This window comes from Martes martes (assembly GCF_963455335.1).
Source record: "Martes martes genome assembly, chromosome: 5".
NCBI lineage: Eukaryota > Metazoa > Chordata > Mammalia > Carnivora > Mustelidae > Martes > Martes martes.
Genome location: NC_137892.1, coordinates 161,784,424 through 161,928,214, shown reverse-complemented (window position 1 = coordinate 161,928,214; position 143,791 = coordinate 161,784,424). Strand labels below are relative to the sequence as shown.

The window sequence follows — 143,791 nt, the reverse complement described above, 5'->3', positions numbered from 1 at the left end:
CCAGCCATGACTGCGGGTGACCTCAGATGCACAGAGAGTCCTGTCACGGACCAGCCCCTTTCCCTCTCTATTACTTAATTCCCAACTCCCTTCTGGCATGCCGTTTACATTCTTCTGGTTTGGACCCAATCTACGGGTCCTGTTTCACCCATCAAATTCCGAATTAGGTGTGCCTGGGGCCATTACAAGGAGTGGCCAGCGTGAGACCAGCATGCCAGGCCTCTTCCACACTGAAACACCAGCCACTGCTCTTATCATCTCAAGAAGAGCCCACCCCATGTCCTCAGACCACACAATCACCAGCCACGGTGGTCCTAACAGCAGCCGCTCCACCAGCAACTGAGAGGATCTCCCTGCATCCAGAGCTCCCACCCGGGTCACAGAAACTGCAGGAAGATATTTGGAAGTGGAGCTGGGCTACAGGGCTAGGTGACTTGTGTTTTGACTTTATTATGAATGTGTCATGTTTCCAGAAGTACGAGCATCCTGAGACTAAACTACAGGCTCCACCATGAGAGATGGGATCAGCGGTTCCGGGGCCCTGCCAGAAACACAGCTGTATAGACAAGCCACAGTGACCTAATCTCCCAAACTATGAGCTGGTCCCGTCCAGCTGTCATGGGGAGTGTGAGAGGGATCGGGAGCAGCATGGAAAGGTATGCAAGTGTGTTTGTGAATGTGGGATGGGAGGGAAATGGCTGTGTCAGGCAGAAGCGGAGAGAAGTATACTTTATGATTCCAGGGATGGGTGCTGTGAGCAGACACTGAACATCCCTGTGCCCGGGGAGAAGAGAAAAACAGTAGAGACGGGGATGGACTGCTTGTGTCTAAAGGAAGTGAGTTGTATTTCATTTCCAGAAAAGTGGCTAATAAAAAGAAATCCCTGGTAAAATGAGTAAGTTTTTAAAATCTTTGGTTGTTGGGGCACCTGGCTGGCTCAGTCGGAAGGGGATGCGACTCTTAATCTCAGACTCGTGCGTTCGAGCCCCAAATTGGAGGTAGAGATGACTTCAATTAAAAAGTATATGTTATGGGGCACCTGGGTGGCTCAGTGTGTCAAGCCTCTGCCTTCGGCTCAGGTCATGATCTCAGGGTCCTGGGATAGAGTCCCGCATCGGGCTCTCTGCTCAGCGGGGAGCCTGCTTCCCCCTCTCTCTCTGCCTGCCTCTCTGCCTACTTGTGATCTCTGTCTGTCAAGTAAATAAAGAAAATATTTTTTAAAAAGTATATGTTAAAAATAAAATACCGGGTTATTTTTATGAAGAGGTTGCTGAGACGTTGAGTCCTCATTTTGACAAGGTTTTCCTTTCCTGGGACAGGGGTGGATAAACTCACATCTCTTCCCCGCCCCTTGAGACTTAATGAGAGGCGGTCTTGTGGGTTTCTTCCACTCACTCAGTCGACGTCTGCTAAGCACCTGCTAGAGGCTTAACTCTGGTGAATGCAGGGGATGCTACATGGAGAAGGCATTGAAACTCAGTGTGGAAGAAGAGAGACATGACCAGATGACAGGCTGGCAGGGTTCACACTGCCAATGGCATGTGGTGAGAGTGGATGTGCTGGTGGGCGATGGAGAGACCAAGGAGAGGGGCAGCCACATCTTCTGGGAGATCAGGGAGTGTGCAGAATGATGCTGGCCCACAGCATCCCTGCAGCCAGCTCACAGGGCGGTGGCTCAGGGGTTTGAGGACATGGCCAGACCCCAGTGATTTCCTAGATGGAGGGTTATAGACTTGGGTCCAAGGTAAAGTAGATCCAAACACAAATGTTGTCTCCTGGCCTGGGATGCTCATCTCAATCCCCTTCCCCTGTTGATTCTTCTCCTCCCTCTGCCATCAGCCCCCTCCTACCCACTCAGAGAAGAGAGACCCGCCCTGCACAAGCCCAAGCCCCTGCAAGCCCAGTCCCGGGACCCAAAGCCCTTCTCAGTTATTCCAGTGGTCGTTCGGTCTGTCGTTGTGGATCTGTTGGTGGTCTCGTGTTCCCTCCTCCCTGCCCTTCCTCAGTCCCTCCTGACAGCCCTCTCTCCCCAGACGCATTCCCAGAACCAACAGCCCCTGAAGCCTCAGAAGTCTCATCAACAATTCACCCTATTACTGATCTTTTCCATTTATTGCTGGACAGTCATAAAATCATTAAGGTATTATTGAAAGCATGGTTGGCCAGCCCTTTCGAATCAGGAATTAAGAAAAATGTCTCAAGGAAAAGAAACCACCGAAACTTCTAGACAACAAGCTTCCAAGATTCACATTTTCCAAAATATTTCTTGATCTCGAAGCAAAATACTTAAACTAGAAATACAGCACCTGTGACTTCAATAGACTGGCTTGTCAGTCACTCCAACTCTATACATAACTGATTTGATGAAAAGGGGACATTTTGGGAGGAAATGGAGTGAACTATGATAATTCCTGAATGACTCCAATTAATTGGTTTAAAACATTCAAAATTTAGTCCAAATGCTAGAAACAGCCTCCCGTAAAATTGGAATCTTTCGTGCAAATAAATAAGTTCAGTAAATAGCTCGTAGGGTTTCCCTTTTGTCTTTGTGCCAATTCTGCATCGTCAGCAAGGTTGTTGGGGGAGACACCAAAGAGCCCCGGGGACTTTGGCTGGATGTGTGGTCTCACCTCCCCCTACTTCCTTTTGGGATCTTCAGAACAGGCAAGCAGCCCGTCGGGAGGTCGGGGCCTGGCGTAGATTTGACTCAAAAGCAACTTGTTTCGAGAAGAAAGTGCCACACTGAGTTGTTGGGCTTCTGCGGCCTTCAACAGTAAGAGGGTCACTGATCAAACCTGTTAGCAATGAATCGTATTTTCAAAACCAAGGGATTTGGAAATAGTAGCGTGCTAAATGGACAGCGGGTGCAGGTGCCCAAGGCTCTGATCTTCTGAGAGCCCGGGAAGGGGTGGGGAGCGGGAGGTGGGGCTTTGAACCACAGTGTAGCTTCACAATCATCCTGTCCTTAGGCACATCCAGGAGGGCGGCTGCCGTCTGGTGCAGTCTGCCAGCTACCTTGCAGCCAAGTCACAAATACACCCGTGGAGAGGAGTGTGATGGACCTGGAGGGGGCATGAGGAAATTGCTCAGAAAACAGGAAGTGCTTCCGTCTTCATGAAATGCATTCGAGCACCCGTACATCCTCTCCAGCTAGGTTTTGCCTCCATTGCCGATTTGGTGCTGATGCATCAATCTGCTTCCATGAAGATGTATTGGACCGAGCTTCTGCTCAGCACTTGAATTCCCAGGCAGGAGTGCAGGGCTCGGGGCCATCGGTGATCTTGGCCTTTGGACCAGAGGTCAGGGTTCACTCAACCTCGAAACACGCACTGTCTCCCAGCCTCCTGACTGGGCAACCTTGAAACAAAAGAAAACGCAATCTTCTCACCTGTCAGCTTTCGACTTCTTGGTGAAGGTTGATAAAGGGTTTTCCTGGTTAAATTGGCAGAAACCAGAATAATATGAGGGTTTTTAATGAACTCAAGTGGGGGAAAGCCCAGAGAGCCGGGTGAAAGCTCTATGACATCGGGACAGCTGATCTCGAAGCCACAGATGCAGTGACTTCGGTCACAGCCAGCGTGTTCTCGGAGCAAGCTAGAACAGTCTGGAAAGAGGCTTGCAAGCCTCCCCGTGTTCACCTGGCTGTGTTTGGGCTGCGTCCCCCAGTTGTGCTGCAGGGTGACCTGCCTCCTAGGTCAACACAAAGGCAGACTGCGGGAAAGAAAAAGATAAAACTGCTTGTTCAGAGTGAGATCAAATCTGAAACCGGGTTCCATCCAGCTGGTGTGATTAATTCAAAGAACCCACTGGAATTAGAGACTTAAGTATGTCAGGCTGCTCTATTTCCATTCACTTGTGCCTCCGAACCGCAGTTCGGGGGCTTAAGAGGAGGCCAAATTCAATAGGGACAGACATTAAAGGAAAAAAGCCTCATTTTATTTAAGACTTCATTTTATTAAACTCAAGGAATTTGTCTCTAGGTTTAGAGAGTGGATCCCGTGACTCAAAGGTTTCGTGCTGGCCTCCTCTGAGGGCTTGGGAAAGCCTCGAGTGCCCACAGAGAACGCAGCTGATAAAACAGAGACGAGGCTTAGCTGCACATCCATGGGCACTTCCCGTGGGCTCAGATGGGGTGGAAATGCCCCATTTGCACTGAGCCCTCTGGGTGCGGGAAAACAGAGAAGCATGAGCCTCGCCCCAGGCTAGAAACGGTGTCCTGGTTCTTCATCAGCCACATCTATGACTCTTTCTAAATTGAGAAGCTGATCCAGCTGCCGCATGTGGGCAGATCTGACTTCATCCCCACGTCCCTTCCTTCTATGTCCACTCTGCGGAAGGGCGACACGAACAGATGTCACAGAGGAGCAGAGTCGGCGGCAGCCCAGCGCACCCCACCCCTGAGGCAAAGCTGAGGGCAAAACAGGAGACACCCCTCCCCTGCCGTAGAGCCCACCCAAGCCCCACCGTCTCCCCCAGGACAGCAAGTGTGCGTTTGGTCTGCAGCTGTGTGTTTGCAATCACCAGGAGACACGTGTTCCCCACAGCAAACCCCGAGCCTGGCCCTGTGTGCGCACAACGGCAAAGCACAGATGTTGACTCTTGGAGATGTTTCACAGTGGATCCAATTATCGACATTCTTTGGTCATCCTTAATCACATAAACCAACCTTGACGAGCACATATGTCTTTTTATCAACCCCGAAAGTGCTGAGTGATGCCTGGTTTGGGGGTGGGGGGCAGTGAGACAACACGCCTCGGTCTCATGCAGAGGAGGAAATGGCTTTCTTCCTGAGATGTCTCCCTAGGATGACTGGAGGTCCTCTTCTTAGAAAGTCTAGTGTGAGGACAAACAAATGGGTTTTGCCCGATACACACTCACACGCCTCCTTGCAAATATCTGTGCCTTTAATTGTTATAGTTAATTAGGAGAGGCAATTTAACTCAGAAGAGCTTAGTGGAGACATTTGTTTGTGATGTGCACTTCCCCTCTGAACTAGAAATATCATCGTAAATGTGGTGATTAACATCTCGCTGTCCAGCTCAGAAAGTGTTGACACAGATGTTTGGCTAATCATTCAGAGCAAACAGCTATTCCCATAAAGGCTAAGATTAGTCGGAATTGGCATGCATTTCTTTCTTCTGTGAGCCTCGTTTGATTATAGATGATGTTTTGTTAGAGTGTATCCATGCAACCTCATAAATGATGTAAAACCCAAGAAAAACAGGGACTCTGTGCCAAGACCAAATTAAATACACATCAGAAAAATGCGGGCTTGATCGGGTTCAGGTACCGTGAGCTTGCCTTGGTCTATTGTCGCTAAAGCCTTCAGGAAGACTATAAAAAGCAACCCTGACATTCATGTCCATTTTAAGCTGGTGTGGCTGCCGACATGTATTCAACACCGCGCTCCCCCCATAGAGTGGCAGCCGTCACAGCCTCCGAAAGCTCTGCCGAATGGCCCGTGCAGAGCAGGCAAGGAGAAGCCTATGTATCTGGGTCAGCACACGGCGACGGCCACCATCCTCCCGGCGCGGCACAGACATCCCTTGGAGTCAAACGCAGACCTCGCGCTCTGGGTGAGCGGCCTCAGAGTCCGTGCTGTGTGCCCTCTCCTCCCATCCGCCAACCCCAAGACACATGGTATCCAGCTTGCCGCCCCTTCCCCCCTGGGCTGGCTCGCCTCTCATGGATCCCTGGAGATCCTTGCTGAATTACCACAGGTTCCCTCGGGAGCTTCTCAGGGAATCTCAAGTCCTCAGTCTTACTTCCCTGCTCCCCGCAGTCCTGGTGGATGGGGTTCAGGAAGACCAGAGCAAGGCCAGCCCCCAGCGGAGAGCGGGTACAGAGCCGGGAAGGCTGGCGTCCGCTTACCCTCCGAAAAGGTGTGGGTTCCCACGGCAGATGTTTGCCACCAGGAAGCATCTGGGAAGGAAGGAAGCGCTGGGCAGGCGGGGGTGCAGGGGAGACCAAGGCGGGAGATGGTTGCCTACACTTTGCCGGCACTTGGACAGCACAGAAGCAAAGTCACAGCAGGAAAGCACATGCACAGTTGAAACTCCTGGTTGTTGGGCAAGCTGGTATTCAACTTCCCCGGCAAAAAAAGAACTGTACCGTGTGAGCAGAGAGAAGGTTGAATGAGCTTCCTCCAGGCAGAAGGCTCTGTGAGTGGGGTCCCCCCGTGTGGATGGACCCCGCTCCCCAGCAGCGGTCACTGCTCCCACGAGGTGCTTGGTCTGAGGTCCCGGTGTGGACTCCCATGGCCCTGATGGTCTTACCTCGAGGCGTTTTGTCCGCATGATGTTCCCCACCTCCCGTGATCTCACGCTAGCTCCTCTATCTCATGGACACTAGTTAAGCTCCTTCCACACGGACAAGCATGTCTCAACACCCCCAGCATTGGGGTGGGCTGTGCCTCTCTATATATATTAATCTTGCCAGGGAACACTAGAGACACGCTCTTGTCTTGGAAGCAAGATGTGTAAGGAAGTGGTAGGCTAATGGGTAAGTGGACACATGCTTGAGGTTTTACACCTGGGAACATCTATATTTGTTTTTGGGAGACCTGGTAGGGTCAACCCAAGATGGGTCATACTCTGCTCCACCTGGTGGCTGCTGCTTCTCCTTGAGAACTGGGCTCAGGGTCGGCACCTGCTGGGCCCTCTGCTGTCTTGGTGCTGAGTGGTCGGCACCTGTGTGTTCATCTCCAGGGACCCACCGGATACCATCTCCCCATCTGTCTCCTGCAGCGGACTCTGAGCTCCTTCCAAGAGCATGACGGAGTCCTTCCTACCACGTGGCATGGGCGCCCTGGGCAGGAGGACTTCGACAGAGATGCAGAAGCTCCACATCTGTCCCTGGGAGCGGCACGAACGTGTCTGGGAGCTGGATATCTAATGTCTTAGGTGGCTCAGGCTGTCATGACCAAGCATTGCGGACAAGGTTGCTCAAAAAACAAGCACCGTTCACAGTTCTGGAGGTGGGAGGTCTAAAAAGCAGGTGCCATCCACTTTAGCGTCTGGTGAGAGCCCACCTCCTGTCTGTGCCCACAAGGCACTCCTTATAAGGGTGCTAACCCCATCATGGGAACCCCACCCCCATGACTTTAGGTAACCCTACTCACCTCCCAAAGGCCCTGCCCCCAAGTGCCATCTCCCTGGGGGCTAGGGTCTCGACATGAAATGACAGGACATTTAGTCCACAAGCCACGTGTGGCTTCAGAGCTCTTCAACATGTAGAGTGTGACTGAGGGACTGAATACTTCATGTCGGTTACCCTAAGTCGATGAAATGTGTATTTCCATAGTCACACGCGGCTGACAACTCCCAGACCGGACGGCTCAACTGCGCAGCTGCCACACCGCTTGGAACAGAGTATTTAGTCCTGAACTGAACTCAGCTTAGGAGGAGAAACCATCTTGGCTCTTGCTTGAAAGAGTTAAACCTTCCAAGATATCAGGGAAGTGACACATCCATTTCTTCCTTTTCTAGGTGTTAGTGGGACTGCCCTCCACAAGCCAGGTTCGCTCTTGCCTTGGGCACTCCTGCCCCTCGGGACTCCCATCTGACCGTGGGAAGGCAGGAGCTCTCTGGAGAGGGGACGTCTGAGCAGAGGTCTGGGTGCTCCAGGTAGATGGATGGGACCCAAATGGGCAGAAAGGAGGGCTGCTCTTGGAGGCCGGGGGGAGAAGAGGCGGCACAGAGAAAGCCGGCTGCCAGCACGGTCATATTTGAATTTCATTTTAAACAAGATGGGCAGCTGTTGGAGAGCTTCGAGCAGGCAGGGGTACAAAGCGATGTTATTTGGGTTTGGAACTCATTCCCCTGGCTCGGTGAGGACACGAGGTACTGGGGTGGGATCCCTCCCAGTAGTCTGTGGCCGAGATGTAGCCCGACTGCAGGAGGGAGGCAGAGGGACGCAGGACAGGAGGGTGTCCAGGAGGATATCCCGTCATGGGATCTGAGCCCCGAGAACACAGGAGAAAGCCAGGACCACCTCCCGAGTGAGGTATGAGGGGCGATGGGGCTGCTGATGGGGACGGGGGGTTGGGGCCTGCCGAGGGGGATGCGGGGAGGGGTGATCACCACCCACACCCACGGGGCACCTCTGTGGGCAAGTGGAAGGGAGGAGGTGTCCGGAGTAACTGACCTCACCCAGCCACCGCCCCTGTTCTCAGCCAGGACGGGGCACGGCCTGTGGAGCCGCGAGGTTGTGCTGTGCTCCAGGGAAGGGGGCTCTGCAGGCTCAGAGGGCAGCCAACTCCTCTCGACAGCACGCTCGCTGCAGGCTGAGCACCAAGGAAGGCCCTGAGGTCCGCCCCCCACCCCCGCTCCTGCCCACACGCTGAACTGTTAGATAAAGTTGTTGAGAAATTCTGGAACGCCCCCCAGATTTCCGTACCGTTTTATTTCTCACAGTGGACTATCAGCAGTGAGATAAATTTAGACTCCCTGCTAAGCGTGACACACCATGGTAATTGTACAAGTATGATGTCTTAAATTACACTTTTATTATCTTGCATTTCTCTTCCAGCTTATAATTCTTCTTTCTCATCACTCTCAGCCTGTGCCTGATCTGTGTCCCTTCCTCCTCCTCACAAGACAATCATTAAACTTCTCCAATCACCAGTAAATGGTGGAAAGAATGAAAGAGTTTGGCTTTAAACACTTCTAAGTAGACAGTTGGGAAGTGGTTGCAAATTAAAACCAGGCGGCTTAATGATATTAGCGTTGCCTGCTTGAGAAACCCAGCCCGCCCCACTCCCTGGGTCCGTGGTACCTATGACATCAGAGCTCAGAGGGGACAGAGCAGGGGGACCCTGTGGGGGGGCCTGCGTACTCAGCCCCCAGGGGAGGCTTATTAGTGTTGTGGCAGGAAATCCTCGGTAGCTTCCTCCAGTAGGTGGGAAGTTGGGGGAGGGGGGAAAGCGGATGGTTCAGCAGGGGGACTGTGGCAAGGGAGCAGAGGGGGGCCGTCCCTTCAGCAGTCCCCAGTCCCTCCCACCCCCCCAACACTGGCTGTAGTGGGGAGCTGTGACCAATGGATCGTGGAGTCTGGTTTGGCTAAATGTTTTCACTGCTAATTTTCCCCGAACATGTAGAGTGATGTTTACAAACTTCCGATGAGAAACTCGGAAGTTGAGGGCAGGTGCGCTGAGGAAAGCCGGAAGGGCAAGGATCTGACACTCCTGTTACACAGTCTCAGCGTGGGGGCCTGCAAAGAGCGAGATGATCTCTATTGACTGACGGTCAAGGACAAACAAAACCAGGATGATTTTAACATTCTATAAAGAACAACAGTGCCATTAACTGTGAATGATTTAATTGCTCCCCAAACACTGAGCATTATTTCAGCCACAGACAACAAATGGAGCTTAAAATAGTCTTTTTAAAATATTCATTAAAAAGTGACCAATGAAGCACTGCGCAGATGCTCTCCATTCCTAGGACGGAAGGGGCAGGCGGCACAGAGGGAAGTGGTTTTTCCAGACGTGGAAAGAACGTGGCCTGGTTGTCAGCCTCAGCTTCCTGGGAGCCTCTCTGGACGTCTCACGTGTTCTAACTGAGATCAAATCTCTTCTGGCTCATTTTTTATTTCCCCAAACACACATGGACCATCCTAGCAGCACAGAAACTTTCTAAAGCGGGTGCAGTCCTGGTGCCCCACACTGTAGGAAGGGGAGGCAGCAGGCAGAATTCTCCCAGGCCTCCCCAGACTCCCACCGCTTGCCCCAACCCTGCTGTGTTCACAGATTGCCTACCAGATACGCGATCAATGCTAATCTAGGTACTGCTGGGCCTGGATCTTGTGGATGGGATTAAGATCCAAAACAAACTGATTTCAAGACAGGAGATTCTCCTGGGTGAGCCTGACCTAATCAGGTGAGCCCATAAAAGGGCCGGAGCTCTTCCTGAAGCAGGGGACTCGAGGAAGCGTGGGGGGATCAACAGGAGGGAGATTCCCTGTCGCTGCCTCGGGAGATGAGGGACCCCACGGCCAGGAGAGTGCACGGCCCCTAGGACCTGGTGTCCTCAGTCCTACGACCATGAGGACGTGAATTCTGCCAACAGCCCACATGAGCTGGAAGCTGAATCTTCCCCTGAGTCTCCGGAAAGGAAGGACGTGCGGCCAACCCTGATTTCACCGCGTGAGCCCCTGAGCAGAGGACCCAGCGCGCTGTGCTGGATTTCTGACCCGGAGGACTGTAAGCTAACACGCGGCTATTGGTCTATGCCATTAAGTTCTGTCCCTTTACACTGCAAAGGAAAAGGAACAAAATCGGCCGTGCAATCAACAGACGCAGGTTCTTGCGTGGGCGCCACTGTCCCACGGCCACAGGACATCAGCCTTCTGGGCAAAGAGGGACGATAAGATAAACAGTATCCTGCACGCCTCACTGGGGAGCGGGGAGGGCTGCCAAGAACACGTACAGAACTCACTCGGGAAAACAGAAACCGCCACCAAAGATAGAGTGGATCGTGTTCTTTTGTCCACGATTACCATTAATTATAGCTGTTTCCTTTCACTCTGCTGGCGACATTTTGTCTTTTTCAGCTTTGCTTGAAAAATAATAGTATCTGGGAAATGGTGCACGCCAGGCTGCGGAGTACAGACAGCCTAGCGTTGACTGAGATCTCGGAGAAAGATGCCAAGGTCTAATAACCGTCACAGTCCTGGAGAGTCCCGGGATATGAACAGATTGAAGGTCCTGAGAAGTCCTGCTGCAGAGAACCTTGCTCCACATGGTGTCACAGAGCATTTTCTAACCCTCTTTTTCTGAAAGAACTTTTCTCCAGCCACTCTGAAGAATGTCATGGGCCTGGAGGAGCCCTGTTTGAGAAAACTGCTTCAGAGGTTAATAAAAACAAACAAATAAGCAAATGCATAGAGGGCTGCTGACTCCTCCTTGCAAACCCCCTGATCACACCGTGTCACGAGCACAGGAGCGTCTTCGTGCTCCCATACCCAGATGCCCTCCCTTGGCCGGTTTCTGCACATCCCACTACGATCCTGGGCTGAAACCTTCCCAGACACGCAGGCATGGGAAAAGCATGCCTGGTAAAAACATTAAGACAAATGACACGGCCTTTCACTCCACACAGGGAAATTCCATGCCCTCCAAGGGTTCACAGGGAAGTGAAAATACCTCTTTAATAGGAGAATGGTTGGTTTGATAAGAGAATGAAGACCCACTGTCCATAATAAAAAACAAAAGAACACCTTTTTACGTATCTAAATTCTATACCAAGAGTCACTCTACCATTTGCAAATAAAACTGTGACATTTGGAATGAGACCTGCTCTGACAGATAAAGAAGTGTATGACGTATCAGTCCTGAGTTATATGTTGCGACCTGGGGCCAAGACGGCGGGCGGATCGAGAGAATAGAACAGGCTGTCCAGGAACAGATTCTTCGCACAGGGACTTCGCATCTGAGCAACCCGACTTGAAAACGTGAATAATTCAACAGAGCCAGGAAAACTGGCTAACTCTTCAGGGGGAAACAATTGTCATATCCAACTCTCATCGTTTAGAAAGGGGCTTCGTGTGGAACACAAACTTAAGTATAAAATAACAATTTATAAATATATTAGAGAGAAGTACAGGTGAAGACTTAATTACAGGGCTGAGAAAGGGCTTCTCAACCTTAAATCTCAGATGGGAACCCATGAAAGCAGATAAGGGGGAGCCGCATTCTGTATCAATTTATCTATTTGAGGGAAATTTGGGAAAAAGAGTTCTAATATTTCTAAGAGACAAAGGATCATAGATAATGGGTTGCAAGTGTAGGAGGAAAAGTGGGACTCTCTACGAGGAAAATTGATAAAGGACAGGCAGGCAGAGTGAATCAGATCGGAAATGGCCCATGATGCGTGAGGAATCCTGGAGTTCCCAGCAGTGAGGGAGAGGGAGTGAGGACAGGAGGTACCTGCCCCGTGGTGATGGACGCCAAGGGAAAGGAGTGCCCCTCTCCCCTGCTGGTGGCTGGGACAGGGGAGCCTTGCAATCAGAGGGAGAGGAGCATTTGCAGAATGTCAGGAAGGTGATGGTAAGAGAGAAAAAGATCAAAACGCAGAAACAGGCAAGAGGATGGCTCTGTCTTTGCAAGGACACACGGGGTGTGCGTAAAGCTCCCAGGAGCCACCTGAGTCATCAGGAGTAGCCATGCTTGCTTTGACTTGTCCTTTCCACTGATTAGCATGTTTCAGGCCCTGGGAGAGTCCACGCTGACACAAGGAAGTCTGAGCGCCATGCGGACGACCCGTGTTCCGGACCCTCGCAGAGGACACAGTCCACAGTTAGACCCTCCGTGTGCCTGTGATTGAACCACTCCCTGCAGACTTTTCACCACGCTTTTGGGCGCCTTCTCTGTGCTTCCTCCCAAACCAGCCTCCGCAGTCGCGGGGTGTCTCACTGAACGAGACAAAGAACTCTTTGACATAGGCTCCCTCGATATGGGACCGAGGCTGTGCTTTTAACTTTTGGAAAATGACACTTGGATCAAAATTTGGTAAAAAAAAAAAAAAAAAAAATGGGCCAGAGTTCTCCATGGTCGCTTCTTCTCTGCAGTAGTAATTCAGCCTCGAGGACGGTTCCCTCCAGGTGTGCTCGGATGGAAGCAGAGAGAGGGCTGTGAAGAGATTCGGGCAGCTTTGTGCAAGGATCGTCAAAGCAAAAAACAAAATAAAACAACTTATGCTCTTTCTAAAAAATAAACAATATCTTAAAGAAAAAAAAATTTTAAATGGGGGCTCCTGGGTGGCTCATCAGTGAAGGGTCTGACTCTTGGTTTCAGCTCAGGTCATGGTCCCAGGGTCGTGGAATTGAGCCCCGCATTGGGCTCTACGCTCAGCACTGTCTGCTTCTCCCTCTTTCTCGGCTCCTCCCCCTCCCCTAAAATATAAATAAAGTCTTTATTTTTTAATTTTTTTTATAATTTTCTATTATGTTAGTCACCATATAGTACACCATTAGTTTTTGATGCCATGTTCCATGATTCATTGTTTGTATGTAACACCCAGTGGTCCATGTAATACGTGCCCTCTTTAATACCCACCACTGGGCTCAAAAAAATTAAAACAAGCAAAAAACAACTGACATCTGTGGTTCTCAAACTTGGGTGATTCTGTTCTTGGGGGACATTCAGCCACAGACAGAGACAGCTGTGATGGTCCCACTGGAAAGGGTTGCTCCCAGCGTCCAGGGGACAGAGGTCAAGGATGCTTCCTGATGCTGGGCATAGGACCGCCCACCACACACGGTGATCCAGACGCGACACCCCCAAGTGCACTCTGTCCAAAGTCCTCAGCCATAGAGACGAGGTCGAGTGGATGAAGTGGGATGTTTTGCAACCATCAGGAAAAACGTATTCATGCTGATGTTAGAGCTCTGCATTAAGTGAAAAAATGATTCTAAAATTATATTTGTGACAGTCACATGGCTAAAAAATATAAGCATATTAATAGAATATATGCATATTTATAGAATATTATTTCACATTTTTCATAGAATGTATTTTTATAGACCTCTATAGAAAGTATGAAAGAAAAAAAATATATGTATAATATACACACATATAATAGTATTTATTCTTCTATACCTTTTCCATTTCCTCTCTCTCTCTCTCTCTCTCTCTACTTGAGCTTTCTTCTACGGTGTGATGATGCCTGGGGTCCCGCCATCAAGGGGACTTATCTCTAAGGGAAGACACTGTTAAGTCTGTAATAATGCGTGTGTCCGTGGGAGATGGCCCACTGACTCTCATCAGCTGGGCGCCCTCCCTAGGTAACACCTGATTGGATCAGCTGGCCTGCCCATCACTCAGCACTGCCCTGAGGGGCAGACAGGTGTGTCCGTGAGCTAGGACGGGCCCTCCGCGTGGCTCCCAAAAAGGGTCCAGCTCTGAGCAGCATGGGGAGAGATGAGGCTGTCCTGCCGCCTCCCCCGGAGGCCGGCCCTGTGTGTGCACTCACTGCGCCGGCCCGACGGCAGAAGACATGGGGAGGTGGGAGGCACGGGACGGTCTCTCCCAGATCTGGCCTCCAGCCCTGGCTCTGCCTCTGATCCAGGCTCCTCATTTGCAGAACGAGCGCCTCGACCCGGCTGGCTCCAGGGTGTTCTCGGTGCTCTGATTCTGAGTTCTTCGTCTTGTCTCCGTCCTCTGGTTTCGCAATGAACAAATGGTTTACGTCCTTACTGCTGACCGGCCTGTTGAAATCATCCCCTTGGCTTGACAGCTTTCTCCTGTTACTTTTGAATGATTGCAGACACCAGGGTGGAGAATTGAGGTAAACCTCTGTCCAAGTGCTGGGCCCCAAATGTCCCAAAGAAATGTCTTCCTACAAAGCATTCTTAAGGTCTGGGATGTGAGCGTAGCAATCCAGAGGGCCAGCCAGCCCTCCGGCTCCCTGGGGAAGCAGGCAGTGGAGGAGGCTGGCTCTCTCGTGCATTTTCCAGTTTGGGGTTGGTTCTGATCGATCATTCGGTAACCTAATTTTCCTTTTATTCCTTCAGGCCCAATAAATCTTTTCCCACTCTGCAGCACTTAAAATTTTTGCCTCATCGGCTAGTGAGTGTGAATGTCTACCCCAGATTGCCGTGGGATTTAAAATGTGTGGAGTTCGCTAAGGTGTTTTGCAACCAGCTGCTGGTCACTCTTCATTTCCAACGGGTTGTGCTACAAAGAGTCATGATGGAGAGAGAAAGGACCATCTCTGTCTGTAAACACCCTCCCTGCCCAGGAGCATCGCCTGCTTCACGTTCTCATGGAAGGACTGTGACCAGGCGTTCTTAGCCTGGGCACCACGGATGTGTGAGGTGGGACAATGCTGTGTGTTGTGCATTTTCCTCAGCATCCCCAGGCTCCAAGTCCTCGATGCCAGGAGCCCTCCCTCCACCCGAATAGTGTGATAAACAGAAATTCAAAACTGTCATCGCCTGGGGCTCTACTGACCCAGTTGGCCAAAGGCCTCCACTAGCAGGTGGAGAAGGAGCTCCAGAAGCTTCTCTGCCCAGTGAAGGTGGACGTGTCCTCTCTGTGCCCTGCAGGGGCTGACCCCCGACTGTATTTGTGAAGAGTCCTTAGTCACACTGAGCGGTAAGTCATGACTGAAGGAAGCCATAACACTCAAGTGTCATAAGGGACTATCTCTTCATGGTAGAAATAGTAATAACTAGGAATGATTTTATTTCCTTCTTTGTATTTATTCACGTCATCTACATTTTCTATATTCATTCCTTTTGTCATTTTTCAGTGCTTAAGAAATGGAAAGGTTCACATAGCTATTTAATAGACATCTCAGGTGATGTGGTAGACATACCATGAGGTGACCCTCCCCAGTGACTGATGTCTTGTATAATCCCCACCCCTTGAAAATGAGTGGGGTTTGTGAATTACTTTGGATGATAGAATATGGCAGAGGTGATTGGCGGTCACAGCCATGGTTATAGGTTGTATAAGACTTTGAGGAAGAGAGACCCTCCTTTGCTGCCTTTGAGGAAGTGAGCTGCCACTTTGTGGGGACACCCGCAAGAAGGCCATGTGACTCTCAGGAGCTGAGAGTGGTCTCCAAGTGACAGCCAGCCACAAGATGGGGACTTCTGTCCTGCAAGCCCAGCCAACCACCTGAGACAGCTTGGAAGCTGATCTTTCCCCACTTGGGCCTCTGATGAGACCCTGCCCCTGCCCAAGGCCTGCCTGCAGCCTGAAGAGACCCAAACCAGAGAACCCAGCTGGGCCGTGCCCGGATGTCTGACCAGCACAGAGTAGGAGACGATTAACGTGTGTTGTTTTAAGTCACTAAATCTGTGGCTATTCATTATGCAGCAATAGATTAAAAAAGTGTGGGACGCTTCCTTCTCCTTTGAAAACACATGAGCCAAAAAACACCCTTAAGTATTATAGCTGTCTCTATATAGAGGGAATGGTGAGCCTTTAATTATCCAATTCCGATGGATCAGAACCTACGAATATGTCGGAAGAGAAGAGCAGCCTCCAAGCGCCGGCAGGCTCCTGGCACCCTTGGCCGTGCTCGCGCCCCTGCTGAGGTTAAACAGTGTCTCAGAGCACCAGCATCACAGAAGGCCACTCTATGGGCACGGTTGTGCAGAGCAAAATGAAGACCCCTGTGAAATCAGTCTGGACACAGACAAAGAGCCCTGTCAAACCACACACATGACTAAATGCCCCTCTGCCCTGGCGAATGGGAGTGGCTGCGGCTTTTAAATCAGAGAACATTAGCCTCACTCTGCTCTTCCCACCTTCTAGCGGAGAGTTATTGTGACACGCAGTCCCAGAACCATGTGAGCTGATTCCTCGAAATCCCTCTCTGTCTTGCCCTCCCTCCCAATAGTATGTATGTATGCATGTGTGTATGCACGTGTGTATGCACGTATGTATGTATGTGTGTACACACCCAACCCTCTATCAATCTATCCATCTATCACTCTGTCCATCTATCCATCTGTCCATCATCTCCTCTTGGTTCTGTTTTTCTGGAGGCCCCTGTATTACTCAGACTTTCATGACCACAGGTGGGACCGCTGAATTACTTCTCCATCACCATCAGCTAAGTGTCCACGTCTGGCCCCTTCCCTTGCTCGCTTCTTCGGGACCCTTCCACTCAGTGCCAACCCAGACCATTTCTTCTATCACTGGGTTACACGTCCAGGGAAAATCAGTTGTGGCAGACCAAGACAAACTGAAGGACATCATTCTGTGGCCACTACCACCAGGTAACTAACTCAGAAGCTGAATAAAAACCACCCCAGAGCCTCGTACTGTTTGGAATCGTCTGTGCTGTTGCTTTCTTTCACGAACCGAGCATCTTAAGGGCTGAACATCTGGAACGATAGAGAAAGTAGAACACCATTCAGTGGTCCGACGGTCAGCGAATACTTACAGCGGCTCTGCCGGCCTTTGTGTCCCAGAACTGGAACGCGCAGACGTCTGCCCACAGGCAGCTTTTCAGATGTGACAGGATACGTGGTTTTAGATAGAGATACAATAGATGCGGTATTTACTGTCTGACACGGACCTAGGTCCTTTATAGAACTGACTCCGTGAACCCCGGTGACAGGTTCTAGCTCTAACGCCCTTTAAACGTGAGAAAACTGAATGTGTTCATTCGTTTCCTGCGGCTGCTGTGATGAATAACCACAACTCGGTGGCTCAAAACAGCACAAATTTATCCCCTTACAGCCTGGAGGGCACAAGCCCACAAGCAGGCTAACAGCGAGGGGGCAGCGGGACCGGCTCCTTTGGGAGGTGCCAGAAACTTGCTTTTCCTGCCTGTTTCAGCCTCAGGCCACCTGCACTCCTGGCTCCCGGCCCCTCCCACTGTCTTCACAGCACCTGACTCTGCGCTCGGCCCCTCACAGGGCGGCTCCTCTTTGCCGGGGCGACCCGGTAGTGTTAGATTTATCTGCGAGGGGTTTGGAAAAAATGACACATTTATGAAGTTTCTAATGTTTGGTTCGAGGCCAGTCCTCCAAATGGAAATGGGTTCCGATTACGACTGGTTAAGATCCACAATATAATCTAGTTGGCCCTTGAACAACATGGGTTTGACCCATATAAGTTCACTTATACATGGATTTTTTTTCAATAAATACAATAGGGACGCCTGGGGGGCTCAGTCGGTTAAGCATCTGACTTCAGCTCAGGTCATGATCCCGGGGTCCTGGGCTTGAGCCCGGCGGGAGCCTGCTGCTCCTTCTCCCCTGCCCCTCCTCCTACTTGTGCTCTCTCTCCCAAAAATAAAATCTTTAAAAATAAATAAATACAGTAGAGTGTTTTAAATGTATTTTCTCTTCCTTAACATTTTTTCTCTGGCTGACTTTACTGTAATAACACTGCACATAATACCTGTAACACACAAAATACGCGTCAGTTCACTGTTTATGTTACCGGCAAGGCTTCCGGTCAACAGCGGGCTACGAGTAGCGAGGTTGTGCGGGAGTCTGAGTTATACAGGGGATTTCCGCCTGTGCGGGGCGCTGGCAGCCTGACCGCTGTGTTGTCCAAGTGTCACCTGCAGTTTAGAAGAAACAGACTCAGAGAACCTTGAGAGCATATCGCCATGCACTGTTGTTCATTATAAATTGAGGGGACTGGCACCCATTTAAATTAATATTGGGGAAGTCCCTGAAATTAGCAATAAAGTTATTTGCAAGTTTTATCTTTCTGGGCAAGAGCTATCTGGAGTAGTGTGGTCAGATTGATTAAGACAGTGGGGTAGTTAATAGACGTCAGTGTTGACGGCCAGTGACATGAGTATAGATGCTTTGGTTCTCGATACTCAGCCCACCAAAAATTCCTGAATCAAATTAAGCAGAGCACGCCTCTGGAGGCCCGTACTGCACAGAAAACCCTGAAGTTACCCCTGCACACTAAGGAAGTCCAATGGTGAGGACGGGAAGGGGTCACCCAGGTAGTCACGAGGAAGGCAGCTATCAGAGCAGAACATTTTCTCTGCATGACTTCCAAAACCCACACCCTGAATAACTTCCAAGGGTGAGTTCAAATGACAGAAAGTGTGGAGCTGAGATGGAAGAGGGATGAATTCTGCAAGGGACAAGGGCCTCTGCGGCAGCCCAGCCACAGACCTGTGCCGCCCGCCACCTAACCATGGAGGATGCTTTCTGCACGGGGTGAAGGGGTGCCAGCGGTCAAATGTTGCAGTGAGTTGGAGTGTCGACAAAGTGCGAGCCCTTCTCGTCATGTAGAAGAACACAGGGAGCGCTTCTGCAGGCGTGCAGACCTGTCTGCAGGGAGATGGCAGCCCGGAGCAAAGGGGTGGAGAGAGATTTTACGAGTACCGAACTTACCACGAACACGATGTGTCCTCCCAGCTCAGCATCTGTCACTCCCTAAGTACCTGCTTGCTGACCAGGCACGTTATATATGCAACTGAGTCAGCACAAAGAAGTGTGCTGTCGCCCCATCTTACAGCAGTGCGAAGAAACCCTCCCCAAGGCTGTCTGGCGAGGCCACACAGTGAGCTGAACCTGAAACTCTTAGCTCCTGCACGATGCCGTACTGTCCCCTGGCATTTGCAGAAAGCCACGGTGGCGCTTGCTGCCATACTCTCTGCACCGTAAACATCCATGTTGGCATGAATCACCCTTCATATTCCATGCACGTGTTTATTTCCGTCCTGTAGTAAAGAGGAGTCTCTTCCAAAGACCCTCTCTTCCTTAGAAGTCCAGATCGCCATTCAAAAACCTTCTCCTCCCCTACTCCCCACAGAGTGCAGTGTCTTTGGTGCCAGACTTCTGTTTCTGGGATTCAGGGATTCTGGGATTCCATCTTTGTGGAGCCCGTTGTCTCTGCTGCAGCACAACCTTCTTCCTAGCTTCGTGCTACCATTCAGCGCCCCTCCTGAAGCTAACATCTCTTCCAAAGCCGTCCCTCCGCCAGGAATGCCCTAGACCTTGTGGCTCTGTTCTTGACAAAATCCTTTCTTAGGGTCCACCTCGAAATCCTGGGCTCATCTCCTCCGTGAGGCATTCCTCGATATCCAGGGAGAGTCCTCTCGGACTGTGCAGAACCTCTCCGTTTCTCTAGCGTTATGCTCGGGCTGAGCGTCTCAGCTCAAGAGTGGTTAGCAGGCCAGGACCACAGCGCCAGCACCTCCACAGCCCAGAGCAGTGCCCCACCTGAGCACACGCTCAGTCTGCATGACTCAGGAGCAAACACAGGGCAGACAGAGGTTCTAGCGTGAGCTCCGGGTGGTGGGGGAGCGGTTTACAGGAGGAAAGCATGCATCCTACTCCTATAACATATGGAGGCATCATCAACCCCAGTGCAAAGTAGGAATTCCCCTTCCAAAAGAAGAGGAAAGACTCTCAGATAAGTGAATTAAAAACATAAACTCTGGCAGAAACAAGGATTTTGTGGTCTTCTTTGATAAATTAGTACCACTTGGGTTCAAAGACAATAGATCATGTTTGTCAACTCTAAGATTTATTAAATTCCTTTTGCTTTCCCCAAATTTTAGATCTGTGACTTAAACATACTTCATAAAGCAAATTACACTGTCCTCTCCGTGTGGCTATTTATCAACAGGAAACAAGGTACTTCATAAACAACTCTGTGCTTTACAGGATTCCTGTTAAGTGAGTCAGTATACAGCCCCTGCTTTGGGGGCAGAAAATTTGAAACATGAGCAAAAAAAAAAACAAAAACAAAAAAAAAACAAAACAAAAAAAACCAACCACACACACAAGAAACACACAGCCAAGTTGATGGTAGACACAAGCTATTTACCACCAGCACCTAGATTTGGTCACACGAAATGTACTTGCCGTCTGTCCTCAAGTGCCCATACCCCTTGCATGGTTACAGGTTAAAGTCTGCTTATGAGCTGATCTGCCCTAGGCATTGTGGAGGACAGTGACACTACAGGGTTCCAAGGACCTGTGCCCTCCTCACTGACGCGTTCGGGGCTGCCCAAGAGGAACTCTTGATGCAAGGCAGTGCAGTATTTAGCACAGGGCTCAGACGGCTGGGGTAGAGTGCTGTTCTGGACTAGATGAATTAGGGAGGCAGCCCCCCACCCCCATCCCACGGGACTGGGGCAGGAAGTCAAAGGCAGCAGCACTTGGATGAAGTTATGGGTGGGAGGGAGAGCTTCGGAACGAAAGGTGAGATCATCCAAGGCGGGACTGGGAGTCCAAGGGTTGATTTAATGTTCTAATTGATAGCTAAGCTTCAAAGAACTTCCAGAAGGCCGGGGGAGGGCGAGAAGGGGTGATGTTAACCTCCTTCTATGGCAGCAAGGCGTTCTCTTGTGAGTTACTTTAGTGACAGTTTTTAGGACAGGAGAGTAACTTTCTTTAAAAGAAAGAAAGAAAGAGAAACTCTTTGAGAGGACTAGTATGTAAAGTAGTAAGAGGGGCGTGGAAGGAGTCGAGCGTGGCGCTGAGAGTCAGCAGACACACAGGTGCACACTTGGCTGTGATGAGAGGCAAGGCAGGGAAGCAGACGCGGGAACAAGGGAGCAGATGAGGTACAGGCTGATGGCAAGAAATCATGAAGGTGAGCAGGAAACCGGCTTGGGCATGGGGCTCAAGAGTAGCCTGCGTTCCTGCCTCCAGAGCCCCATCACGTTAACAAGCAAGCAGCAGGAATCCTCAGCTATTTTAAACAGATTTAGTGCAGGAAACTGTGCGCTTCCATTAGGGTCAGAAGGAGGAGTGGTCTATACCCAAGGCCGCAGAGGAAGGCGAGGCAGGGTGAGGCCACCCCCGAAGGCTGCTTCAGGAACATGCAGCCCTAGCTGCACCCAGACACCAGAAAGCTGCCCCGGCGGTGCAGCAGCTGAGGCCCGAGACAGGGGGCTGCAGAAACCCAGCATCTCAGTCCTGCATGTGCCAGCTGTGATGGCCAAGGCGGCCGTGAGCTGGGTGCCCCGTCCCCGGCCTGACAGCATGCCTCTGACGGTGGCTCCTTCTCGAAAGCTAACGCACATGTGGAACACAGCTAGAATGGGAGGATAGAAATGCAGTGTCAACCACGGACCTCCGGGTAGGCACTTTAGAAAGAGTCTTGAATGGACCTTGGCTGCCCGTCTGCCAACCCGCCCTGAATCAGAATCTACACACGCCAACGTTTCCACACCACCCAACGCTCCTGCCCGACGTAACGGATTTGTCCTTCATACAAATGAGAAGTGATTCTGTCTTCTCCGCAGGACGGTAGAAAAAAGCCTGTGCTTAAATATTTGATTTTTTTTTCCCATCATCAACCATAAAATGTCCCACTGGATAGAGAGTCTCTTCTTTAACAGAAATTCCAAATATAACAAGAAATTCAGCAGGATACATCCAAGAGATATTTGGGGGTCATACTTCCCTATCCTTTTTTCAATGAAGAACGTTACGCTAAGCTCTGTTTTTTTTCATTCTAGTGTAAGTTGAATGATGGTCTCCGATTCTTGGAGCACCCGCCACAGATCTGGAATGTACTGTTCAAGCATAACACTGTTTTTCTTTATGGCAGGGTTTGAAGATGAGCCCAAAGGAAAAATTCTGGCCAAAAGATGCTTGGTATCATTTTGTCTAGAAATTCAAACAATTGCTAGACCCTTATTCTAAATGAAAGACAACCCCCCCCCCACCTCTTGGCAATAATTTTCTGCCTGGATAAATTACAGAATGTACTATATTCTCATTATCTTAGAATAAAACCTTTCCAACTCATAATCTGAACCATCAATTTCAGAAATAAGGAAGTTCTGAGAATCATGACTCCTTAAGACCAGTAAGAAACGCAAAACATTGCTTTTCAAAAACTTAGACACTGGGGTCCAGGTGATTTTATTGTGTGCTTTTTCCCAGAAGAAAGGTCAACAGCCTCTTTTAAGTTACATATATGTATAAATGGACACATCCTTGACTTTCCTACCCAGTGCTGATTCTTCCTTCCCTAGTGGGGAGATGACAGCCAGTATCCCACTCTATTTCCATATGACAGCCAAAACAAAAGGTTTTAAAGTAAATCAGATAATTCCTTTCCATTTCTTAGAACTCCTTAATGGCTGCTTTGTGCACTTAAAATCTAAAACATTTCTACTCTGGCTTAGGAGACCCTGTGCTATGGGTCTGTGCCAGCTCGGCCCCTGGAGTAACTCGCTAGACTCCAGACCCAGAGCTGATTTCTGATGCTTTGATGGGCTAAATTCACTCCTGACTTGGAGACTTTCTATTGTTATCCCCACTGCCTGCAACTTTTTGATCTTTTTTTTTTTAATAGACTTTATTTTTTAGAGCAGTTTTAGGTTCATAGCAAAATAGAGTGGAAGGTCCAGAGTCCCCACAGGGCCCTGCCCCCAAAGGGTGCGTAGCCTCTGTCACTGTCAGCACTGGGCGGGGTACGTTTGTTACTGCGGACAAACCTATGCTGACATGTTGCCATCACTCAAGTCCATGGTTTGCATTAGGGGTCACTCTTGGTGCTGGACAGTCCATGGATTTGAGCAAACGTACACTGATGTGTCTGTGTGATTACGGTACCATACAGAACAGTTTCACTGCCCTGAACGTCATCTCTGCACCACCCGTTCATCCCTCCTCCCTCCCCCAACCCCTGACGACCCGATTGTCTTACTGTCTTCATGGTTTCGCCTTTTCCAGAATGACACAGAGTTGGAATCCTACAATATGGAGTCTTGTCAGACTGGCTTCTGTCCATTAAGAATATGCATTTCAGGTTCCTCTGTGTCTTTTCATGGCTTCATAGCTCATTTCATTTTAGGCCTGAATCATATCCCACTGTCTGGATGGACCCCAAGTTATCTGTTACCTACTGAAGGACATCTTGGTTGCCTCCAAGTTTTGGGCATTTTTTAAAAAAGATTTTATGACAAAGAGAGACACAGCGAGAGAGGGAACACAAGCATGAGGGAGCTAGGGAAGGAGAAGCAGGTTTCCCACTGAGCAGGGAGCCCACTATGGGGCTTGATCCCAGGACCCTTCGATCATGAGCTGAGCTGAAGGCAGATGGTTAACGACAAGCGCCCATGTTTTGGCCATTTTTAATAAAGCTGCTATAAATGTGTGGCAGGCTTTCATGTGGCGAAGTTTTCAACTCATTTGGTTAAATACCGAAGTGTGTGACTGCTGGAGCTCTTGGTTCTGAATCTCACTAGCTTTACACTTTTACTCAGATGACCGTCCATTTATTTATCTTCTCAGTGATCCTTTCAGCAGCTATTTGTCCCCTACCTGGCACATGTGAGGCAGGATCTAGGTACGCGGGTGGGGGGAGAAGGAAATTAGCTAAGGGTGGGTATCTCTTCCACAGAAGTGTGGGTTTCCGTGGAGGAAAGCCCCCTGCAAATGGGTGATGGCAGATGCTACTGAGAGCTCAGAAGACAAGGGGCCAGGGAAAGGGACAGAGATTGCCCAAACTCATTGCTTTGGGTAGATGTGTGTTCACGTGGCCTTGCAACAGCGACAAGAACGGGGTAAGGAGAAAGTCCAGCAGATTTTGGGCAGAAGAGCATTCTGTGAGAAGAAGAGCAACACAAAGAGGCAGGGGGTGTCTGGTGACCCTCTCCAGCCCAGAGACCCCTGGCCATGATGGGGATACATGAGAAAGTGGGGTGGGAAGGAGAACAGGTCTTCCGGGAGGGCTGAGACTTTCCCCTCTTGGTCCACAGAGGAACCTACTCTGGTTTATGTCTGGAAGCATCATCTGCATGAGTATGTGGGAAAGATGTGATGCAGAGGGGTGGAGCTCTGGGGACCCCAGGTGCTTTGATGGCCCAGCTGGTGGGGAGCCGGACGAGGGGCGAGGGAGTCTCCCCAGCTCTGGACTCTGCACGTGCAGAATGTGCTGCCCTGCAACGCAGCGAGCTGGGGAATGTTCAGGATTCCTGCCACACATAGCGGGAGAGAGCGCACGGGTCCCTGAGCACCTGCCTCTAGCGCCTAGGCCAGAGGCCGAGGCTAAAACTGGTCACTCTGAGTCACGTGGCTGGAGGAAACTGCCCGGGGTTGGGTGGGAGGGGTTGAGGGAGTCAAGGGCTGAGCTCTGGAACACTCCCTCATCAGGGCTGGAGATGCAGAAGGGGCAGAGGGACCATCGAGAGAGCTGGGAGGAAGCAGCCTGTGACGGGAGGTGGGGGGGGGGGGCGTCCAGCCAGAGGGTCCGAGGCCCTGAGCTCATGGGGTCAGGAGGAAGAGTGACAGGGCCGTGACAAAGGCTGCTGAGTCATGCCGGAGAGCAGCTCGAGGCCAGCATGTGTGCCCCCAGCTTTATCAATCTGTCCCTTGGGGCTAGGGACAACTCTTGCAGGGCCTTCTGGGTCCCTGGAAAGGGTCTGTATTTTATTCCAAGGAGGAGGTCCAACATCTGGAATGACACCAGAGGAGTCCCACAGGCTTACACTGTAGTCAAGCTCACAGCCATGTTGTATTAGATCCTTTTCCTCTCTCCTCCTTTTCCAGGGAAAAATAAATAAATAAATAAAATAAATTAGTCTCTCCCTTGACTCCACATTCCCCCTTCCAGCCACCAGAAAAACTTCAAAAACAACTGCTAAGATGGAGAGCAGTGTTCTTCTGCCCCCTGCCACCCCACCCCCCCCAACAAGGACACGGGGCAAAGTCAAGAGTGTCCATGATCTCGCTGGTGTTGGGCGAGGGCGCTCCTGACCTTGCGTCTAGTGGGAGGCGCGGAAGGACACGGCTGCACGGGGCACAGGACAGCCCCCTGGCCCAATCCCCAGTTCCTGAGAGCCCCAGGAGACCCACCAGGAGTAGCCACCAACTCCAGGCCCTGCTGGCAGAGCCCGGGGGAATGGCCCAGGCCAAGCTCACAAATCCATGAAAGTATGTCCCCGCATGGGACTGGGGACACCAAGGGGCCGGCTTGTGTCAAGCCTCAAAGGGGGTTCCCCAGACCTCAATGTCTAATAATAAAAAGATGATGGTGAACCACTGTTTAGTGTTGGCTTCCAGGGAGATGTTTTAGTTAAACGGACAAGCAGGCAGCATTTCCAGGTGGGGCTCCCGGCCCGGGACAGTTACCCTGGTCCTGTTGTGGCTGCTTCTCTGCGGTGGCTGTGACTCACATGGAAGAGAACAGGGGAGCCCGTCTTAAAGGAGCACCACCGGTCTCAGACAGTCCCCATTAGAGAGCCCTCCTTCAGACCCTCCTACAAGGATCAGGGGGGCACATGTAACCTGTGGACAGGTGCCAGGAGACAGCCTGAAGTTCAGGGCAGCTCTTAGCGTGGATCTCTCGTGCCGTCTGCCTTGCTCCCATCACTGGGTACAGGAACCCACTCTCTCGGTCTTGAGGTGGTCATACTGGAAGGTTCTTTATAAGGCATCTGATCTGGAAATGTCCTGGTGTACTCCTAGGAGGAGAGCCCCCCTCACCTGGCCCCGGCTCCAACTCTGGCATAGGACACCGTTTCTTCTCGGAGTGAAATCTCTCCTTGAGAGGGCATATTGGAGGAAGCCCAGTGGCTGATTTGCTCCGGGAAAAGTGGGCATGAGGGGGCAGTAGCTGTCTCTTGCTCTGACGGCCTTTCCTGACTCAATGTTGGTGACGCTCTGAGCTCTCTTCTCAATGAGGCCCTGACTCCTGGGCTTCTGTGCTGATCTCTGCATCATCCAGTCTTACCCAGAGTCCCACTGAGTCAGTCTAACCAGAACCCCACACCCTCGATATCTGACCCTCCTGAATCGAATCCACTGTTCCCCAGGGACATCTGGCTTTCTGGTCGGGCTGGCTGCCTCCAGCAAAAATCCTGTGAGGTCAGTTTTGCCCGAAGCCCTATCCCCCTGACGTTCGCTCTCAGAAATGTTCCATTCTTTACATCATGAGCACTGGGTGATATATACAACAGATGAATCACTGAATTCTACCTCTGAAACTAATAGCATATTCTATGTCCATTAATTGAATGTAAATAAAATTAAATTTAAAAGAAAAAGCGTCCCCTGCTTGAGCTTCTCCCTGGATCACCCAGCAGCTGTCCCAGAGTCCCCTGGAATCTTCAACCAGGCCCCAGGAGAGAGGAGTAACATACAGAACGGGCGGGAGGGGTCCTGTGTAGTCAGAACTGTGAAGGGCCTGGACAGTTAGCAAGGAGACGCACGAGACCTGGAACCAGAGCTTGGTGATGGTGAGAAATCGGTCAATGCCCTTGGACTGGCCAGATGGCAGTGCCTAGAATGAGGAGCAGGGCTGCAGAGATAGGGGAAAAGCTCCCTTACAGTGCACTGATTCGGAAACCCACCACGGGTTGGCCGTGACTCTGGCCTGGGAGGAAGTGGGATCGCGTGGGGGCCGGGAGCAGGTCGGACTGGGAGGGGGCCACGGCCCGGGTGTGCCGTGTGTTCCCACCAGGGAACTCTTGGTCTCACGCTTTGCTGCTGGCATCTTAAAAGCTTTCATAAGTTTTGAACAAAAGGCCTGACTTTTTCATCTTGCACTGGGCCCCACAAATTGTGTAGTCAGGCTTGGTGCTGGAAGGAGCTAGAAGCTAGCTGGGCCTGCAGCACAGGTGCTTTTAAGAAGCAAGCCTGGTGAGGTTGGTCCAAACAGACAAAGTGGCTGGGGATGGGGGGAGGACAAGCTGCATGACGGCAGGATTGTGCATCCCACGTCCCCTCGCTGAGGCTTCCCATGCTCCTGCGACAGTCCCTGGCACACGTTCTCATCCAGCAGTGTCTGCTGCATGATGAATGAGCGCTGGGGGAGACACGAGAAGGTGAATGAAATGTGGCCTCTGTGTCTGGTCCCGGTGAACACACAGGTGAGCAGGGAAGCAGGCCCACGTTACCGCATAACTGCAGTACAAAGATCCTACTGGAAAGATCCTAGTGGATCCCAGGTGGACCTGGGGATATGCAGGGGGGCACCGGGTGGAGGTGGGGAGGGCCCTGGGGAGCCTGCAGCCAGGGGGTGATGGGACACTCTGGCCCCGTCCAGAGAAGAGCCAGGCAGGCCAAGACAGGATGCGGAGGCACCAGCTGCTGTGTGACCCTGAGGAGGCCCCTGTGTCACCTCCTCCCAGTGGCATGGGAGACAAGCCACTGCACGGCTCTGAGTCTCACTCTGTAAACTAACATCCCCGAGCAGCTGCTGAGGGAGCGCCCTTGTCCCCTTGCGAGTCAGGTGCTCCAGGCACCCACGCTCCTTTTGGCTCCAAGTCTGGGAAACACAAGCTGGGCGGGAGGCCACTGCCCCGCTCCCATCCCGGGAGGACAGGAGACAAGGCGAGGCTTGCATCAAGTGTGGCCCCTTCACACTGTCACATTTACCTTCTTCCTGGGAGAAGTGGGGAATTGTCGGGAAGCAAATGCAAGAGCCATGTGCGAGGGGCACGTGGGCTGAGATCCGGAGCAGGGGAGCAAGCCGGCCCCAGGAGATCTGGAGGACAGTGGGGTGCGTGTACAAAGCGGGGCACGAACCAGATCCAGGGGAGCCTTGCTGGCCGTGGAAGGAGGTCCAACCTTGTTTCTACAGCAGTGGAGGCGAAGCAGCAAATCCGGAGCCTGTCCACCTCTCTTCTCTTGGCTGTGTCGCCCTCATGAGCTCCTGGACGCCACTCATGCTGGTGGCAAAGGGCTGGAGCTCGTTATGAGGGGGCTCCCAGGCCATCCAGGAGCTGGTGTTCCTGGAGGGTAGTGGTGGCTGTAGGCACGGGGCTGGAGACACGGTCCCCACAGGGTGTGAGGATGCTCAGCTGTGCAGAGTGGAGAGGGGAAGAGGAAGAGCAGGAATGATATCAAGACAAGACAATAAAACGAGATGTGCGGGGGTGCCCAGATGGCACGGCTGGTTGAGTGTCTGCCTTCCGCTCGGGTCATTATCTCAGGGTCAAGGGATGGAGCCCCTGCATCAGGCTCTGCGCTCAGTGTGGAACTCGCTTAAGATTCTCACTGCCTCTCCCTCTGTCCCTTTCCCCACCCCAAATAAATAGGTAAGTCTTTAAAAACAACGAGACCTGTAGAACAATACTAGGAGATACCCACAGGAGGCGTGCGGGCACGAGCCTTGAACTGGAGGTTGTACCACCTGGGATGCTGACTGCCACCACTCCGAGCAGGGGCCTAGAGTGGCGAGGTGTGCAGGCTATGGAGCTGGGCCTTGCCAGGTGCTCGGTGCCCACGGCGAGGCGCAGCAAGGCGGGCGTGGGAGGGAGGGCCACACAGCGCACACACCTGTAACGCACAACCCTCGTGAAGCCGCTCCACTGATTTTTCAGTCAGCGTCCCTGCGACTGGCTCTCTAGGGCCTCTCTTACTCTAGACCACGTCAGGGGCCTGGGGCCTCGCAGATGTCCTCCTGCAACACAAAGTCCAGGACGACTTACCGGCCCCTCATCTGTCTTCACCTTGGAGCTTCTCTCATCTTGGAGGTCTCTGGTCTGGTCTCTGATGCCAGCAGGAGAGGCGGGGAAGAGAGAAGGCATTCAGACTTTGCTCCAACATCCCCAGGCAGTGTGCAGCCCCTCCAGGGTGGGGCTGGGAGGAGAGGGGACCAGGAGACAAAGACACCCTCTCTCAGGGCTACTTTGCTGTGACTTGAGTTCACGACCTGCTTGGACTAGAGTGTGAGACTGATGAACTTGCTCTTGGGGTGAGACCCTCCTTGTATTGGTACAGGGACCTTCTGTGCTGGCTTAAGGCAACCTAGGGAAAAGGATGGGATGAGCAGAACAAGGATACTTGAAGGGCATGCCTGCTGGAGCTCAAATTCAGACATCCCAGCAGCGGTCCAAGCGACACGGACAGGACGTGGAATCTGATAGGAGGAAAACTGAGGTCCTTCCCTCTCCTCCCATCACTGTGAACAAAGAGCACTGCCTGTTAGCAGAGTCTGTGGGACCCCAGTAGGCAAGGTGGACGCAAGGCCCTACGGTCCCAGTATCACAAGGCAGGATACACAAGGGGAGGTTTGGGGTTGAGAGACAGTAGCTTCATCGCCGACAGTGTCCTGGGGTTCACGTCTGCTCCCATGGGCAGACACTAAAGAGCATGAAAGGGCCTTATAAGCTGGGCCCCTGCTGCTGACATTCAATCAGGAGAACAGAGCTGCATGCCTGTTGCGAGGAGGGCCGGGGAGTTCTTGAATGCCTTAGAGAAACGGAAACAGACTTTGCTAAGCACCTGTCATGATCTGCGGCTGGTAGCTCACCTAGGTGACCGGAGCTGGCCCTTTCCAGCTGCACTGGAAGCCACATTTTCCAGTGGTGGGTGGAAAGCCACAGCCAGTGTGGCTTTCCACATTTTACTTCCAGCTGCACGCTTCCACCCTGCCTCGGCCCTGGGCATCTAGAACACTGGCCAGGCCATCTTACCTGCCTCCTGGCTGAGCTCTTGGGTCCCTGGACTGCTTCCATCCAGAGGCCACAGTACCTAGTGCACAGAAAACCCTTCCTTTTGCCCCATGCCAAAGTGCCTCTTGCTCCCAGTGCTCCCTGCCCCACTACCCACAGCCACCGGCATCTCCCACCACACTGGCCTTCCCTGTTCCCATGGAGTCACGCCAGGGCACAGGTCTAGCTTGGAGTGGTTCAGCCCACATTCCCTCTCCCTCCTCCCTCTCCTGCCCTCTTCTTAGGGGTGGTGCTCTGCACCCTGACCACCAGCCCGAACAGAATCTTCTCCCCGCTGCCCCTCTGAGACTGCCAGCCAACTCCCTCCTCCAAATCCCTGGAGCCACAGGAAGTGTCTTAGGAGACAAGCTGTTACAGCTGCCTGATGCTCACAAGACACCCCACAAAGGGAGTGATCCCCTATTCCCCTGAAGAGAGCCGCACAACTGTGAGAGTCCTTTAAAACTGTGCTTGTTAGTAATAGTCATGTCGGTCCCGTGCTCTATTGCAAACGATGCTTGTTGGAAATGGATTCTTCTGCTTGCTGAGTGAGCTTAATCTTCCAGGAAGCACCCATCTTTGCCCCCAGCTCTGAATCACTTCCAGGGTGGAAGCTGGGCTCTAAGCGAGGGTCCAGGGCCTCTGCTGCCCATAGGGACAGATCATGGCCTAACCCAGGACAGTAAGAAACACTGGAGCAAAGGTAACTTAAGACCACGTGTGGGGGACAGTGAAGGGGCACAGGCACCCTGAAGAGTGCCTCCCCCTGGGACTTGGCAGAAGAGAGCAGAAATCTGGTGGAAAGGGCCCTTTGTCCCTAGGACACAGGGAAAGACTGGCATCCTGTGGCCATTTGTCAGCATTACATCTCGGAGCGGAAAATGCATCAAACTTAATCGAATACTGCCACTGGATCATCAACCGTTACAGCCGCCAAGGACTCCATAAAACACACCTAGGGGTTTTTAAAAGAAATAATGTAACACGGTTTATTTTCTTTACGGATAAGTGCATCAAATGAAAGAATGCTCTTCATGAAGCAAAATATAGGAACTTCCAGGGAACAAATCGCTTTTCATTTTGAGTTCATATGATGATAATCTATCAGCCATTTCAGTGGAAGCACATGTTAATAAATAATCAGTGTAACTAGCCTTTTAATTATGTTACATTCTAATTTGGAGAAGTGACGGAGCATCTGGGAGGTCGTGAGGCAAGGGCTGTGACTTTTAGAGTCAGATTCTCTGAACTCCACAGCCACAAGGAAGCCCCCACATCAGAAGACAGAATCTAGACATCCCTCCAGGTCTGGTGACACTGACACAAAAACGCAACATTTTTCTTGGAAATTTGATAAGAAAAATGATTTTTAAAAAAAGAGAGAGAGCAACACCCCAAAACGAAAACCAAAAACCACCTACTATTTTTTCTGTAAGCTAAAGACGCATTTGTTTTCCCAAGTGGATCATGCCATCGATAGCTTGTTATGAACTACTCTCTGCATAGCAGATCTCGTGGATTTGGTCCTGTCCTGGTCACCTTTCACTTAAACGACAGCTAATGCTCTGTAAGGGAATACCAGTTCAAATAGGCCACTCACTTGAGAATTTATAGCCAGGTGTGTGGTTCTAAATTCATTGTTCACGGCTCTCTGCAGTGTAGACACTTGCTTGTTTCCATCACAATGACGAACAGGTGTGGCTCCTCATGTGGGAAAGAGGAAAAACCCAATTTTCAGGATTCCTCAATGAGTGGCCTGTATCAATTCCCTATATTACCTACGACGTGTTTTTGTATAGCCTGGAAGAGTGAGTTTTACATTTTTTAAAAGATTTTAAGTCATCTCTACACCTAACCTGGGGCTCGAATTCACAACCCTGAGATCAAGAGTCACATGTTCCACGGACAGAGCCAGGCAGGAGCCCAAGTTTTATGTTTTTGGGTGGTTCTTTAACAACCAAAAACTAATGACAAATATGAAGGGCGATCTGTAGTGCCCCCAAAGCCTGAAACGGTTACCATGCGGCCCTTTACAGAGAATTTGCTGATGCTGCATTACACAAACAAGACTTTTGTTTCTTTCTCTGAATGCCTTAAGGACAGTTTGAGATAGGCAGAAGGAGAAACAAACGCACTTTCATTTCTGAATGAGTGCTTTTTCTTTTTTACCTTCAATTAGTTGCAGCAAATTTGGTCCACTCTGACATTCACTGAACACCTATTGTGTACAGCACTTCATAAAGTTTAAAAGAAAAATGGAGAGATCTTAGAAGACACGAAAGTCACTGTGATCCTAGTCAAAATGTTTTGTTACCAAAAAAAAAAAAAAAAAAAAAGTGCAGAAAAGAAGGCAGGTGTCACTCCGGGTGGTGGAGGTAAAACATGGGAGCCGGAAGGATTACCTGGCTGATTCTAGCTGGTGGGGCTGGGAGGAAAGCGTTCCCCGCAAAAGGGAAGAAACAGGCAAAGACAACGGCAGGAAGGCGGCGGTGAGAGTTCTGAGCGACAGGAGGTGCGCTGTGGGTGTGGGCGGACCCCCTAGAGGAAGAAAAGGCTGAAGGCTAAGCTGGTGTTCCCACTAAAGTAATCTGGAAACAAAACAAAACACAACACAACGCTCACTTGGGAAACCTTAAATAAAAGGGAAGCTACTGTGAAAACCTATTTGTCTGGGATGCGAAGCCAGAAATGGAAAATCATCAGGGCGCATACATGGTCTCCTCTCCCCTTTCTCTAATGGGCCCCACGGCGGGGTGGGGGCGGGGGTGGGGGTCTCCAAAGGCACGTCTGCTTCCCGCTGGGCTGCTGCGCACTCCTCCTTTCCCTTTAAGCCTGGCTTCGTCTCTGCTCTTGGGTAAACGGATCCATTAAAGCACCTCCTCTCCCAGGCGCCGTCTGAGGCGTCAGGGACAAGAAATGCAGCTGTCAGGTCTAGGATACCGGGTTCTTCACGCCACAGCACGTGCCAGCCGCAGGTTCTGTGCAACAGGGCGGGGGTGGCGTTGGGGCAGGCACCAGACCGCTTTCCTGGAAGGGTTGTTTCCAGCCGCAAGTCCGTACGGACCGCTTTGGCAGGAGCTGGCGAGGTCCGCACCACTCAACACAGACATTGCTCGAACCGAACGCTAAGAATTCGGACTCTATCGCCAGACGCCGGGAAGGCTCGGCAGGTTTCTGCGCAGGCAGCGACCCTTGAGAAGAGCATCCTGGTGGCGGGGGAGAAGGTGAAAAACCTCGTTCAAGGTGACGATCGGAGCCCGACTGTACCCAGTAACCGCGGGGAGAGCGTTCTTAACTTTTTCCCTCTGAAGACGCATGAACCCGGGATCTGGCGGTGGCCGGCCGCGGTCTGACGGCGCTTCGGGCCGCGGGCGGGCCTCCAAGCCGACAAACGGACCGCAGCGGGGAGCGGGCAGGAAGGACGGACCACCGTGGCGAAGGCCGCGGCGAGGCGCTCAAGTGCACCTGGCACGGCCTCAGGATCGCTCGGGGGCGTCCGCCGCGCGGGGCGTCGGGAACCGTAGTCCTCCAGCTCCTCGGGGTACCCGGCCGGACTCGCACTGAGCGGTTCCCTCCGGTCACAAATCACACACCTGCCGGTCCGGGTGCGGGTCCTTCCAGTCTAGCAGGCGCCTGAGTGACGTCATCACGGGGGTCACCGCCCCCTCGCTGAAGGCTTTAGGTGTCTATGGAAAGTCTGTCCCACAGCAAGCCGGCAATAAAAGATTAACCCCCTACACGGCACAAGGAGTGCACCTCCGGTGCCGCTGATCGCCCTGACTCTTCCTTAGTGGGCGCCTCTCCCGTCGCCGCGGCCCGGCTCCCCTTCCCATTTTGCTCAGGCGGCACTGCGGGCAGCCCCATGCCGCGGCGAGGGGCGGGGCGACCTAGGGCGGGGCGGGGTCCTGGCTGAGCGGTGTCGCGTTCGGGGGCCGCGCCGGGTCGCGTTTCTCTCTAGTGCCCGAGGCGGCTCTGTTGGGGAGAGCCTTTCGCCAGCTCCACGGGGACCTCTGTGCACGGATGGACCCGCCCGGACCCGGCGGGAAGCGGCCTGGCAGGCGGCGGCCCCGGCGGCGTCAGCAGAGGGAGGACAGGGCCGAAGCCGCGGGTCCCTGAGGCGCGCGGGCCCACAGGGCCCGGCGTTGGCACCATGATGCCGGGCGAAACCCACTCGGCGGCGCCCGGGACGGCGGCGGACCTCTCGCGGTGTCAGGGCTGCGCCTCCCTGCAGCAGGTGCGGCGCCTTCCCGGGCCCAGGGCACGGAGGAGCTCAGCCGGCCGGGGCTGGGGGTCTGGCCGCGCAGGCTGCGCCCCCGCGCGCTGCTCCTGCTCGGCGGCGGAAGCTCCCCCTCCTCCCCTTCCAGCTCCCCTTTCTACTGCAGTTGTTTGGGGGAACCGCCTCTCTTGCTTTATTTAGGCTTGCAACCCGGGACCCGTTTGCTGGGATGCGGGGGGGGGGGGTCGGGGGGCGGAGTGAGCGAATTCTGGAGGGCCCCTTCCTTCACTTACTCGGTCTCAGGGCTCCCCGGGGCTGACTTGGAGCTTGACGAGTGATGGGCGAAATGCAGAGGGAAGCTCTCTCTCGGAGGGATGAGATTTTCGATTGCTCTGGTTCACCCTGAGGTATTTTTTGCCTGGAGGCGCGACGTGCGGTTGGCTGGGAGGGTCATTCGTCAGTTAAAGGCTTGCAGTTACTGGAAGTTTCTAACAGCAGAATGGCCTGTTCTCCACAGTGACAGAAGAGGCGTTACTAGTGTCTGACTCCAGGTCCTGTGAGGTAGTGGAAATAGCCCCAGGTACTCATTTCTGAGCAGATCCTCTTCGTTGTCCGATATCGAGAGTTTCTTAGCTTCTAGGGTCAGTGCCTTTAATGGCAAAGTAGGACACGCCCTCCCTCCTAGATTGAATTAAATTATCACCCTTTCTTCCTGGTGTTCTAGGCACCAGGGTCATAGTGGTGAACAAAATAGATGATCTGCTCTTAAAAGTAAGACACGTGTCCAAGTACGACTGTAGAGTATTTTAAATATTCTGAAAATAAAGGAGGAATTGGAATGGTGGTCTTGTCTCTTGGCTGGGTTGGTGGGCAGGATGTTTTGGGGAGGTGAGATGGGGAGATCTGAATGTGGAGCAGAAGAGATGTGGGAGGAACTTTCTCCATGGAGGGACGAAGAGGTGGGAAGGATATGAGGTGAGAAGGAGCAGGGTGGCTTTAAGAAGCGGACCAGTGTCTGGTTGACATGAGCTGGGTGCAGAGGGGAGAGTGGCTGTGGTGAGGAGTCCAGAAAGGAATGTAGGCTACAGGCTATCAAGATAAGCTGCCCTTTTGTGTGTGTGTGTGTGTGTGTGTGTGTGCCTTATCTGTGTACTGATCCCAGATGTTGTAAATGTTGACAACAGGGGAGAGAGGAAGGGATCATGCACTGGCATTCTGGATGGAAGGGAAACAGTTAAATCATTGTTTGAGTTGAGCTGCACTGTGTAGGCGTGTACACGTGCATTTTTTTTTCCCCCTTAAAAGCCCAGAAGCAGGAGTGAAGTTCTCTTGCATCTTTAATAAGTTGTATTTATTCTTTGTGCCAGTTTTCATCCTAAAAGTATTTATAGGCCACATGCTGTGTTTTAGGCAATGTGATTGTAGCAGCAGGAAAAAAGGCAAACATCCTTGATCTCTTGGAGCTTCCATTCTAGGAGGGGGGAGGAGATAGATTAAGCAAGTTACATGAGAAGGTAATATGGTAGAGAAAAATAAAGCAAAGAGGGTGGAAAGGACAAATGGGCCAGGAAGGGGTACTGGCTGGTGGAATTTATGTGGGAAGTCCTTGGAAAGCCTTTCTGAGAAGGTTATATTTGAGCCAAGGTGGAGAGAGAAGCAGCTCTGGACATACTTGAGGAGGAGAGCGTCCCGTACAGTGGGAAGATCAGGTGTGGAGGCCTGATGCGGGCGTGCTTGATGTGCTTGGGAAGAGGAGGCGGCCGCTGTGGCTGGGGTGGAGTGAATGTAGAGGTCTTGGTCTATTCTGGGCTGCTGTAACAAAAGGGCATGGGCTGGTGGCTTCTGAGCAATAGGAATTTATTCCTTAGAGTTCTCTTCACTGGGAAGTCCTAGATCAATGAGGCATGGGCAGATCTGGTGTCTGAGAGGGCCTGATGCCGCTGTTTTCTTGCCCTGTCACCTGGTGGATCATCTAATGGGAAAGCCGAGCTTTGTGAGGTCTTTTTTAAAGGGCACTAATTCCACTCATGGGGGCTCTGCTCTTATGACCTGATCACTTCCCAAAGGTGTCCCAACATACGAATTTGGGGAGAGGGGGCACAAAAACAGGTACAGCAGTCAGGAAGTCCGATGACATCAATAAAAGAAGGGTGGGATTGTGTGGGCCCTTAGACACCATTGCAAGGATTTGGGCTTTTACTCTGAAAGGATAGTGAGTTGTTGGAGGCGCCTCTGCAGGAGAACAGCTGGCATGAGTTATGCTTTTCAGTTGTGGATCTGGTCTTTCTCCAAAAGCCTGATCTGCTCATGGCAGCCCTCATCTTCGCTAAAGGTGGCACCTGGCCGGAAACTATAGGTGTCTTCCTTGGTTCCTGTCTTTCTTTCACATCCTGACCACCTTCATGACTCACCCCCTCCTCACTGGTCGCTGCTGCTTCCAGTCCTGGAACCCAGTGTGCTGTCTGGCCTAGAGGTTCTGGCTCCAGTATCCTGAGGACGCCTTCTCTCACCCTTGCCGCATTCCTCCTCGTGTTCTCAGAGCAGCAGTAGGAGGAATCCCGTGAAGTCCTTCAGTCCAGGGTCTGCAGACTTGTTCTGCGAGGGACAAGATCCTCAAGATGTAGGGCTTGTGGTCTCTTTATGGGTCCTCTACCCATTGTTCATAGATCCTCTCCCTGCCTGGACAGGGTACAAGCAGAGCAGGCAGCAGTAAAGGGGTGGGCCTAGCTGGGCTCCAGGGGAACTGGATTTACAGAAGCAGGCCCTGCCTTTTCAGATCTCTTTCCTAGGTCAGAATACTTGCATTGGAGTTTCTGCCTGGAACATCTTTTTAGGGGAAGAGGATGATTCGTTACATGTAGAGTCTCAAATGAATCTTAAATTTTGCTAAGGCAGGCTGAAAAAATAGGTTCACAGCAGATCATTAAAGATCTTGAATGCTAACCACCTTTGAGTTTTATACTTATTTTTCCAGGGTTATGGAGTAGAGAAAGAGTTTGCATATTACCACATAAGAGCTGTGTTTTTGGTAAAAATAGCAGGTGGTGGTATACAGGTTGGGTTGGAGGAGGTGCAGCTAGCTCTGGAACGGTATTTTCCGAATGCACGCTGCTGATAACAGTGGCCTGGGTGTGAAGCTTCCCAGGAGTGGGAATAGAAGGCGAAAGGGTCTCAGTGTGAGAAACTACCAAGAGGAGATGAATGTCAGTACTGGGGACGAAAGGATCCAGAGATTAAAACCAGAGTGACCGAGAGCTGTTAGAGGGAAGAGAAGTGGAAACCAAGACAGAAGAGGTGTTGGAAATGTGGGATTGAAGTTCTGGAATGAGGTCAGAGTTGGAATTTTCAGCTGTTTTCACATTTGCCGTTTGTGGGATGTGGGCCCCCAGAGCATCTGACGGCCTGCTGAGAAGATCGAGCAGAGGCCTGGGGGGGTTGGCGTGGTTCCTTGTGAGAATTTTTTAGGGGGAGCGATGGTGATGGGAGAACGGGTGAGCATGTTCTGTCCTTTAGAGAGACTTTGAGAACCTTTTTGGCACATCATGAGGCGAGGTGCCGTCCTCAGGAGTCATTGAGGGGAAAGCTTCTGGCTACTGACGGAAGATGGGCGTGGAGTGGTGAGAAAAGGAAATAGGGAAACACGCACTTAGGAAATGAGGGTGGGAAAGATTGAGAACGGAGCAGGTGTCATTCGGGATACATCACCTTAGGAGAGGCTGCCAGGTTCCCTCCTTGAGAGACACTTGTGTCAGAGAGCCTGGTGGGTGCCCTGCGCGGAGAAGGTGGCTGGCTGGGTGGTTTCACATGGGCACTTCGCACCTGACTGGAAATGGGCAGGCAGACTGCAGGTATCTCCCCGCTGGAGGTGGTCGCTGCCACTCTGGGCTCGTTCTGAACCACGGCGGGAAGCTGTCTTTCCTGAGTGGAGCCGTCTCATCTTTTTGCTGGAACTCTTTCTCTTTGTCGTCTTTGCATCGGCGTTGACAAGTGGGTGCCATGTCTGTGATCTGTCGCTCCATTCGAAGGTTTGTGGGTTATCCGCCTGTTTGGTATCCTGTTTTGTTGTCCCTCAGTTCACCTCCTGTCTGTGGCTGCTGAGTGATGGTGATGGTTGGTCACTGAGCTCCAGTCCAAAGTCCCTACGGGTTGCTGGACTTGAGTAGTCACATCGGCGCAGCGTGGGTCCTTCCTGTGGGGGCTATGTGCACTTAACTTCTAAAGCTGAGTTGTTTTCAGTCCAGCAGCACAAGTTGCTCTGTTCTGTTGGAGGAGAGCCCCCTCTTCACAAGCATCTTTCACTGCAGAGCAAAACAGTTTAACACTTGGGATCCTGGTGAGAGAGCGCGTGGTTATACTTCGGAGCTCATGCCACTACAGTAGATTTAGAATAGACGGTGTTCGGCTGCCCTTGGTGCAGATTTGAGCCTGTTATTTATATGACCTTGCGTTGGACTCCCAGTGATAATTGCCAGCGGTTTGAGCTTCATCATCTGGAACCTAAATCATGATTTCTCTTAGATGCACTGATTTGTAAATGATTATATGACAAAGAAGGCTCACAGAATTGTAATTCATTCAGTAAGTAAACATTTCTTGGGCATCACTGGGTCTAGGATGCCATGCCTTGCTTTGGAATACGGTCATGAACAGAAGAGGCTTGGGCTCGAGTTCTAGTCGGGGTGACAGATGGTGAGAAAACTACCACAGAAGGAGTATATAAAATAACCATGCGGGGGGGCATACGGGGAAGCCTGGGAGCACCTAGGAGGGACAGGGGAAGGCTTCCTGGAGGAGGTAAATCTGAATTGAGGTCTGTCTAAAGGATGGTTCTTAGTTGAGTAAGAGGAAGAGACGGAAGGAACATGTTGTGGACCGAGGGGCGCCACGTGCAGAGACCGGGGTGGGAGAAGGTAGTTTGTGATGGAGGAGGCATGATGTGTGCGGCCAGGGCACCTGCAGACCATGCATGTGAGACGGGCCTGCCTTCCCAGGAGGCAGAGCCTCTCACCTTGTTTGGTGGAGAAGTTCCCAGAATGGAGTTGGTGGTGGGGGTGGAGGGGTTTGCAACCTCCTGCCTTGTTCCAGTCCACTCTGTGAAGAGAATGTCCCATGGGGGTCCTTGAGCACCGCTCGGGAGATACAGAGATACACTCAGCTCTGATGCAGATCGGTGTAGACTTTACCTGAGAGCAGTGAATAACAAGTTAACAAGTAGGAGGAGGAAATGTCACGTATCAGAGAGGATTCAAGCTGAACAGTGAGCCGGATCACCCCCAGCAGAGCAATTAATGGGATTGGTATGATTTTTAAAAATAATTTCTTTTGAAATAACGAAGAACTTACAAGGAAATCACCAGAATAGTACCAAACACTCTGGTATTCTCTTCACCCCATTCACCAGGTGTTCAGATGTTTCCTCCTTTGCTGCATCATTGATAGGCACACACACACATGCTTTCTTTGCCCCACACGCCGCAGGGTGTGTTTCCCCGCAATCTGAACACTTTCCAACGGAATGAGGCTTCAGTCTTCCAGTCTGGACATGAACATCGGTGCTGCCGCTCCATCCCATCCCCCCGGCCCTTCGGGTATTGCTTGTGGGCCCAGGAATCCTCCCTGCCTTGCTGGTTCCAGGTCTGGTTGGGGACGTGTGTCGTAGAGTGCTGTTGTGTCTATTCAGCCTCCTCCAACTGAGACTTTCTCTGCCTTTCATGTGCCTGAAGCTTAAAGAGCACATTCTTGTATTCTTGGGAAGGTCTGGACACACTGTGGGCGGTCACACTGTATCAGGTATTCCCAAACCCACTCCCATTTTCAGTGTCGTCCTGCTCACCAAATGGCTTATTATAGTGAGAGCATACAAAGCTCCATTTGCGAAAAGGCCATGGGGCGGGGCCCTGAGGAAGCCCTGTGAGGGTGAGTGGACTCACTGAAGTTCTCCAGTAGTGCGCTGTGGGATGGCACAGTGTCTCTTGGGCACTGGTCCCATATGCCTACCTAGAACTTACCCAAATTCCAGGCTCCCAGAAGGAAAGCAAGTTTTATCATAAAGCGCATCACGTAGTTAAGCACAGGGAACCACTTAGCATTGGAAGAATGGTGGGAAACCTCTAGAAATCCAAGTTCCCAAACACCACCAAGGGCCCACCTTGCTAGCAGGCCTTTCCAGGGACAGTATCTCAGACCTGCTGTGTTAACTCTGCATGTACATCTTAGTGGTTAAGGGAGTGCTCTGGCCACCTGGTTAGTAGAGGCCAGAGATGCTGCCGAACGTTTGCACGGGGCACAGGACAGCCACCACAAATAAGAATCTATCAGCCTATAATGTTAGTGTTGAGGTTGACTTTGGCAATGTGCTTGTCCTATTATCACCTGTATTTATCTGCTCCGTATCTGTACACTGTACTGACTTCTTTAGTATTGCCATTTTCCCAAGCGTACTGGCATCCCCTCTCCCCACCTCCGCCCCATGAATCCTGGCTTGCCCCTTGGCCAAGGTTATCCTGCTGCCCTGCTGCCCCCTCCTTGCCCTGTGTGCTCAGCCACTGTGTTGATTCCACTTCTCTGAGAAGGGAGGGAAGAGAAACATAGCCTGGATTTCTTTTCCCCAAGTGCTAAATGTTCACAGTGACATTCCGGAGGATATTGTGTGGATAAAATTAAAAGAGTACGCTTTAGAAAAGGAGCAAGTGGGGAATGAAAAGTAATAGAACGTGCTGCTCTGGGAATTGTATTAGCTGTATAAAGTGCAGCTTGAGGGACCAAGCCAGAAGCCAGAGAAAGAAGAAAGATAGGTGGTGGTTAGGGGAGGGGACTGGGAGGAAGCCTGAGCATTGGAGGAGGAGTTCCAGAAGAGCCAGACCACTGGGAGAGAAACAGCAGTCAGGGGAAGCACATCACTTTGAGCTCTCCCGGAGGGGTGCACCCTGCACCTTGCTTCCCCCCAGAGGCTGGGCGGCAGTGGGTGCAGGGTGTCCCCATAAACGCGCACAGGCTGCTGAGACCCAGCCTGCTGCACTCTCACCTTCCAAGATAAGTTAGAAATGGTTGCAACCATTGTAAATAGCATTTGCACCAGAGTGGAAGAAAACAAGAGATCGTGTTGGTAGGGTGCTGTGGTATCTGCCCGAATTTGAGCTCTGAGGAAAAAGTCAGGACCTGGAATTCTGTAGGAAGCTGAGACTTCGTCTGTGCTCTGTCTTTGGTTTTTCCTGTGTCATGTTTTGTGGTCTTAAATTCTTCTCTTTATCGAGTGTATGTGAACACCGTTAAGAGAGGTAGCTAGATGTGCAAGGCGTGTGAAGCCAGCCATCAGTTCCCTGCTGACCTCTCCCCTTCCGTTTTGAACTGCACTATGTGTTTTGTGATGAACTCTAGTATCATGAAATGATAGCCTTGTATTCCTACTTCTTGTTTTTTAGAGTAGGGCATATTCGATTTCTGCCTTTGGAAGGTGCAGACTGAACTCCCCTTCCACTCTGTACCCCACCTGCCTGAGCATCCCTCCTGTTACCCCCCCCCCCCCCCCCGCCGTCGTCTTAGCCTGCATAGGGTTTTGCTTAAGTCATTACTCAGAGTGGATGTTATTATCACTGTGTTATTCAGAGCTATACTCTGGAGTAAATTATGATTATTTTTCCTTTCCTGTGTGTTTTCTTGTTTCCCCCGATGAATGATGATATCCTTGATTCAATTTGCTCATCTCGAAAATGTTAAGGACTATTTACCATATGCCAGGAACTGGGTTAAACCCTTTCTGTGGCTTATCCTATTTACTCCCTAGAGCTGGCCCATTCTGCCCCTCCCAGCGTTTCAGTCCTCTTATCTATAGAATTGGAAAGGGTACTGAGGCAGGGGGGAGGCTAAACAAATTTGCCCAAGGTTCACTCAGCCAGAAAGAGGTGGGACAGGAATTTGCATCCAGCTGTGTGTGACTCTAGAGTCTGGTTTCTGGAATGTTTCTTGCATTGTACTTAACATTACAGAACGGCATCTGGAAGCAAGGTGGAGAAAATGAGGCCAACTAACAACTGGAAGAAGGATGGAAAAGGGGGGGAACTTAAAAAATCATGATTTAGGTGCATGGTGAGTTTTACTCGGAATTCTCTGCCTGTTAGGTAGAAATGTCCTCTTAATGCTTTCATGCCACCAGATATTCTAGCTCTTTCTTAAGGGAAAAAATTCCCTCCTGAGCCTTAGTATCTGCTGTATTCTGGGGTGCAGCTCCCTTCCTGGATTCCCCTTACCTCTGTTTTGGATGCTGTGTCATCTTTTTTTTTTTTTTTAATTTTTTATTTATTTTCAGCGTAACAGTATTCATTGTTTTTTCACCACACCCAGTGCTCCATGCAATCTGTGCCCTCCCTAATACCCACCACCTGGTTCCCCCACCCTCCCACCCCGCCCCTTCAAAACCCTCAGGTTGTTTTTCAGAGTCCATAGTCTCTCATGGTTCACCTCCCCTTCCAATTTCCCTCAACTCCCTTCTCCTCTCCATCTACCCTTGTCCTCTATATTATTTGTTATGCTCCACCAATAAGTGAAACCATATGATACTTGACTTTCTCTGTTTGACTTATTTCACTCAGCATAATCTCTTCCAGTCCTGTCCATGTTGCTACAAAAGTTGGGTATTCGTCCTTTCTGATGGAGGCATAATACTCCATAGTGTATATGGACCACATCTTCCTTATCCATTCATCCGTTGAAGGGCATCTTGGTTCTTTCCACAGTTTGGCGACCGTGGCCATTGCTGCTATAAACATTGGGGTACAGATGGCCCTTCTTTTCACTACATCTGTATCTTTGGGGTAAATACCCAGCAGTGCAATTGCAGGGTCATAGGGAAGATCTATTTTTAATTTCCTGAGGAATCTCCACACTGTTCTCCAAAGTGGCTGCACCAGTTTGCATTCCCACCAACAGTGTAAGAGGGTTCCCCTTTCTCCACATCCTCTCCAACACACGTTGTTTCCTGTCTTGCTGCGTCATCTTATCTGGGTTTACTTCCATGCTTTTGGTGGATCGTGTTTACATCCTTTAGTACCTCCCTAAGTAAGGATGTTTGGGAAGTAAATTTGTAGGAATTCTGCAGATTTAAAAATGTATGTTTTACCATCCCAATTGCTTGGTAGCTTTTACAGATTTTATCTTGGAATTCACTTTCCTTCAAAATCTTGAAGACTTGTTTTCTAGGTCCTACGTGGTTGTTGAAGGCCTAAGCCACTCTGATTCCAGATTCTTTGTATATGATGGTTTGGTTTTATTTTTCTCTTGGGATTTCTCTAGGGTCTTTGCTTGTCTCTGATGCTCTGAAATTTGGTGCTGATGTTCCATGGTTTGGATGCTCTTTCTGTTTATGTGCTGGGACCTTTTAGTTTGGAAACTTCTGGCTTCAGTTCTGAGATTTCAAGAATATCGCAATTTCTGTGACTGTCTTTTCTCTTACTTTCTGTCTGGAACTCATCTTGTTGGGCATGTGAGGATCTCACACCTATACGCCAGTTTTTATTTGTCCTTGTTCTTTCGCATGTCTGTGTTTTGCCTTATTTGGAGGAACTTTCTTTTTTTTTTTTATCACCAAATCTTTTGAAGCTTTTATTTTTCTTCCTTGTCTTTAATTTAGCTGTGCAGTTTTAGATATAATTCACATAAAATTCATCCTTTTTATGTGTACAATTCCGTGGGTTTTAGTGCAGTCACAGTTATGCAACTCTGTCACTATTTTGTAATTGTAAGACGCGTTCCTCTCCATCCCCCTCACTGTGCCCCTGCCAGGAGCCCTCTTAGGCATTAGCAGTCATTCCCTGTCTCCCTTACTCCCAGTCCCTGGCAACCACTAATCTACTTCTGTCTTTGGATTTGCCTGGTGTGGACAATTCACATGAATGGACTCGTGTGGCATGTAGCCTTTTGTGACCAGCCCCTTGCATGTAGCGCAGCGTTTTCAAGGTTTATCCCTGTCGTCGCAGGGGTCATTCATTAGTTTTCATTGCCAAGTAATCACGTGGTATGGCTGTGTGATATCTCATTTATTCCTTCATCATTTGATGCACCTTTAGCGTATTTCTGCTTTTTGGCCTGCGTGGATAATGCTCTGAGTCACAGAGTTCAAGTTTGGCACGGATGTGTGTTTTCGGTTCTCCTGGGCATGGTCCTTGGAGTGGAATTGCTGGGTGACGTGGTGAACTGTGTCAAACAGTCGAAGAAGTTACCAGACTGCTGTGCGCTACAGCCACTCCATGTCCGCCTTGGGCACAGAATCCAAGGCCCGTTTCTCCACGTCCTCACTGACGCTTGTCATCCTCCATTTTGGTTTTAGCCATCCTCGGGGGTTGTGGATATTTTTAATTTTTAAGAGCTTTTAAACAAAATTTCTAGGAACTCTGTATATCCCTTTCAAAAATATTGTTGCTTTGTGAATATAACATTTATCTCTAACCATGTCACTTTTTGAAGTTTTCTTCTCGGTTTTTGTTTACTCCGAGTTGCTTTGTCTTGTTCTGGTCTCACTTTGGTGTTACATGTTTTTCTCTGATACGTGGAAGTCCATGATTGTTCCTGTTAAAACTGTTGGCTAATAGGTTGACTGGAAATGCTGAGTGTGTGGGGCTTCTGGACTCTGAGCTTCGTTGCAGAAGGTCTGCTGGGCCATTTATTGGAAGGATATCCCGTCAGTGCTGGTTAGATGTCCTCAGAGAAAGCACTTTCTGTCTCGTGCCTAGAGGGCAAAGGATTGGCTTCCACTGTCTGGGAGCGTAATGGGGACAAGCAGGTGGTCAGCATCAGGTTAGTGTGCACAGGGCTGCCTCGTCCCTTTGTTTTTGGCACAGTGGTCACAGTATTCCAGGCAGAGAATTCTTTAAACAGCAGACCTTTTGCTGGATGGTGGGGTGGCAGAGAGGTGGGAATTTGAGGATTTAATGCTTCTAAGGAAGCTTGCCACTAGTCCTGTTAGTGCTGCCCTGTCTCAGAGCACCCCAGGGTCACAGACTCTCCCCTCTTCCGACCTCTCCCACTTTCTTTTTTTTCTTTTTTCTTTTTTTTTAAAGATTTTATTTATTTATTTGTCAGAGAGAGAGAGTACAGACAGGTAGAGTGGCAGGCAGAAGCAGAGGGAGAAGCAGGCTCCCTGCGGAGCAAGGAGCCTGATGTGGGACTCGATCCCGGAATGCTGGGATCATAACCTGAGCGAAAGGCAGACGCTTAACCGACTGAGCCCCCCAGGCATCCCCTCTCCCACTTTCTTGAGCCTGTTAAGTCAGTATTCTTGAATCTGCTTTCCAGTTTCCATTTCTCTTTTATTCGGCTTTCATCTTTGTGGGTTTTTCCTTTGGGGAAAAAGTTTATTGGCTTCAGTTTTAGCTGCCTTTTAGGGAGGGAGTCAAAGTGCCCAGAAATCTGTTGTTATGTGAAATTTATTTTGTATATAATGAAAGGTTGTTTTTGAATGTGGAAAGCAAAATATACATTAAATACAAATACGGAATGGTCCACTCATTGTCCTTTTTGACTTACGATGTTTAGAGTTTACTGTATAGAATATTAGAATGGTTAAAGATATGAAAACACAAAACAAAAGCACGTAAGTAGTAGAATAACAGAGAAGAATCCTTTTACTTTAGCATCTTGGGTGCAATAGAATTTTCTAAATATATCAGGAAACCAAAACATTTTAAAAAGTGAAAGATTTGGCTCTGAATATATATATATATATACATATATATATATATATATATATATATATACACATATATACATATATTTAAGATTTTATTTATTTATTTGACAGGCAGAACATAATTAGGCAGAGAGGCAGGCAGAGAGAGAGAGAGGAAGGGAATCAGGCTCCTCTCTGAGCAGAGAGCCCGATGCAGGGCTTGATCCCAGGACCCTGGGATCATGACCTGAGCCGAAGGCAGAGGCTTTAACCCACTGATGCACCCAGTGCTCCTGAATATATATATATTTTTAAAATGTTATTTGCTTATTTGAGAGAGCGAGCGTGCGAGAGAGAACATGAGCAGGAGGAGGGGCAGAGGGGGAGGGAGAAGCAGGCTCCCCACGGAGCAGGAAGCCTGATGTGGGACTCCACCCCAGGGCTCTGGAATCATGACCTGAGCCAAAGGCAGACGCTTAAGGGACTGAGCCCACCAGGCACCCCTCAGCTCTGAATATTTAGAATTTCTGCATGCCTACCTATGTGGTTGTATTTTAGTGATCAAGTGACAGACATTATGTGTATATTTGTAACGTTTAATGAAATGTTGCTATTCAAATATCCCAGCTCATAGGAAAGTGCAGCCATACCAGTGAGCAGAGTTAAGGAGCTATAAATAAGAGAGAAACAGAATGGCAAGAGATTTCTCAGTAACACTCCTAAAGAAATGTAAGTGGAAAAATATGGCTCTAAGATTTTCAAAGCTCATGACTATGCAGGAAGCCTATTTGGACTTGATCCTAAGGAAGTTAATATCTCACAGGAACGGGCAGGGACAGTGATGGTATGTGGTTGGTGGAGACAGAAGAACCCGAGTGGCCTTCAGTGGTGAGTCAGGCGACTGAGCACATGCAGGTGTCCTTTACATGTGCGGGAACACTTCTGAGAGGAGATCCACGAGGAGGAATAGAGATTTTTAATTGCTGGTGGGAGTAAAAGCAGACAAAGTGTTTGTTTATTTTTAAGATTTTATTTGTTTATAAGAGAGCCTCTGTGTGTGTGTGTGTGTGTGCGCGCGCGCGCGCGCGCGTGCTAGCCCGCTGTGGTTACACTTGCCCCAGGGCAGGGGGCGGGCATGGAGAAAAAAGAAAGGGACCCGGAGACTCCGAGCTGAGCATCAGTGAGCATCAAGCCCTGATCAGGACCTGAGCTGAAACCAGGAGTTGGTTGCCCAACGGACTGAGCCACCTACGCACCCAAACTTAGACTTCTTATTTACGTATTTCTGTGTGGACCTTTTTTACTTTAACTACTATGTTACATGTCTGACTGCAAAGGAGATGTCCAGACTACTATAAAGGGAAATATTTCTGTAATTCTCAAAATCATTTGGATTATCTAGAAAAAGATGCTTTAGGATAATCAGTGAAAAATAAGTTCTTCTGAAGTATTTATCAAAGAAATACGAAGATATTAAGGGAAAAAATGCCTTGAAAGAAAAAAATAGGTTTTTAAATCTTAGTAACATTTTGAGCGGCGTTACTAATGATGTTTTCCCTGTTGAATTGATAGCAGTAACTTAGAGCCAGATTTGTGGTTGGTCTCTAAAATATATAGATCCTTTTAAAATGAATTTTTCATTGAATTTTCTCCCTATTTTAATTTTCTTACTTGTTCTTCCCATGTTATTTTTGTTTTTTTAATGATTTATGTGACTTTTTGGTGTCTTAAATCCTTTCAGAGACAATGCAGAGTGAGTTGTAGACTGATGATTACTGGTAATTGGTGAACTAAAAATAGTGAATACATACCAGATTCCCACTAAGAGCACACAGTCAGAGAGTCTGCACACCCCCTTACTGTCAGAGAGAGCGCCGTTCACCTAAAGCAAGATTCAGAGAGGTACAGCGTGGGTTCAAGATCAAACAGAGTAGGTCTGTGTTCCTCTGCAATGTAAATAATACCTGTATGTATTTGTATGTTTATGTGAGAGTAAATATATTCACGTTTTACAGTAAGTCACATGGTATGGAAAGTATAATCATTCATATTACAGAAATAAGTAGCTGATTGTAGCTTTTTTTTTTCTTTCAGAATTTAAACGAGTATGTTGACGCACTAATTACCTTGAAGCAGAAAATTATTAATACAGAGTGAGTATGTTTTCCTGTGCTTTGTTGAACTTTGTGAACCTGACAGACAAGCCAGAGTGGGTGGTATATTAGGCCTTCAGTCTCTCACCTGGGCCCCTGGGCTATGGGTCATGGTGGAACCCTGGTGGGCCTTGTCTGCAGGCTAAAGCCTGTGTTGTTGGTCCACAGCCCTTTACAGCAGGCCTACGGGTCAGGAAGTGATTTTTTCCTAGGGTGGCAATTTTTTTTAAAGCTGTTTTCTATCTTTAAAGCCTTCTTAGCTTTAGGACTGGAGCTCAGATTTCCTCACAGTATTTCATAGCCACGGTAGGAGATTTATTATTTTTTTTAAAGTTCATATATCATTGCAGTGCTTTAAAAGAATTGAAGGTGGTGTATATGTGTGTGTGTGTATACATATTTAATTAATTAAACATGTTTTGTTGCAGGAGGCCTAGGAAGAAAGGTGCCTGGCATATTTTGAAACATGATTTCTACAGTATTTTCTAGATCAAAAAAGTAACACAATTCTTTTCTTTGTTGCAGTAATTTATTAACAGAATATCAGAAGAAATGTGATGATATCCTTTTACTAGCTTTTTCCTTTGAGTTTTTAAATTTACTTATTTGTAGTTTCTTAGAAGAACCGTGGGAATTGTCAGTTGAAGGTAGTGTTTACAGCCTCTAAGGAGGGAACCCTTCTGAGCAGCACAGTGAACAGGAGAGTTTTCCTGTGAGCACATGATTCATGGTGGTCTCTGTTTTAGAATATTCTGTTTTTGTCACCGATTTTCATTTTCTTCAGGTCTCCTAACTTTTTAGTGGGTAGGTCTTTTTCATTTGTACTCAGGACGTGACAGGTTCTTCAGGCTTAGGAATAAAGTGAAGCTGAATAGTGTTTTGCGAGAATTTCTCAGGATTTTTGTAAAGCCTGCAGTGTAGGAATATTCGGAATAGTGGAAAAAGGACTTTCGTTAATTAGCTTTATGATTTGTAGAGAATGACTGTAGACAGATACATAGATGGATAGATAGATTGATCTCCATAATCACAGTGTGATTTTGTATTTACAAGACAAGTTTGGTGAGCATTTGTTCAGTAACCATTCAGTGCGCCTGTAGTGTAGTTGGCCTCTGGTGAGATATGTTATTGGTAGGGTGAAAATAGTGTGTGTAGTTGACTTTTCTGCATTTCTTGGTGGAAACACCGTGAATGAAATCTCCCATGAAAATTAGCATGGATGTATTTTCAGGGATTCACTGAAGTGCCGCTTCAGCCTAGGTCTTGGGACAGATGCTGCTCTTCAACTTTAGCAGGAACTCCAGGCCTACTTTGATAGGATTTCTGGCCTCCTAGAACTTACACGTGATCACTGATTATTTGTTTGTGTTGGTACCGTCATGTCTGACTTGTCTGATTAGAGTAATAAAATCAAGGCATAAGACTTAGATTTATTTTTAGTACTGAATTTTTACATTAAAAAATGTGGGTCAGTGAAAATTTATATTTCCTTTGTTTGAATTCTCAGTCTGTTAAACTATAAATGTATATTATCACAAGAATAATATGTCTGATTATGAAACCTGTACAGAAACAGTTATTATAATTATTTTAATTAGCTAAATAGGAGATAGGTAGCCAATTAATTCCAGTGTCAGGACAGTGTACTTTCATTATATTCTTTTTAGCATAAACTTTATGAGGTAATTACACATGTAATCTAGCAGGGAAATTGGTTTACTTTTAAAAATTTATAAAATGTTTAAATTGAAATTATTAAAATAGTTTATTAAAAATTGATAAACCTTGGAATTATGCTGGAATACCCATTCGGTGATATGGTAATCTTCAGCCTTGGGTACAAGTAAATATTGATTCTTTTTTTTTTTTTTTTTTAAACACATTTGATGTTTGCCCCAAATGTGTATGTTTTGTACCTTAGGTGTGTAGTAATTTGCTCTTCCAACCCAAGGTGTTAGTGGTGCCAGTTTAAATGGGTTTGTTACGTAACTTGATTTTTTACCCTTTTTTTTTTAGAGATTTTATTGGAGAGAGAGAGAGAGCAGAGGGAGAAGCAAAGGGAGAGGGAGACTCTCAAGCAGATTCCCCGCTGAGCAATGAGCCCCACGAGGGGCTCCATCTCATGACCCCGAGATCATAGCCTGAGCCAAAACCAAGAGTCAGATAAATGCTTAAGTGACTAAGCAACCCAGGGGCCCCTTGATTTCTTACCTTTTTGTGTAATTCTGACTGTTCTGTTAAGTTTATTATTTCCTTTTTCGGAAGGAGAGGATACATTTTATTTCATCAGGTATGTTTGAACTTCTCTTTTTTGTAAGGACTGGTAATTCAGGGTGAGTATAATCCCTAATCTGGAGAAGTCTATATTCTGTGGCATGTTTTTACAGAGACATGCTGTTACAGACATTTGCCACCTCATGGTGTATGCATTGAAACTTGTAGGAGGTGAAATTTAAAAGGATAATTGTTTTCACTGGCAGCATGAGATGGGAAATGAAGTTATCATATTGTGTAAATTGTGAAAGTGAGAGGTTATCTAGGTTTTATATGTTTCTTTTCTCGTTACTCATTGAGTATAGTGATATCTCGTTCTCCTTAGTACCTGACTCATGTTTGTTGGAATTATGCTCTGGACTATTTGAGAAATTCAGGTTGGGCTTTTTGGGGATTTTGTTATTTATAGGATCCAAGGTAGTGTTCATTTGTTGAATATTGCTTTGTGTTTATTCTCCGAACTCAGTGTTAATCATCGATGTAATTGAATGCCTTTTAATTTAGAGAAGTAGATATTTTGACTTTAGGTACATGTTATGGTAAATAGAGTAACTTAGTAAAAATTTTTAACACTGTGTTATAAATGGACCTTGGAATATTGTTTTCTAGGAATTGTGAACTTGCCTGGTATATACATTGAACAGAGATTTTTACAGGTCATTTTAAGTGAGTTTAATCTTCTGACAAGTATCAGATAAAACTGAGAGTTTTCTTTAACAAGTTTTACAGCTGCAGTTTGCAAGAAGGTAAGTACCTGTCTGCATGGTTGTTTGGGGGGTAGACATTTATCAGACTAGACTTATAAATAGTCAAAGCGCTGCATAGGATTGACCCATCATATAGAATGTTGCTTAGATGGTCATAATAAAAGATTTATATTTTCCTTACTATTAAATTACTCAAATGAATTTCTTACCAAGGTCTTAAATTACAGCCTGGTATTTAACTTATTAGTTTTACTGATGGCGTGGCCATTGAAATGAAGCTTATTGTTGTCTGCGTGAATTGGATTAATAATGTGGTTATCGTGTATATTTTAAACAATTTAAAATGGAGTGAAAATTTAGCAGTGTTTCATATTCTGAATACATTCATCCCCTGGAAGAAGGCAAAACATTGTTATAAACCAGACCACAAATTGCCTGTCATTTAATTTGGATAAATGGGGATTGAGTTCAAGGTTGGAAAAACCTAATTATTATTAATGTTACTTTTTGGCATATTGTCCTTTCGTATATTGTCTGTCAGACTGAGAATCTACTTCTCAAGTAGTTTATCATATACTTTTATTAGAAGTAGACTATAATGTCAAAGAATAAAGAGCAGTGTGAAAATCATGTTGGTATAAAAAGAAGGCATTAAAAAGAGAGATTCTTTTATTCCTTTTTTCTTCCAAGTTAGAAAAAATAGAATAGCAGTAGTCGACATATTTAATAAGCCGTTGTAGGTGCTTCTGTATAATAAGCTAATATCTTGTCTGTTTTTAGAGAGAATAGTACCCTGCATCACCAAGTGGAACAGATGCTTCAAAAAATTTCTCCTCTGCAGAAATGTCAGGAAGAATTGGGGTCTTTAAAAGCAGAGCTGGAAGAGAAGAAGGTACCCAGAAGAATTTTCCTACAAAAGTTTATCTTCCATAAATTAACATCTGTTTATTCACTGTCATTGGTATGAGGGGGTATTTTATGTGTTAACAGAAGAAACAAGGGGTACTCAAGAATCACTAAGTATATGCCTCTATTTAGAGAACATCAAACTTGTTAATTAATGGCTTGGTCCTCACAGTAATTACTAGCTCTCTGATGCTGTGTTAGTTGCTTATGTGGTCTTTGAGATTCTTCAGAGGAACCTTCTGGCTGGGAATTTTTAGGGCTCTGTGTGTCCTGCATTGGTTGCCTTTTCACATTGGTCTTGCTGTAAGTGTGAAAGAATCTGCAAAAATTTAAACTTAAAGGTGGAGAGATTGTGTTCTCTGTTTCAAAATCAAGTTGCAGTAAAACAATTATTTAAAATGCTGTAAGCTTGGGGGCAATACAAAAAAAAATGCTATAAACTTTCTTGTTATAAATTTTGGTTTACTCTTTTCAGGAGTCTTAGGAGAGAATTCATAGCTTATATAGATAACATAATTCGAAGGCCATTGAAGTTAGTTGGTTTTCATGAGACACATCCTATCTAAGCTGGAATGATGCCTGCCTCTCAGCCTGTTCAGTGAACGCTTTTCATGGTGGAGTCTGGCTCTCAGTCATTGACAGGTGCTCTTTGTGTAATGCTGTGCACCGGGCTGAGGTCTTACGTACTTGAGCAGTGAGTGGCTTTCCTCCTTCTGTAGAAAGTCTTCATTATATATGTAACTACCTGAAGAAGGTTAAACAGAAACAACCACAACATTGAATTTTGTCTGCTTCCAATATATAACAATTGTCAGCTCTGAGAGGAAGCATGAACACTGGAGTCAGACCTCAATGTGAAATGCTGATTACTTACTCATTCTCTGTGACTTTGGAAAAATAAGTCAGCTTCTGGATCCTCAGACATCTCATCTGTAAAAGGGGATCATAAAGTCCATCTGGTCTGTGGCCGTTAAAGACCTATCATATGCACATTGTAGTAGGATACAGTGCTTGGCAACAGATTGTTTCCCGTCCCGTGGTGGCTGTCAGGCGGTACCTACTGGGTGGCAGTAGCACATTTTCCCCAGTGATCGTTAAATATAATGATTTGCTTTATATTTTTGTGTAGGAGTAATGATAGCTTATATTTGTTGAGCTCTAGAATTTCTTTAGATTTTGTTGAATTTTAACTGGTTGAGGAAAATATTGGCTATTCAGTCTTAGGAAGATTTGGAGTTGTCCTAAATTAGTACATTTTAACTTGCGTAGCTTTGTTTGATGAGACTGTTAATCATATTACATCTGTTAAGCATCTGATTATCTCTATTAAAATGTTCAAAGAATATGCTTTGGTTTCCTGTCTAATATATGTACTCATTTGGTTGATTTTCTTACTGGTAAAAATGGTAATAATTTCACTTATCAAGGTCAAAGTTCAAAGTAAATTCTCACCGATGGTCAGTGACTTTCAAATTGACAACAGCTATCTTTTTCTTAGAGTTCTCTCAAGTTGTATCAAGATACTCACCAGGAATATGCACGTGTAAAAGAAGAATGCTTGAAAACTGATGCTCAGTAAGTTCTAAAATGACGGTCGACATTCGGTTTTCATGTCTAAAAAATGGCTGGTTCTTGGATCAGTTGTCTCTCCTCTCTGTCTTTGGGTTGTGGGCTGTAACTGTGATCTTAAACTAGTTAGGCACTCAACATTAGTCTAGAGGTCTGTCAAGTGGAAATTAGACCTCCCCTGAAGGATTATAAGGAGGATTGTTAAGTCTTGACATGTTAAAAAGCTGCACAAAGGAAGAACTCCATAGGAAATGTTTTATGTCTGTACACGTGCACGCACACACGTCTGTGTGTTTTCAAACATGATCATCAGCTCCTTCCTCTGTACCGGGACTTTAACAGGTATGCTGTGGAATGGGTGTCTTTGTTACCATTAATAAAATGCAGTTTGAAAGCATCCAAGTAATGATAGTCACATGATTCACAGAGCTTGTGAGCTACACACACAGTAGTCTAATGTGGACGTGATGTCGTGGTACCTTAGAGAGTTTCTCAGAGTTACCTGCCTTCTTTGACCCAAAAATCTATCTGAAAACTGGTGCAGCTCTCCAGCCTCTTCTTCCCGTAAGATGGAATTGTGATCACTACCACCATGCATGCTCCCAAGAGTGACAGTGGCCATGCTGGACTGGTTCTAGGAGGCCAGTGGGATGCATCAGCTTGGCCTGGACATGAGGCCATTGTGGCTCAGGGAGAACTCCCAGATGTGGCATGACAGAAAGATATAGATTTCTTTCTAGAAATATTATAAACTAAATAGTGTACTGTTCTCTCTTAGACAGAAAGATACAGATTTCTTTCTAGAAATATTATAAACTAAATAGTGTACTGTTCTCTCTTAGTTTACCTTCAGAACAGTTGCTGACAATTTCACTAGTTGATGCACAGTGTCCATCATGACCAACATTTCTTTGTTATATCAATTTTACTAATTAAAAAAATAATTTAAAAAAATATACCACAAATTGTGTGTATATGTTTGTGTGTGTATGTGTGTGTATATATGTTAATATATATGTGTATGTATATAATATATATGTGTTTTTACTATTTATAAAATTCTCTTCTCAGGAAGAAGAAACTAGAAGCCAAGGTGAAGAAGCTGGAAGGTAACTGGCACTGTTGTTATCCAGCTAACGGAAGCCACTGGTCTTCGCACAGATCATTGGTGACTGTACAAAGCTGTGGCACTTGATGGGCAGCTGGGTCATCATGTTTTTGAGGGTGCACCCTGAATGACCAAGCTAAGAGCACCGTTAAGGAGAAGTTTGAATATTCCTCTCAGTTCCTGGAGAGGAATATGGGAATGGCATGTGGAAAATCTTTGAAATGTTGTGCACTCAAAATAATGACAGTCCATATTTGTACCTTAAAAATCAGCAATCAGTAAAAGGATTTAATTTTGAACGTTGAATATTAGGGGGATTTCTCATTTTTTCCTGAAATAAATGGTTAATAGAAAGAAAAGGTTACTACTTTAGTACCAGGAGATTTGATGTTTTTACATAGTGATGATATGCTGCTGGTACTCTGCCTCAGAGCCTGGTTCATTTTTCATGTAGAGTGTGAAGTAAGAATTTTAATTTAGCTGGGTTGGGGCATATAGGCAAGAACTTGCTGAAAATACTTCCGGTCTTGAATTTACCTAGATTGAGCCCAGGTTTTTAGATTTAAACTATACAGATACTTCGTAAACAATTTTTCCTCTGATTTGGTTTTTGCATAAGCACAATACGGCAGTAAATGTGGCATCACTGTGTTCTTTTTGAGTACGGCTTTCTCTTGCTGGTGTGTGGAGATAAGTGTCTATCTAAGGAAGTGTTTTGAAGAGATCTGAGGTGCCTGTGTGTTTCAGACTATGTGCAACTTTTAGGACAGATTTCCTTTGAAGGAAAGTGCAGCCTTTACTTCTCATGTGACAAAAATATTTTTCCCTAGTGAGTGATGTGGTATAATAATCAGGTAAAGAAACAGTCGAGCTCAGTAGAGGAGTCAGGAAAGAATTGTTACTGTGGTGTTTTATGAGATTTTAGTTTTCATGGCAATTGTGTCTGAATGTACTGGGTAAAGTTAATACTGGTTAGATTCTTTTTTTTTTTTTTTTAAGTGATTTTTTTTTTTAAGATTTTATTTATTTATTTGACAGACAGAGATCACAAGCAGGCAGAGAGGCAGGCAGAGAGAGAGGAAGGGAAGCAGGCTCCCTGCTGAGCAGAGAGCCCGATGTGGGGCTTGATCCCAGAACCCTGGGATTATGACCTGAGCCGAAGGCAGAGGCTTTAACCCACTGAGCCACCCAGGTGCCCCAATACTGGTTAGATTCTTAATAATGTATTTGGACCGTGTGCTTCAGAATCAAAAACCAGACTGAAGAATTTGCTGAAGATCCAGAGAAGAGCTAAAACAATACCTTAAAAGTAGATCTAGAACAAAGGTATTGGCAGCTAGAACTATCAGCTTGTTGATGGGAATTCCAGGAAGAAGTAACAATATAAGAAGCATGGAGAAGATTGTCCCACTTCCCCAATACAGAGGATAGTATTGACTATATTCTGAGATGAAACCACAGCTCTAAAATCTCTAAAACGTGAATGTTGCTTATTGCTGAAGAGCGAGAGGGAATAGCGCCCTCCTAGAAAGGTCATGTGTGTTGGGTTCTCATCTGACCAGAAGGCTTGGGCTGGCTTGGGCTGGGATTGCAAAGGCATCTTGGGGCCTCTGCCAAGTCAGTGGTTTTATGGTTAATAGTTTAAACAGACCGTGTTCCTTCATTTATCCTTGACTGAGGAAGTGCTGAAGGGACAATAACTTTTTACAAAATTTGTTTCAAAAGTTTTATGAAATGAGAAAAGCTCTCAGTAGATGATATTTTGAGTATTTTCTTAGTGGTAGCTGTGAAGTCGGTAAATTATTGCTGTGTCTCTTGTTCACTGTGTCTTTAAAGAGGCTGCTGTCAAGCAAACGCAGGATTTCAAGCAACTGAGGAATGAGAAGAAAATACTTGAAAAGGAATTTAAGAAGACACAGGTAATAGATAATAGCGTGCACCCAGGTGATGCTTGTGGCCTCAGGGCTCCATAGCGTCCTTGTCATGCGGGAGTCAGGAACTGAGCCGCCTGGTGGAAGCGACCCCCGCCTTACATTGGGTATGTGATGCCTGCACTCCCTGCCCCTTTCAAACCCTGTCAGCACTTTGTTTCCACAGGAACGGCTCGATGAATTTTCAAAACAGAAAAATGAAAAGGGTGAGTGTTCACGTACTGCTTGAAAATTCTGTTTTGATATGCAATATTCTTTATTAACTGTATTTTTCCCCATGATTTTAGAGTTGAGGCATATTGGAACACAAATTTCAAGTGATTCTTACGGAAGCATAGATAAAAGTGAGTATATTACAGATTTCTTTTGAGTTTCTGTGCCTTACTTCTGGTGGTCTGGGAGGTTGCTTGTTGCTCTTACCTGTGATTGCAGAACTTCTAGGGTTTAGCAGATGTTTGTGTTAGAGAAGTCATAACCCATTTTAAATCTTTGTGTGATCTGTTATATGTATTATATCACCTTGCTGTCTGGTCAAATAATCCGATGAATGAGAGTCAACAAGCAATATTGTTTGGGAAAGGGAAACCAGTCTGTGGTATAATTTCCATACGTTTCAATAAGTAAGTATAGTTTTTTTATTAGGTTACAGTTTGCCAGTTTAATTTATAAAATTTCTTGGGTGCCAAGTATATAAAAATTGTTAAGGTCAAGCAGGAAAACTGGAATCAAAGCGCTCTAGTGTGTTTTTGGAGAGAAGGCCAAGTGTTCTAGGGGAAGTAAGACAGTAGTTGTGGAACGGGGAGTCACAGATGGCTTCGGTCTTTGTTTTGTCATGCAGTGTGTTTGCTTGTAGGCGAGAAGATACAACACTGGGTGCTGAGAAGTTGAAGCGTTTGCTTTAATATTTCTCTTTATTAGTTGTGTGATCCTTGGCCATTTACTTCTCTGCATTTCATTCTCCATTTTTAAAAAGGAGATTCGGATTTCTGCTCTACCTGTCTTACTTTCTTGGTGGAGATGAAATTCAAATGATAAATAAGAAAATAATGGTGTTTTTATGTCAGCAGTGTGTTATTTTTCCTCTAAGTGGAGATTACTGAAACCACTTCCATTGTTCCTACAAGGATGTAGCGTCTCTTTACAAGCCTCCTTTACCCTTTCTCTTCGTCCTGTTCTTTTGTTTTTAATTCAGAACACAAGATCACCTTTTCTTGGGCTAAAGGCTTCAGTAGTTAACACCTTTCAGTTGCCTGGGCACTGGTTTGCTGTTCCCCACAGTCCCTGCTTCATAGGTCCACGTGCTTCAACCCTCTTTTCCTCGCCCCTCCATGTGGAAGGCTAGTCTTTGAGTTGTAAGTGCTGCCCAGGGAAGTGGAGGTCTCACCGGGCTCGGCTCTCCCAGCCAGTGGTCAGCTGCTTTTGTCATCTTCTCTTTTGGGCTGACGGGTTTGTTTTAGGATTTGACTGTTCTCAAGCCTTCCTATTTAAAACTGGACCCTCCCACTGTCTCCTCGGAATTGCTCCCTATCCCTGCATTCTGTTTTCTCTGCCCTCGCCAAGAGGGTGAGTGTTGTCTGCTGTACATTTTACTTCTTCCAGGTAAATACACAAAGGCTTTAGGAATCTGTTAATTATTTGCCTGTGGACATTGGGAGATTTAATTCCTAATTACTAAGTATCTCTTTAATATTTTTCTCTCATATAGTTGACCCTTCACCAACGCTGGGTTGAACTGCATGCATATCCACTTCTATGTGGGTCTTTTCCTATAAATACAGTGCAGTACTGTGAATGTATTTTCTCTTTCTTAGGGTTTTTAAAGTTTTCTTTCTTCTAGCTTATTCATTGTAAAAATATAGTAAATGATGCATATGGTGTATGAAATACATATTATTGCCTTTTATGTTATCAGGAAAGGTTCTGGTTCACACTGAGCTATTAGTCAGGTTTTAGGGGAGTCAGAGTTACAGATGGATTTTCAATTCTGCAGGGGGTCAGCACCTCTGACCTCCATGTTCAAGGCTCATCTGTACTTCTGAAAGAAATCACAAGTGAGAAAGTATATTGGGTTGACTTCACTTTTTGAAAGGCCACCTCAATGCCACATTTGCCTTTCCTTCTTTCTAAATCCATTAGAGATGTCAGAAAATAAAACAGTACCAAAAAAAACCAAGAAAATGACGACAAAAAACTCTCCTTTAGAGTTAAAAAGTTTACTACCAGTGGAGGGAAATATAAAGCAGATGGTATCAGTTGGTGATGAAACCCAAAATTACTGCAAAAATAGCAGGCTTCAAAAAGCAAATTTGATTGTAGAAGTCCTGCGTGTCTAAGATCATAGGTGCAGGGCGTGGGAGAAGGAGCGGGACATTAGTGGTTTGTCATGTAGTGGATTCAGGTTGAAAAATACTTGGATAGCCTTCTGGTTTCAGAAACAGTTGCTGGCATTTATCCACACGTTGTGGCCTGAAGTTTAGTTCTGTGAAGTGTCATTTGCGACATAGGAGGCACTCTGGGTGTGGATATAAGAAAATCAGAAAATGGGGTAATTACACCTGCTTTGAAGGATAGCCACTCCTGTTCGCAGAAAATGAGATACTTAACGTTCTCCGTATAAATCCTCATAACTGCTTCGCTCTGCATCCCTTCCCTCTGAAGGCAGGGTCCCATAGGTCCATGAAATGAGCACCTTCATGTATTGCCAGAGGAATGTAGGCTGAAGAAGTGCATGCTGGCTCTCAGAGATGGCCGGCCTCAGCTTTCATCTAGAACTCAGAAACAGCAGTCACGGGGAAGAAAGGTACCAAGGAAAAAACCCTGAGGAGATGGTATTAAATCATGAACGGGAGGGAAGAACATATTAAAAACAGAGTTAGTGTCCTTAGAGGATCTGTTGCTGCAGGGAAATTGAGCCAGTGGGAAAGCAAGATCATGCGTGTCGCAGTGGCCACCTGTTAGGACCTCTGCAAGGGGAGGCCGGAGCCCTGAGGAGAGGAGGTCAGCAAGAAATGATTGAAGGACACATCTCAGAGCAGGACACACACGCAGTATTTCTGTTAGAAAGGCCTGTCAGGTGTTGAGCACGACTTTTGTGTATGGTCTTTATTTCTGGCATGTTAGTAGGAAGTATTTCTAAAATCAAATGAAGTGGACAGATTGAATGTAGGGAGATGGATAGAGAAATTTGGAGCAAATGCTGACTTGGAAGTAGTAACCAGGCAAAAAGTAATTCGAGCCTAGAAATGAGTTTACATGGATTGAAGAGAAATATCCAGGTTAGGTGCGGTTCACCAAGGAGATGCTGCTGTCATAGACTAACAATGTGAGACTCTGTGGTAAAATGCCTGGAAATGCTAGAGGGCATAGTCGCCTGTTTCCGTGAGAGGCTTCAGTGTGTTTCTCAGATGCTGTCGTCTGTAAAAGCAGACAGAATGGGTGGAATTGGATTTGTAATTTCAGGATTGATGATTTACATCTAACTCTTAAACCACAAACCTAGGATTCTTTAAAATAGTTTCAGACATATATGAAATCTGTTTGCCAGACAGCAGAAACTCCAGCCTGATATGAGATACTGTTATGATACTGAAATTTAATAAGATATTCATAAAAATCTCTCCCTCCCCCCGAACCCCCCAAAACCCCACAGCTTTCCATGTCTGTCTGGTAAGTGAGCATGCATTAACACAAACCAGCTCCTTTTGGGTAGCAGAGAACATAAAAACTGAAATAAACAACCGTAGGGCCGTATTAAAGTCGCTGAGTTGTTGTCAGCGTGGTATTCACTGGGATGAGTGATCTTACGTGATTATTTTAGAAAGCAGCAATGACAGGAAAGTAGGAAAATGCAATAGAAACTGAGGAAAATGGAAAGAAGGAGAAGTTGTTGATTTGGACCCATTAGATCAAACAGCTGCATCTTTGCAGGACTGTTGAAACCAACAGTTTTTCAGCAAGTCTGATCAAGAAAGGAAGGAACAGAAACACAAAGGTCTCATGGCTGGGAAAGCTACGAAAAAGCCACAGTGAGAGAATTTCCAAATTGACACATTTATATTCCGATTGAATTTTGTTTGTGAAATGGACCATTTTCAAGGGAAACATGCTCAGATTGACTTGGGATGATTGTTGGAAACCTGAACAGAAAAATAATGCAAAAGAAATAAAAAATAGCTGAAGATCTAATACCATACAAGATCCAAATGACTTACGAGTGAGTTCTAAAAAGGCTTCAGTGTGTGAAACTAATGTCTTTTTTGTTCTTTTGTGTGTCTGAGAACTTAGAAAAATATAGACTTCTTTCCATGTCATTGTCTTAGACTCAAATAGCCCTATACCAGAACCAGCTGAGAGAGAGAGAGAGAGAGAGACACACACACACACACACACACACACACACACACACGTGCTGTCAGTTGGGAATACAGCTGCAAAAATCCCAAATGAAATTTTGAGAACTCCATTCTCGGAGTAGTAGAATATACAGACTCATTATGATTTAAGGGTTTATCTCGGGAAGACCACCACCACTGGTTAAGAGAAAAATGATATGATCATCTCAATTCAGCACCCATTTCGCATAAAAAAAATACTTGGTGAGGTAATGGTAGAAAAACACTTTTGGAAATTGAGAAAGGTGGAAGCTGAAGAGCCTGGTCTTGACCGTCAGAAGCAGGCACAGGTGCTTCTAGTTACCTCCATTCTTTATTATGCACTGGGGGGGCCCCCCTGAGCTGTGCAGCAGAGCCCTTGTGGAAGAATGGGGACTGTAAGTACTGACAAGGACGAAGCAGAATTGTCATGGTTTCAAATGATGAGACTGTCTCGGTAGACTCAGTTGGAAAACAAGTATAGGAGTTTGGCAGAGTGATGATACAGGCTTTGAGCACATCGAGTATACCGTCCTCAGCCTATCGGAATGGGAATGAGGGGAATGAGGGAATGGGACGGAATGAGAACCGCCTGTTAAGGCAGTGGGACCAACGTGTCTGGGAAGAGAAAAATCTAAAAGCAGTGTGCAAGGCCTCTGTGAAGAAGCCCATAAAGCCTCGGAAGAGTGTGAAAGCCCAGAACGTGGGAGTGAACGTTGTTACTGGATCAGAGGCTCATGGCATAAAGATGGGAGGTTTCCCCAGATGTATTTCTAAAGATCCAGTCTCACGCAAATCCCACTGAGGTTTTAGATGGGAAAGAGCAAGCAGATGGTAAATTTAGGCTTATCAGGGTAGAATAATAGATGTTTGGAATCAGGTTTTTGAAAAGGAAAAACCTGAGTGAGGCTCATGCCCACCCGGATTGTAAAACACGATTGTGACGGTCTCCCTGTGAGAGCATGGCATTCGTGTGACGCCAGACAAGTCAGCGGAGCAGACAAGTACAGAGACACGCATGGACGCCTTAGATTTTGATATGGGCAGGATTGTAGAGGGTTGGTGGAAGATGTGCGACTCAACATAATGAGCTTTTCCCTTCAAGTACTGAAGTAATGAAGCCGCAGTGTGGGGTTTTTTTTTGGTGGTGGGGGGGATGTATTTGTGTTTTCCTGCTTTATTGGGAATGGATAGTTCTGTTTTATGAGATTAGAGGTAGTGAACGAGTGCTCAGAAAAGGCATAGCTCTGCTTAATAGCTTCCATAGGAATAGAAAAGTAACTTTCTCTCTTTTTTTTTAAGGTTCCTTGTTTGCTGCTTTGGGTATACGTAATAAGCAGGGATCCTGGTCAGGTCATTTAAGCAAAGGGGATTACAATATTTGGAAGCAGGCTTTTGGGTAGGTTAAATCACAATGTAGATAAGTTACTTGATCACAGAATTTTCAAACTCGAGAATGGGTGTGCCTCATACACAGTGACAGTCAGAAGTTGGGCTTCAGAAAGTTTGGAAATGGGAAACTTTTAAGCTTGCCTTGTTACTGTGTCCTCACCACTTACCGTGGCCCGCTCTTCTGGGGACAGTGCTCTTTGTGGAGTGATGCAGTTTGCCAGCTTAAATAGGGCTGACCTATTTCAAAATATGTGAATTCTTGCAGATATTTTGGGTTAAAAGGTTGGTCTTTCATCTTCTCTAGAACTGGATTAAAGATTTCAGTATTTTCAATAAATGCTTCAGGCCAATTTAAGAACTTAAGGGAAACTACAATAGAACTTGAGGAGGCCTGAAATTATCTAATACTTAAAGCTTTTTTTTAGTTGAATTTTTATTAGTGCAGTTGGTCTTTTTATGCATATTTGGCCACAAGCTAGTCATACTTAAATTTTTATGAATATTTTTTGTTCTGGGAGTTTTGGGGAATGTATATACATATTAATGTTAAACTCACTGTAAAACCATAGTGTCACTTCTTAGTTATATGAATTTCATTAGGCTTGCTGTATTTAAAATGATCTGAATTCACAGATCATTGAGGATCTAAATCTGTAGAAATGTGTACCTTTCAACCTGAACCAGTGGTTCTTAACTATTACAGGAATCCTAATCCCTTTGAAAATGTATACAAATTCCAAGGTTTTCACTTCCTTTTAAAAGCTTATGTTTCTCTGTGAGTCTGCTTGTTTGTGCAATAATCTTTTCCTTTTCATGTGTTTATACACACACGTTTTTGTCTTCCACCCTGTTAACCCCTTAAGACTATTAATGAATCTTCTATTATCCACAAAGCCCCCAGGTTAGTTACAGCATGGCCAGTTTTTTTTGTCTCTTGATTTTTGTCTTTTAAGATTTTTAAAGTAATCTCTACATCAGCGTGGGGCTTGAACTCACAACCTTGAGATCATGAATTGGACGCTGTACCCAGCATGGTCAGTTCTGATGAGTTTTCTGACACCCTCATGTCACCGAGGGGTGTTTTCTGCTGTTGTTTGCAGTAAACGTAGAGCCAATATTTCTTATATCAGACATTATATCTGTGCTTCTGTCCCTCATCTCTTAATCACTTTCTGTAGAAAGTGCCAAGAATGTGTATTTGGTCCATTCATACAAAGAGGTGATAGACTTTTACCAGCAAGTAGATTTGGTCTTATGAGTCTTGTGCCCTCCCATTCTCCTCACCCTTGGGGAAAAAACAAGCCTGTCTTCATCGTTCAGCTGGAGCGTTGCAGGCCTTCCCATCAGCAGCTTAGCTATTTATGCACAGTGGTTGGGGAAGAAGTCTTGGTCACTAGCTGTTTCCCCAGCCCCTAAGAAATCCTGATGTCCCAGGAGCGTGTGTTGGCCTTTTGTAGATTGAGCCAAATGACATGTCATTAATACTCTACTCTCTTGTGCAGGAAAAGTAAAGCTACTTCTGAAGGAGCTCTGGCTCTGCATAAACACAACACACAGACTACCTGGTGAAGGCAGCCGGTGCATCACAGGTGAGAGAGAAGCTTCCAGAAGTACATTTCATGTATGGAAGTAGAAATGTTTACTGTGGGCATTGTATGCCTTCAGCCTTTGCTGCCTCCTAAATCTGCCATTGGAAGAATGAGATAAATTGGAACGGGTACTTTCAGTTACAGAGCTCCTTCCCCTTCAGCGTGGCTTCTCGTCTCAGTAAGTGCATTTGGTTTGTGCTGTTCTAATGGTGGCTTTCATCAGAGGACGTGCGAGGAAGCTGGAAGGACACATGGTGGAGTGCATGTGGCAGGAACGTGCAGAGGACTGGGGAGGCATGGTGCTTTCCGAATCATTTCACGGTGTCCTCTGTCCAGTAGCAGCCTCATTGGATTTACTTTTGTAAGCAGTTCCTCTGGTTGAACTATCTGCTGTACATTCGCTGTCTCCTTTAGAATACTGGTGGTGTTCGATAAGCAGTGGTTTCCTTTCATGCTGTCATATCAGATGAGTACTCTGCAGCACTGTCTGCTGATTTTCAGGTTTGGCTTCATCTGTGGGCTGTCTTGATCTGCAGGCGAAGCTGTGGAGACCTTCTGCCACGTTCTCAGTTACACCCTACTGAGGATTTACGCTTTGGAAATAGGTATTAGTCATCCCAGAGTGGATGGGGAGAAAGTAGCTGTCATGCATAAAGATTAAAGTGCTCCTTACTTAACTTTTTTTTTTTTTTTTTCCATTATACTGGTTTCTTATGAGTTCACAGATTGCTAGGATCTGAGTCTGTAGCGACGTGTACCTAGTTATCTCTCTCAAGCTCCGGAAGGCAGAGTTCCTCAGAAAAGTGTTACCAGGCAAGTTGCTGATTCTCATTTGTGCTCGACTCCGTGAGATTTTGTGAGATGGAGAGAGGCCTGTTGGACGGGGCGCTGTTCAGTCAGTTGTCACGTGCCGTGTGGTGGCACTGCTGATCTAAGCAGGTGGCACCTGGGTCTCCTGAGCCAGCCTCCGAGGCTCATGGTCCAAGTCCTCATCTGCTCGGGCAGAAGTAGCCCAGGCCTTTTCTCAGCTTCATCAGCTAGTAGCCGTGTTTTATTCTAGGCATTTGGTTTTATGTTGTTTAAGATGTTATTAAAAGGGCTCCCCATTTAATCATTTGTTGTGTTTTTTTTAAGATTTTATTTATTTATTTGTCACAGATAGATATCACAAGTAGGCAGAGAGGCAGGCAGAGAGAGAGGGGGAAGCTCCCTGCTCAGCAGGGAGCCCCATTCGGGCCTCGATTCCAGGACCCTGAGACCATGACCTGAGCTGAAGGCAGAGGCTTAACCCACTGAGCCACCCAGGTGCCCTGGAATCTTTTATTTATTTATTTATTTATTTGGTGCCCGGGAATCTTCAATCCTAAAACAGACTCTTTTTTTGTAATTTTTTGTTTTTATGTGAGAAGGTTTACAAAAATAGTGCAGGGAATTCTCTTAGACTCCTCATCCAGATTCCCCTAAATTTAACCCTTGGTGCAAGATGATTAGCTAAGTGAAAGCTCACATGGATGTGTCTGGGCACGTGTTGGCCCCCGGAGCCCACCTTGCACCTAGCAGCCTTCTGCCTTTCCGCCCCCAGATCTGGTGGTTCATCTGTGTCACTTTGTCTCCTGACTTCCCCACTTTCAGAGAGGAAGCATCATTTCATAGGAAACCTATCAGTTTTGTCTTGTGTGCTGTTTTCTCATTTTTTTTTTAAGATTTTATTTATTTATTTGACGGACAGATCACAAGTAGGCAGAGAGACAGACAGAGAGAGAGACGAGGAAACAGGCTCCCTGCTGAGCAGAGAGCCCGATATGGGGCTCAATCCCAGGACCCTGGGATCATGACCTGAGCTGAAGGCAGAGGCTTAATCCACTGAGCCACCCAGGCGCCCCCTGTTTTCTCGTATTAAGTGAAGTTTGACTCTTTCCAGCAAAAACTCCGCAGTGGTGCCCTTGTGCTCTACTCGGGACATTGTACCTGGGAGGGAATGGCGAGATGGATGACATGGGGTGACAGCGGAAGCGCTTGTTTAAGGTGGTGTCTGCCAGGCTTCTCCAGTGTTAAGTTACTGTGAATTATCTTGAGAGAGACAAGTGGATGCTCTGTAGTTAGTCACTTTTTCTCCCTCTCTGGCCCGCTGATTCTAGCATCCACCGATGAAGCCTGCATGCTACGATTAGTGCCTAGTCTGATAGTGATTTTTATAATTCTCTGTTCCTTCTACATTCATTAATTGGAACTCTTTATTCTCTGCTCTATACTTCATAACTTTTATTTATTTCATCATTCATATTGCTCCAGCTTTGGCTATTGGGACTGTTTTCGGGTTGGCTTCTGGGCCCCTGAGGCATACCCCAATCTGTTTTGAGAACTTCTTTCTGGCTCTGTAAGATGTTTCAGGCCCTGTTTGTATTTTCCACTCCCCAGCCCTATAGTCAGTCACTTCTCCAGGGAGCCTTCAGTCCTTATGTACAGCTTTCGAGTATGACAAATGGTTATTTGTGGTTATTTCCCAGGACACAAATATCTTCACTGATAATTAGCACCACCGCAGTTCATCAAAATCAAGACCCCCAAACCACTGGTTTTTTACAGTAACTTTCCCATTGCACCGCAATGCAACGCATGTATATGACCTAGTTGAGTTTCTTCATTGCAGCATTGTACAAATGTGGTTATTGGGTAGGCTTGATTGTTGCCTGATTTTTTATTGTTTTTCAGACAGAGGAAATTGTGTTCCCTGTTAGTCTCTCTGCACAAAGATGTGTCTCCGAATGCTGCTGGTTGTGTGGAAAGATAGTTACTGAAATGGGGAGTGTGCCAACGAGGCCCGTTCCCGCCACCGAGATGCCTTTCCACCTGTGCGCCCTGAGGCCCGTGGGCCACAGGGCATCACCTCTACCCACCTGCCCTTCTCCTTGTCCTGCTTGTTGTGAGGGAAGTGTACCTACATGAAATGTGTTCAGGTCTTAGAGAGTGATTATTCAGTAGAAAGGGATTGGGTGTCTTTTAAAAAATGTTCTTGTTTTTTGGGTTTCTTCAATAAAGCTGGCGTTTTGAATACTTAGGGTAATTTTTTAAAGTTTTCTTGATGTTATAGATATTTGATACTCACTTTTTTTCTCCCACAGAGAAATCTGCCAAAGAAAACCCCGGGCCCACAGAGTCCAGGGACGAGGTTGTGCCCCCTCCAGCAGGAGGCAGGCCGCTCCGAGCCGCAGCTGTGCAGACGTGCCTGGCAGAACTGTCCATGGAAATAGAGGGCGACTTCTCTGCATGTAGACATGTGGGGAGACACGGGCACAGTGGAGCCGCGCACTGTAATGACCACGTTTCTAACGAGGGCCGGCATCCTGAGCTTGAGGTGCCGAGGACTGACGAGGACAGTACTGACTTCTCTGATCGTGATCACTGTTTCGATGAAGACCTCCAGGCTGCAGTTGACTTCTTCAGACTTCCCCCTCCTCTGTTGTCTCCAGTGCCGTCACCCCCTCTGGTGTCCCTACCACCCCTGAGCACGTTACCTTCTTCACTGGCGCCTGTGAGTTTGCACTTGGCATTTGAGTTCTCATGCGGCCACGTTGCCCACGCTGACACATTGGCTATATTCAGGGAGTGCTGCTCAGTGATATTCAAACCAGACTTTCTTGGGGCAGATGTGAGAATTGACTAGGGCATGCCCATGCTCTTTAGAACAACGTGGAGCACATGACACGCTCACTTATGGTTACATTCTGTGTGTCTTTATCCGCAACCTAATTCACATTCCCCCGTGGGAGGACTGTGTTCTAGTTGTTCTTCTCTCTGCTGCCTGGAACCTAATGCATGAATGCAAGGCATGGGTGCAGGCCTGGAGCTTTTCGGAGATGGGGGATCCATGTATGTAGCACACATGCCCATTAACCTGTGTTTGCCAGATCCCCCACTTCTGTTTGATGACTTCATCAACTTTTCATGTGTTTGCAGAATGGTTTATTGTAAATTATTAGGGAGTTAAGTCTTGATGAAGCTGATTTGTATGCTTTTTGGCTTAAGGAGCAGATAAATGCATTGCTTTGAGTCACTCCCTTTTTTCAGGAAGCAGTGTATGTCTGTTCCGTTCCAGGGCCGCGCTCGGCCTGGGAACATGGATGTGACTTAGTCCATGGTTACCACTTGGCTGGATCTTGTGTGGCAGTTGGGCGGGGGAGGGAGCAGGTGATCGAACGTTTGTGGTAGAGACTGCAGGGCACACCAGCTGGAGAGGACCCAGGCCAGAGGCTAGCTCCTGAGGGAGGCCAAGGAGGGCAGGGATGCTCCGGGAAGACAGGACCCAGCTGAGTGTTCAAGAGGGTGGGGTGCTTCAGGTGGAGGACCTCTTTACACATGGTCATGGGACTGAAGGTGAGCTTGTGCCAGAGAACGTTCACGCCTACCATGTCAGCAGAGGCTGTCTGTGTCCTTAGGACTTTCCATTTTATCGTGAGGGCAGTAGGCAGTCCATGGTGGATCTGGCAAGTGGATTTAATGATAGACGTTCAGTTGCAAGTTTCCGTTGAGCCTCTGTGTGATCGAGTAGGGAGTGGGGATAATCTGGACAGGGGTGGGAGCATAGGGGGGATATCCCTGACTGAACCAGCCGCTTCCAGCGTTCTCGACATCTCATCCCCGCAGCGGCACTGCCGTCTAAGAGGTGGGGTTGGTTTGAGAAACGTTAGGAGGCTGATGAGCAGCATTTGGTGAGGTTTTTAGTGTGGTGGTTGCGGAGGTGGAGGAGGCGAGGATGCTGCAAAATAGCAAAGGAAAGCAGCAGCCCTGCTCCGGGGGGCGGGGCGGGGGGTGCCGTGTCAGTGTCAGCTGGGGATGCAGGGCATGCATGAGGCTTGCAGGGGGACACGTGCAATAGGATTTTAGAACCATGAGCGTGGTGCTCAGAAGGAGGCCAGGCGGTGGAGGAGCTAGCTCTCCTGCTGCGCCATGTGACGGGGTCAGTTCAGCCAAGACAGCAGGGGCTGCCCTGGGGTGTGGGGGGTTTCTGGAGCGGAGGTGGGGAGAGGGCTGTGTGGGAAGGAGCAGTGTCAGTGTGCATACTGTTGAAAGAGGTAGATCTCGTTCGCTCGGTAGCGGCATCCCAGATGCAGCCTACGTACGAGGACATTTCTGCAGGAGGTACTTCGAGGTCGCTCCCCGGAGTAGTAGCTAGTTCCGCTGTGCTGGAGCTGGACGCCTGCAGAGGAGTGACCTGGAAGCAGGGGGTGGAAGGCTGTGCAGCCGGAGTTGGACATGTTCGGTGCCAGGAAACGGGGAGGAAGAGCCGGAGAGTAGGAATGTTTGGCCCTTTGGAGGACAGGCTAATCCTGGCTGTGTCTGTTGTGGGAGGAGCGTGCGGTGGGAGTGTGGGGAGCTCGGGGAGACGGGTCTAGGAATGGTGGCAGCTGGCTGCTCAGACCGCAGCTCGTGTCCCTGCTGGCAGCTTCCGGACAGGGAGCTACCCTTTCCTTGGCTGTGTCTGAAAGGATTCTTCAAGAATGCATTTAATTGATTGTTATATGTAGTCGGTCCAATTAGTATTTCATAAGAATCGCGTTTCAAGGCATTTAATTGTTAGGTATGTTTAATCATTTTAGTTAACATTTAACTAATAAGAATAACTCATTCATTTTCAAGGAAACATACTTCGGAGAGTATACAGATTCCAGTGATAATGAATTGTCCCAACATAGAAATTCTGCTGAGTCTGTTTCAGAAGATGAGACGTCTGAATCACAGTATTTTGGTTCATCCAGAAAAAGTAAAGGAAGTGATGGTACCTGGGAGGAAAAGCTCAAATCACACGAAGCCACCCAGGCTCTGACTACATTGGAAGTAAATGAAGTGACAGCTGTCGGGTTTGGGACGTTCACAGCAACGCTGAGAGAGCCTTCAGCCGCATACTCTGTAGCTCGCGAGAAACACTGGATGGTGTCATCTGAGTCCACGAGTGACGGGAGAAGAGCCATTTTAGATGAGGCACAAAGACAGAGAGAGGTTAGGGAGGTGGATAAGTCTGTGCAGACTGAGAACACACTTCATGAACCCATCAGAAACATGTGTGTTGAGACGTCGTCTGGCAGCCAGGCACAAGGCAGGGGAGCGGCCCTCCGGAAGTCCGACATGTGTTCCTCTCCCCTCGGCAAGAGGCCATTCAGTGAACTCATGGAATCTGAAGGAAAAACCCTACTATCCAAAATGATAGGATCACCCAAATCACAGTTTACTAAGTGGACACTAACTAATGAAATCCCTCTTGAATCAGATCATCTGTCGATCTCTGACCACTTCCAGGGAATGTGTAGAGTATTGGGAAAGGAGCGAGATGTTCAAGGCTTCATTTTGGGAGCATCGCCTGAACCAGAGGACGATGCAGATGATGCAGCGGGTGCCACAGGGCTCCATGTTGATGCCAGCCTTTCTTCCTCTTCTACCTCGGGAGCATCGTCTGTCTGCAGTGACTCCCCATCTTCCTCTGGATTAAAGTATGCTCATGACCTACACATTCCTGCTAAAGTTACCGCTAGGGAACTGCACCACTCAGAACAGAAGTTACAAGCTGAAACCTTGAACGTGCTAGATCTGCAGCCTGAGCCCCCAGAGTGTCCTGCCGGAGAGAACCATCTGGAGAATAGCTTGTGTGCTTTGAGCCCTGAGTTGGGAGCATCACATTTTAATAATCAGAGCAGCAGTGAGGTCGAGTCCACAGATGTTTTGAAAGGCATTCCCAAAGTCTGTTCACTTGCACAGTCAGTATTTATAACAGCTATGAAAGAGGCACAGTGCAGAAGCCAGGGTCCCAGAACTGAGCTCCCCCTGACTAAGGCAGATTCTACACCATTGCTAGAGCCTCAGCATGGCTTGACCAAGGGTGGGTTTGGTTTTAAAAGCCCTTCATGGCACCATAGTGATGTGTTAAGGAGAGGTGGGGAAGAAAGGCTAAGGGCTAAGTCAGAACCCGAACAGAAGACTAACCATCAGGTACAAAAGGCAGCATCATCCTTAGAAAGTAGACGGTCCACATCCAAGCCTGAACTTGCCTCAGAAAATAACCCTGTGGGGCTCAGGGCTGCTACATCACTGTTACCTAACCAAGTGTCTGTGATCACCAAGCAGGCCCGGCCCGACACAGTGCAGAGCGCTAGACTGGAACCCTGGAGGCAGCAGAGGACTGAGCCTCCCTTTGTGGCAGCACGTGCCGGTCCTGGGGCTGTTCCCACGTCCTCTGTAGCCAGACGTGGCGGAGAAAGAGAGGACACGGCGTGGGCTTCCCAGGGAGCGGCTGCTAATGAAGGGACCTCGCCACAAGTTTCTGCCTCATGGAGAAAATTAAATTTCAGTTTTCCAAGTGGTTCTTCACCAGTCGGAAGTTCTCATTGTTCCACAAATAGCAAACCATCTTTCTCTCCTAAAAACATCCCTGTCCCAAACCAAGATGTCACAACCGAAGCCTCAGCACAGGAAGCAGTGCCGAAGCAAAGTCTGCTCCTTCATGCCGCGAATCTGGACTCGTCTGGGCTGGATGGGGACCGACTCCGTCCCGCTCCAGAAGTGCCAGTGTCGAGAAGTTTCGCTGTTGACAGAGTGCCCTATGGGGGCACGGGCAGATCTGGTAGCGAGGCTCTGGCCATCCCGGAGGGCTCTCCCCGTGTCCGCCCGAGCCTGCAGGAGTCCCCAGAGCTGCCATCTCAGACTCCTGGCAGAGCTTCTCCGGAAGGTCCAGGCACCACAGGGACGGCTCCCCTATCGGCGAGCCTCAGAAAAGATGAAGAGACGCGTGCTGTCCCCGCGAGTGCTCTCGCTGGGCCTCTGTGTTGTTACACGGGCATTCGGGAGGCAGGAGGTGGCGACACAGAGGTGGAGGAGAGTGAGGCACCTAGCTGCAGCGAGGCGGAGAGTGAGCCCGAAGCCGCGCTGGGGGACAGACCGCAGGGGGCTGCCCGCGCCTCCAGAAGAGGTTTAGGAGCCCCAGGTGCTGGCGCAGCCGAGACCCGGCCTTCCGTCGAGGTGGGCTGTCTGACCTCCGCGCTGCAGGACTTCAACATCAGTACTCTTTCTGAGATCGACGGGCTCTCTACATCAGAGGTCGTGATGTTTCTTGAAAGTTGTCAGTTAAGAGACTACAGTTCAGGGGACTCTGTTTCAGAATGTTCTAGCAAAGGAACCCTGCATAAAGAAATGAACAAAGACTTAAAGCCAGGTGAACTCTCAGGAGGAAAGTACGGAAAGCAGCTCTGTGAAGAAGAAACCCTTGAAACCTCCGAAGAGTGGGTTGAATCCGAGGAAGATGACGGTCCTCTAAAGAGCACGGGGCAGCTCACGCGGCGTTCCTTGGAAACGCTGTCTGAGGTGCTCACCAGGTTTGGACGGGAGCTTCAGGCCAGCTGTGAGAGCTCTCCTGGAAAAGACGCTGCTGACTTAGTGCTCTCAAATACGCATGATGGCGTGACCAGTGAGCCTGTCAGAGAGCATGTTCCCCCTCAGGGGGCGAGTGGCTTCCCACCACACCCTTCAGGTACATCCCCTCCAGTAGCCAGCATGACTGGCAAGGGCTGTTCTCCTGCTAGCGGCTCATCGAGTAACGAAGTCACTCCAGGCAGTCCTGAGGGTGTTCCCGATGTCACCAGCCCGATCCGCGGTGGGGCAGAGTCCTCCCCCCAGTGCTCTGACTCTGTGGCGGGGCAGACCACAGAGGGCAGTGCTGAGGAGGGGGCAGAAACGACGTTTCAGTGCCAGATATCAACAGTGACCTCCGAAGTCATAAACGTGCTCATCAATAAGGATCAAAATCTCGTCATTGAAAAGGGGGACCACTGGACCATCATAAATGGGGTAGCTCTCATGCCAAATGTGGACCAGGTCATACTGTGTGATACTCCCGAAGACATCCCTGTTTCCCCAGATAGAGGAGGCCTGGGAGCTGGCTTCATTTCCCTTACTTCCATGGAGAAGTCCCCAGAGACAGGTCACCCTGGCCCTCCATTTCAGGAGCCCCAGTGCGGCAGCAACCTATCATGTGCCCAAGAGGAAATTTCCAGCAGTAGCCAGAGCACCAACTTTGATAAAAGTCGTTTGCGTAACAGGCCTGTCAAACCTAGCGTAAGGATTAGTTCTGAAATCTATGATCAGAACTTTGAGTCTCAGACCATTGCATCTGATCACACGTATTTTAACTCGAAACTAGAGCCATTCAGCAAAAATAAGAATCGATCAAAGATTTCAAACAAAGATCCATCAAACAAGCCGGCAAAGGCTTTGGCATCAAGCCGAGTTGAAACTAATCAGAATGAAGGTTCTCAGTCATTTTCAGGAGAAAGAGAGAACGCAAAAACTCAGAGAAATCAAACTCAGACCATTCTAGCCAATGCTGACACATCAACTCCTACAGATTGTTCTGATACCCTGAGTAAAATCCGGCAGGAGGTGGGGCCCCCTCTGCCGCCCTTGCTGGCTCCTCTGGTCGCTACACCTCCAAGGACTTCGCAGCCAGTTTCTCCGCTGCTGGCAACTTCCTCTCCCTCCTCACCTACCTCTCCTCTCGGCCAGATTTCTCCCTTGTGTGAACTCCCTGTGCCTCCTGTGATGTCTCCTTTGCCGGAAGAGCCGGGATGCCTCTCTCCCCCATGCACATCTCCGTCCCCATCTGCTGCACTGGCCGGCGAGAGGATATTGTCATCACCCTTGCAATTTTGTGCTGCCACCCCAAAGCATGCCCTCCCTGTGCCTGGCCGCCTCCCGCCTCTGGCATCTGCCCACACGGCTGTGGCTGGACCCCAGGAGAATTCCGTTAAAATCCTCGACACCATGTACCCAGAGCTGTCTGCCAGGGCCCGCACCCTCAACATTCTCAAAGGGAACATTCAGCTCGCTCGAGGTCCTCCTGCAGACCGTAAGAGCTTAGCAGGGCCTGTCAGTGCTCTCACAGGATTCAAGGCAATCACCTCAACATCCACCGCCTTTGTTAAGACAGGGGGCAGCTCAGGGAGTGACTGTAGTCAGGAGAAGTCCAGAAACGGGGGGACTCGCCAGGATGCAGGGGGGAAAAGGACGTTGTCTGCATCTACACTGAGGAGCGCCAAAAGACTGCGGCTGGACAGCGGGTCCCCAGAACCAGAAGCTGGGGGCCCCACTACAGAAGGAGTCAGCAAGGCCCTCCGGAGGAGCCTCCCTCAAACTGAAGCTGTGGCTGCAGAGGAAGAAAGTTCTCCTCTGACCGTCAGTGCGGTTTCACAGCTGCCTCCAAACCCAAAAGAAACTGTAGAGTCCCATGACAAAGCCATAGCTGATGCACTGAAGAAGATCGCAGAGTCGTCTTTTGATCTCTTACCTGTCATTCGAAGTCACGTGTATGTGGGAAATATCTCCAAAAAGCCTGTCATGAGAGATCAAGAGAAGGAAGTTGTTCATGAATTTAGCACAACCAAAAAGGTACGTGGTTGCTCTTCTGTAGGAGCACTAGGAATTCATGTCTTGAGACAGGCTGTCTGCTCTCAGCAAAGTTTCTGAACGGAAACTTTATTTCAGAAATAGATATTCATATAAACATTGTGACCTATACTTTGTTTCTAGTCAGCATTTTGTATACTTGAGTTGTGAAAAGACACTGGCGATCTGATCATTTGTATTCATCAAATACCTTAAAATTTTGAAGAAATAAAAGCCATTGTCAGGACTACAGTTGCATATTTCCCATCAATTCCGGCATGATTAAAAGCTCAAAATGATTTGCTCCAAAGCATCAAATTAATCTCCTGTAATGGAGCCTTTCTTTTCTGTGAACAGTACACGCACATTTGAGAGTCTGAACACCTTCCAGAGTGAGAGCAGGGGGTGCCCCTGCGCCTCCTTTAATATCTGCCACCGATAAAACAGGAACAGATCTTGGTTTCAAGATGGGAACAGTTACAGTGGGAACACTGTGCAGATTCACACAGCCGGTGTGTTCGGACTTCTCTAAGGTTGTATTTTCCAAGTTCCCATGTCGACACCGTGTGTGGATTTTTTCCAGTGTCTCATGGATCGCACTGTGTTGGTTATCTGCACATCCTGAGAGTCATAGTGGTAACAATACGTATGTGTTTTTTGTAGATTGCTTACTTTCAGAAAGTATAGAAAGTAATACATGTCACTTTGGAAAGATAATTTATTTTCAGATGAACAAATGGGTCAAATTATTTAATGCCCTTCTTCTTAAGTAGGAAAATTTTGCCCAGTATTTTTAAGACCTAAACAGGATAAGTGTGTAGGCACATCAGAATCCAGAAAACAGGAATGGGAGAAGGATGTAGAGTGAGTGTAATGCACACACACAAAATTATTTTAGCCCAAACCAAGGAAGTATACTTGTTTGGCGTGGCAGCAGGCAGACGGACGTGCTCGGACAGGGCCCCTGGCACCTGCAGGCAGCCTGCAGGTTTGGACCTCTTGCCCCCCACACCCAGCAAGGGGATTGGGGGGGTGGGTCACTGGGCTGAGTAAAAGCAGGTGGTTTGCCACAGTGACCGCTCTTTTCTGCTGGCTGATAGAGTGCGAGATTTAGGGCCCTACTTCAGTTTTGTAACGTTAGCTATTTAGTAGACAGAAGCAATTCAAGCGTACATTACCTTTTCTTTTCTTTTTCTCAAACCTAGCATTTAGCGGAGTGCTTGCTGCACTCTATTCTCTCAGAACTGAAAATTCAGAAGATCTCCATGGAGCGCAATTACATTCACGCCCTCTGCAGAGTGTATGTGGGCATCTGTCGGCAACTTGGGGACTTGGAAAGAGCTCGTTTGTTTTGCTACAGCCTACTTAAGGAAGGTACGTTTAGGTAGTGACATTTCTGTGTTGGAAGCCCGCTTCTTCCTTTTTACCTCATTGTTACGCTTGGATCTGTGTTTGCAGCTAAGTGTTTGCGGTGTATCTTTCAAAACAGCGTGAATGTTTGGGCGTTTATCAGAGGCCATGAAGAGCCTTAGCTGTCCCACGCCCTGCCTGGTTTTCAGTGGGAGAATTTACGTGACACACACGTGCTTCTGTCAACAGACACACTTCCACGGGTACATAATTCAGGGTCTCTCATCGCTGCGTGTTTGTCTCCTCCTGGTGTAGTTACTGAAGAGTCAGATGCTGGCGACGCCGAGATAAGGGAATGATTGTAAAGTCAGTGACAGACCACAGTGCTGCATCCGAAGCTGGAGAAGGCAGAACTCCGCAACGGTGTAGCGAGCCTGGAGCAAGAAGAGGACCAGAGGGCGGGGGAAAGGAGGAGTCTCCTGGATCCCCTTTTCGTTTCCTCTGCTTCCATCCCCACTAACGGGGCAGATCAGGAGTCAGCCTTTGTTTTTTTTTTTTGTTTTTTTTTTTTAAGATTTTATTTATTTATTTGACAGACAGAGATCACAAGTAGGCAGAGAGGCAGGCAGAGAGAGAGGGAGAGGGGGAGAAGCAGGCTCCCTGCTGAGCAGAGAGCCCGACGCGGGACTCGATCCCAGAACTCTGGGATCATGACCTGAGCCGAAGGCAGCGGCTCAACCCACTGAGCCACCCAGGCGCCCCAGGAGTCAGCCTTTGTAATAGGACATCCTCAGTGGGAACATTTGTAACAGAGAAATGATAAACAAATGCAGCTTAAATTCCTGTCAGAAAGTCTTATCTCGACAAGGTTTTTCATCCTTAGTAGGGAGTTCACAGGGCTTGAGAAGCGGGGAATGGAGTGTGCCCGTCGTGTGTACACCTGTGAGCGAGGCTGCCATCTGTGGCCCTCTTCCTTTCTTTGTTTCCTCTTTCAGTCATTGGTGGACTCAGCAGTAGTTCTTGGGGTGCTCGCTAGGTGTTAGGGCCTGGATGTGACTGGAACCAGACGCAGACACGCCCGAATGCTGAGGCCCATGTTTGCTGGTTACGTGGCCCTGGCGCACGTGGGGCTCCCTCCGTGGCGGGTACTAGCGAGGCGAGCAGCGTGGACTCTGCTAGGCCCCCACTGAGGTTCTGTTCTTGTCAAACACCGCCAGCCCCCTTTCTCGTCAGGCTCATGGGGAGCAGGTCTCTCCCTCAGAAGCTGTCCCCCCATGTTGTCGGGAGTCCCGTGGCCTTCATCCTGCAGGCTCCGGGCTTTTTCTTCATGGTGCTCACCCCCCCTTGCCTTGTATCCCGAACCCTTTTGTTTGCTGTCTCCCCTTACCAGATTGTGTGCTCTGTCAGGGCAGGGATTCTGTCTTGTCCCTACTTACCCCTGCCCCTCAAGGATGCATTGTACGCAGCCATTGAGGATCTGTCGCTTGAGGGCCTGTGCCGTGGAGGGGGATTTGTGAGACTCTGAGGGGTCACAGAAGCTCTCCTTGTCAGAGTGGCTTCTGAACTTGAGGTATGAAGACACCAGCGAGTGCCTATAAGAAATGTGAGGGAGGGACGCCTGAGGGCCGCAGTCGGTTAAACGTCTGCCTTCGGCTCAGGTCATGATCCCAGGGTCCTGGGATCGAGCCCTGCATCGGGCTCCCGGCTCGGCGGGAAGCCTGCTTCTCCCTCTCCCTCTCCCACTGCTTGTGTTCCCTCTCTGGCTGTGTCTCTCTGTTAAATAAATAAAAGTCTTAAAAAAAAAAAAGTGAGGGAGAAGATGCGGGGCAGATGGAGCAGCATGTGGAAAGGGGTCCTGGGGTGGGAGGATTTTCCGTCTCCGAAACAGCAGGTCAGAATAGACTGTGAGCGTCTGCTTTGACTTACCTGCTCTGGAAACGCAAGATGTGGCTTCCTGCCAAACGGTAAAAATCTGTGTCAACTGGTTCAACCAAGTTGCAAAACACGGACAGTTTCTCATAAGATCAAAATCTTCATTTATCGTATGACCCAGAAATCCCACCCGCAGGTCCTTATCTAACAGAAGTAGAGACGTACCTCCCCTAGACTGGCGCTCACACGCCCGCAGCATCTTCCCGGGCAGCCGTCCGCAGCTGGAGACGGACGTCTGTTAGCCGAAGGGAGGATGGCTGTGTGGTCTCCAGCACCTCAGTACGACTTGGCCACACAAAGTGAGGGGCTGCTGAGGTGGTGGCAGCACAGTGAGTCGCAGAAGCATTCTGCTGAGTCAGGGAGCCGGACAGAAGAGAGTCGTGCTGTCCGAATCCACTGACGGACAGTGGAGGAAAGACCGCTACCTTGCAGCGTCAGTGAGCGGGTGGGGGTTGTCTGTGTCTGGGGCGAAGGGAGGCACCGGAAGGGTTCAGACCATGGGGTTTGGGAGGATGGAAACGTTCTGTGTGTTGATTGTGGTGGGGGTTATACATACATGTTCCTTCTTCAGAATTCATCAGACTGCTTAAGAGTGTCTTTTATTGTATATGAGCGGCGTGTGGGTTAGGTTGATTAAACAAACAAAGCCAGCTGTGGGAAAGCATTCACAGTAGAAGATTATCATCCATGATGTATCAAACATCTCTTCATATCAAAAGCCTTTTATGTGTTGCACAGGTGAGTTCTGTCTTCCAATGCATAAGAAATAGGCTGAAATGACACTTCTCGAATGGGGAGGTTCTGGTGTTGCAGAAGTCTGAGAGACAGGCTTGCCTTTGCTTCGTGTTCGGATTTGATGGCTCATTTCATAAGACAGTGCTGTATATTAGCCAGGTATTATGTTTCAAATCTAGTTAAGGAAGGTTTGCCAAAGGGAAAGGGTTGGGGGAGAAAGAAGCAGATTTGCACGAAGCAGGGCCTCCTCGGGCACCCGCCTTCAGTGGTAGGAGACCCTGCAAGGCACAAGTAAAAATACGTTCTTAGCTTATAATTTATTCACTTGATTAGACATAAAGGTTTTTTTGTTTTGTTTTGTTTTTTTCTCATAGATTTTCCAGAGTCAGAGAAACTGACTTTGTTCATTGCAAATATGTGGCATGATATATTTATTTCCCAATCGGTGATTAATAAGGCGATGCAGTTGGTTGCCAGGCAACGTGCTAAAGGAGAGGTCCGGAACTGTTTGAGAGCCTTTCTCAACTGGGAAAAGGTAAGGTTTGTTTTTATTTCTCAGTTGTCAGACCTTACTTGTGGATCTCACATGAATGTCCTTACTCAATTTTGTGTTTCGTGTTGAGTTAGTTATAGGCATTTCAGGGACAGGACTCTTCCTCTTGGATCCTTTAAAATACCATTTTAGCCTAAGCTTATGCGTTTAGTTCGGGAAATGCGCATGAGGCACTTTGGGAAGGATTGGAGCTGTAGGTGTTTTGGTAATTTACCAAAAATTTTTTTTCGTCCACTAATTTATGACTGATGATCATACAGAATGTGTATGTGTGGGGGGTGGTTCACAGGAGCTGCATAGCACTGGCTTCTGTGGTGGGCACTTGGAGAGCTGGAAAATGGCATTGCAACTCCTTCCTGTTTTGACTTTTTGAAATCTAAATATTGTGTTTTTCTTCTTGGTTGATGGAATTTTTATTTAAATATTTTGTTCTTATGTGTTCTTTTCCTCTTTTTATGATTCTCTTTGGTAACTGAGTGCTAATATACCATCTAGATTGGTGTTCTTTAATGTTACAGCTGGGGTCTAGTGAGACTCTCTGTAGGTTGAATTGATAGTGGTAAACTCCAAGAAGTGATGTTGAATTCAGTGAGAGGTTGATCTTTGTTTTTTATTTTTTATTTATTTAGAGAAAGTGTGCACGTGGGTGTGGGAGGAATGGCAGAGGGAGAGAATCTCTCTGTTTTTTGTTGTTATTGTTGTTGTTGTTGTTTTAGAGAAAGAGTGCACGAGGGGCACAGGGGAGAGGGAGAGGGAGAATCCCAGGCAGATTCCATGCTGGGCAGAGAGCCTAATTCAGGGCTTGAGCTCATGAAACTGAGATCATGACCTGAGCCTAAATCAAGGGTTGGACACTTAATTGAGCCACCCCGGCGTCCCAACCTTGGTTTGTTTTTAAATGACCGTGTATTAATTTCCTCTTGAAGTTATCCTGGCTTATGTGTGTAGTGCAATTTTATATGTCATTTTGCTTTCCTTTTTTGTGCTTTTTGATATTAATATTCATAGACTTTTTTCTTTTTCTTTTCTTTTCTTTTTTTTTTTTTTAAGAGTGTGAGTGGGGGCAGAGGGAGAGGGAGAGAGAATTCTTTTCTCTTTTTTTTAAAGAGAGAGCGAGAGCACAGGAGGGACACAGGAGAGAGGGAGAGAGAGCATCCCAAGCAGACTCCGTGCTGAGCAGAGAGCCTGATGCTGGGCTCAAGCTCACAACCCGAAGATCCTAACCTGAGCTGAAATCAAGAGTCCCAACACCCAACTGGTTGAACCACCCAGGTGCCCCGACTTGAAGTAGAGGAAAGGGCTGTTGGTAAACAGAAGTTAAGGAAACGTTAAAAAGCAAGACTGTAAACATCTTTCCAGCAACTCGTCTAGATAAATGAGTGTCGTCTTGGGGGAGACCATCAGACTCAGGTCAGCAGCTTAGTCAGAAGAGCCCTTCCACCTCCTGTCATCGACCTGCCTCAGTCATGCCCCCTCCTCCCAGGTTCCTGCAGGGCACTGGCCCCTGCTTGGTGCTCCTGCTTGTATACTGGCGCCTCCTGGTGGCCTGGTCCCGGTGAAACCAGATATGGTAGTTTGATGATAAAAGACATAAAGAGAATAGAATTTCAATAAATGTGTTTGTTCTATATCATATCAAATAAAAATATAAAATCAAAGGTAAAAAAATGAGTAATACTTGAGATAAAAATACCATTATAAGACTTCCAGATTTTCTGTCACAGAATTCAACAGATCAGATACACAAAAATGAGTAGAACAGTGGAATTCAATAATACAACAAGTAAACTTGAAAGAATTTATATTTCTTTGTATGTCTATGGCACATTTATAAAACCAGTCATGAATTTGGCCACATGAAAACTTTAATTCCTAAAAAGTAAAGATTCCATACACAAAATTCTTTGGTAGTAATTCAGTGAAATTCTCTATAAGTAATTCAAAGATTCCATAAACACTACTTGCAAGTTGGCATACATGGTCCTGGACAATCTGGGAATAAACAGGAACTCAAAAGTAAGATGAATGTTTTAAAAGTCATTGAAAAGGAAAACGTTTCATACCAAAGATTTCTAGTTTTTATAAAACTTAAGCTCATTAAGGTAGTTTAAATGTTCTCATTATTAGATAATAGAATGGCTGATTGTCATCTTAGAAATTAAATATCTGAGATCCTACAAGGGATCTAGAAAAAAAGGAATAGAGTTTAAAAGGTAATAGTAATGAAGCAGAGAACAAAAAAACACGTAGAAAAAAAAAACTCACTGCCTTTAAGAAATAGTAGCAAAACATAGAACTCCCAGATCAGATTAATGAAAAAAGAGAAAATAGAAAATATTGAGGATTTCAAAAATGAGAAAGAAAACAGACTCCAGACGTGGGAGAAAGGTGGAGAAGACCACCACCTATAGCTTTGTAGTGACAGGCTTGGAAGCTGAGGGTGATTTCTTAGCAAAATAAAAATGACCAAACTTGGTTTTAGAGGTGGAACACTTGATAAATCAGTTGTTTTCAGTTGTCACAAAAGTGGAAATGTTGATGTATAATTTACTGTATAAAAAGCATGTGTAGATTCCACTGAATTTTGCCTAGTCTTTTGAAGAACCAAGTAATTTCAGTCTTGCTAGTATGTTTTGCAAGTTTGTTTATTTTTTATTTATTGAATTATTTTTTTAATATAGACTCCACGCCCATTGTGGAGCCCAATACAGGGCTTGAACTCATGACCCTGAGATCAAGACCTGAACTGAGATCAAGAGTCAGACATTTAACTGACTGAGCCACCCCAGCACCCCCTTTTTATTTTTAATAACAGAACCCAATAAAAAACAGCATAAGAAAGAAAAAAATTACAAATCCATAGCTAGGTATTTGTCCAAGAGATGTCAAGTTAATGTCCACACAAAGACAGGTTATATGCATGCTCACAGCATTTCACGGGTAGCCTGGGCTGGATAGTGCAGATGTCTGTCCGGTGAGTGCATAAGCAGACTGGTCCATCACATAAAGGATAACATTCAGCTACAGGAAGGAGTGTTCAGGCTCCCGGGACGTGTAGCATCAAATGTGCACAGGTGTGAAAGATGCTGGGTGAGGAGTCTGGTGCTGGCTGACTCGAGTTTATGAATTTTTGTTAAAAGACTGATATTGAGGGTCAGAGGATGATAGAATTGGAAGAACTTTTTCAAAGTTTAAAAAAGTTAGAACTTCTCTGATTTGAGGTAAAATAAATTTGCATTTCTATCTGTATTGCAGCTTATCTCCTTTCTGCCTGATTAGATTCTGCTTTCTGCCTGGAGGCTTTTTTTTTTTTTTTAAATATTTTATTTATTTTTTTAGAAAGCACGAGTGTGTAAGCCTCTTCCCTGGGGCAGAGCCAGAGGGAGAGTCTGGAGCATGGAACCCCCAGGCTTGACCTCAGGACCTTGAGATCATGACCAGAGCTGAAACCAAGAGTTGGCATGTGTAACCAACTGAGCCACCCAGGTTCCCCCTGCCTGGAGTTTTCTTATCTGGCCTACCAATCTCTATGCTTATAATCATCTTAGGGCAAATATTACAGGACTATGATAAACATAGTTCCTATTCAAATACAACTTTCAAAAAGTGTCTTTTAAAATTAAATGATTATTCATCTAATGCTTATTACACTCTTACTTATGAGATGATTAACATAAGATGTGTTATATTTGAAACTCTAAATTTTCTTTTTTCTTTCGCATTTGCTAGAATGCTCCTGTGGATGTGGGTTTCATGGTTTCTAAGCTGCTGTTGACCATACAGTTGTGTCCAAAAACGGAGTTTCAGCCCAGTGAAAAATTTGGGGAAGACTTAAGTGATAACACTTGGGAGTACATATTTGCCATTGACCTGCTCTGCTGCCATCAGAAGTGGATTTGGACACATGATAACATTATAAGGTACAAGGCTGTTGTGCTAACCGGAAGTTGGGTTCTTGAATTGGAAGGTAGGCTGTCACATGGTTGCTGAATTGTGGTTTGAATTGTTTTTGCTCTTGAAGGTTACTGAAACGTTTTACAAGCAACATTTGATTTGGGTAAAAATTGGTAAAACTCTCATTAAAAGACACATATTATTGTTACATCCCCTTGCTTTGTTTTTGTGGTGGCTGTAACTTACTTTCCTTTTATTCTGTTACTACTTTCTCTCTCCCAAGGAGCAGCGACCCCTGTGAAGGAGGGGTTTGGGTTCACTGGAACATCCCCAACTCATAGAGCAGTGCCCAGAAAGGCAGCCCTCCATGACTGGTGTAGGGGAAAGTGTCATGATCAGATCCTAACATTCAGATACTCTGGGAAACCCATATGAACAGACATAGGAAGAATGCTATGTTAGCAGCTCTTCTCACCTGGGTTTCAGGAGGGAGCTTAGTCTCAGGCATCTGTTTTATGTAATGAATCCGCTCTTCTCTATGCATGGAGAATTCTGGCACTAGCCATATACTATCTCTGGAAGAACAGGAGGTGGGAGAGCGGAGAAAATCATCACCCAGGTGATTGTTCCGTAGATCTTAATTTTCTTGGAAGCCTGATTGAGAAAGACTGATTTAAAGGAGCTGTGGCATTACAGAGGATTCACAAAGGATTAATAGTCTGTATCCTGGAGGTACTTGAATGTGTTCTGTGGAAAACTGGGCTCTCATTTCCTCCTTAACACTAGGGACAGATTATGTGTCTAAATGTCAAACGATAGGGAATTGAATTACGGTACTGCCACATTAAAATAATTGCTGTAAGTGGATGTTTAGATATTGACATGGGAATAGCTCCCATGCTTTGCTGGCTAAGGGAGTGAGGTGTGGTGTGTCCAGTACTGTCTGTATAAAGATGTGAGTGCCTCCTCTGGGCTTGTCTCCTGACTCGGAGGAGACCAGCAGGCAGGGTGACAAGTAAGTCCACCACAGGTGGTTCTGGGCACCCCCGCTGGCAGCGAGGACAGAGTGTTGAAGAGTGGGATCTGTGCCTGAGCCAACGCCACACCCGGAGCCCACAGTGCTGTGGTCACCTGCACTGGGTTTATACTGTGCGCCTAGAGAAGTATGGCGAAAGAAAAGTCCAGAATTTGTTGAGTATGTTATCTGAAAATGTCTTAATTTGAGGTGCTTTTAATTTACCTTTTTTTCTGTGTGTTGACATTTAACTTTTTAATACTATAAATACCATATAAGAAGTAAATATACTTTGGAAGGAAGAGAAAGCAAAGAGGAGCTGGCACTGTTTTCAGTCAGTAGAGAGTTTGTAAGGTGTGGTTTGATTGTTGCCTCTGAGCTCCGCGTTCCTCCGAGGACATGGTAGAGGCTTCTAGAACACAGGTGCCACATGCACGTCTGGAACGTCCCCAGTGAAAATCCAGACTCCCACCTCTTCCAGTTCTGTGACTTGGGGACATTGTCTAGCATCCCTACTCAAAGCCTTATAGAAGGGGTGGAAACAGAATAAAGGTCCAAGCCTATAGGTACTTGCGGCTTCTTTTAAGTCAGGGTGGGCCCAAGTATCTGAATGGTTGGAGAGTGTGTGAGCTTCCTGTGTCTGGTCTCTTTTTAATCTAAAAGGTTACATCTTCAGAAGACCTTGTTCTGGGGCGCCTGACTGGCTTAGTAGAGCATGCGACTCCTGATCTCACGGTTGTGAGTTTGAGCCCCACATTGGGCATGGAGCCTACTTAAAAATAAGTAAATTAAAAAGACAAGTCCTTCTTTATCAATTGTCTATTTCTTATGGACCATTTTGAAGTTGTTGATATTTGAGTGATGGTGAGCATGCAAGCTTTTCACGTTTGTGTATGTATATATATATATGTGTATGTATATGTATATTCTGTTGTTTTTTAGTAAAGAGCTGTGGCCTGTAATGGATAAGTGGATAAAATACAGAAAAGGACATGCGAACATTGCATATACTCCTGATATTATTATAGCATCGATACTGAGGCTGATCGGTGAGTTGTCTGTTTTAATAAAATGTTTTATTATTACTGATCACATATTAGTGGGCGAATAAGTGTAATAATGGTTGCTGACCAAAACCTCCCGTAATGACGATTTCTGCCACCACCATATCAGATGCATTCTCACTTCCTTCTCCTCGCTCAGACCCTTCCTTTATAAATTAATGTTTTCTCTGACTTTGTCAGAGATGAGGTCTTCATGCGGTCCACTGTACATGTGATTGAACGTGTGCTGCCTGGTTCCTCCTGGGACGTGCACATGCACACGTGCCCACCAGCACATGGAATTGCAGTCCGTGATGCTCGGGACTCGTTCGGTGTCTGTAACGTGCTGCCTCCCGCTCATGTACCACATTCTTCTCTGCTGGCCCAGGCAGGGTCACTTCATGCAACTCCGTGACTAGGGACTAGCCTTGTTTTCCTCCAAGCCCATATACAGAAATTAGAATCTTGTTTCAACAGATTTTAAATGAGACATAGATTCTCTTCCATCTTGGGTAAGCAGGATCTCAGTGGGTTTTTGGTTCTGCTCCCTGTCGCCCACACTTTTTGATTTTTTATTTTTCCTTATTTTTTCCTCCTTGCGTCATCTCTGACGAGTTGCTCTCCAGACCGTGCAGAGTTACCACTGATGAGATCTGTTAATTTTTGGAAGGCTCTTCTTACTTTGGATGGACTTCTCCATCTGTAGCACATAGTCCTTGCCCCTGGGCCACACCATCAAGGCTCATCTGATAGCAGTGTTGTAGCCCCTCAGATCCTGGAATATACTCACCATGACTTTTAAGTATCTTTGGAGTTTAGTTAGTTAGAGCTTCAAGATAGTACCACTTGAAGTAAGGTTTGCGAATATTTAAGTTATCTAAGTCCCTAACTAGATCTGTCTGTGACGTGTATATAACGGCTAGTGAGGTTGCCGTCCCAGTAAATAGGTATTGCTGCTCTGTGCATACTTTACTGAAGAACGTGGTGCTAAGTGAATGTGCAGAATGGTCCAAGCAGCAGCCTGCTCTTAGGGAAGACATCTACTTCCCCTGGATAGAGCTAGAAGTACACCTGGGGGGAAGTTACCAAAAAGAGAGCCTGTGGGCCAAGTGATTGCTGGAGACGGTAGGGGGATTTGAAGAGATGTCTGCAAAGACAGCTTGAGGTGTGGAAGTGGATGAACTGCTCCCTGGGGGGACTGTCTCAGAACATAATTTGCATAGTCCCTTATTTCAGGAAGCCCTGAGGAACAATTTCAGCCCTAACCTGGAAGCAGTAAGAACAGAGCAGGGCTAGGGACAGCATTCTCAGCAGTGCACTGGCATCTGGACATCTCGCTCTGCTTTCAATAGCATCTTCTCTCCAGGATTCAAGAAAAATGTTCATACTTGGGAATGACATTTTAAATTATAGAACCTACTTGAAAATTTTAAAAATTGGGAGATGTTAAATCCATGAATAGATATATTGATCTAGATAAAGTATCTTTGGAATCTTGAACATGATAAACTTTTTGAAGTCACACTTAGGAAATATGGTGTGATTTTTGCTGTTGTTTGCAGAGGTGTTTGTTTACATACACATACGTGTTGGCCGTAACGGGAGAGGGGTCGAGTGTGGGAGAGTGGAAGGCTGCACTTCTGGTGACTTCCACACAGTCCCTGTGCATCCATGGCAAAGGGTCAGCCTCATGCATGAATCTCCCCTACAGTTGGCTTTCAGGAGTCTTCCACATTTGGCTGGATGTCCAAATTGCCTGAGAAGCTTTTTAGAAAATGTGTGCATGGATACTGACATAATTAAAGTCATACATAGTAAGTCATATATTATGGGAATAATTGACAATACATAGTTAACAGTATTGTGGGAGAAAATGTTAACATATAAATATCGAATGCGATCCAAAGGGTGGATAGCTAGGAGGTGGTGATGGTGAAAGTGAGAGCAGAGGCAGGCCTGGGGAGCCTCCTTAGTTCTGTAGACAGGAGAGGGCCGCTGGGACAGCCGGGCTGGCCATCGTTCCGCGGGCTGGGGCTGGCCATTGGTAGCTCAGCTTTGCCTGATCTGGCTGGCTGTCCACTGAAGCGATATTCCTGGGTGATAGGGCGGGGTGTGGGTGGATGGCCGAGGGTGGGGGGCAGAGACAGGCAAGGCCTGCTGGCAGAGTTCTGAGGAGTCATGTCAGGGTCGGATGTGCGTGGGCCCATCTGCACACCTGTCAGACTTGGGAGTTGGGACTAAGAAGAGAGTCCATTGGAGAACTTCTTGCAGTTTCTGAAGCTGACACTGAGGAGTTTAGCAAGTAATTAAATTGCTAGGCTGTGATTTAATAATGACCGAAATCACTAATCGTTCATAAAATAAAGGAGTTATGTTTATTCTTATTTCTAGATTTGCAAAACCCTAACTGGATTTTCACTCCATGGGAAATAAAAGACGCTTTCTGTCAGAGCAGTTCTGTGGTGTCTGATGCTGGATGGGGGTGTGACGATTGCTCTTGGCGAGTGTAGGATTATTAGATCAGGGTCTGACATCTTCAACGATGATGTGTTAGCGCATTTTGTAGAGTGCATTGCTGTGGGTTCAGGGGGCCATGAGACGTGGAAGAACCTACCTCAGGGCGGACATGAGGCTTGGAAAGGCTCCGCCCTTGTTTCTGGGGTCACACCATGGGGAGTGGCAGAGCGGGGACCGCAGTTTGCATGCTGCTGGATCAAGTTGAGTGCAGGGCTACGTGGTACGTTTTCTGCCCGCAGAGAGCTTGTGAACTATCCGTGGCCCATCTGGTCTTGACTGGATCCTAGAAGCTAGGAGAACGCCGTTTTCCACAGCAAGTTTTTGTGGGGCCAGCTGAAGTAACCATTGTTGATTTGTACCCGGTCTCTTCCCAGGCTTGTTCCCTTTTCTTTGAAATTATCTCAGCTCACTTTTTCCACGGGATGTCTGTATCTGCACTCTTTTTTTTTTTTTTTTTTTTGTTTTAATTTTTTTATTTTAATAAACATATAATGTATTTTTATCCCCAGGGGTACAGGTCTGTGAATCGTCTGGTTTACACATTTCACAGCACTCATCATAGCACATACCCTCCCCAATGTCCATTTCCCCACCACCCTCTCCCATCCCCCTTCCCCCCCGCAACCCTCAGTCTGTTTCTTGAGATTGAGTCTTTTATGGTTTGTCTCCCTCCCAATCCCATCTTTTCATTTTTTCTTTTCCTACCTCCCCCCAAACCCCCCCACCTTGCATCTCCACTTCCTCATATCAAAGAGATCATATGATAGTTATATTTCTCCGATTGACTTATTTCGCTAAGCATGATACCCTCTAGTTCCATCCACGTCGTCGCAAATGGCAAGATTTCATGTCTTTTGATGGCTGCATAGTATTCCATTGTGTATATATACCACATCTTCTTTATCCATTCATCTGTTGATGGACATCTAGGCGCTTTCCACAGTTTGGCTATTGTGGACATTGCTGCTATAAACATTCGGGTGCACGTGCCCCTTCGGAGCACCACGTTTGTATCTTTAGGATATATACCCAGGAGTGCAATTGCTGGGTCGTAGGGTAGCTCTATTTTCAGTTTTTTGAGGAACCTCCACACTGTTTTCCAGAGTGGTTGCACCAGCTTGCATTCCCACCAACAGTGTAGGAGGGTTCCCCTCTCTCCGCATCCTCGCCAGCATCTGTCATTTCTTGACTTGTTAATTTTAGCCATTCTGACTGGTGTGAGGTGGTATCTCATTGTGGTTTTGATTTGTATTTCCCTGATGCCGAGTGATGTGGAGCATTTTTTCATGTGTCTGTTGGCCATCTGGATGTCTTCCTTGCAGAAATGTCTCTTCATGTCCTCTGCCCATTTCTTGACTGGATTATTTGTTCTTTGGGTATTGAGTTTGATAAGCTCTTTATAGATTTTGGATACGAGCCCTTTATCTGATATGTCGTTTGCAAATATCTTCTCCCATTCTGTCAGTTGTCTTTTGGTTTTGTTAACTGTTTCCTTTGCTGTGCAAAAGCTTTTGATCTTGATGAAATCCCAATAGTTCATTTTTGCCCTTGCTTCTGTTGCCTTTGGCGATGTTCCTAGGAAGAAGTTGCTGCGGTGGAGGTCAAAGAGGTTGCTGCCTGCATTCTCCTCAAGGATTTTGATAGATTCCTTTCGCACATTGAGGTCCTTCATCCACTTTGAGTCTATTTTCGTGTGTGGTGTAAGGAAATAGTCCAATTTCATTTTTCTGCATGTGGCTGTCCAATTTTCCCAGCACCATTTGTTGAAGAGGCTGTCTTTTTTCCATTGGATATTCTTTCCTGCTTTGTCGAAGATTAGTTGACCATAGAGTTGAGGGTCTATTTCTGGGCTCTCTATTCTGTTCCATTGGTCTATATGTCTGTTTTTGTGCCAGTACCATACTGTCTTGATGATGACAGCTTTGTAATAGAGCTTGAAGTCTGGAATTGTGATACCACCGACTTTGGCTTTCTTTTTCAATATTCCTTTGGCTATTCGAGGTCTTTTCTGGTTCCATATAAATTTTAGGATTATTTGTTCTATTTCTTTAAAAAAAATGGATGGGATTTTGATAGGGATTGCATTAAATGTGTAGATTGCTTTAGGTAAAATAGACATTTTCACAATATTTGTTCTTCCAATCCATGAGCATGGAATATTTTTCCATTTCTTTGTGTCTTCCTCAATTTCTTTCATGAGTACTTTATAGTTTTCTGAGTATAGATTCTTTGCCTCTTTGGTTAGATTTATTCCTAGGTATCTTATGGTTTTGGGTACGATTGTAAATGGGACTGACTCCTCAATTTCTCTTTCTTCTGTCTTGTTGTTAGTGTAAAGAAATGCGACTGATTTCTGTGCATTGACTTTATATCCTGACACTTTACTGAATTCCTGTATAAGTTCTAGCAGTTTTGGAGTGGAGCCTTTTGGGTTTTCCACATATAGTATCATATCATCTGCAAAGAGTGATAGTTTGACTTCTTCTTTGCCGATTTGGATGCCTTTAATTTCTTTTTGTTGTCTGATTGCTGAGGCTAGGACTTCTAGTACTATGTTGAACAGCAGTGGTGATAACGGACATCCCTGCCGTGTTCCTGACCTTAGCGGAAAAGCTTTCAGTTTTTCTCCATTGAGAATGATATTTGCGGTGGGTTTTTCATAGATGGCTTTGATAATATTGAGGTATGTGCCTTCTATCCCTACACTTTGAAGAGTTTTAATCAGGAAGGGATGCTGCACTTTGTCAAATGCTTTTTCAGCATCTATTGAGAGTATCATATGGTTCTTACTCTTTCTTTTATTAATGTATTGTATCACATTGATGGATTTGCGGATGTTGAACCAACCTTGCAGCCCTGGAATAAATCCCACTTGGTCGTGGTGAATAATCCTTTTAATGTACTGTTGGATCCTATTGGCCAGTATTTTGGTGAGAATTTTCGCATCTGTGTTCATCAAGGATATTGGTCTGTAATTCTCTTTTTTGGTGGGATCCTTGTCTGGTTTTGGGATCAAGGTGATGCTGGCCTCATAGAATGAGTTTGGAAGTTTTCCTTCCATTTCTATTTTTTGGAACAGTTTCAGGAGAATAGGAATTAATTCTTCCTTAAATGTTTGGTAGAATTCCCCTGGGAAGCCGTCTGGTCCTGGACTTTTGTTTGTTTGGAGATTTTTGATGACTGTTTCAATCTCCTTACTGGTTATGGGTCTGTTCAGGTTATCTATTTCTTCCTGGTTCAGTTGTGGTAGTTTATACATCTCTAGAAATGTATCCATTTCTTCCAGGTTGTCAAATTTGTTGCCATAGAGTTGCTCGTAGTATGTTCTTATAATTGTTTGTATTTCTTTGGTGTTGGTTGTGATCTCTCCTCTTTCATTCATGATTTTATTTATTTGGGTCCTTTCTCTTTTCTTTTTGATAAGTCTGGCCAGGGGCTTATCAATCTTATTAATTCTTTCAAAGAACCAGCTCCTAGTTTTGTTGATTTGTTCTATTGTTTTTTTAGTTTCTATTTCATTGATTTCTGCTCTGATCTTTATGATTTCTCTTCTCCTGCTGGGTTTAGGCTTTCTTTGTTGTTCTCTCTCCAGCTCCTTTAGGTGTAGGGTTAGGTTGTGTATTTGAGACCTTTCTTGTTTCTTGAGAAAGGCTTGCACTGCTATATATTTTCCTCTCAGGACTGCCTTTGTTGTGTCCCACAGATTTTGAACTGTTGTGTTTTCATTATCATTTGTTTCCATGAATTTTTTCAATTCTTCTTTAATTTCCTGGTTGACCCATTCATTTTTTAGAAGGATGCTGTTTAGTCTCCATGTATTTGCGTTCTTTCCAAATTTCCTCTTGTGATTGAGTTCGAGCTTCAGAGCATTGTGGTCTGAAAATATGCAGGGAATGATCTCGATCTTTTGGTACCGACTGAGACCTGATTTATGACCCAGGATGTGGTCTATTCTGGAGAATGTTCCATGTGCACTAGAGAAGAATGTATATTCTGTTGCTTTGGGATGGAATGTTCTGAATAGATCTGTGATGTCCATCTGGTCCAGTGTGTCATTTAAGGCCTTTATTTCCTTGTTGATCTTTTGCTTAGATGACCTGTCCATTTCAGTGAGGGGAGTGTTAAAGTCCCCTGCTATTATTGTATTACTGTCAATGTATTTCTTTGATTTTGTTATTAATTGGTTTATATAGTTGGCTGCTCCCATGTTAGGGGCATAGATATTTAAGATTGTTAGATCTTCTTGTTGGACAGACCCTTTGAGTATGATATAGTGTCCTTCCTCATCTCTTATTATAGTCTTTGGCTTAAAATCTAATTGATCTGATATAAGGATTGCCACCCCAGCTTTCTTCTGATGTCCATTAGCATGGTACATTGTTTTCCACCCCCTCACTTTAAATCTGGAGGTGTCTTCGGGTCTAAAATGAGTTTCTTGTAGGCAGCATATGGATGGGTTTTGTTTTTTTATCCATTCTGATACCCTGTGTCTTTTGATTGGGGCATTGAGCCCATTAACATTCAGGGTAACTATTGAGAGATATGAATTTAGTGCCATTGTATTGCCTGTAAAATGATTGTTACTGTATATTGTTTCTGTTTCTTTCTGATCTACTACTTTTAGGGTCTCTCTTTGCTTAGAGGACCCCTTTCAATATTTCCTGTAGAGCTGGTTTGGTGTTTGCAAATTCTTTCAGCTTTTGTTTGTCCTGGAAGCTCTTTATCTCTCCTTCTATTTTCAATGATAGCCTAGCCGGATATAGTATTCTTGGCTGCATGTTTTTCTCGTTTAGTGCTCTGAATATATCATGCCAGTTCTTTCTGGCCTGCCAGGTCTCTGTGGATAAGTCCGCTGCCAATCTAATGTTTTTACCCTTGTATGTTACAGACTTCTTTTCCCGGGCTGCTTTCAGGATTTTCTCTTTGTCGCTAAGACTTGTAAATTTTACTATCAGGTGACGAGGTGTGGACCTATTTTTATTGATTTTGAGGGGCGTTCTTAGCATCTCCTGGATTTTGATGTTTGTTCCCTTTGCCATATTAGGGAAATTCTCTCCAATAATTGTCTCCAATATACCTTCTGCTCCCCTCTCTCTTTCTTCTTCTTCTGGAATCCCAATTATTCTAATGTTGTGTCGTCTTATGGTGTCACTTATCTCTCGAATCCTCTCCTCGTGTTCCAGTAGTTGTTTGTCTCTCTTTTGCTCAGCTTCTTTATTCTCTGTCATTTGGTCTTCTATGTCACTAATTCTTTCTTCTGCCTCATTTATCCTGGCAGTGAGAGCTTCCATTTTTGATTGCACCTCATGAATAGCTTTTTTGATTTCAACTTGGTTAGATTTTAGTTCTTTTATTTCTCCAGAAAGGGCTTTTATCTCTCTGGAGAGGGTTTCTCTAATATCTTCTATGCCTTTTTCGAGCCCGGCTAGAACCTTGAGAATTGTCATTCTGAACTCTAGATCTGTCATGCTACCTATGTCTGTATTGATTAGGTCTCCAGCCTTCGGTACGGCCTCTTGTTCTTTTTTTTGAGGTGAGTTTTTCCGCCTTGTCATTTTGTCCAGGTAGGATTTGCTTTCTCCTGCTGTGGAATTCCGCTGTTCTTGGTGACTGAAGTTGGTTTTGGATGGTTTCTTGTTGATCTTCTGGGGGAGGGGCCTGTTGTAGTGATTCTCAAGTGTCTTTGCCGCAGGCGGAATTGCACCGCCCTTGCCAGGGGCCAGGCTAAGTAATCCGCTCGGGTTCGCTTTCCGGAGCTTTTGTTCCCTGAGCGCTTTCCGTAGAGTTCCGGAGGACGGGAATGAAGATGGCGGCCTCCCAATCTCTCGGCCCGGAGGAGCCGAGAGCTTGGGGTTCCGCTCCTCAGTGCACTCTCAGAGCAAAGCGCCCAATAGCCCCGCCTCCCTGGCTTGCGGTCGCGCCTCGAGGAAAGCAGTCAATTGTTGGAGCTGGAGAAAAGCGCCGGGTCGCTTTTGTCTCCGTGGCCTCCGGCCGCGCTCCGAGCCCACCCAGCCTGCGACCGGCACAAGGTAACCCCGGGCTTAGAGCTCACTCCTCGGCTTTGTCGCTATAGCCGGCTTCCCCGCTCTAATACCTGCGAGCTCTGCGGCACTCAGACATCCCCAGTCCTTCTGTGACACTGCGGGTCCTGGGGTTATGCTGACCCCGCCTGGGTTTCCCCCCAGTTTAGCCTCTGGAGCGATGTCTCCCAGTGGAGCCGACTTTTAAAAGTCCCGATTTTGTGCTCCGTCGCTCCGCCGCTTGCCGGGTGCCGGCCCCTCCCCCCGGGGTCTATCTTCCCGTCGCTTTGGATTCACTTCTCCGCAGGTCCTACCTTTCAGAAAGTGATCGATTTTCTGTTTCTGGGATTGTTGCTCTTCTTCTCTTCGATTTCCCGTTGGATTTATAGGTGTTCACAATGGTTAGATAAGCTATCTAGCTGATCTCCTGCTACCCGATGTCGTCTCAGCCTGCTACTTCTCCGCCATCTTGACTCCTCCCCCCTGTATCTGCACTCTTGAATGAAAACCCTGATGGCTACCCAGGCACCTTACCGGCTGGCCCCCAGCTGCCCTCCTCACGCTTCCTGGGCGCTGGTCAGTCCTTAGACTTGGAGGTTAAGTCCATATTTCTTACTTGTGTTTTAATGTGGCTGGGACACCCTGGACTCACATTCCTTCTGTAGGAGGACTTTTCTTCCCATGTAGTGAGCAAATTTGTCCATCATCTTTGTCATCATGTATGTAAGTTTTTTTTCCCCTAAGCCACCTACCTCTGAGTTATGACTTCCTCTTACTGATAGCTCCATTAATTTAAATCACTTACAAAATCCAATTCATTAAGCATTTTTAATTGAAAGAACAGAAGCCATTTTAATAGGGTTTAATAGGGTTCTCTATTACCTGACGTTACACTCACATCCTGTGGCCGGATGAGCCCATATCTGTGTTTGGCACACGCCCGTTCCCTGTCTCTACTGTCACTTATGGGTTGCACACCCCTGGTAGATTGTCTTGCAGGACAGATCTGGGGGCATACCATTACCAGTCTGATCTGATTGGAAGCAGATAATTGAGTGATCAGTAAGTGAAATTCCTGATCCTTGAAGTACAATACTTTTAAGCCTCAGTGAAAGATTTATCAGAAATTATCCAGATGTTTATGGTTTCATCCTGGATTTGAAATTTTCCAGGCATTCATCCATCAGTAGGAATTTATGGAGTGTTTGCTCTCTGTCGTAGCATTTAGGGTGCATGTAACCGGCGCTAAGTTGGTTTTCCTTGGCGATAGTTAAGTAATAAAGGTTTCTGTAGTGTTCTCGGCCTCAGTTTCTCCATATTAGAAACAGAGATAAAGCTGAGGGCCCGGGTTCACATGCAAACCTGAGAATGTATGTGGTACTGAGAAAATGTGGATACAGAACCTTGAGATCGCAGGGTCCTGTCGTAAGAACCCAGGAAAAACGTGGTAAGAGTGCATCCGGGTGGGTCCCAGCGTCCTCTCCTCATGAGACAGAGAATGGGGCCTCTGCTTTGAAGCAAGCTCGAGTCCGGGGATCCTGGGAGTAAAGGAAGGACCGGGTGAGTGGGAACTAGCTGGGTGGCCTCATCTCGTTTGCATTAGCCTTCAGTTGGCTTTCACTGCCCCCAGTGAGAAACCCCAGAGCTTCTGTCACTCCAGGTCATATCTACCAGGTGTTAACATGTTCAGGATTGAAAATAACATGTAGCTGTTCATTTAACAGTAATAACAATAAACCATTGTTAACATAGACGACATTCTCCTTGAGCAGTATTTGCCCAGCAGCAGCAACGGTGAGGAGAACGGCATTCATCCTGTTGCGGACCTCTTTACTGTCTGGTTCGTGGGCCTCTCTGCTCTGCACTCAGGCTCTTGCAGTACGTTGTTTTGGTTGAAGTGTGTGAAGAAAATCCAGTTTTGTATGGAGCTGATAAAGGGAGAGGAGTATTTTAATAGCCTCTTCAGATCATTGTGGATGTTCTTCGACCCTGCGTTGAACTTCCACGAGGGGGACCTCCCGGAAGGCTGGATGCAGCTTGAAGTCGGAACCTCCCCAGGGACTCTTCCTGCTGAGCCGCCTGGGCCTCTCGCAGTGCCTGGAGGTGGTCTTCTGCCCAGGCGTGATTCTGTGACTTGGTCCGCGCACTTGGAAAATACTGATTTGCATAGGTCTTCCAAATATCAACAGTATCGAGAAAACAAGCATTAGTATCATCACTGATCTCATCAGATTTTTGAAGCTGTCAGGCTCTGGATGGCTGATGGAAGGTTTTCCAAAATTCTGGTTTTGCTTAAGAGCTCACATTTTATCTTGGACAACAGTGATAAATTTCCTTGCAGTGATTAGGTTCACTTTATTCATTTTTGAGAAAGTGTCTCTCTTGGTCTGAAGAGCTGTAGTCAGTCATTCTTTCAGGGAGATGTGGGTGTTTCATGGGGGAGCATCCTGGTCCCCTCCCCGTTCCAGCAGCTCCCAAGTCCTGGGGCCCTGGCTTTCGTGCTGTCCGTCTGGGCTCAGCCCTGGGAGGAAGGCAGGTCACTCCTGAGTGAAAGTGGTGGTGGTGTGAAAATTGTTTTGACCCTGAGGACTCTGGGGGTCTGCGAACCACACAAAGTGCCGCTGTGCTTCTCGGCTGGGTCAGAACGGCCACGTGTTGGACCGAAGCCAGGCCTGCTGGGCAGCCGCGCCAGGGTTTCCGGAACCTCACAGAAGTCCACCATTTCCCAGTGAGCCTGCGGCAGCCAGTCTTTCTCCTAAGTTCCACTCCTTGTGATACATTCGCTGAGACAGCCATGTGCTGTCATGTCCTGAGTGTGGGTGAGAGCGGGGGTGGTTGGTCGCCTCGGTCCCCACTGCCCCAGTAAGATACATGGCGCTCTGTGGGGTCCTGGTGCTTCACGTTTTAACCTGCTTTCATGTAAGAAACAGGTTCCCATTTGAACTTCAGGATCCTTAACGTACACGGTGTTACAGGAAGGAAACCAAAATTTTAGAGCTTTACGAGAAGTTCACACTTCACTGAAAGTGGCTCGCGTTTTGGTTTCCCTGTGTCCTCCAGGTCGCTTAGGCCAGCTGGGCTTGAAGGAGGGCTTCCCGTCCGCTGTGAAGAATATCAGCTCCGTTATCGGCATGTTCATACAGCATGCCCGGGACGAAGGTAAAACCTTTGTTTATTGAAGTGGTTTTTGAGTCCCTTGCGTTCCTCCCGTTGAACCGCATCTGTGTCTTTCCTGCATGCGGTGCTCTGTGCCCCCCCCCACTGCCGCGTGGTTGCGGGGATCGGCACGCGGCGGCTTGGCCTGCGCGCCCCCCGTCGGAGCGGGTGTGGGTTTTCTGGTGTGTGGTTTGAATTACAATTTAACTAAAATTTAGCAGATTTTAATTAAATAACTTCTGAAAAGCCTTCTGCGAAACGAGAAGGCCCTCACAGCAGGGTCTCGGGCCTGGCTGTGGCCCGCCGGCCCCGGCTGCTGCTCCGGTGGTGCACTGTGGTGTGCGGGGCGGGGCGGGGCGGGGCGGGGCGGGCGAGCTGCACCTCCCCACCGGGCTGCGTTCCTGGTGTTCAGAGCCCACGTGTAAACACTCCCACTGGATAGCCAGTGGAGTCACCACTTTGACAAATGCTTTGGGATCCACATTTTATGGAAACTCTCGAATGGAGTGTGATCCTTCCAGAGCTGCTCCAGGACGCTTTGGCATGGGTCACACGAGACTGGGAGCTTTTTGGCCACGTGGCCTGTGCTGACTCTGCCGGTGCTGGAGGCCAGGCCAGCACTGGGGCCTGCACACAGCCCTTCTGCTCCTCTGCTCTTCTGTTTCTTTCCATCTGCAGATGTGTGCTTAACTCATTTTTTCATTACAGGACTTTTCTTTCATATTTTTCATGCCGGCAGAGGGTGTCCTGTATGTGCATAGTGATTCAGTGGAGGACAGCATGAACATTTTGAATAACAAGCATCTTCTTGTGTAATGACGGATATGAAAATTCCTTGCAGATATCCCGTGGGGCATCCAGCTGGCGGCTGTGTACGCGCTCTGTGATTTGAGTCCCAGCAATCCAGCGGAAATATCCAAGATCCTGGAGGCCTGGCGCCAAGAGACCGCGCACAGCGTGCCCTCCGCGGTGCTCAGCTGCCTGGAGGAAGTCAGCTCACTGTGCGCAGAGGAAGTCGGCTAAGCCGCCCCATGCCCCATGTCTAGAGAAGTGCCTTTACATATCTCGACTACAAATAGATGAGTCAGCTCGCGGAGCACAAACTGAGGTTTCAAAAGGAAAGACATCAAAGAGCGAAAATGCCCAGAGGCTCTCCTCACTGTGGCAAGGAGACAGAAGCCAGCCGTGGCAGGGCTGCCTTTCCCTAAACCGCATACATTTCACTTAAGGCTGTTGTGATTCCATGACATGTGGGTTGTATTATTGTGTCTTGGTCAAACAACAAAAACTTGAACTTAGCCCTTTTTTGCTGCAGAAAGTGTCCTTTAGTCGCTTTTTAAAATTGAGTGGCATTTTATAATGAATTTAATATAAAAGCATTGATTTGGTTCCTCGGCTAATTTTGAACTTTGCGCTGAAATGATTGACTAGGGAAAAATAAGCTGGCTGAGAAAGAGCTAGAAGACTCTTCGGCTGTCTTAGCTGGAAATGGGCTACGAAATTGTTTCTCAAGGTATAGTGCACAACTGGTCGGAGGAGAACCCAAGAGAACCTTAGAGACCCGCTCTAGTGCATCTCCTTCCTATCTCTGCAGGCCCTTCAAACTGTCGCTGTATCAGGACAAGGAGGGCTGAAGAGTAGACGTTCACTTGCAGGCTTTGTGTCAGCGACCTGTACATAGACGATTCAGAGACGCGCAGGCAGGTCTCTGTGTGTGCCGTGTATATATGGACCGTGCTATAATGTGTTTCACATTTGATGATATTCCACTTTCGGAATTTTAGTATTTGTACATAGAAAATGGGTTTAATAACTCACCGTGGTTCTGATTTGTCTTATATTCATCATTTCTTAAAACTCTTGTATGTGTTTTTTATAATAAAAAATTAAAAGTAAGCCATGCACACGATTGTTCTGATCAGTGAAGAGTGACACTTGGCATTACTTCTACTCTAACCAAAGACGGAAAATTCTCCACTCTAACCAAAGATAAAATGGCCATTCCAAATGATAGAAATATGCGACATTGCCATTGTCTAGCGGGTTTCTCCGAGATGCTCTTAGTGACATGGGAAACCAGATGATTACATACTGATTGGCCCTCATGATTGGGTTTGTTTACTTACAAGTACTGCTGCCTTTTAAAAATTACATTTGACGACTATTTTGCTACTCCTGCCTCGTGTTTTTAAAGTGATTATAACAAACATAATTGAGATTTATAAATTACTCTGCATTGCCCTTTGGAAGCTCTTTGTTGGCGTGTTGTTCTTTCTTCCAGTGTTTGTTGAGTATGTGCTCCTGCTAGGCGCCTCGCTGGGAGGAGCCAGAGAGCAGACAGCAAGGGCCCAGTTGGCAAAGACCTATGACCTGCTGGGAGAGAAACTCCTACCCCCCCCCCCCCGCCCCAGTGAATGAGCCGTCAGAAATTGTAGTAAGTGCAGTGAAGGAAGCGTGGAGCTGTGCGCTGGAGGAGTAGGGGTGGCTCCTCTCTTTCTGTGTATTGGGCAAGGAGGGTCCCTCTGAGGAGGCAGCAGGTGAGCTAGGGCCTGAGAGGAGGGAGCCAGCCCTGAGAGTAGACAAGTGACCGTCCTGGACCGGTGACTGGCTCTGAGAGGGAGGAGCCCATCGTATGCGGGAAGGAGGCTGGTATAGCCCAGACGCGCTGTTTAAGGAGGCGAGTGTTTGGTCCGTTGTGCAGGTGACTGCCGTCACTTGGACCTGGTCAGCTCCAGGCTTGTTCGTGGTTGGATGGAGGTTTGAGCAGACGTCTCCTATGCGATCACATTTTAGTAGGGCTGTTCTGGGGCCAAAGGATGGGAGGGGAGGGCAAGAGGAGGTGCCAAGACCGCTCAGGAAGTCTGGGGAGAGCCCAGGGTGGCCGTAGAAGATAAAGGATACATGGGTTTCAAGTCTATCTTGGAGGTAGGATCCCTGCTAAATTCATGCACTGGGGGCCAGGGGCCAGGCAGGATTCGAGACTCCGAGGTTACTGGGTTAGGCACCAGGGGTTGGGGACAGGGGCACAGGTTTGGTGGTTGGAATCACAAATATTAAGTGTTGATTTTGAGATGTGGGAATCACGAGCATAATTTTTACAGGCAAAAGTGTGGAGGTAGAATAAATCGGGCTGAAGTTGGGGAGTTGATATCGTGGGGAGATTATTTAAAAGCTGTGTACCTCTCTGCGTGTGTGTGTGTGTGTGTGTGTGTGTGTGTACGCGCGCATACACGTGTGAGGTCACAAGGGAGAAGACCTTGCCAACAAGTACCTCCTTGTGACTTGAAGTTGCATGGGCCAGAGGCAGTGGTGTGGTCCCTTGGCGGCTGTCTCCTGGCCACAGCTAAGAAGGCGGGGAGGCAGGCAGGTGGCCACTTGTGCCGCAAGGTCAGGCGAGGTGATGAGTGCATTTTGCCTCCAGTGGGTGGGGAGCATTTCCCAAAGGTAAGCACTTTAAGGCAAAGAGATTAGGTTTGCAGGTGGCTTGTGGGGGAATTTCTGGTGAATGGGTTGGTCATAGTTTTGTAACCTCAGTAGGCTTATGTATTTTTAATTGGCAGAGGGTAGGGAGCCCCACATTTTTTTCGTTGGTTGCCAAGCTCTGGTCACCAGGTGTGTGGAGCTCACTTGTCAGTATCCGTTGGTGTTGTGGCCTGTTGAACAGACCGGACCTCCCCTGGAGTGCCCTGGCACCCTCAGGCTGTGAAGCAGTCTTAAGCTATGGTTAGACTGAATTTCTGGTATCCAAGCAGAACACACTGGGCTGTGGGTTGTAGGATTTAAACGAACGTGTCAACAGGCGAGTGAATGGACATTTGAAGCTGGAGTAGAATGGGGAGGCCTTAGACTAGCGCTGGGCCCAGGGCGCCCAGGAAGCACACAGGCTCTGGGTGGCCCAAGCTGAGCAGCCAGGGCAGGCCTGGCCGTCTGCCGCACTGCTCCTGCGGTGACGCTCACATGCGGCCACACGCTCCCGGCTGGACGCAAAGGGCGAAGGAGCCTGAGGAGCTGTCCCTGGGACGGCGCCGGTGAGGAGGGGCAGCGAGCAGTGTGGCCCATGATCTTAGCTCACTTCTGAGCCCTGTCCCCGTGAACTTTCCTGAGAAGGTCCCAGCCTTTTATCCCAAGCACAGAATCCACTGGCATGTGATACTTCAGGCTGTCATTTCTCTCTCTCTTAAGACAGGATGTGACTGTGGAACTCACAACTTGAATTCGGAGAGCGTGAGCCTGCGTTTGAGCTTGGGAATGGAAAGAGTTGCACCGTGGCCATTAGGGGGTGCTGCAGCCTCGTCCATGAACAGCACCACCTGGACCACAGAGGGCACCTTAACTGGGATGAAGCTCGAGTGCATGTCACCCTCCCTGCGCCTGTCACCCAGGGAGACCTACTTCTGCTCGCATGTTGGGCCTTGAGTGGAGTGCGTTTTCGTGCCTGGGTGCATTCTCCCCAGCAGGGAACGGGAGGGATGCAGGGAGGTGACATGGAAGACCGTGGAGTTTGGGAGCACTCCTCCCCCTCCCCGCCAACTACAAATGCAGATTTTGCCTGCTTGCTGGGTTCTTTTCTGGATATTCTTTAATGATCTTAGAGTGGAATGCTTTGACAAAACGAATGAATAAATAAGGCAGCCAGGTGGGTCCGTGGTGGCGCTGTGGGTGGGAAGGCTGTGTGAGCACTCCTGGTTAGCCAGGCGTGTGACGTCAGCCCGCCCATACTCTGTGTTCCCCGTTCCTCCAGATAACATTCCTCATGTGTCCTCTCGTGTCGCATGGTATTGTCAGAAACCTAGTGTGCAGAGAGCCCAGAAATGTACGTCTAACCGTGCCTCATGAAGACTGAAGAAGCCACACAGACTTCAGTGTGGAATGTTCTAGAAACACAGGGGAAGTGCTTCAGAAGGAAGACACAGCCACTAACTTAAAGCCTTCCTCCCTTTCATCCTTCTGTTTGCCTGGCACTTTCTCTGAGAAATTAGGTGCATGGTTTTCAGACCGCTCATGTTCCTGCCTTGAGAATCCTGAGGAGGGACCTACATGTATGGCGCCACGTTTTGTCTTTATGTGCAGGGGTCATTTGTGTGAGGTCCAGAGTGGTCCCTGTACAGAGCCAGTGTGTTCGTGCAGTGTGGGCACAGACGGAGCTGTGAGTGACATGCCAGCGGGAGGTGGCGCACTCCAGCTGTAGGAAAGTGACAGTGTCTGCGTTCTGTGCAGGACTTCAGGGGTTTGGGAACAACACTGCAACCAGGGCTTCCTGGCACACGTGCCCCCGCGTGTCAGTGCCCACACTCGGAGCCTTGCCTCCCCCAGGTGGACCTCTGACTCTTCTACTGGACCAGAAAGCTGGTCCTGCCCAGCCCATTCAGGGGCTCTGTGCCCAGGGAGGGGACCCTGGGGGGCGCCAGGCGGACCAATCCCCAGATCCCTGGTTCTCAGAGGGCATGACCTCCCCCCACACCCGCCGAGTGCCAGAGTGGGACTGTCCAGGTTGTGCGTAACGATCCTGCAGGCCAGGTGCACACCTCCAGCAAGGGAGTCCCTGAGAGCTACCTCTGCCCTCCCAGCCACTCTCGGCTGAGCCCCTCTTGTCCCCTCCTCATTCATTTTGGGGGAAATGGGAGAGGAAGAGGAGGGGAGTCTGTTAACTCTCTTCCCACCATGTAGAACCATCGTTCTTTGTTTTAAATTGTTTGTGTAGTCTTTAAGAGTGTTCATTTTTTTCTTAACAAACAGTCATTAATTGGCTGCTCCGGGATAATCTGGCCCTAAATCAAGAGCGTACAACTGACAGAGAAGGAAAGCCAGGGATCAAGTATGTAAGCCCTGAGCCCAGTGCGCCTTTGCATTCATGGGAGCTGCTCCGCTCGATTGTCCTGTTTCTGTCTGTAAATATGTATTATTATAGACCCATTTTAATCGTCTAATTGTGATACGGTGTATTTTTTATTTAATTTCCATGTTGATTTTGTACTGTATGCATGTCATAAATTAAAAATGAAAGCAGGTCACACACTGGCCCATCAGTCTCCCTCCAGCCCCGTTCCACCAGCCCTGCTTTCTGGGCCGACAGCTCCACGACTGGGCTCCTGGGCTTCCTTCCACATCCACAGGTGGTGTCCTGAGGCCAGCATCAGGGGCCACATGCCCTTCTCATCCCTTTCTGCCACAGACCCCAGAGGTCATCAACAGCTGAGCTGCAGATTCTCCTGCCCATGGGAACTGGGTCCTCTGGGGAAGCTGTCCCTTTGGTGGAAGGCATGGGAACGGGAGGGCCTGGGGTGACCAAGAGAGCTGAGTCATGTTGAGCTGTTGGAAGTAGGCACTCTCTGAGGCTGAAGGTGCCGGGGAATCAGGTCTAGAGGGCTGTCCCTTTGCTCCAGCCTCAGGATTCGGGGTGCAGGAGCTCCCACTGGGGCTCTTGCTCCCCCTGAAGGGTGGGGAGCACTGCTAGAGCCCGCTGGCAGAAGGGGAGGGCTGGTGAGCAGGGGCGTGTGGCAGCCTGAACCCAGCTTTCACCCAGACAGCTCATGCACCTGAACCCTTGTCTCGGGTGGGTGACTTCTATGATCGCCTGATGTCCAAGCCAACACCAGTCAGATTCTTGCAAACAACCTAATAAATAGTTAGCAAACCCTGAGATGAAGGAACCATTCTGACTTCTGAGGAATGGTATTTAAGCTGTTGTGACAATCCTCCAAAAATGAACACCTAGTAATGTTTTGGGAGTTGGAATCTAGAGGCAAGGAGTATGTTGTATGATGAGGAGTTAACCAAGTCAGCATCTGTTTACACCTGCTTTGTTCCGTACTGTATTTAAGGCCCCTCAATCGTGTGGACTAATGGAGGGGGACAAGAGGTTAGTGACCCATTGCCAGAATGGCCGAGGCCTCACATGTCAGGCACTCTGCCTGGTCCGTGCACCTCTCCCACATGTCCCCCGGGGGCCTGGGAACCACCTCGACCTGCCCATCAATCACTAGGAGAGATAATCCGGGACTCGTTTTCTTTTAATCATGAACAGTCCTGTTTGCCAATGTTTGGACAACCCGAATCTGACCTGCAGAAACTTCCTTGGCAGGAAGACTTGGTAAGTGCTGAGTGTGCCAACGCAGGCAGAAAGCTCTCCTGACCTGTATCTCTGTAGTTTTTTTAACAATGCTTCTCCGTTTGGAAAAAAATGAGTTTGTGGAGAAAGAGTGTAGAGTCTTTAAAAAAAAAAAAAAAGGCATTTAGCCTACAGGGGTTTCTTGTGTTTCACGGAACCCCTGCCAGCCCCCATAGCTGCCCTGTGCAGAGCAGGGAGCGCCCCCATCAATGATTCAAATGTTCTCATGATTTCGTCTGGAGCATCTGCATTCACATCATCCCGGGGATATGGGGGAGAAGAGGGAAAGAGACACCCCACGTGGAGAGGACCTGCCTCTTGCAGAGTGTTTACTAATTCTGAAGCCTTATGAGTGTGGAAACTTCTAGAAAGGCAGAGTTGGGGTCCTTCATGGTGGCAGCAAGTGCTCAAGAGTCCTGTCTCTTCTGGAGAAATCCAGGGAGAGACCAATTGAGAAAACCAAACAGGACCCTGGCCTCCACCTTCAAATGCAAAAGAGGTGCTTTATGAAATGGGAGAAGTCCCTGTGCGGGGCAGTCTCCAGCCTGGGTCCCCAGGGACAGTCCCTGGGGAGCCCTCTTGCAGTGGAAGCAGGAGTGAGACCCAGGCCCAGGAGCTGTGCAGACCGCCTCTCCTCTGTCTACACCCAAGGGCCAGCCTTTGTTTGCAGATGGGAAATCTGTGTGTTACCTTGGCACTGGAATGGGAAGTAGTTTTGGAAGCGCTCACTCCTGACCTTTCTGAATTTGTGTTTTTAAGGGGACCGACCCAGGCTCTGACACAGGCTCCGGACATGGTGGCGGTCGTCTAGAGTAATGTCTTCGGATGTCTTTTTTCATAAAGCCGGTTTGTCTAGTGATGGCGAAGTGAGTTCTCTGGATTCTGGTGCAACTGTGCAATCTATAACTTTCATTTCTAAATAGAAACACTGGCACTGAAAAAAAAAGAATTAAGATAAATACAAGTTGGAACTGTCTGCTCACGTGGCTTTACTTTTGGCTTTCTTCAGCTGCCCACCCCCATTTTCTCAGGCACCCGAGACAAGGGAGAGGTTATGGTGCACTTGTTTTTACATGTGGCCCTTTACCTGACAATTCCTTTTCACTTACGTTCCACAGCGTGGCCAAGAGGGGAGAAAGGAGAGGGAGAAGAAAAATCTTAGAGTAAGGAGACTCTCCTGCCCGGGATTTCAAAGCCATCTGGTGCAGGCGGCATCTGTGAGAAGCGTGGTGCCGGGCCTGCCGGGAGGGGGCGCGCTGCACCTGGTCAGCAGCCTGCAGAACGCCTCAGGCCGGCCCAGCCACAGGGTCCCAGGCTCAGAAGGGCATAGACAAAAAACGACCTCATGCATATTGCAGGTGAGCCCAGATGTGCCCCCCGGGTGTGTTCCGGAGATGCCCTATCGCGGAAGCACAGACGCAGGGGCTGGTGGTGGTGGGGCTCCTGAAGGGCCCGGAAAAGGGCTTCAAGCAAGGGGCTTTGGAGACCAAGCTCTTCCCCATTAACCCAATCCCAAGGCGACTTTCCTGGAACCCTTGGGCTGGAAGCAGGGCCAGGGATGTGTGCTGTTTCTCAGGCGGAGTTGTAGGGGACAAAATCTATAGTCTTTGGTGACTTCCCGAGGCTCCTGACATCCTTGGGATGGGTCTTCTGTCTTGGTGCAGCCATGACTGATGCACACTCTAAGTCATATCCTTCTAAGAGTCGCGCAAGAGATTTTGGTGGGGCTCAAAACTGTTTTATAGAAAGCACGGTGTCCCCCAAAGATGTCCATTCAGATCTTGAGAATCTGAGCTCAGGAGACATCACTTCTCATTAGCACAGCCCACTAAAGCTCTGGTAGCCTTCTGTCAGGGTCCTGGTGGCCTGGTGATTGCAGCTAGTCATCTTTCACCATTGGAATGGAGTTGTTTTGATGGCTTTCTTTTACCTTTATTGTTTTCTTGTTGATTCTGATTTGGGGGGGGGGGTGGGAGATTTGCTTTAAATGTTCAAGTTCATATCCAAATATCACAATATCCTTTGTTAACTATTGAAGTATTTAAGTACCACTAATTTCAATTGATTGAACTTTTAAATTTTTTGCTTGGTAGGGAGTTTTTCAAGGCAAGCTACTTTTATTAAAACAGAGGAATATTATATATCTCTCTCTTTGAGGCCATTTAAAACTCAGCTACGGCCATCACTGTAGCTGCTCCCAGAGCTGAGGGCAGGCAGGCTAGGACACCTTGACATTGGTGACAATACGGGCTGGTAAAGAGCACTAGGCAGAATTGCAGGAACTTGTTGCTGGTTCGTGAAGCATCCGTGTCCATGGATAAGGTGTTTCCTGCATCCCAGGTCCTGGGTTTCACCAGGTGGACTGAGAAAAGCATAACATAAGGTGTCAGAAAGGTCAGACTTGGTTTATGGTCATTCCCATTCTCTCTTTCTCTCTCTCTCTTTTTAATTTTAAAGATTTTATGTATTCATTTGACAGACACAATGAGAGAGGGAACACAAGCAGAGTGAGTAGGAGAGGGAGAAGCAAGCTTCCCGCCGAGCAGGGAGCCTAATGCAGGGCTTGATCCCAGGACCCTGGGATCATGACCTGAGCAAAAGGCAGACGCCCAACAACTGAGCCACCCAGGTGACCCTCCCATTGTCTCTTGATGTCCCTTGGAAGAAGGGAGCTGCGGATGTACCCCAACCAAAAAAGCAGGATGGCCACTGCACCACACGAGGCAGATGAATGTCAACCCCATTGCCCCAAGACCCGGCCATGGGGAGGCAGAGATGGCGTCCGAGCCGAGTCTCTGTGACTTCAGTCTAGAACCTGCCTTTCCTTCCTTTCTTCCTTCCTTCCTTAGATTTCATTTAACCTCCCGAGAGCGGGAGAGAGCACAAGCAGTGGGAGCAGCAGAGGGAGAGGGATAAGTAGGCTTCCCACTGAGCAGAGAGCCCAATGCAGGACTCAATCCCAGGACCCTGAGATCATGACCTGAGCCAAAGGCAGAAGCTTAACCGACTGATACCCCTAGGTGCCCCAAGAACCTGCTGTTTCTAATGCCCGGCCCACTGTCTGCCCCCAGCTTGTGCCCACATGTAAAGTGTTTCTTCTCTGCAGGACGGGAAAGCAGTGCATATTAAGAATTCCAAGATTGCTTCCACTGTTACCCTGGACTGGCCCACAACATGTCTGTGTAGATCCAGATTTGGTTATGTACTTCCTTTTACTGAGCTTGCACAGACTTACTCCACCTTTCACTCCAGAAAATCTCTAAGAGCAGTTAACACCAGACAATTTCTAATCATCATTTAGAAGTGTGTATTTCTGCCCAATGATTAATGTAAAATTAGAAATGATTGTTATGCGTTTTTTAAAAATCATAAGGGCTTGTTTGAAATTTAATTTGAGTAAAAGTAAGTTTGTGGTGATACACTTACTTTTAAGCTTACTTTTAAACTAATATAAAAGTCACTTTAACCCAATATTTTAAAAATCCAAACGGGCTAGTGGCCTGAGAAAGCAGCAGACTTTCCTCTTCAGAAGCTCTGTAAGGTGGGCATCTGGATGAGTGTGTGGCTGCCTTATCTGACAAGTACACACAATTACCCACACTTACCCAAATCCTGATGTGTGCTTTAAAAATACGGTTCCCAGGGTGCCTGCGAGGCTCAGTTGGCTAAGTGTCTGACTCTTGGTTTCAGCTTCAGGTCTTGATCTCAGGGTCGTAAGTTCGAGGCCTCAATGGGCTCCATGATGGGTGTGGAATCTGCTTAAAATTCTCTTCCTCTCTCTGCCCGTCCCCACTCTCTCTAGAATGAATGCATGAATGAATGAATGGATGGATGAATGAATGAAATAGCTCCTGAGTGCCCCTGGAAACCACAAACTTGCACACTAGTTGTCAGGTGAGCCCGGTAGAAGTGAAAGATAAAGAGGGAATCATGCAGAACTGCAGACAAGGAGCACAACTAAAAAATGCTGAATAAAACATGAAAATCTAGGGCATAGTTGAGGTGGCAGAAAATCAGAAAATCTCCTGAAGGTGAGAGGACAAGGAAACTGAAATCCACAAAGGGAGGGATCAGGATCTGCCTGGGTGAGAAACGGATGGAGTCAGCCAGGCTCAGACGGCAAACAGGTTGAGGTTTGCAGGCTGCAGAGAAGGGTAAAGATGACAAGACCTAGAGCCAGAAGAGCAGGAGACCACCAGTGACAACCAACCATGTCCCATGAAGCCAGGACACAGGTAGAGATGAAACTCTGGGTCAAGCCAAGAAAAAAATCCCACAGAAGGAGAAGGTAGGGATGGAATCACTGGTTCATCCTAGCTATGGCTGGAACAAGGAAAACACACACACACACACACACACACACACACACACACACACACACACACCAGTATCTTGCATGATAATTTCTACCCCAAATCCTGCACTCAAGTGAACATGGGCAGGAATGTACACCACTTGTATGGCCCCCATCCCTCCAGATTCATTCATAGCGATCCCAATTTAGTTATTTGGGAACTTAAAGCACCTGAGTTAAATGTAAATCCTTATAGAAGAAAGATATTTTTAAGGCCAGTCTTTAAAGAATTTCCATAGATAAATTTCCAAGGAACACGAATTTTTACTCATACCCATGAAATTACTTAACAGATGAGAAAATAAAACCCATACCATTAGTGGGAACTTCCAGAAACAACAAAGTAGGTTTTTAATCGGATTTATGGAGTTTGTGTATGTCTTATTTCTCAGATTCGGGCTACATGCAATAATGGTATTTTGTATCTTAAATTGGATGGGAATATGAAAGTATAACAGGAAAATAAGAGATTATGGAGACTCATCAGTCAACAGATGTGAAGAACAAAATAGAACTTCTAAAAACAAAGATACAGACACACACATGTATATATTTCAAAATATAAAGCTAGAAGGGAGGATATAAGTAGATTAATTACAAATGATGAGATATTGGTTTAAGATGGCTCTCTACATAATTACAGAGGACAACTCAAACAAAAATGGTAGAAAACAGAAGGTAAGAGACTCAGAAGATGTCTCCCAAGAGTCTCTCGCCCTCAGTAATCCAAACAACATGTATAACCTGCAAAATCCTAGTCTTTCTAAACCAATCATAGAGTTTAGGATGTAAAAAAAAATCCCATCAGGAACTAAACTCCAGAAAATGGCAAGGTTTTCAGAGGTGAGAAGAGACCTATAGCTACTCTTGTTCCTGGTGTAGATATAAGAAAAAAGGATTCTGCCCTAGGTGGGGATAAGGAGAAGTGAGCATGAATTTTAACAATCTTTTAACAGCCACACAAGGCTAACAGATTAGAATTCTGAGGACCCCCCAGTCACAGAGCAAGTCTTTCCCACATGCCTTAATCAAGTGCTCAGGATCAGAGCTGGACGGAAAGCTGGAGAATGTCACCTGACAATCATGGCATCTCCTCCAAGTCCAAGACAACCACCTACCAAGGAGCGGAGAAGCAGAGCATGAGAACAGATATAAGTGAATCGGAGGCACTCTGGATGCACAGCTGGCGAGGGCTGGGCATGAGCAAGAGACCTGGGGGAGTGTCCATGAATGTTCTGCACGCAGAATGGGAGAGCTGAAAAAACCCATCCACCCACTCCAGGCAGAACAAGATCTCTGCACATACCCCAAGGCCTGTGGCTGCCCCAGAGTGCAAAGAGAGCACCCTGATGATGTACAGACCTATTGGTTGACTTACAAACCAGAAAGATCTCAAGGTGTGGAAAACTAGTGTTTTGGGTAAATTAAGAAATTTGGGAAATCTTGCTGCCACCCAGACCCTAAGCACTGCAGAATAGAAAATCCTAAGCCCAGTCTCAAAATAATTGAAGGTAGTGGTGAATTAACTAAACTTGCCAAGAAGCTCAGAGGTAGCTTAACTGTAAAATGAACCATTTACTTGGTTGCTCCAAGCCAGTGGCCTAAACCAGAAGGGAAGTGCCTAAAGGGGGATATTACTTACTTCAGTCTACTGTTTTCTCATATATAATAATCAAGAAAAGAAATGGTAAATAGAAGTAGACCCATAAGTGGCCTAGATGTTGGAATTATTTGACAAAAGCTTTAAAATAACTAGAAATATGCTAAATGGTCTACTAGGAAAAGTATACAATAGCTATGAAAAGATGGTGAATTTTAGCAGACACATAGAAACTACAAAAACAAATCCAGTAGAAATAAGAAATAGCAAATCAGAAATAAATATTTTATTGGGTTTAATAACAGAGTGACTCAGCAGAAGAAATAATCAGTAAGCTTGAGGACAGGTTACTTGGAAGTATCCAAACAAAAATATAAAGAGGAAAAAAGTATATATATATATATAAAAACAGATTAGATAAGAGTGTTTTAATTTATGGGATAATATCAAATGGTCCAGCAAGTGTGTAACTGAAATCTAAGGAGAAAAGAGAATAAAAAAGAATAAGTAATTAATGAAATATTTGCTCTGAATGGTCTAAAATTGATGAAAGACATCAACCAACAATTCCAAAATTCTCAGAAAAAGCCAATCAGGAAAAATACAGAGGATACACACAGACACACAGACACACACACACATACACACAGACACACACACACATGACTATCAACCCAGAATTCTATATCCTGAAAAACAGGCTTAAAAAATGAAGCTAAAGCAATCTCAAATTGTTACATCCTATAATTTCATTCATGAAATGGCAACATTACAGAAACGGGACACAGATTTGCGGTTTCCAGGGGTCACTGTTAGGGGATGAAGAGTGTGAGGTGTTACTACAGAGAATGCTATAGTAGATTCTTGTAGGATGGACGTTCTGTATCTTGACTGAACCAGTATCAATATCCTGGCTGTGGTGGTGTAGGCAGCTTTGGTAAGATGTTATCATTGAAAGAAATTGAGTAAAGCATACATGGGACCTCTCTGTTTCTTAAAATTGCATGTGGAGCGAATATTCTCTCATAATTAAAAAAAAAAACTTAAAAATGGGAGCAAAATAAATACGTTTTGAGAAGATAAAACTAAGAGTATTTATCTGTATTAAATTTCCCTAAGAAACATTAAAATAATTTTTTCAGGCTAAAGAAATATGTCAACTCCAATTCCAAATCTGTAGGAAGCAATGAAGAGAACCAGAAAATGTACATATTTGTATAAATATAGGAAACGTTTTAAGTGTGCATGTGTGTTCCAAGTAGGGGGAGGAAGAAATCAGGGGAGGTGAATCATCTGGAGACTGCCAGTCTGTGTGCACTGTGCTAAACAATGGAGAGGTGGGAAGAAAACATTCTTTTGATGGCAAGGAGACAGACAGTGATAAACAAGTGTGGTTGGTAGGTCTGAGTGGCACTCGAGAGAAGCTGGACAGACAAGAAGGGCAGGCAGACCTCAGTGGACCATCTAATGCCCCCAGGTGTATGAAAGCCAGTTGTCAACATCTTTGCTAATTGCCGAATTGATGAAAGAGAATATTAATTGCTCTATATTAATGCCTTGTAATTCAGTTTTTAAAATGTGCTTTGCACAAGATCCTTTTTTTTTTTTTTTTTTTTTTTTTTTTGAGAGAGAGAGATAGAGAGAGCACAGAGGGATAGGGAGAAGGAGAGAGGGAGAGAGAATCCCAAGCAGGCTCCACGCTCAGCACAGAGCTTGAAGTGGGGCTAGATCTAACCATCCTGAGATCATGACCTGAGCTAAAATCAAGAGTCAGATGCTTAACTGACTGAGCCACCCAGGTGCCCCTGCATGAGATACATTTTTTAAAAAAGAGACCTCAATCACAAATTCACTTCAAACAAAAGCCTATTTGAGATTTTGTAAAATGTAAAGGCTCAAACAAGAAAAAAGGAAAACATAGATGACCATATTTGTGAGCTTAGGATAAACTAAGATTTCTTACAAGACAAAAGGTGTGCTCATAAAATTTAAAAACTGGTAAATTAAACTTCATAAAATTAAAAAAAAAGACAGTCTCTTCAATAAATGGTGCTGGGAAAATTGGACAGCTATATGTAGAAGAATGAAACTCGACCATTCTCTTACACCATACACAAAGATAAACTCGAAATGGATAAAAGGCTTCAACGTGAGACAGGAATCCATCAGAATCCTAGAGGAGAACATAGGCAGTAACCTCTTCGATATCAGCCACAGCAACTTCTTTCAAGATACGTCTCCAAGGCAAAGGAAACAAAAGCGAAAGTGAACTTTTGGGACTTCATCAAGATCAAAAGCTTCTGCGCAGCAAATCAAACAGTCAACAAAGCAAAGAGGCAACCCACGGAATGGAAGAAGATACTCACAAATGACACTACAGACAAAGGGCTGATATCCAGGATCTATAAGGAACTTCTCAAACTCAACACACACAAAACAGATAATCATGTCAAAAAATGGGCAGAAGACATGAACAGACACTTCTCCAATGAAGACATACAAATGGCTATCAGACACATGAAAAAATGTTCATCATCACTAGCCATCAGGGAGATTCAAATTAAAACCACGTTGAGATACCACCTTACACCAGTTAGAATGGCCAAAATTAGCAAGACAAGAAACAACATGTGTTGGAGAGGATGTGGAGAAAGGGGAACCCTCTTACACTGTTGGTGGGAATGCAAACTGGTGCAGCCACTTTGGAGAACAGTGTGGAGATTCCTCAGGAAATTAAAAATAGATCTTCCCTATGACCCTGCAATTGCACTGCTGGGTATTTACCCCAAAGATACAGATGTAGTGAAAAGAAGGGCCATCTGTACCCCAATGTTCATAGCAGCAATGGCCACGGTCACCAAACTGTGGAAATAACCAAGATGCCCTTCAATGGACGAATGGATAAGGAAGATGTGGTCCATACTCCACGATGGAGTATGATGCCTCCATCAGAAAGGATGAATACTCAACTTTTGTGTCAACATGGACGGGACTGGAGGAGATTATGCTGAGTGAAATAAGTCAAGCAGAGAGAGTCAATTATCATATGGTTTCACTTATTTGTGGAACATAACAATACGGAGGACATGGGGAGATGGAGAGGAGAAGGGAATTGAGGGAAATTGGAGGGAGAGATGAACCATGAGAGACTATGGACTCTGAAAAATAATCTGAGGGTTTTGAAGGGGCAGGGGGTCGGAGGTTGGGAGAGCCTGGTGGTGGGTATTATGGAGGGCATGTATTACATGGAGCACTGGGTGTGGTGCAAATAAACAATGAATTCTGCTACACTGAAAAGAAATTAAATTAAAAAAAATCACCTCCCAAAAAAATTAAAAAAAAAAAGTTAAACACTATCAATAAACTAAACTAAAATAAATGAGCAAGTCACAGACTGTGAGGATATATTCACAAGACAAAGTGTTTGTATCTAGAATATATAAAGACCTTCTGAATTCAATAATAAGGCAACACAGTGTCAAAGTGTTAAAGGCAAATAGTCACTTCACAAACACACGCACACACACATGCACACACAATGGTTAATAAGCACGTGAAAAGGTATTCAGCTTTATTAATCATCAAGAAAATTGGACATTAGAAACCCAATGCAATATTGGCTATGATATGATATGATGGTATTAATGATATACATGCTGTGCCAGAATGTCTAAATGCACAGGCTTGACCACAGCAGAGACGGGAAGAGATAAAGGACACCAGGACTCTCACATGTTTTTGGCAGGAATATAACCACTTTGTCAAACTGTCAGTTCCTATGACACGGTAATCCCACTCTTTGGTATTTGTCCAAAATAAACGTGCGTGTCCAAGAAAAGCCCTTAATAGGACATTTATAGTAGTCACACCTGAATTATTGATCCACAGAATGGATAAGCCATGCTTTGTTCACACAGTTGAATATTAATCATCAATGAGAAGAAATGAACTACACATACACACACTATGTGTAAGTCTCAAAAATAATAGGCTGAGTGAAAAAAAACCAAACACAAAAATATACAACCTGTGTAATTCCATAGATGCAAATTGCTAGAATAAGCAAAAGAGACCTGTGGTGGTAGAAATCAGATCAGTGCTTGCCTCAAAGAACGAGGAATTGTCTGGGGAAGGAGCAAGACAACTTTCTGCTCAGGGAAGTGCTGTGTGCCTCAGTGGATGGTCACAGCACCTCATGGAATAATTCGCTTGACATCTGAGCATTTCAGTGTGTGTAAAATCCATGAAAAATGTTTTTTCCTGGTGTGAAATTGGGTACTATTGCTACCCCTGAGGCTGAGAGAGCAAAGCTGAAATGTGTAGTGGACTTCAGGGAGATTTCTTGGGGGGAGAAAGGAGCAGATCTTGAGAAGAGCTAGCTAGAAGAGCTGGCTCTACCTGCCCTCCCCCAGGCCCTCCATCCTCCCTGGTTTCCTATCACCTCAGCTCTCTTTGCTTCCTCATGTAGGGCTGATGGACTCAGCAGTGTGTGTGTTCTCTGGGGAAGGATGACTATTCTTGCCCCATGGAAGTTCTAGAGGGAAGGAAATCCATGCCAGCTAGGATGGTTAGCTCTATAGTATACAGCTTGGCTGGGCTGTGGCACTCAGATGTTTGGTCCAACAGATGTTGCTATGAAGGAACTTTCCAAATGTGATTAACATCTACCATATATATATATAGGTTTATTTTTTAAAAGATTTTATGTATTTATTTGACAGACAGAGATCACAAGTAGGCAGAGAGGCAGGCAGAGAGAGGAAGGGAAGCAGGCTCCCCGCTGAGCAGAGAGCCCAATGCGGAGCTCGATCCCAAGACCCTGGGATCATGCCCTGAGCCAAAGTCAGAGGCTTAACCCACTGAGCCACCCAGGTGTCCTGATATATAGGTTTAGATATGTATATAGGCAGACAGAATCTCTCTGTATCTATTCACATAAATAGCTGTATAGATATATAGAGATAACATGTCTAGATATGTCTGAAACTAATATGTATCTGTCATCTATTTCTCATCTACCTACAGTGCATTAGTCAGGGTTCTCCAGAGACACAGAACTACATATTCCTAATATATGTCTTATTGGTCCTCTGTCTCTAAAGAACCTGGACTGATACAATATAAATAGGTAGATAGGGATAATTATAGAGAGAATCTATCTATGAATCTATAGATTTATAAAGATCTATCTATCTACCTATCATCTATCCATCCATCCATGATATCAGGGTTCTCCAGAGACAGGAAAATGATGTATTCCTTACTAATATATGTCCTATTGGTCTGTGTCTCTGGAGAACCCACACCAACACACCAGTACAGCATCCCATTTTGGAGGAAGCAGGTCACCTGGTGTGAAAAGTGATTTATTTGGAAGGAAACATTCTTGAAGTGATTGACAAGGGGGTCTTCAGGCTGGCATTTTTGGAGACAGGGGCATTCATATTTCTGAATCCAGATTCCCTAAAACAGTGTGCATAATTGCTTGTCACAAACTCCTTCATGATGCACCTGTTCATTATTTCCTCAGTGAAAAGCAGGGGTTGGCTGAAAACTGGTTGAACTGTAATCTCTCCATCTTGGGGCTGCAAGGGTTTCAGTCACTATGTGCTCCTTTCTGCTGAGAGCAGTGGTGTTGTGGGTTACCCTAGGGTGAGTACACTGGGTGGGAGAATGTCAGTTCTCACATTCATCATAGGATTAAGGGCTTGACTGTGACTAGAACCGTGGAGTGAATGGGTATGGGAGCTTTGTCAACCCTGCCTGCACCCTGTCACCCTGGTCCACACCAACACAAGGCATGCAGGCAGTCCCACTCACCCTCACAGCCTCTCCCCGCCTCCCCTCCCCTTAGGGTGTATGAGGCCCTTTGCTTCTAATCCCGGAGCAACAGCTCCTTTCCAAAGTCCCACCACTGCCCCTTGAGAGCCACACCATATTCTGTCTCGCATGGGGTGCACAGGTGGACTGCAGAATCCCATGAGGGGGCCCACCTGCAGCCTGTGACCCTCACTGTATCCCATGGTACAGGGTGTCATCAGCACAGAGTTGAAGAAGACAGTTGCCTCCAAACTGAGATAGGCCACCAATTCCAGAGCAGAAGGAAGGTAAAGCCTGGGGGCTTAGAAAGAAGCAGTTCAACAGTACCCGATCTCCCAATTCCTCTTAGGGACATGGAATCACCCAGCTTCAGACCATGATGGATGCTACCTTGCCATTCTCTGGATAGGTACACACACTCCTATCCCTGGTGCCCCAGCTCCTCTCCTTTCTCTCCTCCTTTCAGGTGAGGCCAGGAAGCCTGTCCATCCCCTAGCACCCCTCACCTTGGAGATGACACACAGGAAGTCTTCAGTCTCCTTCCAGGCTTGAATCAGTTTCCCCTGCTGGTTGTGAGGAGGCTAATTCCACTGCCTGGACAGAGCACCTGCCTCCACTCAAATAGCCACTCGGGCTATTTGGTGGGCCCATGGGGAAACCAGCATTGGTTAATCATCTTCTCACACACCACTGTGCACTGTGAACATCCAGCTGGATACACTTCTGTCCCCCATGGCTTTGCTCATGTTACCTGTATCTGGGATTTCCTTCCCTTCAGACTCTTGGACAACAAGTCCCATCCATGCTTCTCAACAACTGAAGCCTCACCCCCTGCAGCCTTCCTGAGGAGGCTGCCTCCCTGTGCCCCCGCTGCCCAGACTCTGCCTTCTGCCCTTCGGTCTGGCACGAAGACCCTTGTCTGCTTCCCTCTTCTATCTGCCGCTCTCCCACAGGTCCTGGGGCTAGGCTTGTGCCTAAAAGCTGCACAAGAACACGGAAAGTAGCTGGCATCAATTTCTCCAATTATCCGGAAATAGCATACCATGCCGGCTTCCCATGGGTGATAAAAAATTTCCTCTGTGGCTGAAAGGAAAGAGGTGAGAGAGGCTCAATGTGCAATCCTTGTGCTGTGCACGGGGAGATAATATGGAGAAAGAACACAAGGGGCTCTGAACTCAAGCATGATTCGATTCCAATTGTTGACTTTTAATTCATCTGTTTCCCTGGAATCAAAGAGTTATTTGCAAAATCATTAAGTCAAAAAGAACCAAATATAATAAAATTGAATAACTTTTTGGTACTACAATAAGAATCAATATGCTGCGAGTAGTTTCAGCAATAACACAGCTTCCGGGAATACATATTTATTAAGATGGGTACTTGTGCGTGTTTAAGGATTGTGCAGAGTAATTTAATGGCATCCTTTCTATAGTCCATTCATTTTGCTTTTTCTGAGACTCAATTCCCAATGTTGTAGCAGTGCTCATAGGAGATGTCATGGGGATGGTTGTCTCCAGAGCTAGAAACACACGTCTGGGGATGGTCATGTTACAAAATAATGTTGAACTAAAGAAAGCTGGTGTTCTATCATAATGGTAAACACAGATGGAGGGGAAGGGAAGTCATCACCTACTAACCACTCCTGGCTTTCCAGATCCCATACGGTGGTAAAGAAAGTGTTGTCGCAGGGCTGGAATGGCAAGTGTGGAGCCCTGGGGAGACCCTGACCTCACAATTTGACCTTGACCAAATCTCTGAAAATCTCTCGGCCTCACTTTCCTCCTCCATGAAGCAGGACTGCCCCCACAGGTTGTTTGAGGACTGAGAATCCTGTATGTAGGAAGTTGAGCACCATATGAAGAGGCGGCGAATGCACGAGAAATGATGGCTTCTTCACGTTTGATTCCATTCTCACAGCAAGCCTTTCAGTCTCTATTTTAAAAAACGAAATACTTGAGACCAAACCTTCATTCTCTAGAAAGCAGAGCCTGGGGAAAGGATTACGTGCTGCTGAATTATGTGTGGTGGGGAGTGAAGGAGGAGTGTGATGCACCAGGGATGCTGTTTTCATCTGCTCAGGCTGCCATGACAAATGACTACAGATTGGACCACTTAAATGACACATATTTATTTCTTATCAATCTGGAGATCACGGTGCTGGGAAACTCAGGGAGGTCTGCTCCAAGTCTGCAGAAGGCTGTCTTCTTGCTGCATCCTTGCATGTCAGAGAGAACACAGAAGAAGTGATCCCTCTAGTAACTTCTCTTATGAGGACACAAATCCCATCATGCCAGTTCCACCTTTATTACCTTGTGGAGACCTAGTTACCTCTTGAGGAGCCCATCTCCATATACCATCTCACTGGGGGTTAGGCTTCAGCATATGAATTTGGGGGAACATATTCAGTTCATAGCAGGTGGGAAGTGGAGCCAGGGAGAGCCATGGTCAGGTAGGTGTGCACAGGTGAACCTGCTCTGCAGGATGACTCCAGGCAAAACCACCACAGGAGGGAGAAAAGAGGAGAAAGTTGTGGTCCTTTTTATCCTGACTCATACTGGCAAACATCTCCCAAGTTGATGAGATTGCATGTCCCCGGGGCAACTGCTGGGGTGCAGATCCCATGTGTTGGTATCTTGACCAGTTTTGGAAGTGGTGGTGGTGCCAGAGGTGAGAACAGCTCAGTGGTGATGGTGTTGGAGAAGTGCCATGCTCTGGGCAGTCTGCTGAGGGCTCCAGGGGGATCTGGAGGTGCCTTGTGGCTCAGGCAAAGTCAAGTGCTCAGGGGTTTGGAGAGGTGGCAGCAGGAGGCTCTGAGGAAGGCAGGTGATGAATGAGAGGGATTCGGAGAAGCCGAGGGATTAGTCCCAGAAACTCAGCAGTGAGTCGTCAGGGGACCAGTCTGTTTGGTGCTGGCATGCTCCGCTCTCCCTGCCCATTCAGTGAGAGTAGCTGGGGCTCTTCCTCAAGGCTCTGGCCTGGGCTGCTGGACCTGTCCTCCCTTCTGCACAGAGCAGAAGTGCTGGGAGTTTAGAGGTGACTGCTGACTGTGTCCCTGGGTGTGGGTGCCTGGCACTGGCTGCCTTTTTTGAGAAGGCAGAGCTCATGCCCAGAGCTCCCTGTGGGGTCAGCCGAACTATACTTGAAGGACTCTGCTGACATCATCCCTCACTTGGCTTCCTTCCTGTCCTTGTCCAGCTTTGACCCTGGCACTGTTTTCCACATGGCCTTCCTCCCTATCACATGCGCATCCCTCCTTGTCTAGGTCTGCTTTTCAGGACCCCAACTGGACACATCACCAAAGGCTGCCCAGCTCCAAGAAGGGGACTCTGGATTGAAACCACTCTGCTGCTCTGTCCTTTGTCCTGCTGCCTCTTCCATATGTGGTCACATTTTTGGTCCTACAAGTGAAAGTCTGCTGAGTTGCTGGGAGAGATGCTCTAACTGGCCCCTTGAAGGACCAGCTGGGGGCCTGGCACCAGTCAGCACCTCCCAGAGTTCCCAACAAGCAGCATTCAAAGCCACCATATTGTTTTTCCTTCTTTTCAAAGGCCGACAAAGGCAACCAAAGCTTCCCCAACAAAGAATGCTCTCTACATGAGCAGAAAGCTAGTTGGAGAACACCAGTAATCTCTGCAAAAAGGTCCAGACCGAGAGAGAGGACTTTCTGTCCCATTAGGAGTGCCCATGTAAACAGAGAGTTCTCCAGAAAATGATGTAGAAGGTTGTCCTCAGACCCCCTGGGACCTTAAAAGTTCTTTTATTCATCATGGGTCTGTGTTAGGTTCACTGTGAGAACTACAGTTGGTAGAACCCATAGGGGCACCTGATAATTATAATGGAGAAGTGGGTGAGGGCTGCAGGACCCAGGTGGGGTTTCAGGCAGAGCCCAGAATCCGTGCTGAGGCTGGAGTACACTAGGGCTCGGGCCTGGTGGTCTTAGGACCCAGGTGAGGCTAGAATCTCAGGGCCCAGGCGTGGTGGGAGTCTGGGGGCCCAGGTGTGGTGGAGGGCCTCACGGCTCACGTATACGGGAGAACATAGATTTGAAAGCACATTCTTTGGTGCTAGTATGATTTCTGCCCTCTTCACTGGTTGTCCACATGGAGGTAAGCAGTTGGACCCATCCAGGACCAGAGTTTTGAAAAGTGGAGACATTAATAGTTTTTTAGTTTAGTTTAGTTTAGTGTTGTTTTGTTTTTGTCAAATTGTGCTAACGAAATGGGATAATACATAGGAAATTACCATGCATACCATAGGTCAGTATGCAAATATAAGTGATCTTTGGTCATGGACCATCCACACACACCTGATCTATAAATAGAGCTCACATTATAAACTAGAATATTTAATTTACCCATTTCCTGGCCATGCAGAAAACCAACTTCTGATTATTTTGTACACATGAGATGTCTGTGCCTAGCAGGTGAATGTGATCTGGGGGAAGATGCATTTCTTTCTGCAAGTCCAGAAGTCCCGAATTACCCAGGCGCTGTACGCCAGCACCAAGCAGAGCCTGGACGAAGGGGACTCTGCTATTGTTCTCCTCCTGTTGAGGAGGCTTAACTGGCAGTTTATTTCATATTGTTCTTGGAAAACAGGGTAGCTACGGCATCAGCTGCAATGGTGTGATGCATCTTAAGCAGGTATTTATTTCCATAATGTGCTACTGACAAAACCCAGCTCCCATAGACCAGATTTTTTTTTTTTTAATCACAAACCCTTGGTATCCAGGAAAAAATAGGACAGCGTAGCATGCTGACCGTGAAACACTGGAATTTCAAGAAACACCCTCCTTAGAATGCCATTGTGAATAATCTCATAAACTTCTTCATTCTAGGAGCTACACTTATCTGAAAGGAGGCGAGCTGTTAGCTGGAAAACAATGTTAAGTGTACTTGAATCAAATTTTCGGCCAAAGGCACTCCCATTCCAAGTTGTTATTTTTTTCTTGTAATTTTTTCCCTAATGCTATTTGTCTAAACCTTGTGTTTTAACATCTAGCAGCCCTCCGAGGAAACAATGGGGTGATAAACGGGGAGGGAATTCTATTCTAGTGACACCAGGGGTCAGCACTTTTTTCCCTCCTTCTCTTAATAACCCTTGTCTGGGTGTCTCCGATACCTGGTCTGCTCTGCAGAGCCAGCAATCCTGAAAACCCCACTGACACCGAGTCTCCTCCAGCACGCCCCTACACTCAGCCCCAGCGGCTTTCATGGAGCCTCAGAATCCTACCAGACACATGATGCCCCCAGCTGCTTAGCGCTCTGTTTTTGTCTCGCTCCCTTTCTGTGCACAGAGGTCTAGCCAGGCCTGCTGCATTTTTCCCTCTTGCCTTCTTGTGCTCCCTCAGGTTTGACAGCTACAATTTTTGTTTGTTTGTTTCGTTTTCTCACTTCTAAATCCTGCTTCATCTGGTTTTCCGCCCACACGGCAATGTGCCTATTGTTCTAGCTGCTCCTGTTGTTCCAGGTCTACGTGTTTGGGAGAGAAATTAATCAGTGCATGTGATGCTTCAGATTAATATTTTTCTTAATTTTAAAACTTAATCTAGCTGGTGAGGGTATAGCCATACGGACATGCTCATATATCATTGGTGTCATGCTAAATCGTTATAACTCTTTGAAAATAAATCTGACAGTATGCCTCCAGAGCCTTAAGTCATTAATCCTCTTTAACCTAGTAATTGGACTTCTGAAAATCTGTCTTATAAAACCAATCCCACACTCAAGCACAAAATCACACACAAAGTTATTCATGATAGCATCACCCCTCAGTGCATCCAATGGAAAAGAATCTAAATGAAATATTGGGATGGTTTTAAAAATGGAAATAAGGGCACCTGAGTGATTCCATTGGGGAAGCGACTGACTTTTTATTTCAGCTCAGGTCATGTTCTCAGGGTCATGAGACGGAGCCCCGAGTTGGGTGCCACACTTGGTGTGGGGTCTGCTTGAGCTTCTCTCTCTGCCCCTCTCCCTGCTCTCGTGTGCTTTCTCTCCCCTCTTGAAAATAAGTAAATAAGTAAGCACGTAAAGAAATAAATAAATACATACATACATAAAATCTTTAAAAATGGAAGTAAATGCACCAAAATATGACCATGAGGAATATAGTGAAAACTGGGTGAGTGGTAAGATGGAAAAGTGGCATAAGGACGGACAGAGACCGTGAGCTCAGGAAAGAGAAGGACTGTGGTGTGGACACCTCACAAGTTGCAGTGATGTGGCCAGAACCATGGTGGGTGCAGCAGCTATGAGCGCTGTGTAACAAAGAACCCGAAGCTTAGCGGCCTAAAGCAGCAGTCATTCATCATGTTCCCATATCCCGTGGGTCTGGAATCTCTACAGGGTGCAGAAGGTCTGGGGTCTCATCTGGAAAGACTCGAATGACTGGGGTGACCTGAGTTTGGGACAGGATGCATCTGGCAGCTTCTTCACTGAGACATCTCGTGCCTGCGCTGGGGTGGCTTGAAGGCTGGGCTCTGCCAGGACGGTGAGCAGAGTGCCTGCGCAGTGGCTCTCCATGAGGCCACGTGGAGGCTGCCTGACTTCTGTGACCTTCCTCCCAAAGTCAGGCAGTGTTGCTTCCACCGTATCGACTGACTGAAGCAGTCACAGGCCTGCCTGACTTGAGGGGAAGGCCTGAGGGGAGACAACAGCACAGAGATGCCGCTGTGGGGGCCGGCCTGTGGATCAGAAACTTTAGAAGTTAGTCATGCATCTCTGTGGTCTCTCCCCATGTGTCTGGTGCAAATGTGTTCAGCCTTCAGAGAGGAGCTCACAACACAAAGGGGCTTTAGTGTCAAAACACCAGACGCTAGGGGTTCTCATATCTTGTTTCTAGGAGAGCTACAAAATAAAGTGATAATAGTCCATGTTGAATAGTCTAAAGATATTTCTATTTAAGGTGAAGGAATCACACCAAATTCTTGGTTTCTATGGTTCATTTATAGATGCCATTTTCCCCTTTATTAACCTTTGAAGATCTGTAAACAGAAATTAAAAGCCATGCCATGAGTCCTGAGATAAATTGGTTTATTACTGGATGCTTATTATATACAATCCTACAAAGGTTCCTGGGCATAAACACGAATAATTAGCAACCTGGTTTGTCCACATCCATCTAAGGATTCCAGGAGGAAAAAAAAAAAAAATAGGAGAGGACTAAATCCACAGAATTGAAAGAAATACTTCTCTCCCTCTTTCTTTCTTGAATTTGAAAGTAAATTTAAAATATTTATAAAAATGAAATTCATGCTCCTTTAGTCATCATTCTGAATGCTTATTTCCAAATCTCCTGATTCAATGAACCCCCTGGTATTTTCCCTGTGTCTCTCCAACATCATGTATCATATCTTGTCTCAGATTATAGTCATCTGTACACTTATCCAATCCATATTAGATTATATTCTAGTATATTCTATGCATTTTACATATGGTCCAATTAAATATTTATTTTAATGAATTGAACTGCGGTTTTCCTGCCTTGTTTTGGGGTATTCACAATGGCTAGCAGCTAAAGTTTGAAATCCTAAGGGCATCTTTTGTATTTTCTTATGTTTGGAGCATTAACCATTTCTGGTCTTCCATCAGTGATATGAAAAAAGACTATATTCATGATCATTCATAATTTTTATATTTTAATTATGTTTTATAATAAATTCTGAATTATGTGTTTAATTTGTTGGCATGAATGGGCAGGGGATGTCTGGCGACTCAACTGATTGAGCTTCTGACTCTTGATTTCTGCTCAGGTCACCATCTCAGGGGTGTGAGATCAAGCCCCATGTGAGGCTACCTGCTTGGCAGGGAGTCTGCTTCTCCCTCTTCCTTTGCCCCTCCCTCACGTGTGCTGTCTCTCTCACCTCTTGCTCTCTTTCAAATAAATTAATAAATCTTTTAAAAAATGAAAGGATAGACTCATTTGCTATTTAGAGAATATTTCTTGTGTTGAGACCGATGTTGTGAATATCTTTGCCTGATCTATTTTTTTTCCCCCGATGTGATCCCTGTCATCAGGCACCTGCTGTCTTCCTTACGACTGTGGGGAAGTGGAACAGAAATGGGAGCGACAGTCAGTAAGGAGCTGGGGGTAATGTGGTCAAATCCTGGGACATTCCATATTGCCGCTTTCTTACTTGTAAATAGGATTTATGATACCTGCCTTACCTACATCATGAGGTTGCTTTAGAAACAAGAGAAAAAATAATGATGCACCCTAACACACCACAGCAAGTGTGGAGTAATTGTCATTGCACACATTTTAATGGGAGAAGTGGCAAATACAGAAACACCTGTGCACTGCAAGCCTGACACTTAGTGTCCTTTGTCATCGACCTTGATTCAGCCTCAGAATGTTTCTCAACACGGTGGTCATTGGTAAGCTTTGGCACAGGAGATAAAGGTTTTTAGGGAGTATGTTTTCTAAGTGACTTAAAATGGTGATAAGGCAAGGAGTGTGGGCTCTTCTCCCCTCCTTTCCCACCTGCATCTGTGAGGATATCTTTGCCCATTTGTACGGGGGCCGCTCCCCCAACCCCATCTCTACTCTGTACAGTGAGCTCCCCTTCTGTGCCTCCTTGCCCAGCACTCATGCCTCAGGCTTTGAGACAGGGTCCCAAGTGTAACAAGGCCCAGAGTCTGGGGGATACACAAAGGCAGACTGTGAGCAAGGCTTCAGCTCAAACTAATTACTGGCTCTCCTCCTGCATGCTGTGTCTGGAGAAGAAATGGATAATAAATTAGGCTATGTAGGATAGACTTGCCTGATGCTATTTTCTCTGATCTGTCATTTTGCTTCTTAATTAGAGTTCTTTATTTCCCCTGAAAATATATTTATTAAGTTTGAGGTTAAGTTGTCCATCCTGAAACACTGTATCCTGCCCCAACTGCTACTTGGAAACTTATAACCCACATGTTTTAATGAGACGTGGACAGTTTCTAAGAACACAACATGATGAAACCCAAGAGAGATTTACTAATTTTATAAAAAAATGAACTCTTTAAGCCCTTTCTGACACAAAAGGAGGCAGGGGAAAAAAAGAAGCTTCATTAAGGAGGTTACTTGAATGAGTGTGCTTAATGCACTATATGAAGTCATTTGTGTTTGTACCCGTGGGGACAGCCCAGTGAACTGTGTCTTTCTAGGACTCTGCCATGCTGATGGACTATGAAGCTAAAAGGACCTTTGTGAACCTGCTATAAGCAACTAAGAAAAGACTTCTATTTCTGGTGATGGAAGTCTAGATAACGCAGACCAACCTTTTCATCTAAAACAGTAAGAAAACTGAACACAGTAGAAAGGAAAGAGACCAGTCTGTTTGTGGCCATTTCAAGGCCACAGGATTTGAGGTCCAGGACCCTGGAAGGATGACGAGTGCTGAAAAACCCTAAGGTCAGGTGCCACTCTACCCTGAAGATGCTGTAGTAACCAAACGTCTGAGGGTCTGCTGAGCTCTCAACAGTCTCTTGGGCCTGGGAGGACAGAAACAGGATCTCAGACACCTTCCTGAAGAAGTCCTTGGAATTATACCAGACTTTCAGGTGAGAATCTCACAGGATCGTATATAAGAGAAGGACTAAGCCAGAAACCATTTAGGTCTTCTGAAGGAGACCCACTGCACATTCACCCAATCCTGGCCACTAGGCCAAAGTGAGAGGTAACCTTCCCCACAGAATGCTAGTGTAATGGAAACAAGCAGGGCGAGACAAATCAGCCAGACAGCAGGAACCAAACCACGGGGACCCAGATACTGGAATCAGCAGACATGGACTTAAAATAATTGTGACGAATACGTTCAAGAATCAAAAGTCAGGTTTTGCCCAAGAAGCAGAGGTAGGAGAAGGAAAATACCCAGACTGAATCGCAGAGAGAGTAAGTGATGGAAATACGATGAAGAACAGACAGAACAGCATAAGGAAAAGGTTGGATGTTCGTGGAATCCACAGCCCAAAGGGGAGAAAACAGAGAAGAGATCAGAGATATCTTCAAAGACGTGATGGCTGAGAATTTCCCAAATGTCCTCCTGATGAAGGATATTGACTCACAGATACAAGAAGCTCATTGACGATTATGACTTTGTGATGTTTGTTTAGCTGTACACATCTGGACTCATTTTATTATATTTAATTTAAAAAAACTGTAAGTAAAGCACTTTGGAAAAGACAAAGAAAACCCCACAAAAAAGCAGTGCAGTTGGAAGTGGTGTGACTGATACAGTGGCCAAGGGAACCCCATGCCTATGACACAAGGCATAATAACCATACAGAGCACACCATCCTTTATTGGGCAGTAAGTTTCTACTGTGGAAAGAAAGGCCAGTGTGTCTCAGGTCTGCAGGACCTGGATTTGAATCCGAAATCAGTGTCTCTCTAGCTCAGTGGCTCAAGCAAGTTACTCAACCCATTTCCTCAAATTAAAGAAGGAATAAGACTTCCCAGAGTGGTTGAAATGAGGGGCCTTGCTTGTTTTTCTGCACCTCTTGTGGTTGGTGGAGCTCCAGTCCTCCATTAGGGCAGGTGGGTTCTCTTTCCCTCCTTGCTCTCCAGGCCTTTTTTTTTTTTTTTTTTTAATATTTATTTATTTATTTATTTTAGTTAATTTCTTTTCGGTGTAACAGAATTCATTGTTTTTGCACCACACCCAGAGCTCCATGCAATACGTGCCCTCCATAATACCCACCACCAGTCTCCCCCAACCTCCCACCCCCCCCGCCCCTTCAAAACCCTCAGATTGTTTTTCAGAGTCCATAGTCTCTCATGGTTCATCTCCTCCTCCAATTTCCATCTCCCCATGTCCTCCATGTTATTCCTTGTGCTCCACAAGTAAGTGAAACCATATGATAATTGACTTTCTCTCCTTGACTTTTTTCACTCAGTGTAATCTCTACCAGTTCCATCCATGTTGCTACAAAAGTTGGGTGTTCATCCTTTCTGATGGAGGCATCATACTCCATAGTGTATATGGACCACATCTTCCTTATCCATTCATTCATTGAAGGGCATCTTGGTTCTTTCCACAGTTTGGTGACCATGGCCATTGCTGCTATGAACATTGGGGTACAGATGGCCCTTCTTTTCCCTATATCTGTATCTTTGGGGTAAATACCCAGTAGTGCAATTGCAGGGTCATAAGGAAGCTCTATTTTTAATTTCTTAAGGAATCTCTACACTGTTCTCCAAATTGGCTGCACCAACTTGAATTCCCACCAACAGTGGAAGAGGGTTCCCCTTTCTCCACATCCTCTCCAACACACGTTGTTTTCTGTCTTGCTAATTTTGGCCATTCTAACTGGTGTAAGGTGGTATCTCAACATGGTTTTAATTTGAATCTCCCTGATGGCTAGTGATGATGAACATTTTTTCATGTGTCTGGTAGCCATTTGTATGTCTGTTCATGTCTTCTGCCCATTTTTTGACATGATTATCTGTTTTGTGTGTGTCGAGTTTGAGAAGTTCCTTATAAATCCTGGATATCAGCCTTTTGTCTGTGCTGTCATTTGCAAATATCTTCTCCCATTCCGTGGGTTGCCTCTTTTTTTTTTTAATTTTTTATTTCTTTTCAGTGTAACAGTATTCATTGTTTTTGCACCACACCCAGTGCTCCATGCAATCTGTGCCCTCCCTAATACCCACCACCTGGTTCCCCCAACCTCCCACCCCCTGCCCCTTCAAAACCCTCAGGTTGTTTTTCAGAGTCCATAGTCTCTCATGGTTCACCTCCCCTTCCAATTTCCCTCAACTCCCTTCTCCTCTCCATCTCCCCTTGTCCTCCATGTTATTTGTTATGCTCCACAAATAAGTGAAACCATATGATACTTGACTCTCTCTGCTTGACTTATTTCACTCAGCATAATCTCCTCCAGTCCTGTCCATGTTGCTACAAAAGTTGGGTATTCATCCTTTCTGATGGAGGCATAATTCTCCATAGTGTACATGGACCACATCTTCCTTATCCATTCATCCATTGAAGGGCATCTTGGTTCTTTCCACAGTTTGGCAACCATGGCCATTGCTGCTATAAACATTGGGGTACAGATGGCCCTTCTTTTCACTACGTCTGTATCTTTGGGGTAAATACCCAGTAATGCAATTGCAGGGTCATAGGAACTCTTTATTTTGTTGACTGTTTCCTTTGCTGTTCAGAAGCTTTTGATCTTGAAGAAGTCCCAAAAGTTCATTTTCGCTTTTTTTTTTTCCTTTGCTTTTGGAGACATATCTTGAAAGAAGTTGCTGTGGCTGATATCGAAGATGTTACTGTCTATGTTATCCTCTATGATTCTGATAGATTCCTTTTTCATGTTGAGGTCTTTTATCCACTTCAAGTTTATCTTTGTGTATGGTATAAGAGAATGGTCGAGTTTCATTCTTCTACATATAGCTGTCCAATTTTCCCAGCACCATTTATTGAAGAGACTGTCTTTTTTCCACTGTATATTTTTTCCTGCTTTGTCGAAGGTTATTTGGCCATAGAGTTGAGGGTCCATATCTGGGCTCTCTACTCCGTTCCACTGGTCTATGTGTCTGTTTTTATGCCAGTCTATGAAAAACCCACAGCAAATATCATCCTCAATGGGAAAAAACTCACAGCCTTCCCGCTGAGATCAGGAACATGACAAGGATGCCCAGTCTCACCACTCTAGTTCAACATATTATTAGAAGTCCTAGCAACAGCAATCAGACAACAAAGAGAAATAAAACGTATCCAAATTGGCAATGAAGAAGTCAAACTCTCTCTCTTCCTAGATGACATCATGCTTTATATGGAAAACCCAAAAGAATCCACCCCCAAACTCCTAGAACTCATACAGCAATTCAGTAATGTGGCAGGATACAAAGTCAATGTACAGAAATCAGTTGCTTTCTTATACACTAACAATGAAAACCCAGAAAGGGAAATTAGAGAATCGATTACATTTACTATAACACTAAGAACCATAAGATACTTGGGAATAAACCAAACCAAAGAGGTAAAGGATCTGTACTCAGGGAACTATAGAACACTCATGAAAGAAATTGAAGAAGACACATAAAGATGGAAGAGCATTCCATGCTCTTGGATCAGAATAATAAACATAGTTAAAATGTCTATCCTGCCTAGAGCAATCTATACTTGCTCTCCAAGCCTTGATGCCTCTTCCCTTCTCTTCTGTCACTTCATTCTCCTGATTTTAAATGTCATACATGCACTCTTGGTTCCCAATTTGTACCTCCAGCCACAACTCATGTATTGACTCCAGACTTTCAACTCTAAGTGGCTGGCTATCCAGTGAGTCCAAGGGGTGTCCTAGATGTGACATGTTCAGGTGTAATCCCTCAGTGTGCCCTTACTACCTGTCCCCTGCTGTCTGTATCATGGAACCCAGCAGCTCCATCCTGCCCACTAGGAGGGCCCAGGGAACTCAGAGTAATTGCCACTGATTTCTCATATCCTTCACATCCCTGTCCCTTGGCAAATCTTGAGAGCTGTGTTCTCGACATATATCCCGAGGATAGCTAGACCTCCTCTGGACTGCCCAGCTTCCCTGTCCCTGAAGGAAGGGAGGGACCAGAGGCTGGGCATGGTGCTGTCTGGGGTGGGAGGGAGTGTCCCAGGCAGGGGAAGGAGCAGAGGCAAAGGTCTTGAGGCTCAGGTGGAGCTGGCAAATTTGAGGACTAGCAGGGAGGCCAGCACGGAGGGATACGAGTTTGGGGAAGACCAGCATGTGCATGGCCTGCATGTGGTTTGTATTTGTTTGTCTCCAGCTGAGGCAAAGCCAACTTTGGTCTTGATGGAAATTTTATAGTCAAAAGACTAAGAGAGCCATAAGCTTCCTAATTATAACATCATCCAATCTCTTCATGTTGTGTAGAAGGAAACTGAGGTCCAGCAAGGTGAGCTAGAGGCTCATTCAGGTGATGGTCCAGGGGTTTTTCTTCAGAGTCAAAGTGGGTGTTGTGATGTGCTGGTCTTGGGGAGGTTGATGGTCTGCTCAGTCACACCAGCCCAGAGGCCACGTCCACCCATTTGAACCAGCAGGTGTTTGGCATCTTGGAATGCCGAAACCACACAGCCACTGGCACGAGAGTCTGCAGTCAGTCTGGCTGCCAGAGAGCCAGCAGCCCCGGCTTTGGTTCCCTGCGTCCATCCGGCCATCCCCTGGATCTGAGCCCATCTACTGGTGCAGGTCTGGCTGCCTCAGAGAGAGCGGGCGGCCCTTGCTGGAGAGGCAAGTGGTCTGTAGCTGAAACAGAAGCTCTCCTAGTGGCTGGGCCAGATGCAGACATGGGAGCATCCAGAGCTGCCCGTTGCCTGGGAAGGCAGGCACAGAGGCGTTGTGGCTAACAGTGCCGCACCAAAGGCTGTGGGCTTCGGGCCTCAGCTCTGCCCTTTATTCACTCATGTGAGCCTGAGCAGGTTAATTCGCCTCCATCCCAGCTTCCTTATCAGATCAGAAGCCCACCTCCAGGCTCTAGTGAGGTCTTCTAACGTAGTGCAGGCATGTGCTCAGGCCGTTACAAAGCTGTCCTGTCATCACGAGCCCTTCATAACTGGTGGCTACTTTTAGGTATTATTATTATGTGTCCGGTCTTGTTTCTCTCTTCTGTTTTTCTTTAGGGAATTCCCTATACACTGGAAACACCAAAGATACAGACACGGAGAACCTGAAGGCAGAAGCCTTCCCTTACAGAGCACACAGAGGGCCTTCTGTGGTCTAACCTGGTCTGCAGTTTCTGACCCCACCCCCTCAGTGGACCAAGCCCAGTTCCCAAATCAGTAGCTCTGTGGGGGCAGGGACTCTTTCCCCTGGCCACACACTCTGGCTGGGCAGGCAAAGTCAAGACACAAGATCTCCAGGACAGCTCTCACCAAGAGAGGCCCTGGCTAGTGTCAGCATGTTCCCACCAGAAAGAGTTGGATTCTTTCCTCTGAGACTCACCCCATCAAAGGAGGAGACCCAGGCAGGGACCCTCATAATGGATAGGGGTGGGGGACAGGGAGATGCTGATGCCCAGGCAGGGTAGGGCCTAGGTCAGCACGCCAGAACACAGCACTGGTGGCGTGCAATGTTGGGGGGCTTTGTACTCTGGGGTCCAGGGGCAGCCAGGGTGGGACCCTGTGCATGCAGAGCACGGTTCAGAAACAGGGCCCTACACAGCACTGCAGGGCTGGATGCAGACCGAATGCTGTGAGGCAAGGAGCGGTGCTAGGAGAGAGGGCCAGCTGGCCCCCGTGTCAACTGGCCCCATGCTGTCAGCTGCCTTGTGTCTCCCAGGAAGAGAGGTCCACGTCCTACCCTCCAGGACATAGTGAATGTGCTTCTTTTTGGAAGTGGGGTCTTTGCTGATGGAATCCAGTTCAGATGAGGTCATGAAGGTGTAGGTTAGACCCTACTCCTTTGACTGATGTTCCTGTAAGGGGAGAGACCGAGACATGCAGGGAGGATGGTGTGATGACAGAGCAGAGGTCAGTGAGATGCAGAGGAAAGCCAAGGAGCACCAAGGGGGGCGGCGATGCTAGAAACCAGGAAGCGCCTCAGAGACCCTGCGGACACCTGGACTGCACACGTGAGGCCCCCGGAACTGTGGGAGAGTAACACTGTGTGGGTTTAAGTCACCAGTTTCCAGCACTGTAGGAAACAAACACCCTTGGTGGGTGGGATAAAACAGGCCTACGGGGTAGAAGGGGATGGAGAAAGCCTTGCGGACAGAGGGTGAAGCCTTGCTAGGTCTGAGCTGAGTGGAAAGGGTAGGGATGGGGGGAGATGGGGAGGGCAGCGAGGGACAGACACAGAAGTAACAGCAGATGCAGAGGCAGCCTGAAACCTTTAATGGAACATTCCAGAATCTCCGCTAAAGAACATTGATTGGGGCATGAAAACCACCCCAGGCTTTTGGAAATGCCAATTAGATGACTAAGGGAAGAGTCTTCCGCCAGCCTGATCGAGAATGAACAGGATGGGTCACACTCAGAGGCCCAGCAGCCACGTTGTGGCCCACTGGCCCATGGTAGAGGACAGAGCACGTGTCAGGACTTCGAGTGCTGCCGGAGTCACTCAAGGGAAGCGATTCCTAACAACGCCAGTGGTTTCTTCCCTTGACAGATTTCAGAAGGCGCCTGAATGGTCAGTGTGTAGGGGCCCCTGGAAGGCGCTGTTCTATGGACTCCGTTCTCCAGATGCCAAGGGATGTGGGATGAGTTTCCTACAGCTGCTGTGACAAGTACCACAGGCCTGACGGCGTCAAACGGCACAAATGTTATTCTGTTCCTTTCCGGAGGCCAGAGTTTTTAAATCCAGGTGTTAGCAGGCTCTGTGCCCCTGAAGGCTCAAAGGGAGCAGATTTCTCTGCCTCTCCCAGCTTCTGGTGGTTGCCCTTAGTCCTCAGTGTTCCCGGGCCGGCAGACGTGTCACTTTATTCTCCTGTCATCACATGGCTTCTTCCCTGTGCATCTCTGTGGCTCTGTTTTCTTTTTATCAGGACACCAGTCACTGGGTTAGATCCCAGCCCAATCCAGAATGACCTCTTTGTAACTAATGGCATCTCTGCAAAGGTCTTATTTTCAAATGAAGTCACCTGATGAGGTTCAGGGTAGACATGGATTTCGGGGAGACACTCTCCTACTCAGTACATGCTTCATAAGTACATACACACTTCTCTCCTCAAGCTCGGACCCCAAGTCCTAGCACTGCATCTTGCTGGGCTGACATTCTTTTCATCACTAAAACTTCCTTGAGGTATTGGTGGGTTTGGTGGTAAGAGTCATGTGAGAATAGTAAAACAACCCAAGAAATGGAAAAACTGTATCTGCACTCACACAAACCAGTTTTTTAAAAAATAAAGAGAGTTTAGAATTTTTTTTTTCTAGTCAGGTTGGTTGAAGAAATCTCATTAGAAACCCAGTGACAAGATATATTTTCCTTTTTTTAAAAAAAGATTTTATTTATTTATTTAACAGACAGAGACCACAAGTAGGCAGAGAGGCAGGCAGAGAGAGGGGGGGAAGCAGAGGGGAAACAGGCTCCCCGCTGAGCAGAGAGCCTGACATGGGACTCGATCCCAGGACCCTGAGATCATGACCTGAGCCAAAGACAGAGGCTTAACCCACGGAGCCACCCAGGCACCCCAAAGATACATTTTCTATTCACCACCATAGTGAAGCCTTGAGGAGTGAACATTTATGCAGAAGCTATTCCTTAGCTCCAGCACCAGACAGATCATCCCTCTACCCTGCTCGGCCGGAGGCTGTGCAGCTCCTGTCCACTCAGCCAGGACACCTGTCCCTTCACATCTCTCCCTGGGAACACACACGGAGGTTGATGTGTCCTTTATTGCATTTCAGCACAATGATCCACGCCCCACTAGCTGTGGTTGTTGTGTAGGGGACGCTGTGTGACGTGCAGCCTCACCGTTCACTGTGGGTGTGACGTGTCTTCTGACAGTACGCACATCTGCAGCTATCACCCCGGAGAGTCTGGGTTCTGCTGCTGTGCTCATCCTTTGCAACCTCATATTTCAGTCATTGTCTTGACTTGTGTTTATATTGCAAAATCGAATTTGGTTCTTAGCAGCTGGAGGCTTGGTGGCCTTGAACTTTGTTTTCCCCTACCATGTGGCCTTTGAGCTGGTGACACGGCATGGTTCCTGTGTCACAGCTGGTTTACTTTTGCCTCTTTCTTTTCTTTTCTGTTTCAGAAAGGCAGAACTATTCAAGTATTTCCTTGTGAAATTAGGAATATATAGATTGCTTTTCAAGAGCATTCATTTTTCAAAGGAATGTAAGATTAAGGTGCACACATCTGCAGTCTGTAAAAGGCCTTGAGGATACATCTTTTCAATAAAGAGATTGTCTTTTTATTTGCTTTGATTAAAAACAGCAGCATTCCCTGCTGCCAAAGAACTCACCTGGGCTTTATCTCATCACTATAAATAAGCAGAACAGGCATGCATCACAATGAGCTCTATTCAAAACATCAAGGCGAAAGTCTCCAAAAAGGCTCCCCATGGCCATGAGTCAGTTGTGCTTTCAAGATCACAGGCAGCCAATTTCTCACTATCTTTATTCTTAGCCATCTGGTCATACCACTTCCTGGGACTGGGGTCCTCCTGCTCGGTGTCCACTGAGCTCAAAGCTGTGTGTCCAGGCTTGTCTGTAGTGTACCTGGTTCACACAGTGCATGGCCGCTGTTGGTATGCATCCCTGCCATTTTCATGTGGTCCGTGGGGAGCATGCCACTTTGCCAGTGCCTCTGATATGGGCATGGCTGGGTGCACTTCATTCCAGAGGTCTGAGGTGGAGCACTCAGGAGTGTGGGAGGTTGGAAAAGCAAAGAGGTAAGAAATAACATACCAGCTCCAGAATAATGATGATAGTAATGATGATGATAGATAATGATGGTGGTGATGATGGTGTGGATGATGATGTGATGATGATGGTGATGATGATGATGTGATGATGGTGGTGGTGATGATGGTGTTAATGGTAATGGTGATAGTGGTGGTGATGATGATGGTGATGTGATGATGGCGGTGATGGTGATAGTGATGATGGCGGTGATGGTGATAGTGATGATGGTGATGTGATGATGGTGGTGGTGATGATGGTGATGATGATGATGATCATGGTGGTGATGGGGATGGTGATGGTAATAGTGATGATGGGGATGGGGATGGAATTAATGATGATGATGGTGGTGATGATGATGGTGATAGTGATGGTGGTGATGATGATGATGATAATGATGGTGTTGATGGTGATGATAATGAAGATGGTGGTGATGATGGTGTGGATGTTGATGAGAACAAGGATGGGAGAGATGATGATGACAATAATGATGACGGTGATTCTATTGTTTGTAGAACTTACTCTATTTCAGGTGCTTACCTCTAATTAAATCTAATTTAAGCCTGAAGCCCTAGGATTTAGTCACTATAATGAGCCTGGTTAGTAGATTTGGAAACTCTCCTTAATGGAGTTTCATTCCTCTTGTTTGGGACAGTTTTTTTGGAAAAGCTATAATATAGAATAACAGAAGGGCCCTCTCATGGATCTATCGTCACATATGTGGTGTTGACATCAGGATGCCATCCATCCCTGTCTGATGGCCCCATGAAGTGAGACGTTGAAACTGAGGCAAAGTGCTCAGAGGAAGATGAGAGAAGATGAAGGAAGATTAATAGGCCAGTCTCCACCAGGAATATTGTTGCGCTTTACACCATCCATGGTTAGATGAACTCTCTCAGAGTTCCCAAGGAAGGTGTGGGTTAAGGCACAATGTTATTGCTGATCATGATTTTGCTCTTTCCTGAATTGGACAGAGCTTCTTCTGACAGACCAGAGTGAAGGAGGCACAAGCTCAGGGCAGTGATTCCTGACTAGATACCAGCAGGACCAACCTTTAATACTTATTCTCAAAGCTTAGAGCTCCAAGATGTGTTGGGGCTGTTTACATTGCCTCTCTGAGGACCCTCTCACTCTCCCAATATCTCAGAAATTCATCATGTGAGATGAGTTCTTGGGGAGAATTTGACCATGAAATTCCTTACCAGCCTTTGTTTTTCTGGGGTTCATCCACTCCTAACCCCGTGGGATTTCTGACTATATGACCGCCTACATTTCACTTAAAATCAATATTATGAGTAAGGTCATAAAACTATAATGTTTCATTTTACTTTTAAAAATGAGAAATACTCTGTATTTTCTCTTCCGGATCTTTCTTGTTAAAAGATCTGACAAAACAATGTAATTTAATGGTTGCACTGGGTCTAAACTATATTTGTTGTGATTTCAAAGCCCATGTTTTTTTGTCTACTTCCTGGGCCCCGCCTTTATAGTATTGCAGATAATACATATATATCATTATCCGACACCATCATCACAGTTCAATGCAATACTTCTTGACTGAGGTCAAGAGACAGAGTCCAACTATGTGAGGGACCTGGGATCTTCTTACCAGGTACTGGTTTCTGAGCCAGTTACACACCTGCTCTATGATCAATGCGTGGCAGTTCCTTGGTGAATGACTTCCTTGTTATTTGGAAGATATGTTTTTTCTATCTAATATTACCTTTTTTATTAAAATTAAGTCTTGGTTGAGATTTGTTCCATCCTCCACTCTCATTATCTTCATCATTATGTACTCTTTTTAAGCCAGTGATTACCCTCGAGAAAGCAACAGGCACCCTGACCGACCAATAGTTTCCAGCCACAACAGGAAAGATAGGATTCCCTGACTGTGTGTAGCCTTGTCTCACTGCTTGTGTTATTGTCATTTACTCTGTGTATTTTTTACACTTTATGTGGACACTTCTATGTAGATTTGCTTGCATGTTTGAAGTTTACCCTTCTCTTTCTTGTCTCAGGTCTTACCTGGACCCATTTCTCTTCTGCTGGGAGGACTTCCTTCAGCCTTTCCTTCAGAGTGGTCTTCATGCTGATGGATTCTGTCCATTTTTGACTCAACATCTTTTAATTTTACATTCATTCTTGAGATATATTTTTCCTAGAATCTTAATTTAAATTCTTGGTTTTGTTGCTGCTGTTTGAAGTCAGAACTTGGTTCTCTCCTGTCTTCTGTCGTTTCTAGAAAACAGTCAGCTGTAAATCTTACTGACGCCACTCTGCAAATCACCCGTCTTTTTTCTCTGCCTGATTTCTCACTTGTTTTTCTGCATTTTCCGATGTTCTGTGTAAGTGGGGGGTTTTTGTAATTTCTCCGTTTGGGTTTGTGGAGCTGATTGGACATGTGGCTTTAGTTCTTTCATTAGTTTTGGGAAATTATCATAATTTCCTCTGCTTCTTTATTTTTCTCTTTGTGTCTGGGTCTTCAGTTGCAGGTTATAGAGACCTTCTTGCCACATCCCTGCCTCTCCTGTGTTCTTTCTGTCATCTTCATCATGTTATCTGGATAATTCCTACTGACCAACCAGTCAGCTTGCTAATTCTGTTTTCAGCTCTTCATAATTTTCTATTAAATTCATTTAACATGGTGTCATTATATTTTTTGGTTCTTGAAGAGCTGCTTGGGCTTTTATAAATACTTTGTAGCTCTCTACAAAAATAGTTTCTAGTTCTGTGCAAAAATTCTCAGCCTGTCCTTTATTTCCTTAAGCACATTGAGCCTTGTTACTTCCTGCCTGTGTCTGACAATGCCGTAGTCTGGATCACTTGTGGGTTGAGGTTTCTCTGTATTTTAAATAATATTTTCTTATCTTCTCATGCATGATAATTTTTGATTGGGTGCAGACATTGTATTTGAAAACTTGTAGAAATAATTTGAGGCTCAATGTGATGCTCTCTTCCTACACAGAGGACCCTAACTAGGCAAGGGGATTCAATGTTGGGGTTACCTTGACTCTTAAGGACAGGTGTGGATCAATGCTTGACTGTTGTCTATTTTTGAAAGCCAGTTTATTTCTAGTTTACCTTTATTCCTAGTTTTTTTGTAAGATTAATTTATTTTTATTTTAGAGAGAGTATGTAAGCAGGAAGAGAGGCAGAGGAAGAGGGAGGGAATCTCAAGCAGACTCCCCACTGAGCATGGAGCCCAACTTAGGGCTCAATCCCATGACCCTGAGATCATGATCTGAGCCAAAATCAAGAGTCAGATGCTTAACAGGCTGTGCTGCCTAGGTGCTCCCCCTTTATTCTTAGGTTTTAACTCTTTGATGTTCCAACTTGATGCCTAAGTATTTATAGAGTGGCCCTCTGTTCCTGGAGTACCCTGAGATTCAGTTTTTTCTCTATCCTTAGGAGTCTCTCAAAGGCTCTGGTCATCACTTTGTGTTCTGCTGGTCATCACTTTGTGCTCTGCTGCTCATTTCAGCAAGAGAAGAAGGTTCTGGGGTAAATGTCCCTAAATGTTAGACTCACCTGTTTTATTTTTCTCTCAAACCTTAGTTCTATAATTTCTTTTTATTGCTGTATTAGTTTTATGACCCTTTTAAATACATTTCAACAATATTTTCTCAGATTTTATGGTTGTTCTCATTGGGAAGGATTAGTCTGGTATTAGTGGAACTGAACTCATCTGTACAGCAGTATCTTAACCATTTACTAGGTAAATCTATTTCATAGAAATTTTGCATATAATACATGGGAAAGCAATTAAACCTTCCTGCCAATCTTCTTCTATGCAGCTATGATCATGCTAAAAAAGACAGCTCTCATGACAGTGTGGAAGTATTTTTGCTCTAGAATGTTCAAGACACTCAGATACCCTGCCAACCTGATTGTGTTTTTTGCTATTAACTGCCCTGTGAAATCAGCATGGAGATGGTCATCCCCTTACTCCTGGCCCTGGACCAACTGGCTGCATCTTCCACGTCCTCACCTGCCTAACAACTCTGCGGAGTCTTGGCCACTGCCAATTCCCCTTCTGCCTTGAAGCTCAGGTATTTTTACTGCTCAGGTATCCTTATGGCCTTCATGTGAGTCTGACTTTGTTATCCTGCACATGGTAGACAGTGATTTGAAACCCTTTCTGGCTCGCTTTCACAGCCCTGGTTTGTTGAGTCCTGGTTTGTTGAGCCCTGCTTTGTTGAGCCACAGTTGTGTGCCCCCGAGAGCTCCCTTCTGGGTCTCACGCACACCTCTTCATGCTGCTCTGTGACTTCCATGCTTCTGTGCTCACCAGACAGGTTGGGAAACAAGCCCAAAGAGATTATATCAGTTGTCCAAGGTCACGCAGGGAGTCTAGAAAGGAGCCAAGGTGTGAACTCAGATCGGACTGAGTCTAAAACCTGTGCCCTGGGTTTTGCACTACACCACTCTGTTAAAGCACCCTGCACAAACTGAATCACCTTAATTTCCAGAAAGGACAACTTAGGTCCATCGAGGTATTTATTCTTAGGAATGAAGAATGTCTAATGCTACTGACTCTGATTTTATTTCATAGGATTTTAGCCCAGAAAACTCCGGTATATGGCTGCCTGCAGGTAGACAATTAGCTCATTCCATGGACATTCTTTACTACTAACTGTCCCTCTGTATATGTGTGAATGTGCAATTGGCAATTTAATGTGTCAGCTTGGCTGTGCCATACCCAGTGTTTAGTCAAAGGCCAGTCTAGATGCCCATATTAAGGTACTTTTTTAGAAGTAATTAGCATTCGAATAGTAAAATTTAATTGAAGAAAATTTTCTTACTTCACATGGGTGGGCCTCATCCAATCAGGTGAAGGCCTTAGAAGGAAAGACTGAAGTTCACTAAGAAGGAATGCGGTCTGCAGAAGGCCTTCTGACTTGAGCTGCAGTGTGAACTGTTCCCTGGGTCTCCAGCCCACCAGCGTTCCCTGAGGATTTCAGGCCAGCTACATCTCACAATCATATGAGCCAATTCCTTAAAATAAATCTCTCTTTCTCTCTCTATACATATTCTATGATTCTGTTTTTCTGGAGAAGCTAATGCAGCATGTATCAAAAAACATTTTATTTGTAAGTAGTTTACTGAGTTAATCCCAAGCTTCTGTAGACATCCTCACATTTAATAGGGTTTGTGTTCTAAGGAAAAGTTCTGTAAGTAGAATGTGGTTTTATCTAGAAACAGTGTTCTCAGGACCTGCTACTGAACGCTCGACCAGTTTTCCAAAAGACCAAAGCCTGATATTGTTTAAAACAGATGGAAATACTCAAGGTACAACCATGGGCTGTGATTTGCCAGCCTCTGGTCTGTCACCTGGTCAACGTTGTCTGGTGCACAGATGCTGTGGACGTGTGAGCGCTGGGTCACCGGCAGCATGTGCGGGAGGGCATTAGTGTCTAGCCAACACAGTGCTTCCAGCTGAGAACCTGAGGCTTTTATCCATGTAAGCCTTCCACTGGACGTATTTTCTTTTCCATTAGTGGAGGCGTCTTTCAGCTTTGCGTTGGATTTCTAGAACATGGAGGAACCTCAGGAGGTTCCAAGTGTCTTTTTTTTCAAGGTGGTTTGTCTTTCAGATGCTCAGAATGGATTCTGCAGGCCGTCGTCTCACTCTGTGGGCTCAAGGATGGGGGCTAAGGACTTTCTCATCTGGACACCAAGGAGGCTGTCATCACAGAGCAGGGAGATGCTGGGCTTTGAGTTATAGAAAGTGAAGCAAAACTAGCCAGACCACCCAGGGGACAAGACTGATGTGGCTGGAAGAGGAGCGGGAATGACCAGAAGGATGGGGAAAGCCCTTGGTCCCTGTCACATCCTCTGGAAAAGTATTCTTTAAGTTTGGGTGGAGAAGGAGCCCCACCAGGCTCTCAGACTGTGGAGTCTGCGTCAGGCACACCCATAAGGTTACTTTTGAACAACTATGATACAAAATGTTTACCTTAGTTCCACTATTGTTGGTCTCTAGAATCAATGAAGGAAGATGAGCAGAAGAACTATATCATTTTACTCTTCGAGTGTGGAAAAAACCAGCAAGCATCTACCTCCACATTTTATCCAATTCTGATTTATCTAACCTGGTGTCGTGGTGGTTTTTCTCAGGAAGACAAGATGGGTCACTGCATACACGGGGCTCATGCGCTTGCATTGTTCTCAGTGACAAAAGAGGCTCAGAGTGGACGTGTGCATGCCACTGTGCAGAGCAGATTCGCTTTAAAGGCAATCAGCATTCCTGAGGGAAAGAATGAGCACGAGCCCAGCTCTGGTGGGGAGGCCTCTCTCCAGCTGTCTTCAGGGTCCAATTTTGTCTGACTTTGCTCTCTACAGCCGGCGTGCTCTGATGTGAGCTGCAGACTTGTTTTCAATAGCAGGGATGACAGTGACAAATCTTTCCTATTCACAAGTCACTCATTTGGGAGGCATTGAGAGCACACGGGAAATCATGGGGGAGCACCCATGCTTCACATGCTCCATTTTGAAGGAGGGATTTGTCTGTTGTTAGGAGAGCTTCAGATTTCTGTTGAATGGTGACACGAGAAACAAAACGGTAACTCACGTTGGGCTCCAGGACAACTTCAGTGGTGCCCGTGGACAGGACTGGCCCACAGTCATGGATCAGTCAGGGGCCCAGCAGAAGATAAAATCTGAGTGAGATGGTTCAGGAGACCTTGACTAGAGGTTTGTTCTCAGACATGTGGGCTTCTCTGAAGGAAAGAATGAGGGAAAGTTACCATTACTCTGAGACCGGAGGGTCAGGGTGGTGAAGCGTCCCTCCTTCACCACACCCCAGTCAGGGCTCTCTGAGCCCTCTTCCCAACTGGACCCTGACTTCTGGACTTCTCTGTCCATCTCTGCATCACACGATTTTAGCAAAAGTCCCACTGAGTTGGTTTAGCCAGAATCGCCCACCCTGCACCGTAGGGTTACCCCCAATATCTGGTCTGGTACTTCACCTGCACTGTCCTGGTGATGTTGGACCCCTGCCCTCGCTTCACCGAGAGTCCTGACAGGCCAGCTGGGCCAGAATCCCTCCTCGCCTATAAACTCCCACATTTCCTTCTCATATTCAGAGTTGAGCCCAACCTCCTTCTCCTACTGCAAACCCTGCTGTGGCTGGTGGTTCCTGGAGCTCTCGGAAGAGTCCCTCTGAATAAAGTCTGTCTTGCCATCTTACCAAGTGTCATGAATAATTTTTCCCTTTAATAAAAAGGAGGAAAGGATTTTATCTGAACTCAGCAGGAGTAGGAGCGGTGAAGAAGGTACCCCAGTCACTGCCAGAAACATGGTCTGGAACAGGAAATGGAGGAAACACAGCCTCTCTTTCCTTGCCTCTAGTCTCCTGCTGGTGCCTCCTCAGGCTGAGACTGAAGGGAAACCTGCTTATCAGGGAGCCCTGCTGCAACAGCCCAACAGGCCTGGTGGGGAAGCCGGTGGACAGCCGGCAGCATGAGCCCAGTAGGCTGGACTGTGGCACACTTGGCCTTTTGTTCTGCCTCTCTGCAACCCAGTGAGTCCAAACTTGGCACGGTATGTAGGTGTGGGCTGGTTTGTTGTGTCAGTCTCTGCACAGAAAGAAATCTCTGTAGGCTTTAACGCATGGATGCCTCTGGCCGTGTCCACTGCACGGAGGACGGCCAGAAACATGGCGAACCCGTGTTGTCGGCCAGTTTAGAATTACTGAGTCTGAGAGAAAGAAGGCAAATGGAGGACCAAGACCCCAGGGCTGCTTCTCATTGGTCCCTTTGCCCAGTTCTTTGTGTAGTGACTGGCAGATAGGGAATATATTAGAGCTTTTCAAATGCATGCAGGAATGAATGAATTCCATTCAAGGCATAAAGATTTAGAAGAAACCACAGCACAAAGTTAGAACATGAGTCTCTTTACATTAATTCACAGCAGAGTAAGGGCATGAGTCCAGGAGCCCTGATACTGGAACGTCCCTCTCCTTGTCCCCATTTCCATGGGATCCAGGCTCGTTGGGTTTCCCCAGGGACTGGTGCTTGGATGGCGTGGGCACCGTTACACACTGATGTACGGCAGTGGAAAAGAAAACAGGAAGTGAGTTGCATATTCTGGATTAATCCACGTTTGTCTTTCTCTGTGACATTTGCTCCTTGTAGTCCTGCAGCACAGGGGCCCGGAGAGGGTCAAGAAGGGACACATGCCCATGGTGGGAACACGTGCTTCTTAGAATAAGAGCAGACAGGACACGGAGTGTGTAAGCCTGAGTATGTGTACGCACCTGAATGTGACTGTGTTGGGAGGTGTTAGCGGTTGAATTGTGCCCCTCCCTCAAATTCATATGCTGACATTGTAATGCCTAGTACCTCAGAATGTGACCTTATTGAAAACTAGAGTCCTTGCGGGTGTATTTAGTTGAGATGAGGTCGTCTGGAGCAGGTGGGCTCTGACACAATGTGACAAGCATCCTTATAAAAAGTGGGGGGAGGAATTTGAACACAGGGATGCACACAGGGAAGATGAAGACAGAGGCTGGGGTGACGCAGTCACAAGCCAACAAAAGCCAAGGATGGCCCACGACCAGAAGTCAGGGCACAGCGGGAAACAGATTCTTCCCGAGACCTCAGAAGGTACCCACCCTGTTGGCACTTTGATCTTGCACTTCCGGCCTCCAGAGCTGGGAGAAAGCACGTTTCTTTTGTTTATGCCGCCTGGTCCATGGTGCTTAGCGTGGCAGCTGTAGCCGACTCTATCGTAGATGTCCATCTATGTGTGTGCTTGTATATGCATGTGAATGTGTGTAACACACACACACACACACACACACACATAGAATGCATCTTCCAAGTGGATAAAGGAATCCTTAAATGCTCCCACCTGCACCCCAGAGTCCCTGTAGGCCTTCCTTTCCCCTTCCTCAGAGGTCAAGGAGCAGCCTGGGAGCCGTGTCGACCCCCGCCTACACATAGCCAACTCCCTCCCCTTCCGGTCTCGGCTCGGCAGGTGTCCTCCCATCACAGAGGGGGGCCCTGTGGGAGGTGACGCCCCCTCAGCCAGGGCTCGGGCACTGACACTGTCCAGTCCTCTGGCCTGGAGGAGCTGCTCTGACCCCGATTCCAGTACACAACTGCATGTTTGATCCCAGGCTTAAAGATAGACCAGGTTGCCAAGGAGGACGTTAAGGAGACAGTGAGGGGTTTCAGGTCCATGTGAACGCAGGCAGAAGGTGTGTGCAGTGTGAATGCCCCCCGGCTGTGTTCTCTTGGCGCACAGGACTGTGCCTTTCACAAAGCAAGCCGTCTGCCTGTGTGTATGTGACAGTTTTATCACGGAAGCAGCCGGGTGCGGACGCGGCCCTCTGTGTCCCCTCCCCGTGTGTTTTTAGACAAGCATGGGGCATACACCTGAGGAGCCTAAGAGATTTAGGATTTTTGCAACTTTATATTTTAGTCAGTTTGTTTTTCTTTTCAGTTTCATTAAGGCCTTCTGCTGTTGTCTGAATATTTAAAACAAAACCCATGTTAACATTTTAAACAATCTTAAGATGGAAACTACCTTTTCCTAGTGGTTGGATCTCTTCCAGTGGGCTATGGTCATTTTTAAGCCCTCCTCCAAGCCAGAAAAAAGGACCCAGACTCTTGTTAAAAACAAGACAACAACCCCGCCGTGGAGCTGCTTACGCTCAGCCCCATGTCCCCGAACCGAGGACCACCTGACTCCGAGTTCGGGCTCTCCCAGAAATGGAAGCTTAAGTGAGTCAGTCAGTCGTCCTCTCTTCCGCACGAGGTAGGTGATCTGCCTGGCATGACACACCCTATAGGGGCCAAGATCCTGCCCCAAACTGTCACTTTGACATACTGATTATTTATTTTGAATTAAAAGATACTTAATAATAGCCAGTGAAGGGCGCCTGGGTGGCTCAGTGGGTTAAGCCTCTGCCTTCGGCTCAGGTCATGATCTCAGGGTCCTGGGATCGAGCCCGGCATCGGGCTCTCTGCTCCGCGGGGAGCCTGTTTCCTCCTCTCTCTCTGCCTGTTGCTCTGCCTACTTACAATCTCTGTTTCTCAAATAAATAAATAAATAAATAAATAATATTTTAAAAAATTTAACTATGTGTCTTTTTCTTTCTCCTGATAATCTCTGTCATGTCAATCTAATTACTAGACCAGCTGGAAGAATTCTGGAAGGCAGAAGGATTTCTTTCCCTTTTCTACAACTCCTTCCAGCCCCCAAAGGAAATTGACCTTGAAATAACCAA

The 143,791-nt window shown here is 46.9% G+C and overlaps 1 protein-coding gene across 1 annotated transcript; it reads left to right on the top strand.

The window, feature by feature from the left end:
• The first annotated feature begins 33,976 nt into the window (after window positions 1-33,976).
• On the top strand, window positions 33,977-98,601 carry ICE1 (interactor of little elongation complex ELL subunit 1). The gene is made up of 18 exons (XM_080805025.1): window positions 33,977-34,074; window positions 47,810-47,868; window positions 48,394-48,456; window positions 51,630-51,741; window positions 53,254-53,330; window positions 54,396-54,433; window positions 56,269-56,351; window positions 56,530-56,569; window positions 56,651-56,707; window positions 63,628-63,714; window positions 66,837-67,246; window positions 69,352-74,142; window positions 75,345-75,513; window positions 78,531-78,691; window positions 82,439-82,629; window positions 84,561-84,667; window positions 96,259-96,357; window positions 97,196-98,601. The coding sequence occupies exons 1-18, from the start codon at window positions 33,991-33,993 to the stop codon at window positions 97,375-97,377; spliced, it is 6,810 nt and encodes a 2,269-aa protein (XP_080661151.1). The 5' UTR covers window positions 33,977-33,990; the 3' UTR covers window positions 97,378-98,601.
• The last annotated feature ends 45,190 nt before the right edge of the window (window positions 98,602-143,791 follow it).

What these genes read in the sequence shown, in the direction of transcription:
- ICE1 (XM_080805025.1), top strand. Translation starts at nt 33,991, where the DNA reads ATGATGCCGGGCGAAACCCACTCGGCGGCGCCCGGGACGGCGGCGGAC. An exon ending in AGGAATTTAAGAAGACACAG is followed by an intron (nt 56,352 to 56,529) that starts GTAATAGATAAT and finishes TTGTTTCCACAG; the next exon opens with GAACGGCTCGATGAATTTTC. An exon ending in ATCGATACTGAGGCTGATCG is followed by an intron (nt 84,668 to 96,258) that starts GTGAGTTGTCTG and finishes TGTGTCCTCCAG; the next exon opens with GTCGCTTAGGCCAGCTGGGC.